General features: G+C 43.7%; 1 long non-coding RNA gene across 1 annotated transcript; it reads right to left on the bottom strand.

The window, feature by feature from the left end:
• Positions 1-60,457: 60,457 nt before the first annotated feature.
• On the bottom strand, positions 60,458-120,037 carry LOC144767706 (uncharacterized). The gene is made up of 3 exons (XR_013598316.1): positions 119,912-120,037; positions 60,611-60,681; positions 60,458-60,518 (listed from the first exon to the last, which is right to left on the bottom strand). It is a non-coding gene; the product is annotated as an uncharacterized LOC144767706 (long non-coding RNA).
• Between the last annotated feature and the right edge of the window lie 24,142 nt (positions 120,038-144,179).

The raw sequence follows: 144,179 nt of genomic DNA, 5'->3' as shown, positions 1-144,179 counted from the left end.
TGAAGGTATCAATGCACTAAATATGTCACCTACAATTTCTGCTATACTAGCTCTTTTACTACTTATTTGTCCATTAGTGTCTTCATTGCTTCCAGGGATTCTATTTATATGATATACCTTTGGGAATACTATTCCAAAATAGCAACTCCCATACCAATGATCAGGCAATTTATAATATGCTTTGTTTCCACAAATATAATAAATTCCAGGAAACACCGGTTCAGTTCCATCTTTGAAACCCCAACCCCCAATTACTTTATAATTCTGTTCACATTCACTAGAACCAATGACAATATTGTTATATTGTTATAATAACTCGTTCTCTCCCTGTGTGTGTGCCTTGAATGGCAAAGCATGAGCTTTGCTATTCAAGGTGTATTCTTTATTTTCTGCCCATTTAGGTATTTTTCGATTCTTTTCTGTAGCTTTTCTTTGGAAATCCTCTCCCCTTTTTTCAACTAAATTCAAAAATATCTTCTCTTCTTCATGTAAAATGCAAGTTAAATTATTCTTGTATGCTTCAGCTATATCTATTATACTTATTGTAAGAAAATATTCTCCCATATAACGAGCTATGTTACCTTTACTATGTTCAGAATTCAGGTTACTATGAATAGGAAGTTCAGAGAAATCACATATAAATTAGAATAATAATATTGTAAGGGTCCTTTCTTGTAAAATAAACTTGCTAAAATACTACATGAAATACCATATGTCAAGGGCAAATGGTGATAAGTGACGCCTTCTGCTACAGATAATGGTAGCTTCATATAAACATAGCAATCACTTATTTCCATTGCTTCTACATAATGTACTAACAGATTTACAAATACATTCAAGTGTGTTCTATTTCTAACTTTATCATAATGTAATCCTTCCTCATCTGATGCTTCTAACTCTACTTTTTGATCTAATTTTTCAGGTGCATCTCCCTTCTCATGAATGTTAGTGTCATTCTTCTTACTTCTATCCATTAGATAAGGAATAGCTACTGTCAGTCTTAAGCATACTATGAGTACTATTACTACACTACATGTGCATATTCTACAGCATGTTTTTAAGCAGTTTCTTTTCGGTTTACCATTAACAGTATGATCAGCCATTTTTCGATTTAAGGAGACTTAGCCCCTCTTTGAGACTTTTTCACAGAATTTCAAACTGTGAATTTTCAAGTTGGTCTTACTTCTTCGTCTGCTGGTTCATCAATTAATTCATCATTTCCTTCATCGCAAGATCTTCAAGAATGACATAAGTCCATTCAGGGCCTCTGAACTTATTATTCAGTCTTTTCAAACAGGGACACTTTTTTGTTGTTCTGTGGAAAGTCCAGTTTGACTCAATTTCTCATTTACTTGCTCTGGTTCTTTATTTATAGATTTAAGACAAAATTTCAGTTTCTTTACAAAACCAGGTCAATTATCTCCCTTTCTGAGTCTTTTAGTTGGCACTATGCTTTGTTTTTCTTCGATTGTTCTTTTGTTCTCGTTCAGTTGTGGCACAATTTGTGTATCTACGTCATCTGTATCCCCCTCTATCTTACTTGGTCCAGGTCTTGCTTCTGTTTCTTCTGCCTGGTTGCTAATCTGGCCTTGTTCAGGTATGTGCTGCAATCGACTTTGATTTGGTTTGTTTTCTTCTTCCTGAACACATTTATCTACATCTATCTGGTCCTGCTCAGGTATCTCAATCTCTTGCTCTTCTTCTCCCTGAGCCTACGCCCTTTTACCTATCTGTCCCTTCTCAGACTCTGGAACTGTGACAGGTATCTGGAATGTCTGAGTATATTGATCTTTCCTTATCTGTTCCTCCTCAGAATTACTTTTGACTTTGATTTCTGTAATCTGAGTACGTTCTTCTATTCCTGACTCATCCTCACCATCACTCTGTCTATCTAAGTAGGTTTGGCTTCTAGTTCTTACAACATCTACAGGAATGTCAATCACTGGAATCCATTCATCCTGACTGGTGCTCAGTTGTTCATCATGAACTACTTCGGAATCACTTTCTTGAGATCCCTCAGCTGTACAACCTTCAGCTTCAGTTTTATCAGGTTCAGCCACTCTTTTAGTATGGCTTGCATGGATCCAATTTGGAATTCCTTTGCATTTTACTGCAGTAGTAGTAACTAATATCACTTGTTTTGGCCTTCCCCACCTCGGAGCTAGGCAGGATTCTTGTGTGTGTTCTTTTATTACAACCTAGTCACCTGGAATCAGATCATGTGCTGGAGTTATTTGCCTGGTGACGGCGTCTTCTCCAACCTAGTGAGAGATAGAACGCTCTTGGTCAGCCAGTTCTTTGCAGTACCCTAGTACAAAGTCGTCAGATATATGTATCAACTTATGTCCTGGCACCAATGCCTGCCTCAATGCTCTTCCCATGAGTATTTCATGAGGACTCAAGCCTGTGTTTCTGTCTGGAATGCTTCTGAGTCCCATCAGAACAAGAGGTAAAGCATCTGGCCACTCTAATCTTGTTGATTCATAAATCTTTCCCAATCTTGACTTGATTGTGCCATTCAGTTGTTCTACCACTCCAGAAGCCTCTGGGCGGTATGCACAGTGCAGCTTTTGCTCAATTTTAAATGCTTCACAGGTTAGACCAATTATTTCATTATTAAAATGTCTCCCTCGGTCTGACTCAATCGTTACTGGAAAACCGAAACGTGGTATGAGCTCTCTAAGTAGTAGGTTGGCTACTGTGATGCTATCATTCCTACGTGTGGGGTAAGATTCCACCCATTTTGAAAATAGGCAGACAATGACAACAACATACTACATTCCTCTGCAAGGGGGCAACTGAATGAAATCAATCTGAAGTTGAATAAAAGGACCCTTTGCCTTTCCAATCTTTCCTGACAATACCACAGTTCTTTTCCCAGGATTCATTTGTTGTCACACCAAACACCTATGGCAAAGACTCTCTGCAATGTTCCTGAACTTTGCATTGAACCAAGTTTGTCTAAACAATCTTATCATAGCGTCTCGTCCAATATGAGAATCACCATGATACATCCTACCCATAAGAGCAAGCATACAGTTTGGCAACACAGGCCTCCCATCAAGGTAAACAATGACGCCATCTCCAGCCCTTCTCTGGCATCCTATTTTCGCCCACTCTTCCTTTTCTTCCTGTTCTGCATCATTTTGTAATTCTTTCACTTCTTCCCACGTTTTCACTTTCTCAAGCAACATAAGTTGGCAGCTGTTTCTTTTTGGTTCAACTTTTGTGTTTATTGCCATCTTATTTTTGGCACAATACTGAGCTAGTTGGTCAGCATATCGGTTACCTGCTGTCACTTTGTCATTGTCAGATTGGTGAGCAGCACACTTGACCACAGCTACTGTTTCTGGTTATTGGATTGCTTTTAGCAAATCTTTCACAAAATGTCCATTTTTATTGGAGTACCTGATGAAGTCAGAAACTCTCTTTGCATCCAGAGGAGGTCGCAATCATGCACAGCTCCATAGCAATATTGGCTATCAGTAAAAATAGTCACTTTCAGATTTTTCCCAAATTTACAGGCTTTTGTCAATGCAATTAGTTCTGCTACCTGTGCAGATTTTACTCCAGGTAAATATGATGCTTCAATTCGACCCCATAGAGTGCAAACTGCATAAGCAGCACTCAAACCTCCTTCCTCATGTCGCATACATGAACTATCTACAAATAGCTCATGTTCTGAATTTATTAGTGGCTCTTCTCTTATGTCTGGGCGTGGTTTTGTACAGTATTCTGTGAGATCAATACAATTATGTTCAATTTCATTTTTGACTTCTGCAAAGTGCGATTCAGGCAACAATGTTGCGGGGTCAGAATAGTATATCTAGCAATTGTCACATTCTTTGAACCTACAAGAATTTGTTCATACTTAGTCAGACGCCTGGGTGTTAGGTACTGAGTTTTAGTTCTTGTCAATAAAATCACAACTGCATGAGGGACACTTTGTTCAAGACTCGCACAAGTTGCTGCTACTGCTTTCAGACATCCTGGCAATGCTGCTGCCACTGGATCCAAAGTAGAGGAAAAATATGCAACAGGTTGTCTCATCAGACCATGTGTCTGAGTCAGAACTAAAAGTGCACAATTGTCTTGTGTGTCACAAAACAATGCAAAATCTTTTGAATGGTCAGGCATCCCTAATGCTGGAGCTGAACACAAACCATCTCGTAACTTTAGGAAAGATGACATGCTTTCATCATCCCATTCTACTGGGTCTTTTGCACTTTTCTATGTCATTTGTATCAATGGTTTTGCAAGGACTGCAAATCCCACAATCCATTGCCTGCAATAACCTACAACTCCAAGAAACATTCTGATTTCTTTCTGCATTTGAGGTAGGTTCATGTTTTGAATTATTCTAATTCTCTCAGAGGTAACCCTTCTGACACCTCTCTCTATCCGGTGCCTCAGATATTTCACTGATGTGGTACAATACTGCAATTTCTCAGGTGATACTTTAGGTCCACCTTCTCCTAAGTGATTCAACAATGCAATTGTATCAGTAACACAATCTTTTTAATTCTTCGATGCCACCAGTAGGTTATCTATATACTGCACCAGGACTGCTTGTCTGGGCAATATCAGATATTCAAGACATTTTTTTAAGATCTGATTAAAGATCGATGGACTTTCTGTGTCCCCCTGAGGGACTCGATTCCAAACGTAGATATGGTCATCGAATATGAACGAGAAAAGATATTTACTATCTGGGTGCAGTGGTATTGAGACAAATGCGTGGCAAAGGTCAATCACGGTGAACCAGCCTGCTGCCCATGGTATTTGATACAGAATCACAGCAGGGTTTGGCACAACTGGACAACATGGGACAACAATTTTATTGATTTTGCGGAGGTCCTGTACGACCCTATATTTTCTGCTCGGTTTCTTGATGCCAAAAATTGGTGAATTACATGGGCTGCTCATTATTTCCTGCAAAATTCCTGCTTCAACCAGACGTTTTATTTCTATCGCAACTCCTGCTTTTATTTCTGGGCTCATTTTCTACTGTTGAATATTTGGATAAACTGCACCTACTTTTACTGCCACTTTTACTGGGTCAACATTTGCCATTAATCCTACATCTTTCCCTGCAAAATCCCACACTCCAGGATCTACTGTATGTTGTAATTCTTTTGGCAAGTCTTCTATGGTAAACTTTGTTTTTTTGGTTGTTTCTTGTTTTGCTACCATGATTTTATTAATTTCGTCCTCATCCGGTGTTTGAATTTCAACACCATTTGGTGTACAAAAGATAGTGCAATTCATTTTGCGCAGCAAATCCCTACCTAATAGATTTACAGGACTAGAGTCACATACAATAAATTTGTGCATTTCTTTAAAATTGCCTATTTTGACTTTCATTGGTTCTGTAACCGGGATACTAATTTGTTTATTATGTAAATGTAAATGTTTTTGTACTTGTATAGCGTACAGCTACCCGCAGTGGGTTTCCCGGCGCTTGTACGAATACCGCAAGGGAACCCTTCCTGGCTTTCCCTGTGAAGTGTCCACTCCTGGGCACCCCCATGGTGCAGGCCAGGCATCCCTCACGTTGTGGGGGCCGTTGTGGAGACTAAGCAAGCTATTGCCCAGAGTTGCAGCGCGGGACCCATGAGCAGAATAGGCACTGAGGCGAGAATATCCGGTCAGGGGAATTAATGAGCCCGAGACCCGCTGAGGCGGGAATCGAACCCTGGTCCCTGGCTAGAGCTCTGCATCGAGGTCTGCCTGCTCTAACCATTGAGCCACACTTCTCCATTCTATTAGAAACACCCACTACTTGAATTGCCTCTACCGAGAGGGGTAGGTTTAGAATGTCTGCTGTTCTCACAGTAGAATGGGTAGCTCCAGTATCCAATAGAAAGGTAACATTATTTCCTTCAACCTTTCCGTCAATGTATGGACCTGACTGATCTACCTGCAAGGATGCGCAAAGTTCGCATTCCTCGTCCTCCCCCTCAGAAACTGTCTTCATCAAAGTATGAGTCACTCAAAAGAAATTGGGGTGTCAATGTGTCCCTTTTACCACTTCCTTCCCAACTTATGGTATCTACACTGTATGCTGGTTGACTTCCAGGGTTTGGCATATGCGCCAATGGTAACTGATTTTGTATTACCTGTTTTTGCTGCTTTTTCGATACCTCATTCTGCGTCTGTGGATTCAAATTATTATTATTATTTAGCACAGCCTTACACTCGTTCTTCCAATGCCCCAACTTGCCGCACCCATGACAAGGACATTTTTTTTTAGCCTCTTCTCGATTCAATTTTCCTCTAGGTTTATTATTATTTCCATCTCCTTGAGTCTGCATATTTTTCAATTGTTGTTCTTGTTGTTCTACTAATTTTACCTGTGCCCACATTACTTTTTCTTCCAAATTCTTTTGTTTATTATCCAATTCGTCTTCACAATATTTTGCATATTTCAGTATTTCATCTACACGTTTGGCCTGCCAACAGATTTTATTATATTTAATCCATTGCGAAATTTCTGGTCTTAGTCCAGACACAAACCGGTAGATAAAATGTGTCATATCTTTGGCGTCAATATTTTCTAAACCACTATACTGTTTAAAAACCTGTAAAAGACGCTCATAATATGCATGCAAAGATTCAGCTTTATTCTGGGTAGTTCTGTCTATTCTCGTCCAATCTGTTTCTTTTCTAGGTACTTTCCCTTTCAAATACAGTATAACCTGATTATACTTTCACATCACCTTGTCTGATGGTGCTCCTGTTTTTGGGTCCCTAGGGTACTCATCATTTGGCTAGTTTACTGCAATTTTACATTCTGTGCATAAATCGACAGGAACAACAATGTCAAATAAGCCATCTAGATCTTTTAATAGTACTTTTGAAACTTTTACAAATCTCTCGACCTGTCTGTACAGTTTTCTCTCTGAGTTTTGGAAAGTCATTTGTAAATGACAATGTATCTTGTCGGGACCATTGAACATGCACATAACCTCCACCTGGTACTTCTCTCATTGGACACAACCTTTCCACGTTTTCTGTTTCTTTCAACATATATTCTGATACAGTGCTTTTTCCTTGAACTTCTTCCTTTTTCTTTAACCATCTAGCTTTCCATCTGTCTATATTACCCCATTTCTGCAACAATGATAACAGTTCCTTAATCTGTAATGTACGACCTGACACATTCATAGTTTCTAAATCTTTATCAGAAAATTCAGCTCAATATGGTTTCTGTAACACTTTTGATTTACCAATGTCAATCCCCATTTCACTTGCCAAACTCATTCATTTTTAAGACATGTTTTTGTATTTCGGGTGATACTTCGATATATAAACAACAGTTCATCTTCATTTAATACATTCAATCGATCTAATCCCACATTTCCAGCAATAATTTCTTCTAATTCAACTCTTAATTTAAAAATATCCAATGTCTTTGTTTGGGATTTTGGTTTTTCTATTTCTCGGGACCATCTTTCAATTTCTTCTGGAGTAACTACAGTAGCACTTCTTGTACCTGAAGAACTTTCAATTTGTACCTCTCTAGTATTCACAGGTGTGGTTTTCTAAGATGAGCTACTTACTGGTTCTCTTATAGGTAAATCCATCAAAGACATTTCTGACCCACATTCACTTGCTTGGTCATCCACTATTAATGTTTCTTTACTTGGCTGCACTACAGGTGTAGTTAAGACAGGGGGTCTAGGACTGGTTTGTTTTTCTCCATATAAAGAAACAACTGGACCTATAGTTACCGGAATTGTCAAGGCTTCAGTACTGATATTTAACTGTGTAATTTTCTGAAATAATTAACTCCTTTGCATAATAATTGCTCTTGTTCTTTTTCCTGCAGCACTTTTTCTAATGATGCCTCATGTAATACTTGTGGAACTAAAGGTGGCTTTAAGAACGGGGCACTAACATTTTTCTGATTTTGTTACTCATTATAAGGTGGGGGATTTTTCATTAATAAATCTTCCAGGTAATCATCTTCCGGATCAGCACCTGTCATTACATTTTTAATTTTCTCAGCACCTTTATTCCCTGTTTGTTCTTCTAATGCTCGGACAGGATATAATCCTTCCACCAGCATAGACTGTCTACATTGTTTCATTTGCTTATCTCTTGTCTCTTTAGGAAATTTAGGATAAAATACTTTTATTACTTCTGGATCTGTCTCGCTCAAAAGCCTCTGTTTCCCATTCCTCCAATGCATCATATTGGGTTAATCTTAGATCTAATTCATTCATGCGTGTTCTTAAATTATACAAAACTCTACCATTAAAGGTACCATTTTTTGGAAATGCCAAAATTCCATCATTCTATCCAGTTTTCTAACCATATACAAGTATGGTAGTCCCTTTCAACCATCATGTATGATGCGGGCGTATTAGGTGGTGGAATAATAATCCCTTCTCTGGTTTTAATCGGTTTAACCTTTTTAAAGACATTTTTAACTTTCTTAACTAATGACATTTTTCTTTTATCTCCGTACATGATATAAGGTTTCCCTCTTATCATCTGTTCTTTAGCAAAACCTAGATATTTTCTATCTGGTCTATTTCCTATGAATCCTGGATCTAAATGGCACATATATTTTTTGCCGCTTTACTTCATAATGACACTCAGTTTGTTTACGAAAAACCTCCAATACCAAAGCGTTTCTTATTTTAAATGACCAATCAATGATTAGAATCCAAAATAAATTCAACCAATGGTTGCGCAGCTTTTCTCGTGAGGCGAGTTCTCACGCTCCTATGCTCACCCCTCCTTTACAAAATGACCTCAGCTACACACCCGCTGTATCAACCAATACCAGCGCGGCTCTGAGTGATGTCAGCGCAGCTCCGCGACTGACTCCCTCCTTTGCAAGGTAATACGAGAGTTTATTTTGATTCACTTTTAATGCTCATTTTTATTAATTAACAACGTAAAAACATTCGCCGCTGTGCCTGCGTAACTAATTCAAAAGGAAAGAATGACTTTTTATTCACTGCAAGTAACTCCCTAACGTTTACTCTTCATACACTACAAGTAGATCCCTTCCGTCTACCTTTCACGCAAGCATCGGAGAACATGTTACTCCCTCGGGCTCAACCTTTCTAGGTTATGCAAGGCCAAAGTTTCACCAACGAACCTCTTTGCTGTCAATCAAGCTCAGAAGAACCTGTTACTCCTTCAGTGTGACCCTTTCTAGGTGATATCACACTAAAGTTTTACTAGGGAACTCTTTGCTATCAATTATTCACACATTTATACAGACAAATCCCTAAAACAGTGCTTCTGGTTTTACCTAACCATGCACTTCTCGAAAAAGTGACCTCACTACAGAATGGCTTCCATTTACCACCTGTTATTCTGCCCCCGAGGTTTCCAGACAAAACATAAAAACAGGTACGAACAGTTTTGGTTAATGCATAAAATCAATAAATCAATTACTAATAATTAATCAATAATCAATATTTACTAACTACCTATCTACACTAATCCCTAACCACAACTCTGCAACCAAAATAACTGATAGAGCGTGGGCTCACCTGCTCAACATACTCACCTGGACCCATATATCTATGTATACATTAAACAGGTAAACCTACACTCAAATCAATTGGGGTTTTTACCATTTGGATTTTATACCATTTATCTTACCAATCCAAGTCACCGATACCTATAGTCCTAAAGGATCAAGGGAGTTAGAGAGAAAATAGGTAGCAATAATATTATTTAGCATTTCATGCATAACCACCAACTCGGGAAAAGTTTAAACGTCTTTATCTAAGTAAAATTATTTGAAAAAACGTATAAACACATATTCAGATTTATTACTTCTTATTCTTTGAATATTATGCAGAATTTTGAAAAACAATCATTGCAAATGCATTGAAGAGAAAATGTCGTTAAGCATTTCAACTGAGGGTGGGTAAGAGAAGGGAAGACAATACAATGACAAACCCACACTGTATAGTTACCTATTTCGTTATGATGACCAATCCTGGTCACCGGGCTGAGTCAAACAATAAGATACATCCCAAGTACAGGTGCCAGCAGGTAAGAACAGGTGTAAGCCAGAAATCAAAAACCAGGACAGGATACGGACCAAATAGAATCAGGGCAGGACCACCATAGGCTAAGACTCGCACAGCAGTTAAAGTTCAAACGCCAGCGTTATAAACCCTTTCTGCAGCTAACAGTCGAACCCCGATCTCCTTCCCAAACCCTGATTGGGTTATCAAATCTTCTGACAGAGTGCTCCGCCAGCAACTCTGCTCTGGATCACCTATTGAGTGCATTGGGTCAGTGACAGGTCAGCTATTCGGACAAGTCAGACAATCTAACTAAGCCTACCCTAGTTATACTATTTTTCAGGTCGGTGTACCACCCCCAAATGTTGCAAATGTGTGAATCCCACAATTTTATTGGACAAGAACGAGGAGTGGCCAACACACCATATTTTTCTAGAAGCAACTTGTCAATCATGTATTCATTAAGTTCCCTCCCATAACTTTATCTACCCATGTTATTTTATTCCGTCCGGTAGTGAAATGTATCAATAATCATTTAAAAACAATTTAATCAATTCAGCTTCCTCTGGCAAGGCAAGGAGTTCACTCTTCTCCGCCTTCCATGTCCGTCTTGGCCATGATTCAAGGCTACAGCTTCTGTAACTTCATGACTTGTCGCACAGACGCAGTTTCTCCAAAGATGGAGTTCAGCAAAGCATTTAGGCCCGTTTATTAATGATATGTGAAAATAGAAAAGAAACAACTTTAGAGTCACAGAATAAATGAATGCACTGTATACCACTTCTTTTTACTCTACTCCCATTATTTTATTTTATATTATTTGCGTTAGATATTAAGCAAAAACAAACAGCCTAGCAAAGCAGCAATGCAAGCTTCTTGCATGCTAGGACACATAACGGCCATCTTAGTTCTATTGCGCAAAAGCAGAAGTTTTCCCTTCAAGCATATCACATGGGCATGACAGACGCATACGCAGTAGAAAATCCCGCGTAGCAGCAGTCATTTTAGTGCAAGCGGATTATTGTTAGTAAAAGCACATTGGCAAGCTTCCCCTAGATGCCTAAAATGCTGTGTAATGCAATATTAATAAGACAAAACATGTTAGTTAGTACATTAATATTATTTCGAGAGGGCTGTGTACCAGCAAGTCATTTTACGTGTTAAACCTTGCTCCATCAGTAGGATAGGCACAGCTGTGTGCAGCCTTCAAAATATGAGACAACCAGAGATCTGTAGGAATAGACACATGACCCAGTGCTGGGAAAATACAAAAGAAAAAATAATACGTGCAGATATGAAGTAGATTTCAATTTTAAAAGACAGTATGCATGGATTAAGCAAGGCTCGTCATTACAACATTGTCAGAATAAAATGTGTAGATTTGAAAAGCCCTTTCAAAAGTACAGTTGCAGACTTTAGAGGTGGTTGCATATATTTTGTATTTTGCATTTCGACCTCTATGAGTTTTTGTCACCTTTAAATGTTTTTATCTCCTGGGAATTATTGGAGTACAATGGTTTGGGTTTTCTTTGTTTTTCGGAGTTCATTGATGTTTCAAGAATTTGCAACATTATTATTATTAGCTTCTTCCCTGCGTCCCCAAGGAGTGTACAGGATTTCCTGTTGTCTGGATGTTTGTACAGATAAGCTCAATATTATTGTCTTCGTCACCTCTTGTCTGGTTAGAAATAAAATATAAATAGGAATATAACAGAGGAGTACACTTAGATGCCTTAAATTTCATTTATAGGCAGACAGCCATGTGTCCATTATGATATTAAAGCTGCAACACCTTTCAGCAATGCCTGAACGGGTTGATTAAAATAAAGTATGCAGAATAAGCTCAACAATCGAGGGAAATAAATAAATAAATAAATAATAGAAAGCAAAAATAGTTTATTGCCCATGGATCACCCTGTTTTCACTCACAAATATTCCAATGTTCTGACCGCCACCTAACATATAACACCGCCATCTTCACAAGCATATATATATAGAATGGCACTAGGTATGTTGCAGTCTTGAAGGGTTTTGCCTACTTAAATTGCTCAAGGAGAAGTGCTATTTTTTTATGTGTATCTAAAAGAAATAATGTGTAAGTATATTAAGTATATTAATGATTTTCATTTCTAGGTTCGTCAGAGTTGGAGGGAATATTTTTGTAACAGACTACATTGGAAGGTTAAATGTGCTACAATGCATTTTTATGCACTACAGTTGCCAGGGACTACAAAGAATAGGAGCTTTTCGCTTGAGCAAATATACACCTGCATATTTTCTAGGAGTACTATTTCTTGGCCTACAATGCTTGTTATAATGGTGAGGGCCCAGCAGCTCCCACATCAATGAGGTTTCACAAAGATGTTGCCAAAACAAGTTGTACATTGACAAAGCCAAAAGGCTGACCAACAATTTCAGATCTACTGGCTGTACTAAAGAAATGGTACCTACCTTATTCCAGTAGGTTAGTGAAATATGTTTTGCATTTTGTTTTGTTAGTGTAGGGCTATAGGAATTCCACATCCCAGGGCACAGTTTGACAACTATGAGTGTTTTGATTCCTAAAGGTGTTACTGAGACAGAGATTTTCTTTTGTTTTTGGAGATAATTAAAAAAAATATTTAAATGGCATACATGGATGCCAATATAATTTTTAGGCTCTTTTCTTCATTTGGAGTTCCCTTCTTACCCCAGCTGGCAAACATACAGTATGCATCAGTAATAGCACAATTATTGCAAGGCCTTTTGCTATTAAAGAGAGTTTCAATTGTAGAATGTGCTGCACACACCTCCTCCAAGGACTATGTATCATGAATTAAAGAATTTATTGATGCAGATGTAAAAAAAAAATTTTTTAAAATTAATAGCAGTAACTGGTTGTAAGTACCCAATGGTTCAAATTGCTTCTACTCAACATGATAACATGATATAAAGTTAAAGGATGACCTTTCATTAAATTCTACGGACAGTAGAATAACGTACAACCTCCCTATTTTCCTTACAACCATTCAATTTTGTCACAAAGTGTAATGGGGATAGTTAGTGGTGTGTGGTGGTTTGCTCACGGATTTTAATACCAGATTTGACAAGCAACTCACTTGCAATTAACCGTTACCCAAATCTTTATGTATTTAGATTGTAGAACAGCACTAGGTACCAAGGTGTAAACTTATGCTTTATGCACACCTGTGCAGTCACTTCGAAGAATTCTACAGGACCCAGTTAATTTATTTATTTATTTTTAAAACTCTTTTTATTAAACAGAGCTTGCTCTGTTGCTGCTTTCACGGCCACACGCAATGTGTCTAGCGTTACCCTCCCCATGATTGAGAGCATCAGACCCAGAGTAGATAATTGTGTTATGATTCCAAGGTCACACCACAGTACGCTCGCCAAGGGGCCCACACTTTCTTCCTTTTTTTGTGACAACATCTACTGCAGTAGACTACTTCCTCAGCCCTATGGCACCAGTCTAGGTCGTTCTTCCATTCAGTCACTGTCGGGAGAGGGCCGCTCCCCAGCATCTCGCGATGTTGCTTTTTGCCACCTACGCCCCAAATCTTAGAGTATCAGGGCCCGTCCTCCTCCCTTTGCACCACCAGTGGCAATCATTTGGCATCCATGGGCACCCACACGGACATCTACAGGCCCCAGTTTAAACTAGCCCAACTCGTCCTTCAGGTATCCCAACACACTCAAGCTTTGAAGTGATGGTCTCCTTCCTCCAGGACTCTTAGGCAGTCAGGGCTACTGAATACTGTAGCAGATCAGTAGAGAGCTGAGCAGGTAGCAGTAGTTCTAGCAGTCACATGAATTGGTATTCGGGTTATTGAGGTTGCATAAGAGAAAGAATAAGTTCTAAACAGAAAATGTGGATAGTTTCTGTGAAGGTATGGGCTAAATAATGTACTTTGCCAACTTGAGGTTAAGACTCTCTTAGTTTCAGTCCAGGGGAACACGAATGATATCGAGGTCTTGAAATCCCAGAATAGAGCGCTGCAGCAGGATTTGGAGCGGTTGGAAATGCAGGCTCGAAGATCCTTAAAATCCCGGAGGGAGCGGAGAAAGGGGACATTAAGACCTTCGTGTGTAAGCTGTTAAGGGAGGGGGTCTTGAAAGACCGAGAAGACATCAATTTAAAAGCAGAGATTCAGAGAGTCCATAGGGATCCGTTTAAACCCCACCCAGACAGGAAAGCTCCTAGGAAAATCTTGGTTAATATCCAGACTTATGTAGTTAAAGAGCTGATCCTTGGTAGATCCTTGAAGGGGGTAACATCACATCACGAGTTGGGGGCATATCAAATCCGCTCCGGTACAGGCAGTAGAACAGTGCAGCGGCAGTGGGAGCTAGGTTCTAGAATGCCAGAACTTAGGAGTCTGGGGCACAAGTCCAAATTAAGTTTCCTGCATTACTTAAGGTAGTGTGGAACAATAAGATGCATAGCTTCAGCTCCCCGGAAGATGTGGATCCTCTGCTGCTTCAGATTAGGGGGTAGAAGGAGATGGACGTATATGGTTAGACCTCTTAGTTCATGTGGGTGTGGATAGAGGCTAATTGAGTGAGTTGTAAAGGGAAGGGGAAAAAAAGAGGTAATTAAATATCATATGTATATATTTATAAGGGAAAATAAAAGGTTAAAAAAAGGGGGGGTAAGGGACATATAGCACACTGTAGAGGTGAGATTTTGATAGTCACCGGTGTAAGAAAATAATAAAATACTGAGACGCCAGCATTCTACATGGAGGTTCCCATCCGGCGCCTTGTGCCAAGATGGAAGGAGGGTTCCTCAAGGGGAGAAGAGGGGATTGAGGGAGGGTGAGGGGGGGAGAAAATGGGAAAATTGTCCTCATAAAAATATTAGTAATGTTGAACGACTCAAGTTGGGTTATTTTTATTGAAATTCGAGATCCGATATGAGTAGACACCAGGAGGTAAAGTTCCTCTCCTGGCATGTTAATGGTTTAAGAAATTCTAGAAAGTTATCCCAGGTGAGTGAGTTTTTAAAGAAGAGTGAGGCTGACGTCTGCTTGCTGCAGGAAACCCACTTGGAAGCCCAAGAATGTAATCAGAGTTTCAAAAAGCTCAGTTGGGTCCAAGAAGTGATGTCATCTAACCAAAGGGGCTGTACAAGAGGGGTAGCCATGGTTTTGAGGTCCAACAGAGGGATTAAGGTGGAGAAATGGAGCACTAATCGGTCGGGGAGGTGGCTAACTGCTGCTCTCTCCATCAATGGCATCTTGATAGTATGCGCTGTGTACTATGGGCCGAATGAGGATAATTCAGGTCCTCTTTTAAAACTTCAGGCTAATCTGTTAGAATCATCTGGCCCTCTGATACTGGGCGGTGATTTCAATTTAATACTGGACCCCGACTTGGACCGCACATCCAAAGTAAAGTACAAGGTTACACCCAGAACTTTCTCCACAATTAAAACGATAGTCAAGGAATTTAGGCTATTAGATATATGGAGAGAGGATAAAGGGAAAGCTAGAGAATATTCCTTTTATAGTAAAAAAATATAGGCAATACTCAAGAATCGACTATTTCTTAGTTGATCAGAGCTTATTCTCCAATCTTAAATCTATTTCATATAATCCTGCTCCAGTATCAGATCATTCTGTAGTAGAAATGAGACTCAATCTTAAATCAGATGGGTGCCAAAGGAATGGACCCTTGACAGAACTTTGTTATCGGAAGAGAGTGTGAGGATACTCGAGGGGAAAACAGAAGAGTTCTTTCAGTTTAATTCTGGCACGTCTAGTGATCATATAGTATGAGAGACCTTCAAGGCATATGTAAGGGGACTTTTGAGTTCCATGATGATTCTGAAAAGCCGTTTGGCTAAGGAGGCTGATGCGGACATCTCGAGGAGGATTAAGGATAAGGAGAGGCAACTGCAACAGCAGCTCTTATATCCAGAAGTCTTATGCCACAACTAGAGAGGGAGCTGGTCTCTTTACAAGCAAATTCCAAAGCCAGGATAGATAAAACTATAAAGGATAGATGGGATGCAAGTAAATTACAACACTTTGCATATGGCGAAAAATGAGGTTCTCTTCTTGCCTGGAAGTCCAGGGTAGACCGAGTTCGGAATAATATAAGGAACCTGGTCCAAAGTGGGTCGGGATTACTGCTTCAAAAAGAGGATGAAATCAGGGGGGGCCAGATCTTTCATGTATGATCTTTACAGGGAAGGTACAGAGAATAGTCCTGAAGCGGTAAAAACATGGCTGAATAAGAGAGTTCTTCTACATCTGTCTGAGGATGATAGGTCATACCTAGCCACTAGTATATCTGAGGGGGAGATTAGGGAGCAGCTCAAAAAGATGAGCAAGGGCAAGGCCGCAGGGCCAGATGGGCTTCCGGTTGAGATATAGTTGAGCCTGCTGGATAAAGTTGTACCGGTTTTAAAAACTCTTTTTAATAAAATATTCTGAGAGAAAGAAGCCATCCCCCCTCTTGGTCAGAGGCAACAGTTTCCCTGATTCTTGAACCGGATAAAGACCCTCAAAGAATTGTGCATTATAGGCCAATTTCATTACTTAATTCTGACCTTAAGATTGTCTCTGGCATTTTGGCCACCAGAATGTCAAAAATTATTAAAACTATTATACATATTGACCAAAGGGGGTTTATACCAGGAAGGCAGCTCAATTAACTCACTTTTATAGCCATCGGAGCCATTGATGTTGCAATTGAGAAGGGGATATCATTGACACTGGTTGCAATTGATGCGGCTAAGGCTTTCGATCAAGTTAATTGGAATTTTCTTTGGGAGACCATGCGTAGTTTTGGCTTCCCATCAAACTTTACCGGGGCTATTAAATATTTGTATGCAAGCCCACGCGCGAAGGTTTTAGTCAATGGCACCCTATCAGAATGGTTCAATAATTCAAGAGGCACCAGGTAGGGTTGTCCCCTGTGCCCCTTTTTGTTTAATGTATATATTGAACCTTTTGTTTGTTCCCTCAGAGAAGAACCCTCAATTTTGCCTTTTAAGATTGGAGAATTAGACATGAAGGTTTCCCTGTACGCAGACGACCTTTTAATGTATACATCGGATCATGTAACAGCTATACCCACACTACAAGTTAGCGGGAGAATTTGGCAAGGTCTCTGGCTACAAGATCAACAGGGAGAAAACTGAAATAATGAGCTGGAACACTACAGATGTAATTCCGGGGGTGAAGGGTCGGATCAGATATTTAGGCATCTACCTGACACAACAGCTTAATGATACACTTAGAATCAGCTGGGAGAAGATAGCAAAGGAGGTGGGATCCCTACTGGTGCGTTGGGCGAACCTACCATTAAACATTTATGGGAGGGTGAATCTTATTAAAAATATTATTTTACCAAAGTTAACTTTTTATTCAATTCAATCCCACTTTCCTTTAATACTAGAGAGCTTGCTACCCTGCAAGGCAAAATTGGGTCATTTATCTGGGCCACCAAGACTCAGAGGATAGCTTGGAAAAAGCTAAGAAGAGGGCTGAAGTTGGGAGGATTAGCTTTACCAAATTTGCTTTCTTATTGTCATGCTTTCCACTTTAAGAATTTTAGAATGCTTGCGAATACTATCGATTCGTCGTCACTGGGCAGCCTATTCCGGGCATTATTGCATGACATTCCGCAGGGGCAGGAATTATTTCTCTATAAATTTGGGGATCCAAATTCTACAAGAAAGTCAGACTCAAGATCTTATCGGCTGCACTAAGAAACTGGGGGTTTATTAGGAAAACACTATGCATATCATATTTTGCACCTCAGGCCCCAATTTGGGATTCCCGGGTACCCCGGATTGTCTTCAGGATCAATTATCAAAACCACTTAGGTCTGCAGGTATTAGATTGTGGGGAGATCTCTATGTGGATTCACATCTTATGAGGTGGGAATTGATGTCCCAATTAACTAGAAGGACTCTGACGAAATTTAAGTTTTATCAGCTATCCACATGGTGGTCATCACAATTATGGGAAACCAAAGAGTCCAGTATAACCATTGACTCTATTGCAAGAACTGGAGCATGGAAACATGAGGTGTCCTTTTGGTACAGGGCATTCATAGAATCAAGGACTAGGCTGGACCTAGAGTTGGTAAAATGCTGGGGTAATACCATCACGGATAATGGAGATAATCTCCAGAAACTCTGGTGTGACTCTTTTTCTATGTTACAGGATACGATCAAACCAGCAAATCTTAGGAGAAATCATTTATACACCATGTACAGGGTGTATTGGACCCCAGGTAAATTATCCAGGATGTCCGCAACTATGCACCACTGTGCCAGATGTAAGTTCCCTGCTGCAGATGACCTTTATATATTTATGAACTGTCCAAAGATCGGCCCCTTCTGGATAAAGGTATGCGGTTTTCTGGAGGATGTACTGGGCCTGCAAATTGAAGTAAGTGCTAGGTTAATCTTCTATCGTCCGCTAGATAATTATGGTTTGAATGTTCCAGCCTCAAAGTTTGTGCAATATGTAGGGATTATCGCCAGGAGGGAAATCTGCAGACTTTGGAAGCTTGAAACACCACCTACATTTGCGGATTGTTTGAAAAACATCACCATGATAAGCCAGTCAGATATGGCTTGTGGTAATTTGAGTGCTAATAAGATCTAGTCAGCATTGGAGTTTTAGAGAGAGAAGTAAAACAAGTAAGATCAGTCCAATGATTATGCCAAGGCTTGTCGGTCCGATCCTCCCTAACACCAGGTGGCCTTTCGAGAATGGATAATGGGAGTGGGACAAGGATACAGCCGTGTCTCTAAGAGGGCCCTGCTACCTCCTCAGGCCTTTTCCATCTGGGCGGCACTCAATATTGGCCTGTGGGAGGGATGCAGAGGCATTCCAACGTGAGCGTTCTTGTTTAATTGGCATGTATGAGGACAAAAAACAAAACAAAAAAAAACTAAAAAAGAAAAAACTTGAATTTATTAAGCCTATGGAGGCTGCACATATTTTATTTCTCCCACCCAAGTCTAGTAGGTGGCCCCACTTCATATCCGCTAAAACTAGTATTCCAATTAATGTGTTGTTTCTCCACTTGTGACTCCACTTGTAGCAGGCCACAGTTTACTATAGTGTAATCCTAAATTGTTTACTAAGAACAATGCTTTTATTATAGCATTACTTTTGGCCAGAGGTGTTAATGTCTCACCAAAGCAAGGGGTGACTAAAGTCACCAAAAGGTTGATTCTGGGAGAAAATATATATTGTTCGGCTTGACAGAACAAGAATGCTTTTGCGACCAGCAATTCTTTATTGATAATGGTAGGGTGCATCACAGAATGTCTATCTAACAAATACACACCCTGGCATGTAAAATACCATAATGCTAAGTGTGAGCTGACCTGTAAAGAAGCTACACTTGTTGCATCATCCTGGGTTCACACTTTAAAGATTTAACTTGTCTGAAGCAGACCATACCATCTTCTGTCTTTTAGATATTTATTAACGTACTGAAATAATGCTGTCACATGGGCAGCGGAGTGCTTTACACTTACCATGGGAAACAGTGAGACAACCTCTGGTTAGTAGTTGTGATGTTCAGAAGCTAATAGGTACAGGAGGAGCAGTAGGGAAGAGTATTAGGGGAAGTGAAGACTAAGGAAAACATACGAACTAAAGCTCATGGAAGAAATAGGAGGGCCTTACAGATAAGATTTGATTAGGAGGGCCTTCAGCCTTCTTTTGAAAGCATACAGGGAAGCATTTGTTCTAATATCACCAGGAAGGCCGAATTGATGGCACACCGGCTGAATTGATGGCACCGGCTGAATTGATGATGCCGGCTGATTTGATGGAGGACCGGCTGAATAGATTCACAATCTGCCCCCCTTTTCCTTTTGCTGGTTTGTTAGACTGTACTGTGGCTACAATTGCACAGGCAGACAAGAGTACAGGCATAAGAAACCATGTATGGCAGAGTTAAACTGGTGCATCTTGTGCAGTATAGTATAACAACATACCTTACCCATGTTTTCTTCCATTGCAGGTTTCACAGACAGTACCACACACATTTAAACGGGCATATGTGAGTACAAGAAGAACAGGTAATTGTGTGGTAAAGTTAAACTGTGATGTATCTTGTACATGGTGGTATAACAATATACATACCTTACCCATGTTTTCTTCTAATGCAGGTTTCCCAGACAGTACCGCACACATTTAAAAAGGCATTCAGGAGTACAAGGAGAACAGGTAACTGTTTGGTGGGGTTAAACTGTGGTTCATCTTGTACATTGTACTATAACAACATACCTTACCCATGTTTTCTTCCGTTGTAGGCTTTGCGGACAGTACCACATACATTTGAACAGGCATACATGAGTCCATGTAGAACAGGCAAGTGTTTGGTAGAGTTAAACTGTGGTGCACCTTGTACATTGTAGTATAACAACATACCTTACCCATGTATTCTTCAGTTGCAGATTTTGCAGACAGTACCACACACATTCGAACTAGCATACATGAGTCAATCAAACAAACAGGAAATTGTTTTAGCAGCATTCCCTTATGATGCACATTGTATATTGCTGTATCACAATGTGCTGTAACAATCTTTAATTCTATTGCAGGCTTTACGGACAGTGCTACTTATAATTTTGGAAGGGCAGGGCAGAGAACAGAAAAATCTATGTAATTACACTCTAGATTTTGCTGGCGATGCCTCAGTACTATGTGACAGATTGCATTAATGAGCAGAGACATCAACCTTAGCCATGTTCCATTATTTTTCAGGCTTTCTGGCACAGCAGCATAATACCGGTTAGCACACAAATGTTCAAGTGCAAAGCTGTAAGTTCTGCAGAGTGCAGTGCTTCACCACAAAGGAAGCAATGTTGACTTGTATTCAAAGAAGAGTAAATGAAAAAAATTGTGGGGGCTTAGATACAGATATCACGAAGTAAGGTTCACGTGCAACTCTCGGAACTATTTCAATACAGTCCAGAAGTGAGCTTGATTTGCAAAGCATGTGCCAAAGCTAAGATTGTTGGGGACTTTGATGCAAGGAAGAAATGGAGTGATGGTTGACCACTGGCTTGCATGAAATGCCATCTAATTGGCAAAGTTCACGAGTCTATCTTGGTGATATTGAGAAACAGAATGCTGCTGCCAGGTTTAAACTGGCACTGACAAAGCAAACAGAATGGAAGTGGTTGAATGACAAAGATCCCTGCCCTAGTAGATAAAGATTCTAATCAACAGCGAGTTTCTGGCAGTCACGATGAAAACTTCAATGTTGTCTGTTCAAGACATCCATGACAACATAGCTTAGTATGTGAAGATACCAGACCGCTGGAGGAGCAAGAACTATGCCTTAGTATACGCTATTGAGGACATCAATAGCGTGATACACAGTGAAGCTATGGCAGAACTTTGTAACGCTTTGTATCACACATTGATAATTGATGAGAACACAGATATGTATGTTACAAAACTGGTCATTTTGTACTTCAAGTTCTGACCTGTAACATCAACAGAGCACAAAACACTGTGTGGGGACATAGTGAAGCTGATTAGTTGTAATGCTGAGGCTATCACTACTGCTGTGAAAGATCCCTATGCTGCAAATGGACTGGACCTTATGTAAATGGTCATGTTGACATCCGAAGGTGCATCTATGATGCTGGGTAAGAATAATGGTGTTGCTACTTGCCTTTAACAATCCATTCCCTATCTCATTGAGCAGCATTGTGTCCCCCAATTTGGGAGTTGATGATACCTGGGAGAGGGTTCTGATGATTAAACAGATGGAGACATTATTGAGGACTGTCTACACTGTGTTCTTCTTATCTCCTGCATGGAAGTCCAAGCTGGATAAAATCGCATCGGTCATAAAAAGTGAAGTGGTCTCCTTTTGACCATTGAATGAAGTCTGATGGCTTTCAATGAATTTTGCAGTTGGTGCACTAATTTGTAATTATGAGGCTATTATTAAGTACTTTGAGCATGAGAAAGTTGAGGAGAATGATCTGGTTGCTAAATATTGTTACAGAAAGCTATCTGACTCAAACTATCATATTTCCCTTGCAGTACTTAATGACATTCTGTGCAACTTTGCATCTTTGTGAAAACTGTTCCGAAAAAGTAATTTGACTACTGTTGAATTTTCCTTTTCCGGTAAGCACGCACTCCCTCCCACCCGTACTTCCCAGGCAATTTAGGTCCAATTTGACCCTAACTGTCTTTCCTCCTTTAGGTCTATCCGTGCATCGCCACCGAAGACCATAATCCCAGCTTCAACAAATTCCTGCAGGTAAGCCTTCTGTCTTTCTTTCCTTTCCCTCCACTCCCAGCAGTTTGCACCTCCTTAAATCCCTCTTTCTCACTTTCCAGCTTTCATCTAGGCAGCCACGTTGTACATTGGCACCTCGTCCCTCTTTACCTATCCCGGCTGCCTAATTCTGGCAAGCAACCCCACATCTGTGGGTACAGGCATTTTTCTCACCCCCACCGCCATGACCGTACTCTATGCTTACATTTCCCCCCCCCCCCCCCAGGCCCATCCCTGAGCTATCCCAGGCTCTTCTCCAGTGACCCATGGATTAACGCCCTCGCTATTGCCTAAGTAATAGGTAAGCGCCTGCACCCCCTTTTTCCATCCTAGCTCCACATATGGGCACGCTCATCAGTCTTGATCACAACACCCCGTCATCCACATTACGGGCACAAAGCATCGTATTTCACTTTTAATTAACAGCCCGCCGCCGATCACTTCTCATTTCATGGTTTCCATGTATAACACCATATGCGCAATTTTTATCACCACATCCACATACTTTTACATTGCAGTGACGGTTTTTTACCTTCATTGGTCGCATCATACCTCACGTTATTCCCTTGGTTTCTGAACGGGCAGGTGTAGTAACCCTCCCACTTAGCTCAGTGTGCACTCACCTGTTTGTTCGCCATTACACGCTGGCATGTGCATCAGAGCGGAATAGGCTAATATTATTACTCCTTTCCATCCATATCCAAAAACTCTTGGATAACCCTAGTAAATTCATTGTGTACATTTTTGATTGCTTGATTCTATTTTCTCTCTTCTACGCATATCTAAAATGTCCTTTCTTTGCCTTTTTCTCCTAAATGTTTTACAGGCACCAATTTTCAGGCTTGTAGTAAACCGTCCTAATGATGATCCTAGTATTATGTTAAAGGATCGAAACATCGTCGACTTGCTTGAACAGCTTGCACATTAATCGATTGTGATAAAAACAAGTGCAACGGCTGTCGTCTCTAAGCTTGTTCTAACTATTTGCATTCTTTACAAGTTGCTTTTGTCTTGCCTGAATGTTTTCGTCTAAATGTACATGTTTTGGGATTATGTAGGACGCAGGAATGTGTCCCACCTTATTGTTGTGTGTTGATTTATTTTGGCTTTGATCATTCATTAAATGTATTGTCCGGGTGGACAGTATCAATATAGCACTGATTCTAGCTATATCCATCAAATCTTTATTCGGTTTCTTTATTAGGACCACTGTTTACTTAAAATACTGACGCCCTAGGTCCTTATCCACCTTGCGGGTTCCCTTGTTTGATTTGAAATACAGTATAGTGTGGTGTTTCAGCTTGTTGATGTCTGCGCAACATATCGAGCATCAGTGCAGATTGAGAACAAGAGTTTAGTCTCATGAACACTATCAAGAGTAAACACACAGAAAGACTGTCAAAACGTGACTTTGGGGCCCCCAACAGGGCCCCCTTGGGTGCATGGCCTCCTGGTTGAGGCCAAGGGGGCACCCTTTTGATCCCTGCACCAGTGACAGGTGTCTTGAGGGATGAACTGTACCTCCTATTTTACAATGGGAGCATGCATTCCGAACGGAATATATGCTCCCATTGTAAAGTATAGGAATGCAACAGAACAGTGTTCTGTCTCATCCAAATTAGTCGGTCAGGATCGCCGATCGGGTGTCGGTCGCTGCCATGATCAAGACGATGTCCGACATCGTATTTGGGCCCTTATTGTGTGTATGTGAAATTGTATAGGCTCCCAGCATTTCCCCACCCTATGAACATTTCTCCAGTTGACAATTTTAATATAATCTTATAATGGTACCACCGTTTGGAGTCCTGTGCTTTTCTAAAACTGAAGTGTACTTGTCTGTGTAACTGATTTGTGTCATGACGGGTGTATCTAAATTGCAAACCTGCCTTCAGACCCTTCACATGAATGAATGATTTGTAAAGCGCAACGTTTACTCCAAGGAGCATCTTGGCGCTAGCGAGACAATATCTGATACTATGTAATAGTGGAGAAACCAAGTTAACATACTGAAATCAAGGAATTAAATGAGAGATAAAACAGTGTCATCTGGTAAGGAAAACATCCAGGTCTTTAAAAGCTTCTTAACCCCTTACACGCTCATGAGAGCTCGTCATGAGGTACGCCTGTCGTACGCTCATGACGAGCTGAGCTCGTCATGTAACGCGGGATTTCTTTCTCAGGATTTTTATCGTTTAGAAGCAGGTACCCGCCAACACAAGTGCTTGCTTGTGGAAAGATACAATGGAATCAAACTTGATCCCCAAGTTTCTCACTGTATCCACTGTATTGGGAGGTAGGGCTGAATTGGAACGCCACCACTGAATTGTGGAAGATGAATTAGATTTCCCAAACAACATAATTTCTGTTTATGCATTCAAGATGATTCAGTTTCATCCAGTCCATCGCTGCTGTTAGGCAGTGATGAAATTTCTCTTCCCCTAAGAGTTTTTATCTGGAGTAAAAATCAACTGTGTATCATCAGCATAGGCTCTGGATTCAACATCAATTGTGGATAGAAGGGTGAGGAGTATGTGCCATATAGATATCAAAAAGAGTTGGACTCAGGGATGACCCCTGAGGTACCCCTGATGTTTCCTCAGATTTATAGTTACCCAGTGTTATTATCTGGTGCCTGTTTTCCAAAAAAGGTGTGATCCATGCTAATGCGTTGTTCATAATTCAGCTATGTGCAAGCCTATCTCTCAAAATAACATGAGAGACGGTATCAAACGCAGCTGACAAGTCCAACAGAACCAGCACTGCATCATTGCCTTGATCAGGGGGCAATTTCAGAATATCGGATATATAGAGCAGTACTGACTCTGTTGAATGGCCCGGTCTGAAGCCCGATTGCTTGCGGTGTAATATATTGGTATTTGGAAGAAATCATTTATTTGTGTATTTACTAATTTCTCAATGATTTTACTCAGACATGCAGTAGTGAGAATGGTCTATGATTAGAAAGAGTGGTAGGGTCAGGAATTTTCTGTTTTTTTAAAGAGGATTCACAGCTGCAAATTTCCAATTTTCAGGAACTTTCGCTAGCCTGAAATTTGAATTATTTATCTGATTGACAGTTGGATATATGATATCTACCAGTGCATGTAGAACTTTTGGGGGACAGGGATGGAACTGAGAACCTGACTTACAGGAAAAAATAGCATATCCAGATTGTTCCAAATGAATCTCTTTAAAACAGGTACGTTTACTATTATTTTCCCGAAGTTGATTATCATTAGGAAGAGAAATACTGTCCGTAAAATGTTTCCTAAGGTCTATGATTTTTTCCTCAAAGATATCAGCAATTTGATCACATAGATCCTGTGAAGGAGGGATTTCTTGTTCAAGACAATTTTGATTAATTAAAGATTTAAAAATATTAAAAATCGTTTTTTTGAATGCCAGCCTTATTAATTAAATTGGAGTAGTATGCCCTCTTTTCTACTCTAATTTGCTGATGGTATGCTCTGAGTGCTGATTTAAAAGCCTTCATAACTTCTGGTTTGTAGTCTTTTCTCCATAGTTTTTCCCGTTTTTTACATTGACTAGGTAGATCTTTTAGAGGGGAGGTGAACCAAGGGGCTGACTCTTTCTTCATGCTATTTTTTCCTTAAAGGGGCTAAGGGTGCCAAAGTATTTGCCCTGAACAACATCCAATCATTGAAGAGATCATTATTGATTAAAGGGTTTTTGGTAAGAATAGGTTTCTTGGCTTCTGCTATGTTTTGTAGGTTGGGATTTGAGAGCATGCTATTCCATCTCAGAGTTTGAGCACGACCCTGTTGGCTGGGATAACTTTCTTGTGGAGCATTTATCTGGTCAAATTTAAAGGGGATTAACTTGTGGTCTTACCATGTTAAAGGAACTGGGGGGGTCGATGGTTAGGCTGACAGTGTTGGTACATATCCCATCAAGGGTATGACCTGCACAGTGTGTGGACCCCTTTACCTTTTGCTTTAGCCCCAGGGTGTTTATAGTTTCTATAAAAGATTTTGTATTAGAAGGGTTAGCTGTTTCAAGATGGAGATTAAAGTCACCTAAAATAGTGAAATTGGAATACCTAACCATTAGGGGGCTTAAACTTTCCCCTAGGCTAGCTAGAAAGTCAAGAGCGGATCCCGGGGGCCTATAGATTAGAGCTCCTGCAAACGTGGTGCAACTGTCTAGCTTAAAACTAAAACCGAGACTTTCCGCCTTCTTTAGTTCATTAATGTTTAAGGTAGAGCATTTCAGATAATCTTTGTAAATTATGGCTATGCCTCCTCCTCTTTACCCACTTCTATCCAGTCTACAAATGGGGTAGCCAGGGGGAAGTACTTGCACTACATCCGGATTTGAACATTCAGTTAACCAGGTTTCTGTGATAAAGAGGCAATCCAGATTCTAATTTACCAACATGTCCTGGATATGTAGTGCATTTTTTGCAGAAGATCTAGCATTTATAAATCCACAGCACATCTGTTTGAATTTAATCTTACTCGCAGGGGAAACAGTATGTCCAACCATTCTATTACACTTATGATTGAAGGTAAGATTACTTGTGCGGCAGACTAAGGGGCCTATACTATACTCCATTTGAAGGAGAGCTTGACAGGTGTTATCTGATGAATTAAGTGTCAAGAGCTCTTCCCTAGTATATGAGAGCTCCAGTCCAAAACCGGCAGCATTTCTGCCACTGGGCACTGATCAGGCACGGACAGGCGCAGACGGGCTTGCCATTGGCGCGCCTTCGGCACGCCGGAAACGCCTGCTGCAGCATCTGCAATAAATCCCCTTGGGTCTCCCGCCACTCACACAGCAACAGCAGGTAGTGGGAGTGTCCTCTGTGGGAGGGGCTGCGTCTCTCTGCTCAATCGGCGATAGTAACGCCGCGGCAGCCCGGAAACGCAGACTCTAACCAGGCTAAAAATTAAAGAATGTGCAAAACAACGCAATTTTTAGGGAGCAATGCAGCGTATGTGCAAGCCAAAAACCTCTCCCAAATTGTACTGAGGTCAAGGCGAGTGCCCTAAAACATTCAAAAGAATGAGTGCAGCAATCACATAAAAACAATTCAAAAACACTGCACTTTATGTGTAGAAATGCATGGCGCTTTATGTGTAGAAATGCACCGTCTTTTCAATTTTTTTGTCGGAGGGGCCGATTCACAGAACTAACTTAAGACACAATCCCAAACTTACTACTTTTGGTATTCACAGAAGGCATTTAGTAGTAGTAAAGTTCGAATTTTGTCTTAAGTTTGACTTAAGACAGACTTAAGACAGACTTCAGACAGATTTAAGACAAACTTAAGACAAAATCCTAACTTAAGTCTGTCTTAAGTCTGTCTTAAGTTTGTCAAGCCCATCTTAGGTCTATCTTAAGTCTGTCTTAAGTTTGTCTTAAGGCAAGAGTGCGGGACACCTGTATTGACTGTGAGGCCTCCACTGCGACTGCAGCAGCCGTTTGCGAATTAGACCCTTAATATTGATATATATCACACTTAAATAAGCAATCACAAGTGCAGTTATCTAGTAAGTGTTAGGATCATGATTTCAATTGTGTAAAAGCTTCAAGCACCCCACTAAACAACGATTATTGCTATATTTTGCAACTAAACAGGCAGTCACAAGTGTAGTTTTCTTTCAGGCACTAGGATCATGATTTGAATGGTGCAGCAGGCGCAGTGGCACCGGGTCAAAAAGTTGTCAGAACTCCTCTAAACACCTAATATTGTTATGTTTTACTACTAAACAAGCAGTCACAATTTCAGTTACCTTGCAGTTAAAAGAAACTTGATTTGAATGGTGCAGCAGGCACAGTGGCACCAGGCCAAAAGTTGTCACTACTCCACTGAACACCAAATATTGCTATATTTTTCTACCAAAGCAGGTGAAGTTATCTTTCAGGAACTGTGGTCGTGATTTGAATGGTGCAGCAGGTGCAGTGGCACCAGGGCCAAAAGTTGACAGAACTCGTCTAAACACCTGAAATTACTAGAGTTTAAGGCAGTCATAAATGCAGTTATCTAGCAAGCACTAGGGTGGGTCATAATTTCAATAGTGCAGCAGGTGCAGTGACACCGGTGCCAAAAGCTCCAAGTACCCCACTGAACACCTAATTAACCCTGGGCGTAGTTTGCGAAGTAGCGCTACGCGAAGTTACACAAAGTGCACTTCGCACTACGCGAACTTCACGTAGCACTACGCGAGCTGCGTAGTAGCATGTTCGCACTGTGCAAAATGCGTTATCAATGATTGCACAGTGCGGACAAGCATCTGGCACTGTGCAATCATTGAAAACGGCATCTTGCACAGTGCGAGCTGTAGTTTTCTGCCGCTCGAGTAGATTTTTACTCGAGCGGCAGCTTTCTCAACCCGGACTGGTAGTTTCTCATCGCGAGTGGTCGCGAGCATGCGCGACCACTTGCGATGAGAAACCTGACCTCCCCGCGTTGAGAGTCTCGCCAGGATGTCATTTTGCTTGCTCGCGGTCGCGAACATGACGTTGAGGAACGCGAACAAGCAAAAAATGACCGCTGCACTACGCTATGCTGTGCTACGCGTGTTTGCACTGTGCTACGTGCATCTCGCGTAGTGCGAAGTTGCGCAAACTTCGCAAACTACGCGAGCGTAGCGTAGTGCTTCGCCCAGGGTTACACCTAATATCCTTATGTATTATTTTTAGGTCAAGCGTAAGGCAGCGCGCAAGCGCTGCTCTGCAGTTCGCGCTATATAAAACTTTATAAATAAAGAGCTGCGTAGTTCAGTACGGAGGGAAGCCACGCCCACTCCGCCGCCCTTATGTTTCATTGGCTTGTGTGTTTGTCCTTTGTAAATGCTGTCTACTGATTGATTATGGGGCTTGTTAGTCCCTCCTTAGTACAGCCATGTCATCATTTGTATCCGCCCATGGGTACTGGCCCCTTTACTTCTTTGTTGCATGTACTATTTCGATGTCATGCATTCAACTGTCCTATACTTTAGGAGATCATTCACCTGCGCTGCCCCTTTTCTCTTACAGGTAAAGCATGAGCCGTGAGGTACAACTCTTCTCCTAGTGACAACGCCAGTGCAACTTCTCTGCTAGGTGGAGCACTGAAGCGCTTTGAAGCTACATCCGTTGGTATCCCGGCAGGGCAGGCAGGTTTGGGGGAGGTGCCTTCCTCTGACCTGGCAGTGGTGGAGGGTAGGAGAGGGTAGTAGGACTCGTGATGCGGCATGATTATGCCCCCTTACACACAACTCGTAAGAGAGCTGCCTTTACTTGGCGCTGAGTTCCACGACTGGTTACCTGCTGGGCTCTCAGTGCGCTCCTCCCGCCATAATCTGCTGCGCCTTTGGAACATGCTCCTGACATCCCTCTCCCCATGCTGGCGGATTGGGAAGCCGGGGTGCTCTATGCCTGCTACCTGTCACCCCTACCTACACCTGGACGAACCCCGCCGGGCACCATGGGCGCGTAGTGCACGAGTTACAACAATGCAGAGAAGGTACTGGTGAGCATCTTCAGCTGCCCCAGGCTGCCCGCCGATAGCGAGGTAGGAGCTGTCTACTGCTGCGGCTTCTGGGACAAGAAGACCTGCTGCAACTACCCCAACAGCTACTTCCCCTATGACCACAACTACATATGGTGGCTGACGTAAGTGGAGAAGGGGATGAGAGCTGTGGAACTGTATGCACTGAGCCAGGGCACCAGACAGTTACTCCAGTGATTTTGGCTTGTGCGCCTTTTGTAAACTTGCTTGTGCGCTCAAACCTGACACTGGCTTTACTTTTGATGACCTAAAACCACAGCTGTTCTCGAATGAGGGGGTTCCTAGAGTTTACTCCTGCAGATAATGCTGCGGTAGGGATGCCTGAGTAACTCTGACTTAACAGCTGAACATGTTTGCCGTGAGGGCCTACTGGAAAGGGGGCATGGTTTTGTGGGAGGATTTAGTCCTTGGGAAATGTGCAAAGACGAGGGTGTTTACGCGTAAAGTAAGGGAGTATTTCACCATTCCACCTCACTCTTCTTTAATCCACGACCAGACAGTCCCTGCCATTACCCTTCCTCCAGAAAGTTCTTTGTCATCCTCTCCTCCCCCGTCCGCCCTCCTGTTATCCGTGCCTTCTCCCCCGCCCTCCCTCCTTACAGATGTCCGTGCCTTCTCCCGACCCTCCGCCCTCATTCCCATTCTCCATGGTGCCAAGTTGCCAACCATTTGCAATGTAAAACGTCTTGCGTAAATTGGAGATATATTGCATTGCAAATGCTTGTTTACTGTGCTGATAAAGTACAGATTTGTGTTGTTCTGATTGTGTTTTCCTTTGTTGAACTCTTGTCATAATGTGACCGATAAAATAGATACAAAAGGAAAACAGCACAAATTATTTTCAGTAAAGCCAAAACAGACCGAAAGCGCTCCAGAAGAAGAATTTTCAGTGCAAGACTTATTTGGGTTAAATAAATGTGAAAGTTACCAGATAACTTCACCCATTAGGCAGTGACCATACTCTACTCTTCTTTTTATCTACAAGCCCTTGCAATTTTGAACGTTTTTTTGCCAACGAGATTTGCCTACTCCGCGCATCAGACATACAACGTAGTGTTTTTTTAATTACAGAAGGACGCAAGGAGCAGGACGGAGAGCAGTCAGGCAGGAGGTGGCAGACAACAAGGTAAGTGGCTACTTTGCATTTATAAAGACTTTGGGAGGGGGGAGGGACCGTAGCATATTTCCACTGAGTTTTTTTTAAACTCCGTGGAAGTACACGTAGAGGCACTGCAGGGCTGCCTTGCGCCCACGAAGGGGGCACTCCTAAGAGTGCGGCCCCCCTTAGTGCCACAGGATGGCACATGAGTAGCCTCCCAGTGTTTGAGACCCTCGAGGGTCCCCCATGCCTGTGTCACTTCCGGGCAGGAGGGCGCGGGGGGAGAGGTACATATACCTCTCCCGTCCACTGTTTGCCCTCTTTTTATGCTGCATTGATGCCGTTTCTGACGTGTCCCTGGGAGCTGCTTTTGTTGCGGTGAGGATTCCCCCCGCCCCACGAGGCTGGGGCCGGCTGCGGCAGTCTGCCAGTGGGGAGGAGAGGACAGCTGCCAGGGGGCTAGGGCTGTGGTACCCCTCCCCTGGTCGAGGCCAGCACTGTGCTGAGCGGGGAAGGGGCCTAGAGGGGAGGCAGATGGAGCACCCCTTAGCGTGATGCGGGTCGGGACCCGGCCCGATTTGGGCCCTTGGGTTTTGCAGCGTTTCTTGGTGCGTGGGCCTGATGCCTGCTTTGGTGTGGAGGCTGCTCAGCGCGCCGCGGATTGCGGGGCTCGTCCAGGGATCCGGCGCCTTAGGGAAATCACAACATCCTCAGGGCGGGGGCCGAACATGCGGGGGTCGTACATGTTCTCATGCTGTAGGGCACATTCCAATCGCGGGGATGGCTGGCTGCATGGCCCCTTCAAGTTAGCTCACCCAAGCCTGCGTGGGCATGCGGTGAGGTGCGGGTGTTATGCAGGCTACTCCTGCACTTGTCTGCCAGCGGTGTAGTATTCCTGGGTCGGAAGTACCGCAGGCGTCTTGCAGAGCAAAAAGCGTCGGGTGACACAATGTTAGTAGTTTTATAGTGCCACTTCCCTTGTGAAGTACTTTGAATTGCGCTGAATAATGCAAGAGCCAAAGAAACAAAGGTCCCAATCTCGTTTTTAGGTCGAGGACTGCGTCGCACTGCATAGCAGTGTGGGCGGAGCTCCGAGATTTAATGTTTCTTAGTTAGGGGGCTTGAACCCGCCCCTCTTCTCCATTGGCTGGCTTCCTAAACGGAGGCCACCCATTGGAGGAAAAGGCTGTCACTCGGTTCAAGCCCCGTCTTTTTCGGATTCGGGGGCGTTTTTTTAAGCTTCTTTCTTGTTTTCTTTCTCTCCTCTTCCCATTGGCTGGAATTCTACCTTCCAGCCAATGGGAAGAGGAGAGAACGAAAACCACGCCCCCGAATCTGAAAAAGACGATGCTTTCTCCGAGCCATTTCTGAATGACCTCGGAGAAACATGGTGGTGTGGAGCGCTCCTCTCTTGCTTTCCGATCTCCGGAAGGCAAGAGAGGAGCGCTCCACACCACAATGTTTCTCTGAGGTCATTCAGAAATGGCTCGGAGAAACGCCCGTTTTTTGGTAACTAGAAAAACATCACTTTGCACTGCTTTATATTTAGCTGCCCCTGCAGCACCGCTTTCCACTTTATAAAACAACTAGCAGCCCGTCCCGACGTTGTCCGGGTATGAATTGCTGCCGGCCAGTAGTATATTGTTTTCTAGGATTTCGTTTTGATAGCATTTCTTATCTGTGACAGGCCTGTGAAACGCTCCGATTCACAGTGCACTGCTGATGCACTTAAGAGTGCGGGTTCAGTTTATTTTCCTTGCAATATTATATAGCGCGAACTCGACAACATGGCATGAGCACAATTTACATTACAGAAGAACACATTCATTTGGGGTAGGCATGGGGAGACAAATCGATTTGCCTGGAATCACAGGATGTTGAGCTGATGCCGAGATTCGAACGTAGCTCCCCAGCTCTAAAGTTCGCAATTCTAGGACTTGTGGCGGGAGGTGTGTCTAACAGTGTATGTCGGTGCTGGCCATCAATGAGAGAGACCTGTGCATTTTTCAAATGGGTGGTGAAAAAATATGAGTATGTTGCTGGAGATGTGGGCCGCCGTGCCACCAAAGTACTTACCGGGGGAGGGTAAACACCCATTATTCCGCAACTTTCTTTCCGCATACTATCACTCCGCATAATTTCATTACGAAAGTACCATGTCTCCGCAATGCCTTTATAACGCATGGCATTACATTTTATATGCTTTTACCACGCATACATTTACAATGAAATTCGTTGTAAATGCATGAATGGTAAAAGCAAGTTTTTTTTAATGTTTGGATAAGGTAAGTATGGGTATAGGGGTATATGTTTTGGGGTACTAAGGTATATGTTTTGGGGTGTTTGGGTATTTTAAGGGTTCAGATATAGTTTTGGGTTATGGGGTACAGGGGTATTTTTAGGGTTCAGGGCTAGGTTTTGGTTTTGGGGTATAGGGGATTTTTAGGGTTCAGGGGTAGGTTTGGGTTTTGGGGTAGAGGGGTATTTTAAGGGTTCTGGGCTAGGTTTGGGTTTTGGGGTACAGGGGTATTTTTAGGGTTCAGGGCTAGGTTTGGGGTACAGTGGTATTTTAGGGTTCAGGGGTAGGTTTGGGTTTTGGGGTACAGGGTTATTTTTAGGGTTCAGGGCTAGGTTTCGGTTTTGGGGTACAGGGGTATTTTTAGGGTTCAGGGGTAGGTTTGGGTTTTGGGGTACAGGGGTATTTTAAGGGTTCAAGGCTAGGTTTGGGTTTTGGGGTACAGGGGTATTTTAGGGTTCAGGGGTAGGTTTGGGTTTTGGGGTACAGTAGTATTTTTAGGGTTCAGGGCTAGGTTTGGGTTTTTGGGTACAGGAGTATTTATAGGGTTCAGGGCTAGGTTTGGGTTTTGGGGTACAGGGGTATTTTTAGGGTTTAGGGATAGGTTTGGGTTTTGGGGTACAGGGTATATTTATAGGGTTAAGATGGGTTAGTGTTTAAGGGTGTTGGGGTATTTTAAGGAGTAAGGGTGGGTTATGATTATGGGGTGCAGGGGTATTTAAAGGGAGCAGGGTGGGATTAGCACACGATATGAGACATGGCATGAAGGGCGGAACGTACCACACGCCCCCAGCGTTTGTCACGCCCCCAGCACACGCCAACAGCACAACGCAGACACGCCCACAAGGGACTACTATGCTGGCACGGTTCTTTTACCTTTTAAATGTATATGGTGGGCGTCTGCATAGCCTATGTCCTTCTGCTGCAACTGCCCTTTGCAATGCTGTATTGGGTGTTGTAATTGGTGCTGTGGTTCCTGAGATTACCCGCCTCAAAGGTTGGGGCTCTCTCTTATATAGTATGGATTGTCAAAAGCAAAATTAGCATGTTTCTGAGTCTTAAATTTGTCAGTGAAAGGGGCCTCCGTATACATCTTTTACGGAAACAGGTAGCACTAGTAAGGCCTCTATTGCAGGGCATTCTAATCCGATTAAATATGGTCTCTCACACTCGTCAATGCATGTAGCCCATCCCAAAAGGGCAGTCGCGGTAACTAGCCAGGAGCATGGAGAGAGAAAGGAGACTAGATCCCACGCGAAGCCCGAGGTCCACGCACGCGCGTGTGGTTTCCTCTTTGGGCTGTGTTCGTAGCATTGGGCTCCTTTTCCGAGGGCCCTCCCACAGCCATGCCGACCGGTGACTACAAGTGAGTGGAAGACTGCGGAGTATTTCTTTTCACAGGGAGTGGGGGTTGAGTGAAGCTCCGTGTCTTACCCCATCCCTCTCTTTTACAGCTCGAAGCCCAGCTGGGCAGACCAAGTGGAAGAAGAGGGCGAGGGCGCGGATGGAGAGTCCGGGAGCCTTCCGCTGCTCACTTCCACTGAACTACCCAGCTCACCGGGTGAGTGCCAGGGGCGCGCACATTACCATATGGGCCTTCAGAGAGTGACAGGGTGTCCTGAATACATTAAAGCGGGAACTATGCAACTGAGGACGGTGACACGAGGGATAGGGCCCTTAGGAAGAGACGTGGGACAGCGATCGGGAACTTTGTGACTTACTTGAGTAGGATTAGTTTGTCATATTAACGTGTAAAAGGGTGGCCAGCCATCCTTCATTTTGAAGGTTTGTCCACAAGTCGGGGTTCCTTTTAACGCAGCCCGCATAGAGGTACTGCGGGACATCTATAGTCCCCTATTGTTGTCCATCGTACTTTTAACCCTAGTAAAGACAAGCAACTCCCTTTTACAGACCGTTTACCTGTATATTGCGCCATTGATTAGGTCATTTCGCAGCACACTTTGTTTTTTGCAGGAACTTACTTTAGTGACATTTAATAGTTATCAAATCAATCAAATCAAATCAAACTTTATTTCGATTGAATTTACAATCATGAAAGTTCAACGTAATAGAACATTTTTCAACAGTTAAAAGAGAAAAGAAAAGCACTATTAATTGATATATACAAAGATATAAAATTAGTTATAAAATTAGTATTTCCTGGTGTCAACTGTACATTAGGAACCTATGTGTTCCCTGTGAGAGTTATACACACAATAAACAAAATATTTTACGATGCAGAGACAGCAGATAGAGAGCGAATTTTCAAGCAAGCCTTTAAGAAGTAGGCTATAGATTTGGCAACATATGGTGTATCTAAAAACTGTAATGCCAAAAGGGCTGGTCTACATCTTCTCAGCCCAAACTGACGTAGTAGTGGAACCAGCCAGCGTTTACGCGGGGTCTCATACAAGCTACAAAATAATGTTATGTGCAGGGTGGACTGAACAGAACGATCGTCACAGGGACATCTGGTTAGTTCACGAGACCAGTCTAGAGGCAGGGGTTATATCTTTATAAAAAGGATTCTGGAGGGGAAAAACATGGTGTGTGCTCTCCTAGTCACAGCAGCATAAGGCTCCTCCTTTTACCGACACCAAGGTGTTTAAAAGAAACAAAATTAATGCAGGTGCTCATCTAATGGAACTGTGGACAGGGGGTTGAGTTTGGGGCGGCTATGTTTTTAAGTTTTTTCGAGCTGTATATGGAAGACATCTGCATGTATTGTAAGAATGTCTGTGAGAAGTGGACTAGAGAGAATTATCTCAACAATTCTACCAGGCAATAATTTATGTCTGACACCCTCTGTTCAGGCATAAAGTCAACGTCTGGGCTCGATGGGGCTCCCAACTCTATCTGAAACATCCAGACAGTGATTTGGCAACTCTTTAACGATGCTGGAAGTTGAGTCACCAAATTCCTGAGTTAAATAAATGGCAACATCCTAATAAATACATACACCGCATTTGTACTTGCGGCCCAAAAAAAATGCCCACAATTGCAGGCCATTCAGCCAATGCCGGGACCTCCACACTTCCAAAGTTGGCAGCTCTGGCCATTTGGCCACACCTCCTTTGCTGGCCCCCACTGTTACCTCTGCTAACTTTTATTAAAGTTTGTTGCATGAGGGATACTCACTGACAGTTTGAATTAATGCAAGTTTTACATTGCACAAGGCAACTATAACTGTCTAAAACTCATGTTGCTTTAGCTGTACAACACTTCAACACATTACAGGCTAAACACAGAAACGGAGTGTAGCTGTCATTGTAGTTAAGAAAGTGTGTTAGTTAATGCTGCAGCAATGGCTAACGCAGGGCTTGTATCCTGCAGTTTACTAGTAGCTGAAGGCATTCTTAATCTTCTTATTCCTTCTGGGCTTCGATTAAAAGTCCTGGAGCTGTGTGGTAGTCTGGCTCGGCCGAGGTCCTCCAGACTTCTGAGGTGTTTTCTCCCCAGGATCTATGTATACTTGGCGAAGTACTTTGTTCCAAAATCCCCCATCCAGTATTTCCGGGAGTCCTCGGCTTAAATATCTGTAGAGCGGCTCCACTGATCCCACCGCTACATAAATACGTTTTGCAGGTGTAGTAAGATCATTTCCGCGACACCACGTCTTTTTTGGTCTGAGGAGGTGGTGGTGGTTGCCCCCCAAGTACCAGAGATCCAGCCTGTGAGGAAGGGGCTCCGTTGAACTCGCGCCCCTCAAACCATTTTATTGGGGGAGGTGGCTTTCCGAAGTCCCCAAGTATTGTCTTCGTCCTGTCTCTGAAATTGTAGAAATGTGCACAGCCAGCTACTCCCATAGTGGTACTGAACAGCAAATTTGTGGTAGTAGGAACTATGCATCCTGTATAGCGCCTGTGTGTGTGTGGCTCTGTGTGTGTGTGGCTCTGTGTGTGTGGGGCTGTGTGTGTGTGGGGGGCTGTGTGTGTGTGTGGGGCTCTGTGTGTGTGGGGGGCTCTGTGTGTGTGTGGGGCTCTGTGTGTGTGGGGGGCTCTATGTGTGTGTGTGGGGCTCTGTGTGTGGGGCTCTGTGTGTGTGTGTGGTGGGGCTCTGTGTGTGGTGGGGCTCTGTGTGTGTGGGGCTCTGTGTGTGGGGGGTGGCTCTGTGTGTGTGGGGGGCTCTGTGTGTGTGGGGGGCTCAGTGTGTGTGGGACTCTGTGTGTGTGGGGCTCTGTGTGTGTGTGTGGGGGGCTCTGTGTGTGTGGGGGGCTCTGTGTGTGTGGGGCGCTCTGTGTGTGGGGGGGGCTCTGTGTGTGTGTGTGTGTGTAGGGCTCTCTGTGTGTGGGGCTCTGTGTGTGTGGGGGGGCTCTGTGTGTGTGTGGGGGGCTCTGTGTGTGGGGCTCTGTGTGTGTGGGGCTCTGTGTGTGTGTGGCTCTGTGTGTGTGTGGCTCTGAGTGTATGTGTGTGTGTGGCTCTGTGTGTATGTGTGTGTGTGTGTGGCTCTGTGTGTGTAGGTGGGTGTAGGTGGGTCTGTGAGGGTGGCTCTGTCTGTGTGTAGGTGGGTCTGTGTGAGGGTGGCTCTGTGTGTGTGTGGGTGGCTCTATGTGAATGACTCTGTCAATGGCTCTGTGTGGTTGGCTGTGTGTGTGTGGGTAGCTTTGTGTGGGTGGCTTTGTGTGTGTGGTTCTGTGTGTGTGGCTCTGTGTGTGTGGGGCGCTCGGTGTGTGTGTGTGTGTGGCTCGCTGTGTGTGTGTGTGTGTGTGTGTGTGTATGGCTCGCTGTGTGTGTGTGTGTGGCTCGCTGTGTGTGTGTGGCTCGCTATGTGTGTGTGTGGCTTGCTGTATGTGTGTGTGTGTGTGTGTCTTGCTGGGCTAGTGTTACTATCCTTGTGGGGACTTGGGTGTGATAACACACTCACGCTGTGGGGACTTGATTGCACTGTGGGGACCTGAACCCAGGTCCCCACAAGGCAATGTCTTCTAAATATTAAAAAATGACTTCAGGAACATCTGTGTCAATTTTTACAACTTTTTAAAAAACTGCCTTGTGGGGACCTGTGTTCATCAAGTGTGTTTATATTTCTGCTCGCTCAGAAACACACTAGTAGCTGAAAGAGCAGACTTTTCTAAGGAAAAGATGCACAACCTTGTGTTTATCCAAATATTTTTCTTACAAATTAACCCTTTCACTGTTTACTAAAATGCCATTTTAATCGCATAAAGTATTAAACTTAAACTTTTTGTAAGCGATTTTATAAATTTTGCTCAAAGCAACTTGGAACAGTTTCAAATCCCAGATAACTTTTTTATTGATGTTTGATTCTTTTTTTTTTTTCAAATTTTTATTGAAATAAAAACAGACATACAAAAAAACAAACCAAACTTCACGAGGCGGAAACATTATGGTACAGTATCAGGGGTCCGTGCGGGCAGAGCTCAAAGGCTGAATGAATACAATACAATAGAATAGAACGGGGACTGGGGCGGACAAGGAAACAGGCGGAATCATTGACAATAAAAGAAAGGTGAATGCCAATTAGGGGGACGAGGAAACATCAATGGGCACATCCTGAGGGGGAGTACATATATTGCCACGAAAAACATTCCATTGGGACCAGACTCTACCCCATTTCTTGGGCCGTCCCCGGGAGAGGTACACAGTCCTCTCCCGGAACATGCACCAGTCCATGTTTTCTTTCCATTTGGATAAGGTAGGTGGTCTATGTGAATCCCAAAGCTGGGCAATGTCCCTCTTCGCGACCATATTGCCGAGGGTCGCCCATATAATCTGTGCTGAGCTGTAGTTATTAGGCCCCCAAACGTTCAACAAACAACGCCTGGCGTCGGGCAGCAGCGACACACCCGTTACACTTTCCATGACAGCATGCACTCGGGACCAGAACCTGACCATCTCCGGGCATTCCCACAATATGTGGAGAAAGGAACCAGACATCCCACAGCCACGCTTACATAACCCATCCAAAGTAAAACCCATTCGAACCAGACAAGGCCCAGTAACATACACTCGGTGAAGTATCTTAAGCTGGGCGAACCTCAAACGAGCAGGAATGGCGACTTCCTTGGGCGAGGACAAAGCAGATTGCCAGTCCTCATCGTCCAATTCCAGTCCGTCCGCACACCACGCAGCCCGGAGGCGGACCAGCAAGTCAGCTCTGTTATTGATGAGTTTCTTATAAATCAGGGAGATCGTGCTGTCGGGCACATGACCATCCAAAATACGGTCCTCCAGAGGGGAAGACTCAGGAATATCCGCACCCACTGCAAACACAGACAACAAAGCATGACGGATCTGGGCGTACCTAAAGAATTCATTGGCACCAAGATCATACTCCACACGCAGCACATCAAAGGACTTAACAGTACCATTCGACCACAGATCTCCCACTCTGCTGATACCAATCATATCCCATTTATCAAAGCCTTTCGTCTTCCACAGATGGCCCAAGCATTCCGAATCATACAAGGGGGTGGCCCGAGTAAACCTGCCACACCAGCCCAAAGCCGCAGTCGCATCACGCCACACTCTCACTGCAATCTTAGTGGGACCGGTCAGCGTTCCACGGAGACCACCAGAGTATAACGCTCTATTAAAGGTCCCCCCAGGCAAAATAAATCTATCCATGGAAAACGCCGGGGCAGGGCCCGGTGCGTAGGTCGCATGATTAATCGCACTTAATTGGGAAGCCCAATAGTAACGTCTGATGTCCGGGAGGGCTATACCGCCGTCATACCACGGAAGCGTGAGTTTAGAAAGAGCAATACGGGCACGCCCATCCCAGACCAGCTGTCTCTGCAGGCTCTCCACTTCCCGGAAATAGCTCGAGGCAATCGGGTCAAAGGAGTTCTGTAATGCGTACAAAAATCGAGGCAGAGACATCATTTTGAATAACGCCGCTCTACCGAGGGGCGACAGCGGCAACCTACGACAGCGAGCCACATCAAGCGTGAGCCGCTGAAGGGGGGGCAGTAAATTAAGCTCATATCGCCTGGAAGAGTCCAGGGAAACATAAATCCCCAAGTACTTGAAACCGGCCTCCGTCACTTGAACCGGAAATCTACGCGGCAGCGGAGGGAGGTCTCCAGCCAAGACGTAGACGCAGGATTTGGCCCAATTGATAACAAGACCGGAGTTCTTTCCGAAAGAAGTCAGAACATCGAAAAGTACATTGAGGGACTTTTTGGGGGAAGTGAGATATAAGAGGATGTCGTCCGCGTATAGCGAGACTCGATCATCGAAATCAGGAGACCACCGGATGCCCCGCATAGACGGTTCCCAAAGGAGCCACTCCGCCAAAGGTTCGAGAGCGAGAGCAAAAAGCAAAGGGGACAGCGGACAGCCTTGTCGGGTACCCCGTCCGAGCGTAAAAACGCAAGACACTCTACGATTAACAACTACCTGGGCCAGGGGACTCTCATAAAGAAGTTTCACCCAGGCTATGAAGCTCGGCCGAAACCCGAATTTCGAGAGGGCCGCCCAAAGGTAGGGCCATTCGATAGTGTCGAAGGCCATGGTAGCATCAAGAGAAGCCAAAATGGCCGGTTCGGTAAGTGTCTCGGCTCTCGCGAGAACCCCGTGGAGTCTGCGCAGATTCAAAGCAATATTGCGGTGAGGGATGAAACCGGATTGATCTGGATGGATCAAGTCCCCGATCACAGTTACTAAGCGATTGGCCAATAGCTTAGCCAAAATTTTGGGTTCGGCATTGAGTAAAGAAATGGGTCTGTACGAAGTACAACGATCCCGTGGCTTGCCCTCCTTAGGAATGACAACGATAGTAGCGAGCCGCTGGTCCAAAGGGAGGGAGCCAGACTCCAGGGCTTCGAGGAACATATACCGTAAATAGGGCGCCATTTTGTTGGGTCGCAGCTTGTACAATTCAATGGGCAAACCATTGGTGCCCATCGCCTTACCCGAGCGGAGGGAACGAATAGCCACCGCGATTTCATCTACTGTAAGCGGGGCATCCATGAGGTCTCTGTCCGAGTCAGAGAGGCGAGGCAGACCAATGTCCGCAACAGCAATCAGGAGTCCTCCTCATCTCTATCACAAACGGAGGTGTACACAGTCTCAAAGTGGTCCGCAAAACACTGAACGATCCCAGCTGGATCAGTGACACTCTCACCATCAGGCCGCTCAATCACGGGGACCACACAATTCACTCTCTCCTTCTTGTCCAACCACGCCAGCAATTTACCCGCTTTATCACCCACATCATACAATCGTCCCTGCTGCTCCCTATACATCACTTTCGCCTCATCGGTGACAAGAGCCTTGTAGTCAGCTTGTTTCAAAGCAAGGCAGTGCAACTTGGCATCAGAGATGCCCACCAGAAGATAGTCCTCCAGAGCGGCTATCTCAGACTCCAAACACACAACCTCCACATTCGCAGCTTTCTTAGCGGCGACAATCAAGGATAAAGACTGACCATGTATAACAGTTTTAAATGCTTCCCATAAAGAAACAGCGAAAGAAACAGACCCCACATTGTCGTCAAAATAATGCTCAATTGCTTTAACAAGGTCCGAGCGAGTCTTGGGGTTGCGAAAATACCACGGGTTAATAGGGGCAACTCTACCCTCATCGCCTGCCCCTACTTCATAACGGAGCCACAAGGGGGAGTGATCGGAAATACCCCTAGGGAGTTGACGAATTTCTCTAATGGAGGAGGAATGGACCGCTGGCATTAACAAATAGTCCAGTCGAGAAAGGCTGCTGTGTGCCCCAGAGTGGAAAGTGTACTGCAACTGTGTAGGGTGTAGTAGCCTCCAGGCGTCTACCAGCCCGAAGGTCTCTAACAAGTCACTCAACCACCTTTGCGACCTGGGTAGATCCCTGGGAGGATGACGATCAGAGGTGCCAGAAACCACCGAATTCAAATCCCCACCCAAAATCAGAAGCCCCTCGGGAAGGTCCAAAAGTACTCTACACAGATCAGCATAGGTTAAAGCCTTCAGACCCGGGGGGACATAGACAGAAAAGATGGACAGTGTCTTCCCCTCCCACCTGCCAGTGAGCACCGCATAGTGCCCCCTGTCATCAAGTTTAACCTCGTCAACTGCAAAAGGGAGAGAGGACCGAATGAGAATGCCAGCTCCCCTAGACCCAGAAGTAAACCCCGCGTGAGCCACCAACCGAAAACCGCGCTGATTCATTGCCTGACAAGCATTGCCTATTAAGTGCGTCTCCTGTAGAAGGACAATATCGGGGGAATGGCGTCTAAGGAATCGCAAAACAATACTGCGCTTGATTCTGTCCCCTAATCCATTGACATTCCAGGATAACAGTCTCAACTCGCCGCCCCCCATCCCTGAAAAGGATAAAGAGCAGGACCCACATAGAACCCCACGATAAGTACAAACAAGAAAAACAATACGGTGCCTCTTTAGTATGTTTATCTAGGGACCTGTATCGATACTCCTATTTCTGACCCTTGTCCGGTTATAATTCACTAATATCCATACAACGGCACAGAATCCGGTTTTCAGATTAAGTCATAGCGCATGCTGTCACATTAAGCAAGCCCTATTCCTCCAGCCCCCTAGAAAGCACACCGAGTTCTAAAAACAAACCAAACCTCCAGCAGACCTGGGAAATCCCCCGTAGCTATTGTTTTGATTTCGCTCGAGAACTCCTGTAAAGAATGCAAGAACGACCAGTTCTTATGACATCCTTACTGACGTATTATGTCCATCCTTACGTCAAACACGGCACATTTCAGGTATAAATATACCAACGCTGCCCTAAGCAAAGACACGGTGGTGATGAGCTTGGAGCAGTGACTACTTGCCGGAGAGCCCAGCTGATGCAGGAAGCCCACGGACGCTGCCCCTCCCTATTTGACACGCTGAGAGAGACGCTGCCTTTTCTCCTGCCGAGAAATCCAGCTTCCAGCGTTTCCAGCCCACCTTCGCGGGTGACTGGGATATCGAGTCCTGAGAGAGAGATACCAGCCCTCCTGCCTTCTAAATCCCAGGTACTGAGCTGACTAATCCCTTACAGAGAATTCTTGAGTCAGATTCTTGGCCAAACAAACTTAACTTAAACTGTTACTTACTTACTCCCTCCCACGTATTAGGCTTAGGTCAGGTACACCGGGGTAGGCGTAGTTAGAAGCACCAGTTGAGTACGATTAGTCAATGTATATATGTATGTATATCTTTTATCCATTTTAAAGTATCATATGGCTAAGAAACCATATCAATGCTTTTACTGTATTATTTTATAATCCTGCTTTTACTGTATGCACTTTACTTAACCTTAAGTATTGCAACTGTAGCGATTCATTTCTCTTGTATGAGAAAAAGAGACTGATCAATAAATAACACCTTTTATTGAACACGCCCATCTCTTCTTTCTCTACAAACTGGTGGAACTAAGTATGCACGTACTAACTGAGTAAAATAGCTGTCTTTTGTTTTCACACGACTCTGGAGATATACTCTTGATCAGGGAGAGCAAAGTTGTCATGTTCTATGGTTGTCAGAAACTAAATCCCTTCTTGTCTATCCAGGGAGGTTAAACTCCTCCTCGCCTATTCGAGAAAGTTTCTAGTGAACTCTGAGCTAGCTGGCACACAAAACTTAAGTCTAATATCGTCAGTAGAAGACCTAGTTAACCTCTGTCCTACGTCTATACTATTGAAGATATTATTCCAATACGCAGAGCCTATTGGGATAATAGGAACTACACTACACCTCGCGAACAAACAAAAACACACACACACACCCCCACCACCCCCAACTTGAAGGTGTTACTCCCCCCACACTGCACCCCTGCGTAAGACTAATAAGCCACCCCAACTTGCAGTGTGCCTGTCGCCCCATTACTAAACTAAGCTACGCAAATAACCGAGGAGGAGGAAGAGTCCCCATTCACCCCCCGCCACCCCTAAGCTGATCCATGCCAACAGAAAACACAAGTCCAAATTCAGCTGAAACATCAGAAAAGTTCAGACACCGGGATCCACCGATGAAGTCCTCATTCCGCCACACCCCCTTCGGCGCCTCCGGGGTGCCCAGTATGTTCATCTCTTATAGGCAGAGAGTCGAGCCAGTCACTGACATTTTCAGGACGATCAAAAAAGAATACACGTTCCCTATATTCAATCCGAAGCCTGGTAGGGAACAACAAGGAGTACTTAAGACCCAAGTCTCGCAATCGCTTCTTAACTCCCTGAAATCCAAGACTTTGTTTTTGGACAAGCGGCGAAAAGTCAGGCTAGAAAGAAACGGAGGCATTTTCAAAGTTCACTGGGCCCTTGTCCCGCGAAACCTGTAAGACAGCGTCCCGGTCCCAAAAGTGAAACAACCTGGCGATGATGGGCCTCAGAGGGGCACCCGGCATAGCCTTCCCGCCGGGGACACGATGAGCACGCTCAACCGCAAAGAACTTGCTAAGTCCGGCGGGAGAAAGATAGTTGGCAATCAAGTTCTCCACGAAGAGGTCGACCCCCACAATCTTGGGATTTTCCGGGACACCAATAAGGCGCACGTTGTTGCGACGGGCCCTATTTTCGTAGTCCTAGAGTCGACGAGCCATTAGATCATGCGAGGAACGCAAGTTGCCGATCTCGGTCTGGGTCTCTGTGACGTCTGCAGTAAGACTAGAGGTCCTCAAGCCCAGCGACTCGACCCTTTCATTAGTCTTCGAAAGATCCACTCTAATCAGCGTAATGTCCACGGCAACCGTGTCGATCTTAGAGGCTAGGGCCTCATACTGCTGGCCCATAGAGGCCTGCATGTTGGCTATGGCTTCCATGATGTCCTGCAAGGATGGGTCAGAAGACGCTGGAAAGAGGTTCTTAGGGTTATCCGAAGCACGGCCAGCAGCACCAGGCGACCCCTTGACCTGCGAGTAGTGATCCATATTGTTGGTCTGATTCTGGCCACCACGGAGAGGTGCCTTGGTCTTGCGCTTCTCAAGAGGCTGTCCGGAGGCCATCTTGGAAGAGGGACCCCGAAGGGTTCCTCGCGACCTGGTAAAAATGGCCGGGCGCGGAGTGTCCAGACAGCCAACAAGACTAGATCCGATGATGGTAGGCACTAAAGAGCGGAGTTGTAGACAGTCAGGCGGGCCAGTACCAGACAACAAGGAGACAACAGGCAGCCGAAGGTGGAGAAAGGCTGCACTTCTGCCAATCAGGGCCGGGAGTAGAAAACGAAACCGAAAGTCAGGAGGGGCCAACCAGAGGGGACCCCTGCAGCCGTTGTTGATCAACTACTCCACGGCCTACCCAGCAATCGAGCCCCCGGTATGCCTCGGGGTGGGCCTTAAAAAGAAAAGACGATGGAAAAGTGGACCCCAGCGTCCAAATTCGATTTTTCAAAGGGTACGAAGATCAGCAAGGATGTGCGAACAAAAGCCCGTCCTCAAAATCAGGATAGTGCCAGGATATTCGTGAGTGGCGGCGCCGGTCCGGGGAGCTCTGTGCTCACGCGACCATCTTGGATGCCCGCGAAGCTCCTCCTCTTGATGTTTGATTCTTAATTGCAATAAAAGAATGATGGTGCACTACACTGCAATACAATATAAATTGGTTTAATAATTTTGGGCAAATAACTTAAAGGGACTAATACTTATTGTTACATTTTAAGGCTTGTGCCAGAAATTCTAAGTCTCTATGTTGCTTTGCCTTTGTTTAAATATTAATATGAATTATGGAATTTGCTGGCACATGCATCAAGGTACGCTTTTGCGATTCCTTAATTACGATTATTAAGGAATCGCAATTAAGGAATCGCAAAAGCCTATGCATGTAGGAATAGCTAAAAACAATAGTGATTCCTAAACATTCCTTAATTGTGACTCACAAATTGCAATCCGCAATTAAGGAATGGCTTCCCATTCATGCCTATGGGCCTACATGCCAAAAGGAATTAATGGGAATTGCATACGCGATTTGCGTGTACCAAATAGGTTCCCGCAAATTGTGCATGCAATTTCAAGGGTGCCAAAAGGACACCCTGTTGCACCCCTGACATTTGTAATGTGCACCCATGTTGCGCACACACATGCCCCGAGGGCATGTGTGTGCATTTGAGATGATGCATCCCAAATGCAAAAATACTGGTCGCAAAGGGGCAGATTCTAAGAATCTGCACGTTTGCGACCGGTTTTTAGTTTGATGCATGGGGCCCATGCTCTTTTAGATGATGGCTAGATGGGGAACACCCTTTACAACATTGTATTTACCATGAAGCCTTTGCCATGCATGCCTTTACCAAGCAAGTACTTTTGTGTGACTTTACCGTGCCAGCCTTTGTCAATCATGATATATATGTATAGAAGTGAAGGATGGGAAGGGTAATTGTAGGGTTTATGCGTAAGGATGGTTATAGTAAATTTAGGGTTATCGGTTGGGTAGTTGTAAAGGGTGGTAAGGGTAATTTAAGTGCAGTGTTTAAGGGTAGAAATTGGTGAACGGTGGTTAGGGGAATTTTAGGGGTTAGAGATATGTGTATATATATATATATATATTCTTCTGCTCTTCGAGGAAGAAAGGACTCGCACTCCCAGGTACTTTTCCAATATTTTGCTTTATTTCTTTGTTTTAGAACAGCATTCCATCACCAACGCGTTTCGGTGGCGGCTGCCACCTTGATCACGGTATATATATACTAGCAGCCCGTCCCGACGTTGTCCGGGTATGAATTGCTGCCGGCCAGTAGTATATTGTTTTGTAGGATTTCGTTTTGATAGCATTTCTTATCTGTGACAGGCCTGTGAAATGCTCCCATTCACAGTGCACTGCTGATGCACTTAAGAGTGCGCGTTCAGAAGTGTGTGAACTCGCGTTTCCCTACTTTATTTTTCCTTGCAATATTATATAGCGCGAACTCGACAACATGGCATGACCACAATTTACATTACAGAAGAACACATTCATTTATGGTAGGCACGGGGAAACAAAGCGATTTGCCTGGAATCCCAGGATGTTGAGCTGATGCCGAGATTCGAACGTAGCTCCCCAGCTCTAAAGTTCGCAATTTTAGAACTTGTGGCGGGAGGTGTGTCTAAAAGTGTATGTCGGTGCTGGTCATCAATGAGAGAGACCTGTGCATTTTTCAAATGGGTGGTGAAAAAATATGAGTATGTTGCTGGAGATGTGGGCCGCCGTGCCACCAATGTACTTACCGGGGGAGTGTAAACACCCATTATTCCGCAACTTTCTTTCCGCATACCATCACTCCTCATACTTTCATTACGAAAGTACCATGACTCCGCAATGCCATTATAACGCATGGCATTACATTTTATATGCTTTTACCACGCATACATTTACAACGAAATTCGTTGTAAATGCATGAATGTTAAAAGCATGTTTTTTTAAATGTTTGGATAAGGTAAGTATGGGTATAGGGGTATATGTTTTGGGGTACTGAGGTGTATGTTTTGGGGTGTTTGGGTATTTTAAGGGTTCAGATATAGTTTTGGGTTATGGGGTACAGGGGTAGTTTTAGGGTTTAGGGATAGGTATGGGTTTTGGGGTACAGGGGTATTTTTAGGGTTCAGGGGTAGGTTTGGGTTTTGGGGTACAGGGGTATTTTAAGGGTTCAGGGCTAGGTTTGGGTTTTGGGGTACAGGGGTATTTTAGGGTTCAGGGGTAGGTTTGGGTTTTGGGGTACTGGGTTATTTTTAGGGTTCAGGGCTAGGTTTGGGTTTTGGGGTACAGGGGTATTTTTAGGGTTCAGGGGTAGGTTTGGGTTTGGGGCACAGAGGTATTTTAAGGGTTCAGGACTATGTTTGGGTTTTGGGGTACAAGGGTATTTTAATGGTTCAGGGGTAGGTTTGAGTTTTGAGGTACAGGGGTATTTTTAGGGTTCAGGGGTAGGTTTGGGTTTTGGGGTACAGGGGTATTTTAAGGGTTCAGGGCTAGGTTTGGGTTTTGGGGTACAGGGGTATTTTAGGGTTCAGGGGTAGGTTTGGGTTTTGGGGTACAGGGTTATTTTTAGGGTTCAGGGCTAGGTTTGGGTTTTGGGGTACAGGGGTATTTTTAGGGTTCAGGGGTAGGTTTGGGTTTTGGGGCACAGGGGTATTTTAAGGGTTCAGGACTATGTTTGGGTTTTGGGGTACAGGGGTATTTTAAGGGTTCAGGGCTAGGTTTGGGTTTTGGGGTACAGGGGTATTTTTAGGGTTCAGGGGTAGGTTTGAGTTTTGCGGTACAGGGGTATTTATAGGGTTCAGGGCTAGGTTTGGGTTTTGGGGTACAGGGGTATTTTTAGGGTTTAGGGATAGGTTTGGGTTTTGGGGTACAGTGTATATTTATAGGGTTAGTTTTAAGGGTGTTGGGGTACTTTAAGGAGTAAGGGTGGGTTATGATTATGGGGTGCAGGGGTATTTAAAGGGAGCAGGGTGGGATTAGCACACGATATGAGACATGGCATGGAGGGCGGAACGTACCACACGCCCCCAGCACACGCCCACAGCACAACGCAGACACGCCCACAAGGGACTACTTTGCTGTCATGGTTCTTTTACCTTTTAAATGTATATGGTGGGCATTTGCATAGGCTATGTCCTTCTGCTGCAACTGCCCTTTCCAACGCTGTATTGGATGTTGTGATTGGTGCTGTGGTTCCTGAGATTACCCGCCTCAAAGGTTTGGGCTCTCTCTTTATTATATTAGTATAGAGATATATATATATATATATATATATATATATATATATTCACTGAAAAAAACATAGGTTATAGACCATATATAGTTAGGAATTAGCATTTACAAAACCTTGAAAATTCACTGAAAAAACCATAGGTTATAGACCATATATAGTTAGGAATTAGCATTTAAAAAACCTTATTTTACTCACACAAAACCATTGAAATTCCATATATAGTTAGTTGCACTAACTATATATCGCGCACCCGCAATCCACTGCTGATCATGTCACATATTACATCATTCATGACATGGTCAGTGACATCACTGATGACATCACTGATGACATCTCAAATGACATCACTGATGACATCACTGATGACATCATCCAGTGACTGTGTGTTTCTGTAAAGTTTAAATATGTTTTAGATATTGAAGAATGAGTAGATGTATAACTGTCTGGACGAAGGATTTAGTAGGTGCGTGACTGAATGTATGAGTGAGTGATTAAATGTGTCTCACTGAGTGCATGGGTTAGTGACTAAACTGTCTTAATTTGTGCATCATTATGTCTGTTGTTCTGTAAACTACTGCATGTGTTGATCAGTAGCTATATGATTAACTATATGGGTTATTGATTGATTGTCCAAGTATTTGTATGGGAGACTGAGTGTGTGTGTGGCTGGCTGGGAGGTGTGTGACTCTGTGCAGATCAATGTGTACTTGTATCAATGATTGTATAAGAAAGTAAGTATGTGTTACTATATGTTTGAAAATGTAAGGTGCTCTATGTTTAACTGTATAGACAAGAAAATGGAAGTGTGATTGATTCTTTACAGGACTGACTAGGTGTGTGAGTAACTCCATGGATGAGTGGCAGAGTGTGAGTGTCTGTATAGGTGTATGAGTGCATATGATAGTGTTGTAAAGATGAGTGATTGTATGTATGAATGATTGTATGGGTGAATGAGTGAATGTGTGTGTAGACGTAGGAATCAGTGAGTACGTATGTAGTAACTAGTATTGGTGTGTCAATGGTTTCAAAAATTATACTCTGTATTTAACACTGGGTGAAACAGAGGTTATATTAAAATGTGAGGAGATGCATTGTATTGTCACATGAATGATATCATCAGTGATGTGGTCATTGATGTCAAATGAGATGTCATCAGTGATGTCATTTGAGATGTCATCAGTGATGTCATCAGTGATGTCACTGACCATGTCATGAATGATGTAATATGTGACATGATCAGCAGTGGATTGCGGGTGCGCGATATATAGTTAGTGCAACTAACTATATATGGAATTTCAATGGTTTTGTGTGAGTAAAATAAGGTTTTTTAAATGCTAATTCCTAACTATATATGGTCTATAACCTATGGTTTTTTCAGTGAATTTTCAAGGTTTTGTAAATGCTAATTCCTAACTATATATGGTCTATAACCTATGGTTTTTTCAGTGAATTTCAATGGTTTTTTAATAGCAAATATCATAAGCTGTCGAATGTCAAGTACGTGGTAAGTGAAAACATTTTCGTGTTTATGCACACTGATCTGCTTTGAATGGTGCCCCCCCCCCTCATTTCTATTAGGAGTACTCTCTCTTTGCAGATAGTGAAAGGTAGTTAACGCAGGCCTTTGCCCCCGTTGTAATCCGTCGTGCCTGCTTCTCTCTCCATTTGATTGATTGTTATCCAAGTATTTACTGTTTTAGAATTAGTTCTCTTTGGTTCATTCTCTATTTACAAACAAACACAGAGTCGCAATACTCTGTTTAGTCTTTAAAGATAACGAAAAATCGTGTAAAAAAAAAGAAAAGGAATCGAGCAAAATCAGTAGGCCACTAATGGGATCTCTTTTTGACCTCGCTAAAATAGAAACATTAGGAACAACCCCTCATGACAAATACAAAACTAGTGAGATGAACTGAACTCCACACAATGATGGCTGCAAAACAGCTCGGCTCCGCCACCCACCCCGCCCAAAATAACGATAAAGAGCGGCTGCCATGATTGGTTGCGGAATGGCCACAACGGAGCTACGAAATGGTGCTGCTCTCATGCTAACCCCAGCTTCGGTCTGAAACATCCAGAAACACTGTAGACTACCAATTCGATCAGTTCCGGTAGCGCCCCAATGTAACCCGGTAGAGAAGAACTAGCCCTCCCCTCTTTGACTGATGGTTCTTGTTGCCTGTCCCTTCTGTTGTCATTTAACAGAACTATTTAGCCTGCTGAAAGGGGTTGTGTTTCGACCGCTGGTTGGTGGAGACATTTTGACTATATTCTGGACCTGCGTTGTCGCGTAATGCGTCATATGACGCGCCGCGTTAGCGCATCCGGAAGTCATCCGGGGCGCGCAGCGCGTAACGTAAGCATAACAAGTCATGTGACTTGTTAATAAAACTTTTCATTGGTTCATTTTACTTTTCTTATTCTAATGATGAAAGCCTTGGTCATATCACCTAAAAATTACGCTTTTAATTACTTCCGAACATTATTTTCTCTTAAATATATGTTATAATGTTCCAGGCTAATGTACTTTCCCGGAAATTTTACAACTGTCCTGCAAGTAAAATATATTCTTTTTTCGAGAAAAAGAGCGTTTCTTCGTCCCATGACGGAGCCGTTGAGCAAAAGAGGGTCGACCTGCTGTCTTAGTCGCCGATACGCCTGAATATGAGATTCTTATCGATCACTTTATGTTGCAGGAATAGAAAACACAACAGCCCTTGACCATTTATCTTTACTGCGTTCCTTCGTATTATACCTTTTACCCTTCATGTAATTGGTCTGCTTTATTTCACTTGCCTTTTAATGATTCTAAAACAGTGACTATTATTAAAAACTTTACCAATGTATACACTACTACCATGTTTTCTTTTAAAAACCTTTATTGTGAAAATTTCATTATACAAATACGAGCCTATAACCACGTGGGCCTGCCACGGAGCAAACTGTAATCGTATATGATGAATAGACATTTACACTGTAGAGGAACGTAACGGGCGGGCCATTAGGTTGCAAAAACTAAGGTGTCTAACAGTTACGGAATCGGTGGACGTACATTTTATAATTAAAATACGACAGGGCCAGTTACAATAAAATTATCTAGATTGCATCATTTCCAAATCTCTTACCGGTCATAGTCCTTCCTTCATCTCCTCCTTGCTTCATCGGTACGCCCCTTCCCGCACTCTCCGATCATCTCAGATGGCTTTACTGTCTGTCCCTAGATTCAAGCGGAAGAAACACGGAGGCCTTAGGTTTTCTTATCTAGCCCCGTCCTTTTGGAACTCTCTTCCTCTTCCTCTTAGGTTGGCTTCCCCCTATTCCAGATTCAGATCTTTCCTTAAAACGCACCTCTTCACTGAAGCGTATCATTAGTTGATTTCCCTTGTTATGTTATTGCTTGTCTCTCCTCCTAGCTCTCTCCTTATAGCGCCAAGGAACCTAATGGTGTTAGCGCGCTCAATAAATTGATTTAACATAACATAACATAACATAACAGATATACATTTGCGGGCAAGTACCATGGGTGACGTTAATTCGAATTTTCAACAGTACAGTAATCAATAACACATCAGAACTTAATATCAATAGGGATGTCGAAATATTCAATCAATTCTCGTCCCCGCCCGCCATGTGCTTCAAAACTGCATACGTATCTCGTGATTTCAAGGTTCTGCAACCAGTACACAACAAGGAGTTACGAGTCCCATTTATTCCGGCGCCATTTTGGGCGAGGACGGGCAGGTCCAGGATATAGTCAAAATGTCTCTACCAACCATCGACTATGATGATGTTCATATGCTGTATTTATTAGAGTAACACTCATCTGCCCACATGAAATTAATTTACCACAATCTAAACATGTCATTTTAATCTTTCCAAAGTTCTTCTAAATATTTGGGACCGTTTCCCTTGCCTCTGAAGCTCTCAGTGCCACTTCTTTGATGAATGTACTAGCAGGTCAGGGGTTCTCCTCCAAATCTCTCTTTTATGCAGCACTATAATTAATTGGTGCCACCTCTCCATATGACGATGCATGGTATAGTTACCACAACTATATTTTTTTTCGGTTCCTCTGGAGAGTTCATCGTGGCAGATGAAGCGTGTAACATACCGGGCATTTACCTTTTTTTGCATGTACAGGAAAGGAAAAAAAAATCGAGCGTCCGAGTTCTAAGGTGTCCCAGGGCCATTTTAGTGGACCAGGCCCAAATCCAAAGAACAGCCATCTCACAGGCTAATGGGGCGACCCACGCCGAGTTTCAGCATTGTAGGATGACCACACAAGTACAGCAACTTGCTAGACATCACCTCGGTGCCATCCGGATCTCGGCGCCCCACTGCAGATGAAGTGCCTCTCAACTATGAAACCACCACGGTGACATCCGGATCTTGGCGCGTTGTGCTGCCTTCGGCCTATTCGCACATCGGTCCGCTACTGACGCCATCTCACAGGCTAATGGGGTGACCCACGCCGAGTTTCAGCATTGTAGGATGACCACACCAACTTGCTAGACATCACCTCGGTGCCATCCGAATCTTGGCATCTCAACGCCTAGTGGTATCTTCCATACAGAAAATATTGTTACGCTGCCTTTGGCCCCATTCGCACATCAGTCCGCAACTTAGACATCACCTCGATGCCATCCGGATCTTGGCATCTCAGCGCCTTGTGGTGTCAGTCAGAAAATATTGTTGCGCTGCCTTTGGCCCCATTCGCACATCAGTCCGCTACTGACACCATCTCACAGGCCAATAGGGCGCCCCACGCCGACTTTTACCATTGTACGATGGCCACACCAGTGGCACAACTTGCTAGACATCACCTCGGTGCCATCCGAATCTTGGCATCTCAACGCCTAGTGGTATCTTCCATACAGAAAATCTTGTTACGCTACCTTTGGCCCCATTCGCACATCGGTCCGCAACTTAGACATCACCTCGGTGCCATCCGGATCTTGGCATCTCAGCGCCTTGTGGTGTATTCTCTTCAGAAAATATTGTTGAGCTGCCTTTGGCCCCATTCGCACATCGGTCCGCAACTTACACATCACCTCGGTGCCATCCGGATCTTGGCATCTCAGCGCCTTGTGGTGTCTTCTACTCCGAAAATATAGTAGAAAATATTGTTGCGCTGCCTTTGGCCCCATTCACACATCAGTCCGCTACTGACACCATCTCACAGGCCAACAGGGCGCCCCACGCCGACTTTTACCATTGTACGATGGCCACACCAGTGCCACAACTTGCTAGACACCACCTCGGTGCCATCCGGATCTTGGCATCTCAGCGCCTTGTGGTGTCTTCAAATCAGAAAATATTGTTGCGCTGCCTTTGGCCCCATTCGCACATCGGTCCGCTACTGACGCCATCTCACAGGCCAACGGGGCGCCCCACGCCGACTTTCAGCATTGTAGGATGGCCACACCAGTGCGGCAACTTACTAGACACCACCTCGGTGCCATCCGGATCTTGGCGCGTTGTGCTGCCTTCGGCCTATTCGCACATCGGTCCGCTACTGACGCAAACTCACAGGCCAACGGGGCGCCCCACGCCAACTTTCAGCATTGTAGGATGGCCACACCAGTGCGGCAACTTACTAGACACCACCTCGGTGCCATCCGGATCTTGGCGCGTTGTGCTGCCTTCGGCCTATTCGCACATCGGTCCGCTACTGACGCAAACTCACAGGCCAACGGGGCGCCCCACGCCGACTTTCAGCATTGTTGGATGGCCACACCAGTGCGGCAACTTACTAGACACCACCTCGGTGCCATCCGGATCTTGGCGCGTTGTGCTGCCTTCGGCCTATTCGCACATCGGTCCGCTACTGACGCAAACTCACAGGCCAACGGGGCGCCCCACGCCGACTTTCAGCATTGTTGGATAGCCACACCAGTGCGGCAACTTACTAGACACCACCTCGGTGCCATCCGGATCTTGGCGCGTTGTGCTGCCTTCGGCCTATTCGCACATCGGTCCGCTACTGACGCAAACTCACAGGCCAACGGGGCGCCCCACGCCGACTTTCAGCATTGTAGGATGGCCACACCAGTGCTGCAACTTGCTGGACACCACCTCGGTGCCATCCGGATCTTGGCGCGTTGTGTTGCCTTCGGCCTATTCGCACATCGGTCCGCTACTGACGCCGCCTCACGTGCCAACGTATTTTCTCCGCATTTTACACCCTATGCCGCATAACAGGTCATGTGACTTGTTTATAAAACTTTTCATTGGTTCATTTTACTTTTGGTTTCCTAATGATGGAAGGCATGATCATGTGACCTAAAAACAACACTTTTCATTGGATGAAAACTTTTTTTTTTTCCCAAACGATGAAAGCCCCACCTTGTTTCTGGATGTTTCAGACTGAAGCTGGCGTCAGCATGAAAGCACCACCATCTCGTAGCTCAGTCGTGGTCATTCCGCGAGCAATCATTGCAGCCGCTCCCCACCAGAAGCCTGCAGGAGTCGGAGCCCTCAAAACTTTTGATGAATTCTCAAGGCGGAGGGGACGCTTTCGAGAATGGGGTCCAAGACCTAGCAGACAAGCGTCCGATTTCCAAGGTGTCCCAGGGCCATTTCAGTGGACCAGGCCCAAAAAGGAAACAGCCTGCCGCCATTTTGAGAGTCCTGTGACAGCCGCCTATCGCTGCACCGCAAGAGTGGGCGCAACTCAGCTGAATTGCGGCTTTTGACACAGTGGACCAAAAACGGACGGAATGGCAACTGAAACGGTAAAGGGGCGCCCCACTACAACAGATGACACTCCACCTGGAGAGGCCCGTTCACGCCGCCTCCCCCGGGGCGCTCCACGCCGTTATTCGGAGCAGCATTGTAGGATACCAAAACCAGTGCGGCAACTTACTGGACATCACCTTGGTGCCATCGTTCTGCTGCCTTGGAACTATTCGCGCAACAGTTTGCTACTGATGACCCACCCCCCGCGACGCCCCATGCCGTTATTTGCTGGGTGGCAACTTACTAGACATCACTTTCGTGTCATCTAGATTTCGGCGCGTTCTGCTGCCTTGGAACTATTCGCACAACAGTTTGCTACTGATGACCCACCCCCCGCGACGCCCCACGCCGGAAATCTGGACGTTGTGCTGCGTTGGGACTATTCGCACAGCCGACCGCTACTTCGTTGTTTTTCCCTAAAAATGTTTATATGTTATTACTATTTTTGTTTTCTTGTATATATTTATAAATTATTAAAGTTTTATAATCTTACTACTTTGTCGGAGTGCTATATATTTTTAATGTGACACATAATTGTAAAAACTTTGATGTACAAACAGTCATCCCTGGAATCTTCCGCTTCAGGCTCGGTCCCCTCCCCAATCACAATACAGGATGGTTTTCAGATAATAGCAACGCTTCTGCTGTGACGGATCTCATCGAGTGTGGGCCTTGATCTACTATAACTCCTTTGAAGAGGGGTGATTCTTTACAGCTGTGGCCATAAACTACATCTGCAGGGCTAGCTGATACCCTAGGACCAGCCTGGACAATCGGACACAGAGGAAAAGGAGTGTCAGAGGGTGCGGTAGTGAATAGGGCGAAAGGGAGGTGTCGGGCGGGCACAGGGTGTGATTCTCAGGGAACAGCAGCGCAGATGGGGGAGGTTTATTACCCATGCATAAGACAGAGAGCGGGGGTGACCACTGCCTGGGGGAGATGCTTGCGAGGGTGGGGAGCCATGCTAAGGATCGACAGCGTGCACAGAGTGGGTCTGGTCAAGGCATCTAAAATGGCTGCCGTGCACGACAAAAGTGTGGCATTTGAAAAAAGACAAGATGGCGCAGACAATGTTTTTCAACACTTCCTGATTTCCTTCGAATCGAACGTTAACAGACGTTGGGGCATATTACCAAAGTTAAGCGATATTTATCCCTAACGATGCTTAGCAACGATTTTTTTACCGTCAGAAATTATCGCAGATAAACCTTGCTATTATCAAGGTTTATCGGAAATACGATAAAAAACGACCGCAATGCATTAATATCGCTGAAAACTCAGCGATATTCATGCATTACCGAGCTAATGCTCTTAGCCATGTTATCCACCTCCCATTGGATAACATGGCTAAGAACTGCTCAGGGCAGGTGGTAGCTTTTGGAGATATTCGCCCTTATCTCGAATATTTCCAAAAGTTGATAATAGGAGATAGCGATGTTAGCGACTGTTTCCAGTCGCTAACATCTTGGCCCACTTTGCATGTCATTAGTGATAAATATCACTCACATGCAAAGTGGGGCCCAAGATGGTCGCTATCTTCTACTAGCCGTCGCTAACTGGTGTTAGCAACAGCTAGGTAATACACATATAATTTTATCTCCGCGAAGCGGAGCGCTGTTACAGATATATATCTTGTTTCTGAACGTTAATTTCTCAAAATGCACTGAAGCACATATATTGAGACCTAGCAAAGGCACATCGGGCTACCAGTCCCTACAATTTTGCCAAGTTTCGTGCAAATCCATTCAGCTGTTCGATCCTACCGAGAGACAAGATGGCGGCCGCTACGGACTGTTTGGAATGTTTACAGACACCGGAGAGCCAATCAGCTTCGCTTCGCAAAGCTCCGTAACGCGAAAAGTACGCGAAGCGGAGCGCTGTTACAGATATATATCTTTTTTTGAACGTTAATTTCTCAAAATCCACTGGAGCACATATATTGAGATCTAGCAAAGGCACATCGGGCTACCAGTCCCTACAATTTTGCCAAGTTTCGTGCAAATCCATTCAGCTGTTCGATTATTATTATTATTTTTTTTTTTTGCCCCGCGGGCCCTTTTAAAACCTCCACATCAAACCTAGGGGGTGAGCGACAATGTACTATGCCCCCTTATGGTCATTTGCCCCTTCGCTTTGGCCTCCTCTTGTCTCTCGATCCTACCGAGAGACAAGATGGCGGCCGCTACGGACTGTTTGGAATGTTGACAGACGCCGGAGAACCAATCAGCTTCGCTTCACAAAGCTCCGTTGCGCGAAAAGTACGCGTAGCGGAGCGCTGCCCAGTCCTCTGTTACAGATATATATCTTTTTTTGAACATTAATTTCTCAAAATCCACTGAAGCACATATATTGAGACCTACAAAAGGCACATCGGGCTACCAGTCCCTACAATTTTGCCAAGTTTCGTGCAAATCCATTCAGCCGTTCGGGCTAAAAGTGAGGCCAACCGCCCTATGGAAAACTCAATGTTAAAAACACGTTTTGGGACCCCCCTTTTTTCTCGACCCCCCCTCTACGAACCCCCCCCAATTTTCAGGGGCTGCTCAGAAACAAAATGTGCCATTTTCCTGAAAATTTCAGCCAATTCCGTCCACAAACGCCAAAGTTATTAGACATAGAATTTTCAAAAAACCCATAGAGAAAAAATCCTAACTATATATACCTACTGGCGACCGCCAGTAGGTAATATATATATATATATATGTATATATATATATATATCACAAACAAACCACTCCGTCCACTTCCACCAAAACCTCGGCGGCGAAGAAGGAGAAGCGAACCACTTCTTTGTAGGCAAGATGTTTTATTACAACCTCCTCAACAGCATACGACAGATGACGCGTTTCGGGCTCAGGCGCCCTTGATCACATAAAGGCTGTGAATGATTGTAGCCATTTTTAAATAATATGTCCTTCCCATTCCGGTCACATGTTTAGCAAGTTAGTTGTAGACATAGCAAACAGACTGCGTGATGGCAACAAAACAGTCAATTGAAAATTGCACATGTATTTGATTCGTTATACCCACAGGACCACTTATCATGACCTACTATAATAATTCCTACTATACAATTAGATAGAACGGAAATTTAGTTTTAAAACTTGTGCCATGAAAACATTTAATTGAAACCACAATCTAATCTCAACCAAATTAGTCCAAAGGGCAATATAGAATTTCTGGATAAATCCATATATACATATGAAGTGCAATAGAACAATTTTAACATAACTGCATGAATGCATATATTCAATCGCTAATTAGTGACTCTGATCAAAAGGAATTTGCAAAACAATTGCAGAGCATAGCAGCAATATAATAATTCATTATTAGTGTAATTTTTTCTCACGAATGTGCAAAATACCATGTGCAAAAAATGTGTTGTTACGTGCATGATTAAAATGATTGTAAGACAAAAATGTATCTAAACAACCCGACCAAGGCTGAGACATAATACACAACGAAAACACAAAGGAACCCCGATGTGTATTAAGGTGGCAACAACTAGATTGTAGAGAAACAATTCATATAATCCTCAGCTATATTTAAGGAGATTAATTCTCTTATATAAATGATGCCTTATACCTGTTCAAACTGTTTCAGCCAAAGTGTGAATAAGTGAAAACTTAGGAATTGGCAGTCCTCATACATCGTATATCGGAAACTGCCCAATGTTCCCATCTATAATTCAAAATAGCAATATGTACATGATAAAAAGAAAAAATGAAAAGATATAGGGTTCTATACATCAAGTTAGTCAAAGGGGAAATCCCTGGAGTCAACTAGTCTACTAATCACAATAGGCCTTTCTTGTTGTAAAAAGAAAGGTCACAGTATGCCATGGGTATTCGGACAAACATAAAAATAGGTTTCCACAAAGAAATAGTCTTGTTTACAATCTAGATTTATTAAAATTACATATAAATAAACAATGAAATCATACAATTCTTCCGAAACAATTAAAATCCACGATTAAGTATCTTGGAGGGATAAAAATAATTATTCAACAGTGTTACACAAACACAATATTACGGTACACAATAAATGGAAAAACAGTCAAAATATGTTCACAATAAACAACAGACTAAACATAATCACAACAAACCCCTTATGTATAAGTGGCCCACTTGATATCTCTGCCACTGTATTTCACTAGATCCAATGGCCATGAACAATTTGGTTATTCTAAAGCTTTAGTGGAAAGATTTGATACCCATCTAAAGTTTTATCTGGCCCTAACTGGATTCTTTTAGACCAAACAGTGCGTCGACGCGTTTCGGTGCTTAACACTTGATATCGTGGCACCTTCCTCAGGACTTCTTATTTCTGGGGTTTCGGGGGACGGATGGATACACCGTATCTGTAAATATATTAGGAAAAATGTGCACAGTCAGATATCGTGCATTGAAACCTTTTGTCTCATTTACTCTAGGGGCTAGATTGTTAAGATTAACACATACCCACTCTGACTTTACACTATTAATTATAGCTGCCATTGTTCTCTTGACAATATATAATTCCTGACACAAATCCGCTTAGTTATAAAATACAATTAATTACACAATGATGTTTGCATTGGTTCCATTGCATGTGATTTGTCCTCTACTTTTTCTTACGCCAAGTAGCAAACATGTGATTCACATATGATATATGGGCCCTCCAAGTCTTTTTCATTGTGGAAGACCAACTGGTATGAGAGGGACTAATGAACCCAGGGGCCCGGGAAAATAAATAAGTATAGATTCTCACCCTCGGGACCGTGTAGGAAACGTTCCTAGATGGGGTCTATTTGAAGTATCACTTATTGGTACTACAGATGTAGTTCTTGGAGCCTTCTGTTAATTAAAAAAACTTTTATTAGGTGTAAGATAGAATCTCCCATCGTCTACTCACTGGGGGGTGATTTTTCATTCTTATATTTACCTCTCTCCTGTAAAGGGAGCTCCTTTTGATGGGGTTCCTTGGTCTTTTGTTTATCAGGCGATTGCCCACTTGTCGTATATCTGTGGTGGTAAAGTATATAGCACTTTTTCACTCTACTATTTCATAGGTACTATTTCTCCAATCACATAGTTTTATAATGGTAGTGTCTTACCTCAAATGTTTTTAAAACGTACTTAGAACGGGCATATACAGTCGTTGGTCTACTCCTGAACTGGATGTGTTCTGTTGAGTAAAGACAAGTATAACACCATCATATATCTATTCTGTACTATACGATATTATACTCTTAACTCTGTTGAAGAGTTTGTAATGTGACTAGCACCTTTCTATTTTTAATTTCAATGCCTGCTCCTGGTATTACCAGTATCTCCTGCTCAGTCCCCGTAGTGCCTACGATACATGTTTGATACCCGTATTATCCAGTTTCCTATTTATTAACTCTAGGTTCTACTATTTAGATGGGACAAATTTATATACAAGTGATTAGTTTAACCACCTCCCGCCCAGGTTAGATTCTCTAACTACAAGTATGGAGTATAGACTTTGTAGGGCTAAGTGTATCCCCTGTTTGAGTTACCTCCAGGGCCTACTGTACTGTCCTTAAAGGTATACAGATAAATGGTTCCCCTGCTACATAAAGAAAGGGGTGGGGGGGCCTAGGGATTTGGTCTCCACTTACCGGTTTAGCGCTGTTTGTTGGCTTCTGCCTCGTTCCTTCACTCGATCTAGAGTGTGTTTGTTTGGTGTGTGTTTTTATAGCTCCATGTAATTGGCTGATTATCCACACCTGTCAAGAGAGGAGCGCTGTTAACGCGCTGCCAAGATCGCCGTGAACGTGGGCGCCATCTTTAAATGGTGTAATATGCTTGCTAGTGTATCCGAGGACCTACCCGTCTGATGTCTTACTGAGTTCGCGCTTGGCTTGAAGTGTCTCTACTTGTATTTCCCATTTGTACAAGCAGTGCACAACAATAGTATTTGAAAAGTTGCCCTCGCTCACTAAATCGGCATAGAGAAACCTTTTCTGCCGCTTTACTTAAAATACTCTATTATTCTGACCCGCGCTGCGATTATTTGCTAGTTGTCCCAATTTATGCTCTTGGGTGGAGATTCAAAGATCCTGGGTTCGATACTAGTAGTTCTTGATCCGACCAATCGGTCGCCCTGATCAACCCCTGACTATGGGCGCCATCTTGGACTGGTGGTCAGAGTGCTTAATTACAATGTTGTCCCATCGGATATGGGTGCATGAAAAAGTTACAAGTTCTCATAGAGGTAATAACATTGTTCTTGATCCTCAGTATTTGTGTCTGAAGGAGGGTCCTTCACTTAATTCAGAAATGGATTCCAGTGTAGGTGGTGTTTAAGGTGCTACTTATCTATGATACAGGGTGGTGAAGAGGTAGTCACTGAATGGGAACGGCATACTAAATAAGAGCCTCCCATTCTTCCCTGGAGTTTAGACCTTTTCTGATGGTATTAAATTTAACCATATACCATTGTTCCTGTAACTTTCGTCTCTTTATGCTATCTCCTGATCTGGTGAGTTCCCTGATTCTTTCCAGAATGACCCATCTGAGGTCCTTTATTTTGTGTCCCTTTTCTTTCCAGTGGGACACAAGGGGGGCATTTTCTTTATTGTTGTTTATCGCAGACTTATGTTCCCCTATCCTGAGCCTCACTTCTCTGCCAGTTTCACCTATATATGCCTGGTTGCATGGACACAGGATCATATATATTACATTCTTTGTTTTACAGTTGTTCAGGGTGGTGATTGTGTGTTTCGCACCGTTATGTTCAACTGTTTTAGTGACTATACATAGCTCACAGATGCAACAGGTACCACATTTGTTGTTGCCCGTTGCTTTCTGTCCACTCAAGGTGGTTTGGGTTTCTGTCTTGTCCTCTCTGTATGTGTACACAAGGTTCGACCTGAGGTTCTTGTTCTTCCTGTACGCGTACATGGGACGCTCCAGAGGAGTCACGTATACATCAAGACCAGCGACACAATCTGGAATATAAGATACAATATACATTCCTTTCAATCATCAGAATACATATATATTACAGACATGTGTACATATCTTCGGTGTTATTCAGCCCATTTGGGCATTTGCTGTCGAAGTTAAGAATAAATTTAGTTTCTAACCTTCTTAGCAAAGCCTCTCTATTCCCCCCTCTGCGTGGTTTCGGGACGGAAGATACCACATAATACTTTAAACAAGATAAGTTGTTTTCATGTACTTGTTTAAAGTGGTGTGCCACTGGATAATTGGGATCACTATGCAGGATGGCACGTAGATGTTGAAGAATTCTTTCGTGAACCTGCAGCTTCGTACTACCAATGTAGTTAAGCCCACAGGTGCAAGAAAGAACGTAAACTGCAAATTCAGTTTTACAATTGAAATTCCCAACTATCTTATGTGGTATAGGACTGAATGGAGTATAGTATTCTGTTGTATTGATTCCAAACTTGCACGCACAACATGTGGAGCATTTATAGAATCCATCTTTAGGTTTCAACCAGTTTGGTTTACTTTGTATTTCAGGACTCGTAGGGTCTAACACTGCTCCCATGTTTCTAGCTCTACTAAAAGTGATAGTAGGATTGGATGGCAAATTCATTCTAAGAACGGGGTCAGTAAGAACTATTGCCCAATTCTTATTAATGATAGATCTTAACTTACGTTCATTCTCACTATACCCTGTGATTAGTCTTGGACATTGATCAATTACAGATGACCCAGAGATTGCTGGTGAATTATGTACATCATGTGGGGCAGGTTCTTCCTCAATCTGGGCTGGTAATAAACTTGCCCTAGATCTTAATGAGGTTTTAGACACGGCTAATGTCAAGATCTTGTCAGAATAACCTCTTGCCTTCATGCGTTGCATGGACGCTGCAGCACAGGCATTAAATTCAGTCTCTGTGCTACAAATCCTTTTTAAGCGTAATAGCTCCCCATAAGGAATGCTTGCAATCAAGTGCTTAGGATGTGCACTTGAGGCATGAAGTGTGACATTGCCCGCAGTTGATTTTCTAAACAGGGTACTTTCTATTCTTCCTTTATCTACATACAGTTTTACATCCAGAAATTCCAGACTGGAACTATCTATGTGGTGGGTAAAGTGGAGATTCAAACTATTGTGATTGATGTTTTGTATGAATTCCAATGCTTTTGCTTTACTACCCTGCCACACGATGAAAATATCATCGATGTACCTATAGTAGTGTTTGATGTTATCTTTCAAAATGGAAGAATAGTCCCTTTTGAGGACCTGCTCCTCCCACCAGCCGACATGCAAGCATGCGTAGCTGGGGGAGAAGCAGGCCCCCATAGCCACACCCCTTAGTTGTTTAAACAACTCCTTTCCGAAAAGAAAGAAATTGTTATTGAGACACCAACTTATCAAATTGATTATGGCTTTGTTGTGCTGATAGTATTCACACGGTCTTAAATCCAAAAAGAATTTTACAGCCCTCAAACCTGCTTGGTGGTCTATACTAGTATATAAAGACTCTATGTCTAATGAGATTAAAAACATATCATCAGACCATTGGATGTCCCTGATTTTACCCAAAAAATCACCAGTATCTTTGATATAACTAGGCAGGGTTTTTACATGGCTCTGTAAAAAGAAGTCTACATATTGGCCCACCTGTTCCGCTGCACTCCCTATAGCGGAGATGATAGGCCTGCCAGGAATGGGAGACACACCTTTATGCACTTTAGGTATTAGGTACAATACTGGTACAATAGGATGTTCATTGTGCATAAATTTGAATTCATCATTAGAAATCAGGCCATCACTGCGTGATTGTGTCAACAGTTTCTTAAGTGAGTTCGTGGCCATATTGTATTTCTTGATGTTAGACGGCTCATAACAGTTCATGTCATTCAATTGGCGTTTGGCTTCCTTGATGTAATCCACTCGGGGCCATATTACCAAGTTGCCGCCCTTGTCTGATTTTTTGATGATGATTTCATTGTTCTCACTTAGTTTTTTCATCAACTTAGCATAGTCTTTCTTCCTTTGTTCAATTTGCTTTTTTTGTTTAGACTTTTTGGATTTTTTAGATTGTACTTGTTTGTTTAGCTTTTTAATGTCCTCAACCACACAGTTGTGAAACGTATCTAACGCATCTCTTGGCATCATGGGGATATACTTGGATTTCTTCTTGAAGGGACTGATCCCAGCACCCTTTTGCAGCAGATTGATGTTTCTCATCCTAGTTTGAGTGTATATATCCAATAAATTACCTCTCCATCACAGAAGCAAATATGTATATATTCTATAAGAAAATAGTTTTTTGACTTGCCTGTATCTTTGGCACCTGTGGTAATAGTAATTTTATGGTTATGGGGTGGGCAGTTGTAAACGGTGGGAAAGGTAATTTCTGCGTTTAACGGTAGGTATTGATAAAGGGTGGTAATTTTAGGGTTTAGAGGGGGTGAGGGTAATTTTATATAATATGTATATTTCCTACTGGCGGTCACCAGTAGGTAGTTATAGTTATTACCAAGTTTCCATAGGAAAATAGGTTTTGGACTTGTCTATATCTTTGGCACTGGTTGACGGATCTTCACGAAGGTTTCCAAATTGAATAGAGGATTATACCAGATACTGCATTTTGTAGGTGAAAAAGGGAGATGGGAGAGATTCTCTCTCCCAGGTGATTCCAGATTCTTCACGCTTTAAGAAATACAATTCATATTGTGCCAGCAAGAATAATGATGAGGTTTGCAATGACAGTCAATTTTAACAATTTGCATGTGGCCACTTAAATTACTCAGATGCACTGAACAACAATAAGGATGGATTTTGAACTGTTGTGGTGACAGAACGCTATTAAGCAATATTTAACATATACTACAATACAGTTTTTTAGGATGAGAACACAGAAGTCTCTTGGAACTCACTTTGGTCATGCGTTGAAATGAAGTTAAAGCACCTGTGTAGTGTTTGCACACCTCTATTCCTGTGATCAAGGCATTTCACCAAAACGTGTAAGGAAGGATCATTTACATGCATCCACTTTATCAAGTGAAATAAAAACTGGTGAAACCGTGAATCGGCCTCTGCCAATCTCTTTTTGTGCAATTAACTGAAGGGTGTATATATATATATTCATTCACCAGTAGGTAGTTATAGTTAAGATCTAGTTTCCATAGGAAAATAGTGTTTTGACTTGCCTATACCTTTGGCATCGGTTGACGTATCTTCACGAAGGTTTCCCCAAAAAGTGTTATAGTAAGTTTTGTTGTGAATGTGGGAGTGAACAACAAAAAATGTTTAAAACAATGTCGGGAGTAAACACAGTGCATCACACACTGACGAAGGAAGACCGCCGAAACGCGTCTGTGTGCACCCCTCCGCTGAATAGAATCTGAGCGTGTTGGAACCTTCATCTTCGAGTGCTGTTTTGTTCTTTCTGGGAAGCTTGAAAGGATTTGGAGCGTTATATATATATATATATATATATATATATATATATATTACCTACTGGCGGTCGCCAGTAGGTATATATAGTTAGGATTTTTTCTCTATGGGATTTTTGAAAATTCTATGTCTAATAACTTTGGCGTTTGTGGACGGAATTGGCTGAAATTTTCAGGAAAATGGCACATTTTGTTTCTGAGCAGCCCTTAAAAATTTGGGGGGGTTCGTCAAGGGGGGGCCGAGAAAAAAGGGGGGTCCCAAAACGTGTTTTTAACATTGAGTTTTCCATAGGGCGGTTGGCCTCACTTTTAGCCCGAACGGCTGAATGGATTTGCACGAAACTTGGCAAAATTGTAGGGACTGGTAGCCCGATGTGCCTTTGCTAGGTCTCAATATATGTGCTCCAGTGGATTTTGAGAAATTAACGTTCAAAAAAAGATATATATCTGTAACAGCGGACCGGGCAGCGCTCCGGTTCGCGGACTTTTCGCGGTACGGAGCTTTGTGAAGCTGATTTCTGGCGTGGGGCGTCGCGGGGGGTGGGTCATCAGTAGCAAACTGTTGTGCGAATAGTTCCAAGGCAGCAGAACGATGGCACCAAGGTGATGTCCAGTAAGTTGCCGCACTGGTTTTGGTATCCTACAATGCTGCTCCGAATAACGGCGTGGGGCGCCCCGGGGGAGGCGGCGTGAACGGGCCTCTCCAGGTGGAGTCTTGTCTGTTGTAGTGGGGCGCCCCTTTACCGTTTCAGTTGCCATTCCGTCCGCTTTTGGTCCACTGTGTCAAAAGCCGCAATTCAGCTGAGTTGCGCCCACTCTTGCGGTGCAGCGATAGGCGGCTGTCACAGGACTCTCAAAATGGCGGCAGGCTGTTTCCTTTTTGGGCTTGGTCCACTGAAATGGCCCTGGGACACCTTGGAAATCGGACGCTTGTCTGCTATGTCTTGGACCCCATTCTCGAAAGCGTCCCCTACGCCTTGAGGATTCATCAAAAGTTTTGGGGGCCCCCGACTCCTGTAGGCTTCTGGTGGGGAGCGGCTGCCATGATTGCTCGCGGAATGACCACGACGGAGCTACGAGATGGTGGTGCTCTCATGCTGACGCCAGCTTCAGTCTGAAACATCCAGAAACAAGGTGGGGCTTTCATCGTTTGGGAAAAAAAAAAGTTTTCATCCAATGAAAAGTGTTGTTTTTAGGTCATATGATCAAGCGTTCCATCATTAGGAAACCAAAAGTAAAATGAACCAATGAAAAGTTTTATAAACAAGTCACGTGACCTGTTATGCGGCATAGGGTATAAAATGCGGAGAAAATACGTTGGCACGTGAGGCGGCGTCAGTAGCGGACCGATGTGCGAATAGGCCGAAGGCAACACAACGCGCCAAGATCCGGATGGCACCGAGGTGTTGTCCAGCAAGTTGCAGCACTGGTGTGGCCATCCTACAATGCTGAAAGTCGGCGTGGGGCGCCCCGTTGGCCTGTGAGTTTGCGTCAGTAGCGGACCGATGTGCGAATAGGCCGAAGGCATCACAACGCGCCAAGATCCGGATGGCACCAAGGTGGTGTCTAGTAAGTTGCCGCACTGGTGTGGCCATCCTACAATGTTGAAAGTCGGCGTGGGGCGCCCCGTTGGCCTGTGAGATGGCGTCAGTAGCGGACCGATGTGCGAATGGGGCCAAAGGCAGCGCAACAATATTTTCTGACTAGAAGACACCACAAGGCGCTGAGATGCCAAGATTCGGATGGCACCGAGGTGGTGTCTAGCAAGTTGTGGTACTGGTGTGGCCATCCTACAATGGTAAAAGTCGGCGTGGGGCGCCCCATTGGCCTGTGAGATGGCGTCAATAGCGGACCGATGTGCGAATGGGGCCAAAGGCAGCGCAACAATATTTTCTGTATGGAAGATACCACTAGGCGTTGAGATGCCATGATCCGGATGGCACCGAGGTGATGTCTAGCAAGTTGCTGTACTGGTGTGGTCATCCTACAATGCTGAAACTCGGCGTGGGGCGCCCCATTAGCCTGTGAGATGGCGTCAGTAGCGGACCGATGTGTGAATAGGCCGGAACCAGCACAAGGCGCCAAGATCCGGATGTCACCGTGGTGGTTTCATAGTTGAGAGGCACTTCATCTGCAGTGGGGCGCCGAGATCCAGATGGCACCGAGGTGATGTCTAGCAAGTTGCTGTACTGGTGTGGTCCTCCTAAAATGCTGAAACTCGGCGTGGGGCGCCCCATTAGCCTGTGAGATGGCGTCAGTAGCGGACCGATGTGTGAATGGGGCAAAGGTAGCGCAAGAATATTTTCTGAATAGAAGACACCACAAGGAGCTGAGATGCCAAGATCCGGATGGCACCGAGGTGGTGTCTAGCAAGTTGTGGCACTGGTGTGGCCATCCTACAATGGTAAAAGTCGGCGTGGGGCGCCCTGTTGGCAGTAGCGGACCGATGTGCGAATGGGGCCAAAGGCAGCGCAACAATATTTTCTGACTAGAAGACACCACAAGGCGCTGAGATGCCAAGATCCGGATGGCACCGAGGTGATGTCTAGCAAGTTGCTGTACTGGTGTGGCCATCCTACAATGCTGAAACTCGGCGTGGGGCGCTCCATTAGCCTGTGAGATGGCGTCAGTAGCGGACCGATGTGCGAATGGGGCCAAAGGCAGCGAAACAATATTTTCTGAATAGAAGACACCACAAGGCGCTGAGATGCCAAGATCCGGATGGCACCGAGGTGGTGTCTAGTAAGGTGCACTGGTGTGGCCATCCTACAATGCTGAAAGTCGGCGTGGGGCGCCCCGTTGGCCTGTGAGATGGCGGCAGTAGCGGACCGAAGTGCGAATGGGGCCAAAGGCAGCGCAACAATATTTTTGGAATAGAAGAGACCACAAGGCGCTGAGATTCGGTTAGCACCGAGGTGGTGTCTAGCAAGCTATGCAGCTGAGTTGCGTGCGCACTTGCGGCGAATAGGTCGAAGGCAGCACAACAATGTTTTCTGAATAGAAGACACCACAAGGCGCTGAGATTCGGTTACCACCGAGGTGATGTCTAGAAAGTTGCCGCACTGGTGTGGCCATCCTACAATACTGCTCCGAATAACGGCGTGGGGTGCCCGAAGGGGGGGGGGAGGCGGCGTGAACGGGCCTTCCTAGGTGGAGGCTCGTCTGCTGTAGTGGGGCGCCCCTTTACCGTTTCAGTTGCCATTCAGCTGAGTTTCGGCTGCTCTTGATGGTACAGCGACAGGCGGCTGCAACAGGACTCTCAAAATGGCGGCCTGTTCTTTGGATTTGGGCCTGGTCCACTAAAATGGCCCTGGGACACCTTAGAACTCGGACGCTCGATTTCTTTTTCCTTTCCTGTACATGCAAAAAAAGGTAAATGCCCGGTACGTTACACGCTTCATCTGCCACGATGAACTCTCCAGAGGAACCGAAAAAAAATATAGTTATGGTAACTATACCATGCATCGTCATATGGAGAGGTGGCACCAATTAATTATAGTGCTGCATAAAAGAGAGATTTGGAGGAGAACCCCTGACCTGCTAGTACATTCATCAAAGAAGTGGCACTGACAGCATCAGAGGCAAGGGAAACGGTCCCAAATATTTAGAAAAACTTTGGAAAGATTAAAATGACATGTTTAGATTGTGGCAAATTAATTTCATGTGGACAGATGAGTGTTACTCTAATAAATACAGCATATGAACATCATCATAGTCGATGGTTGGTAGAGACATTTTGACTATATCCTGAACCTGCCCGTCCTCGCCCAAAATGGCGCCGGAATAAATGGGACTCGTAACTCCTTGTTGTGTACTGGTTGCAGAACCTTGAAATCACGAGATACGTATGCAGTTTTGAAGCACATGGCGGGCGGGGACGAGAATTGATTGAATATTTCGACATCCCTATTGATATTAAGTTCTGATGTGTTATTGATTACTGTACTATTGAAAGTTCGAATTAACGTCACCCATGGTACTTGCCCGCAAATGTATATCTAGATAATTTTATTGTAACTGGCCCTGTCGTATTTTAATTATAAAATGTACGTCCACCGATTCCGTAACTGTTAGACACCTTAGTTCTTGCAACCTAATGGCCCGCCCGTTACGTTCCTCTACAGTGTAAATGTCTACTCATCATATACGATTACAGTTTGCTCCGTGGCCGGCCCACGTGGTTATAGGCTCGTATTTGTATAATGAAATTTTCACAATAAAGGTTTTTAAAAGAAAACATGGTAGTAGTATATACATTGGTAAAGTTTTTAATAATAGTCACTGTTTTAGAATCATTAAAAGGCAAGTGAAATAAAGCAGACCAATTACATGAAGGGTAAAAGGTATAATACGAAGGAACGCAGTAAAGATATATGGTCAAGGGCTGTTGTGTTTTCTACTCCTGCAACATAAAGTGATCGATAAGAATCTCATATTCAGGCGTATCGGCGACTAAGACAGCAGGTCGACCCTCTTTTGCTCAACGGCTCCGTCATGGGACGAAGAAACGCTCTTTTTCTCGAAAAAAGAATATATTTTACTTGCAGGACAGTTGTAAATTTTCCGGGAAAGTACATTAGCCTGGAACATTATAACATATATTTAAGAAAAAATAATGTTCGGAAGTAATAAAAAGCGTAATTTTTAGGTCATATGACCAAGCCTTTCATCATTAGAATAAGAAAAGTAAAATGAACCAATGAAAAGTTTTATTAACAAGTCACATGACTTGTTATGCTTACGTTACGCACTGCGCGCCCTGGATGACTTCCGGATGCGCTAACGCGGCGCGTCATATGACGCATTACGCGACAACGCAGGTCCAGAATATAGTCAAAATGTCTCCACCAACCAGCGGTCGGAACACAACCCCTTTCAGCAGGCTAAATAGTTCTGTTAAATGACAACAGAAGGGACAGGCAACAAGAACCATCAGTCAAAGAGGGGAGGGCTAGTTCTTCTCTACCGGGTTACATTGGGGCGCTACCGGAACTGATCGAATTGGTAGTCTACAGTGTTTCTGGATGTTTCAGACTGAAGCTGGGGTTAGCATGAGAGCAGCACCATTTCGTAGCTCCGTCGTGGCCATTCCGCAACCAATCATGGCAGCCGCTCTTTATCGTTATTTTGGGCGGGGTGGGTGGCGGAGCCGAGCTGTTTTGCAGCCATCATTGTGTGGAGTTCAGTTCATCTCACTAGTTTTGTATTTGTCATGAGGGGTTGTTCCTAATGTTTCTATTTTAGCGAGGTCAAAAAGAGATCCCATTAGTGGCCTACTGATTTTGCTCGATTCCTTTTCTTTTTTTTTACACGATTTTTCGTTATCTGCAAAGACTAAACAGAGTATTGCAACTCTGTGTTTGTTTGTAAATAGAGAATGAACCAAAGAGAACCAATTCTAAAACAGTAAATACTTGGATAACAATCAATCAAATGGAGAGAGAAGCAGGCACGACGTATTACAACGGGGGCAAAGGCCTGCGTTAACTACCCTTCACTATGTGCAAAGAGAGAGTACTCCTAATAGAAATGAGGGGGGGGGGTACCATTCAAAGCAGATCAGTGTGCATAAACACGAAAATGTTTTCACTTACCACGTACTTAACATTCGACAGCTTATGATATTTGCTATTAAAAAAACATTGAAATTCACTGAAAAAACCATAGGTTATAGACCATATATAGTTAGGAATTAGCATTTAAAAAACCTTATTTTACTCACACAAAACCATTGAAATTCCATATATAGTTAGTTGCACTAACTATATATCGCGCACCCGCAATCCACTGCTGATGATGTCACATATTACATCATTCATGACATGGTCAGTGACATCACTGATGACATCACTGATGACATCTCAAATGACATCACTGATGACATCATCCAGTGACTGTGTGTTTCTGAAAAGTTTAAATATGTTTTACATATTGAAGAATGAGTAGATGTAGAAGTGTCTGGATGAAGGATTTAGTAGGTGCGTGACTGACTGTATGAGTGAGTGATTAAATGTGTCTCACTGAGTGCATGGGTTAGTGACTAAACTGTCTTAATTTGTGCATCATTATGTCTGTTGTTCTGTAAACTGCTGCATGTGTTGGTCAGTAGCAATATGAGTAACTATATGGGTTATTGATTGATTGCCCAAGTATTTGTATGGGAGACTGAGTGTGTGTGTGGCTGGCTGGGAGGTGTGTGACTCTGTGCAGATCAATGTGTACTTGTATCAATGATTGTATAAGAGAGTAAGTATGTGTTAGTATATGTTTCAAAATGTAAGGTGCTCTATGTTTAACTGTATAGATTAGAAAATGGAAGTGTGATTGATTATTTACAGGACTGACTAGGTGTGTGAGTAACTCCATGGATGAGTGACAGAGTGTGAGAGTCTGTATAGGTGTATGAGTGCATATGATAGTGTTGTAAAGATGAGTGATTGTATGTATGAATGATTGTATGGGTAAATGAGTGAATGTGTGTGTAAACATAGGAATCACTGAGTGCGTATGTAGTAACTAGTATTGGTGTGTCAATGGTTTCAAAAATTATACTCTGTATTTAACACTGGGTGTAACAGAGGTTATATTAAAGTGTGAGGAGATGCATTGTATTGTCACATGAATGATATCATCAGTGATGTGGTCATTGATGTCAAATGAGATGTCATCAGTGATGTCATCAGTGATGTCATTTGAGATGTCATCAGTGATGTCATTTGAGATGTTATCAGTGATGTCATTTGAGATGTCATCAGTGATGTCATCAGTGATGTCATTTGAGATGTCATCAGTGATGTCATCAGTGATGTCACTGACCATGTCATGAATGATGTAATATGTGACATCATCAGCAGTGGATTGCGGGTGCACGATATATAGTTAGTGCAACTAACTATATATGGAATTTCAATGGTTTTGTGTGAGTAAAATAAGGTTTTTTAAATGCTAATTCCTAACTATATATGGTCTATAACCTATGGTTTTTTCAGTGAATTTTCATATATATATATATATCCAATAAATTACCTCTCCATCACAGAAGCAAATATGTATATATTCTATAAGAAAATAGTTTTTTGACTTGCCTGTATCTTTGGCACCTGTGGTAATAGTAATTTTATGGTTATGGGGTGGGCAGTTGTAAACGGTGGGAAAGGTAATTTCTGCGTTTAACGGTAGGTATTGATAAAGGGTGGTAATTTTAGGGTTTAGAGGGGGTTAGGGTAATTTTATATAATATGTATATTTCCTACTGGCGGTCACCAGTAGGTAGTTATAGTTATTACCAAGTTTCCATAGGAAAATAGGTTTTGGACTTGCCTATATCTTTGGCACTGGTTGACGGATCTTCACGAAGGTTTCCAAATTGAATAGAGGATTATATCAGATACTGCATTTTATAGGTGAAAAAGGGAGATGGGAGAGATTCTCTCTCCCAGGTGATTCCAGATTCTTCACGCTTTAAGAAATACAATTCATATTGTGCCAGCAAGAATAATGATGAGGTTTGCAATGACAGTCAATTTTAACAATTTGCATGTGGCCACTTAAATTACTCAGATGCACTGAACAACAATAAGGATGGATTTTGAACTGTTGTGGTGACAGAACGCTATTAAGCAATATTTAACATATACTACAATACAGTTTTTTAGGATGAGAACACAGAAGTCTCTTGGGACTTGTAGGAACTCACTTTGGTCATGCGTTGAAATGAAGTTAAAGCACCTGTGTAGTGTTTGCACACCTCTATTCCTGTGATCAAGGCATTTCACCAAAACGTGTAAGGAAGGATCATTTACATGCATCCACTTTATCAAGTGAAATAAAAACTGGTGAAACCGTGAATCGGCCTCTGCCAATCTCTTTTTGTGCAATTAACTGAAGGGTGTATATATATATATTCATTCACCAGTAGGTAGTTATAGTTAAGATCTACTTTCCATAGGAAAATAGTTTTTTGACTTGCCTATACCTTTGGCATCGGTTGACGTATCTTCACGAAGGTTTCCCCAAAAAGTGTTATAGTAAGTTTTGTTGTGCATGGGAAGATTTGGGAGGATCCTTTAAGCAGAGGCTAAGAAAAAGGGGGTAAAAAAAGTGTGTTTCCCCATTTTAATTCACATTAGATGGGTAGTCAAACCTACAGCCCGAACCGCTGGACGGAATTACACCAAATTTGGAAGAAAGGTAGTTGTGGGGCTTTTTGTTAATGACTGTAACTCCATTCAATCTTCTTTGGGAAATTTAAGAAGAAAAACTTTTATATATCTCTGGTCGTGGATATTTCACGATGCTTTGGCTATCAATCGCAAATGTTCGTGCCAACAGGAATGCTGTGATTGGCTGGACACAACCTCAGCAGAAAGTTGCGGCTGCCATTTTACCAATCGGGAATGGTTCCAGGGCTGAAAATGTCTGTTAAAACTATCATAAGGGATCAGGGTGGAGGTACTCTGACCCGATGTTTAAGAAATGGGGGTGTTAGTGACAGAATTTATGTGTCCACAATTTTTTATATTCTCATGCGATATTTGCGATGATGATCCAACCACCAGCGCAGCCCCTCCCCCTGTGTACAGTCACTGGGACATCGCGACTATTGACGTCTTCGCGAATATTAGTGAAGATATTATAAAATATATATTTGTACACACTGCTGGTCACTGTTGTAGACTCATGCATGCACTCACAAACTCACTCAGACACTTATACATCCACTCAGACACTTATAAATCCAGTCATATACGCACACAGATATTCATGCACCCACTTCTATGCCCCCTCAGATACTTCTGCACCCACTTACAGACTCACTCAGTCATGCACCCAAGTACAGACCCACTCCGAAACACACACCCACTTAAATACCCACTTATAGACTCATGCACCCACTCACATTCCCACTTAGAGACTCTTACACCCACTCACAGACCCCCCGGGTACTCAAGCACCCACTAACTGACCCATTGAGGGACTTAAACACCCAGTGACAGACCGATTCAGAGACTAATGCACCCAGTTACAGAGCCAGTCAAAGACTCACACACCCACTCAGATATTTACTCAGACTCACGCACCCTCTGACAAACCCACTCAGAGACTCATGCACCCACTCACAAATCCACTTAGAGATAATGCACCCACCCGCAAACCCACACAGAGACTTATGCACCCCATCAGATACTCACTCCCAGATTCATGCACCCAGTCTCATTCCCACAGAGAGACTAATGCTCTGTCAGAGCTGCTTTTTGGGTCTTACTGCCAGAGCAGCAGCTGGATTCTGAATCTCATTTGAATATCAGATGATAAACTAATGTTCATATCAGTAGAAAGGAGACTATCCAATACATGGTGCTTACATGGGAGGCGGTGTCATGAAAGGAGGAAGAATACACAAAGGACTGAGACATCCTTTAGACTACACTTACAGAGCAGACAGTATTGTCTTTAGTTTATTTCCAGGCAACTTGTTTATTTATTTATTTATAAAGCGCTGCATTCATCCTGAGGGATATCAAGGCGCTGGTAACGAATATCCTGGTACAGCTGCGGGGGTGGGACTTAATACTTGGGCAACATATGAGTTTTTAGTTTTTTCCAAAACAGTATGTAGTTGGAAGTAAGCCGTAGCTCCAGAGGTAGCTCGTTCCACTTCTTAGCTGCCAGATAAGAAAATGATCGCCCTCAGGTTCTCACTTTCCTGATGCGTTTGGTTCTGGTCAGAGCTAAATGAAGTGAGCGAAGGCTCCTAGTGGGGACATAAAACTCGATTTTCTCCTGGAGTAATAAAGGGCCAGTTCGATACAGAGCCTTATGTGCGTGACTGAGCAGCTTGAATATTGCTCTTTGTCGCATGGGTAGCCAGTGTAAGATCTTCATGCACGTAGAGGCCGAGCTTAGCCTGCCTTTGTTTCAGACAAGTTTGGCGGCAGCGTTCTGAAGCACCTGGAGTCGCGTGAACAGGCGCTCGTTCATGCCTACAAAAACTGCATTCCCATAATCCATTTGACTGACCAGCAAGGCTTGTGTGACAGATCTTCTGCAGTCCTGAGGTATCCATGGAAAAAGCCTGGCCAGGAGTTTCAGGGTTGCAAAACCTTTGCCACAGAAGGCCCGTACCTGGTCCTTCATGGACAAAGTGTCATCAATGGTGATGCCAAGGTTTTTTGCGCAGTTTTGGAGTTGGAGCAGTGCCAAGTGTGTGTGGCCACCAAGTGGCATTCCAGACTAGCTTGGCACCTCCAAAGAGAAGGATCTCAGATTTCCCTGCGTTCAACTTTAAGCAATGCTCGTACATCCATTGAGCCATTTCCGTGAGGCAATTGTGTAACTTTGATTTAGTGACCTCAGGCTTTTCATCCAGAGCCACCATCAGCTGTGTGTCATCAGCATAGGAGCAGATACCAATGCCCCACTTCCTGTTGATTTTGGCCAGTGAAGAGACATAGGCATTAAATAAGGTGGGGCTTAGTGAAGGTCCCTGTGGGACGCCACAGCCGATGAGGCTCGATTTGGATTGATATTGGCCGAGGTGAACTGATTGAGTTTGGTTGCTTAGGAAGGAGCTGATCCAGCTCAATGCTTTGGAATAAATTCCTTTTTTGTAGAGGGTTTCTAACAAACTGTTGTGTGGGACCGTGTCAAATGCATACTGTGAAATGTGTCACCTCTGGGTGGCTGGGTAAATTTGAGTTATGTACGCGCTGCAAGCACTCGCGGCTGTGACAACGGAGCTGCCAACTTCCTGGGGCCCGGGAGTGCACCGGACTCTCCCCAGACAACGCTCCTGCCCAAAAGTGAACCTTGCATCGCCTGAAAGAGCTAAGATGGCACCATGCTCGTTTTTTTCATAGAAGGAGGAGTGCTGGTGAAGGTGAGAGGCTGTTTGTGTATACTGAAGATGAGCGAGGGAGAGCCCGCAAAGAAAGTTAATCTGTGTCTGGTCTTGTGGACACGGTCCTGGAGATTGGTCTGGTGCAGTGGTGGCAGAGGATATTGATACACCTGGGTGTTATCTTTCACTACAGCTAAGTGTATATCTCTGAGCTTTATATTTTCTTGTGCTGTGCTGTCAAGCCCTACCTGCCTGCAAAGTGCTCCGGCAAGGGTGCGAACAATTTTGGCAGAGAATGCCCCGCTAAATGATCATTGGAGCAGCTCTTGCACACCGCTGGATGAGCTCGCGTGGAGGCCTAGACACGGAGCGTCATGGTAGCCGTTCCTACGAGCTAGGAAGAACGACCAACTTGAGGTCCCACGCCATGATATCCAGTCCCCTGCTGCTCTGAGAGCTCAGGTGAGCGGGTTGGAGCTAGAAGACAGGGGGAGGAGACGAGCTATACCCCCGATCCCCTTGTGAGTGCGGCAGCAGAACGACGCGGGCAGTTGGCGGTCTCCCTGAGAGAAGCAGACCGAAGCGAGGGCGCTCATCCACGGTCCGCTGTCCTGGGATAGGGGGGCGATCGGCTAGCTGCCATTATACAACCTTGAACCATGACGTGCCAGACCTTAAAATGGTGGCCGACCGCTAGCACGGCCCCATTTCCTCACGCTGACCACTCGGAGATTGAGCAGCTGTCACCCTACACGCACCTGCTCTGATACTCTTCAGAGGAGTCCACTGACCACGGCTGGCCATCAGGGGCTCCGTAAATGTATCCTCGAGGCAGGCTTGCCCCCCCCATGAAAGGACATTTTTAATTGAGGCCCAAAGATATCGCCAGTGCAGTAAACATATTGGAGGCTGTCTTATCCCTGCGCCTCCCTGATGTACGTGGCAAGTGCTGGACCTCCACTACACCTAACTCCTCTTCGTCGGCTCTCTATTTACCACCATTAAAAGCTCAATTAAGTCTGTCCAGTAGCGCCTACCACACATTCTCGCTCCAAAGTCCCATCTTGGTCTGCTGACTCACCTCTTCTCTGCCACACCAGTAACCAGGGGTTGCGGTTTGAGCCTTATGTCTCGGAAGAAGCCGACAACTCGAGCGACGACTAAGGTCACAAGCTTCTTCGCACCAGCGGATAAGCAGCGGACCTCAGACCACAGCGTCGAACCATCCACTATGGGTCTTACCAAAGGAGACCTTATGTCCTCACTTAGAGATTTTAAACCGAACTACGTAAAGATTTGTGTCAAGGCATTCAAACTTCCATAGACCAACTAAAGACTGATCTTTCCACACAGATGGCGGATATTAAACGCAACGTGGACTCAGTGGGCAGCAGAGTAATCGACCTTGAAACACGTGCTCAAGAAGCAGATAGGCAACCCTCTGAGTTGCATGACACAGTCCTCACCCTGCCGTCACCTACCCAGCCGGACCTTGGGCAGATTTTCCCCTCATCTCTACGTCTTATCTTCCTCCTACCCCTTTACACTATCCCCTTACCTTTTCCCTTCCTTGCTCCTTTCACCTTGTCCCCTATGTTCTTTAAATGCTTTCCCAGATACTTATGTAACTTTTAACTGATGTTAATTGCAACATCATTGTTCCTCATGTAAAGCACTCTGATTCCTTCGGGTCTAGCCAGCTCTATATATTAACACATTAATTAAATATGTTCCCATCTAGTACTCTTTCTCTCTTTGTCTACTTCCCTAGCTCCTCTCCCCTGAATCTCTCCCTTTGCCTGCTACTCTGCCTAGCCCCCTGTCCTTTGTGCCCTTTGACTAAGCACTCCTTCTCCCCTTGTTGGGGAAAGATCTAATATTTATACTCTGGAGTCTCAGCGAACCTGCTGAGAGAGTCCTCTGCGCCAAGGGAGCCACCCACAGCTGAGGTACTGTATGGCACCCCTTGCCAAAGCACTCCCTCTCCCCTTTTTGGGGAAGGATCCAAAATGTATGCCTTGGAGTCTCAGAGACCCCTCTGAGAAAGTCCACTGCGTAAAGGGAGCCTCTCACAACAGAGATAGGGAAGTGATACCACTTACCCTGTGATCACAGCTTTACTGGACTTTGGACGTTGCTTTGACTCGTCTACCAGTTTGTGTCCCTGTCACTCTTCCCCTCCTTTTTCCATGCGGTGTCTATCACCCTCCCCTCCGCTTTCCCGTCTTCATTATCTGTCTATTTCCCCTGCTCCTACCCCCTCACCTGAATCTCTCCCCTTGCCTGCTTTTCCCCTTACGTATTTGTGCTTATTGTTTATCTCGACCTATGTTGCCATGCTCTAATAACTGTGTAACCTTTGTAACAATGTAACCTGTAAGTACGATCTGATACTCATGTAAAGCGCTCTGATACCTCCGGGTCTAGCCAGCGCTATATAAAACCTTGAAATTAAATAAATAAAATGTACTCCTAACTATACGTAGGTGCAGCTACCACTACCTATACATTTGTACCTCTACTCTGCCCTATACTCCAGCATCCATACTGTAGGAACTGGAGTCACCAGTTCCCCGGGGGTAGCCTGGCACGAACAGGTAGGCGCCCGAAAGCTCAGGTGTTAAGTGACTACACAGCACACGCACCCACTGAGACAATAAATGCACACACTAACTGGGTCCCCACCACTGAGTTGTGATTTAAAACAAGATGCTTTTATCTGGAATAAAATGCAGGGTAGTCAATCACTCAATACCTTCCCCTATTAAAACATTTCATCAGGGGTGCAATTCAATAATCACTGCAGCTTATCACCATGAACATTCCATGAAGCCCGCCCCTGCAAGGAAGTCATTCAAGTATTTTTCAGGTAGAGCCATCAAAAATCACAATAGCAGAAACTAATTTCCTTCAAGATCAGGCAACATCACACTAACCAGGAATTACACTACTTATGCAAGAATAAAACGTTTCCTCAAATTATAAGCATTTCATTAATCTCATTCGCCGGTAATGAACATTTCCTAAATCAGGGCTAACCAGGTCATTAGGCTGAACTATGCATTTTATCAGGTAAGGGTAACCATTTCACTGGGTAAACATAAACCTCTTCATCTGATAAATGGAGGCATTTGAACCAATGTTCCAAGCATTCAGTCCCCCAACAGGGGGTTAACGTTAATACTCTTATACCCCCAAGGTCTCTGGCCCAGTTCCGGTTCCTTAAGGGGCCAATCAGGGCCAACGGGGCCCAGCAACAGTCTCTCCCGGGGAGGGGTGAACCAGGGACCTTTTTTGGCCTTCCGCCCTCTCCCCCGGGGTTTACCTTGTGGTCTTCGGCTCCTGAGGGAGCCCTTGCGGAGCTTCTACAGCGTAGGGAGGGCCCTTACTCCTCTCGGGGCCCTCTGGTGTGTCACGCACTGCTGGAGGTCGGGTTTGGGGCAGGAAGGCTCTCCGCGGACTCCCCCGATGATGGCAGGGCCGGCCTGAGGGTGTACAGGTCGGAGGGGGCTTCCGTTCCTTCCGGCCCCCTCCTTGTCAATTTGCGGGCTGGTCCGGGCTCTCGCTCTTCACGAGCGTTGGAGTCTCCCTCGGTCCCGGGCCTTCCACTTGCTCCGGGGCCCTGGGGACCAATCAGGATGTCGCAAGGGGAGGGCACTCCCGCGGCTGCCAATGGCAGCGCGGCCGGCAGGGCGTGCCGGCCTCCCGTCCAATCCCAGGCTGCACTGACGGGGGTGTGGCCGATGACGCGGCGGAGTTCCCCGTCACGTGATGGGGGAGATGAGGACTTCAGGCCTAGCGCGGCCTAGTGTACTCGGTGCGGCGGCCCTTTCCTGGCTCCGAGGGCCGCCGAGGGGGGCACGATGTCGGCGCTGGCTCCGATGGGGGGCGCCGGGCACAGCGCGGTGGCGGACAGCAGCGCTGGCAGGCACAGCGCATCCCGGGTTTTCTATGTGCGGCGCTGGAGCCGCGGTCACAGGGAGAGGATTCCATAGGCGCCTCAGCAGGGCGTTAACAGCTCCGGGCCGCGGCGGTGAGTGCACGGCTGGCGCTTCAGGGCAGGACGGCGCTCCAAGAGTGTGGCGCCTCGGGGGCAGTTCACTCGGCTGTGGTAATTGAGGAAGATACAGCGCTTCACAGGGGCAGTTTCAGTCAGCGCGAGGCAATCTAGCGCTCGGGGGTCAAGTCCAGCACTCGGGGAATAGGCAGCAGGTCAGCCAGATGCAGCGCTGCTCAATGGCACCTGGGTAGAGCTGAGGGGGGTTTTATGCAGGCAATCTCAGTCTCAGAAATCGGACAGTTCAGGGGCTAGCGCCAGGCGATGAGAGCGCTCAGCAGGACAGGCCAGGCAAGACAGCGCTAGGGGGCACAGGTTGATGCTTAGGGCACAGAGGCGGCAAGGCACAATACCTGGTTGGTCCTCCAGCAGTCCTGTGGGTGGTAAAGTTTCTTCTTGGTGCAGGGTGGCTCTGGCGCCCTTCTATTGCAGCAGATTCTTGGTTGCTTGATGGGGGGGTGTTGAGTTGGAGGCTTGTCAGCAGGTCACCTCAGGTGGTCCCTGGGTTCCCCTCCCGCCGGGCCAGATCAGTGGGCTAGTTCAGGGTTCCTCACTCTACTTGGAAGGCAGCACCTAAGCCCTGTCACTCCCAGTGGCATAGGTCCCTGACTAGGCCCTACCGCCTAAATCTCCTGCGTGGGTCTGTGGAAAAGTAAATTTTGCCATGTTGTATGTGCCTACGTGTTTCCCCATCTTATGTCATATGTGCATGATCGATATGCATGTATTCCCTATGATCGATTAAAGACGCAATTATAGTTGTGTCCAACTTTAGTATGCCAGTTCCCAGTTCTCGTGAAAGCTACGAGTATTAGGCCTATGTAAAGCTATGTTGCCACGTTTCACAGTGTGCACGTTAATTCACTGAAAAGTCCCCGTTTCTAGGCCTCAAAAGGGCCCGGACACCAGATTCAGCTCCTGTCTCCTGAACCCTCTCCGAGGAGCGATACAGCCCCCACCTGTATCCCTGGCCCTTCACTTACTTCATGCCTCGCAGTGCCCGGCTCGGCCTGGCTCTGCCTGCCAGTCTGCCAAGAGTATGTTATGATTCTAGTTATCAGTCCAGCTCTCCTTCTCTGCATTCCTAAGCTACTGAATCGCATCAATAGTTTCAGTCATGGTCTAGCCTTTACGTCTCCATGTAAGAGAAATACTGTATTAATGGTCATTTAATATTCCTCAGCACGCACTACGTGTAGAATAATGCATGCATCAGTCTTAGTGTCTGTTAGCCTTTGCCCTGATAACTTTTGGATTCTATCAACATGTACTCTAAACAACAGATACTAGATATGCCTGGGTACATGTCGCTCTGACACTCCAGACTTTCGTCTCCTCTTCTAGCACAGAAGTCATAGCCCCCCAGTTCTCCCTAGTAACACGTCATTGTCAGTTTGCGCGCACCACTAGGTTAGAGGTCCCAGCTGCTCAGGTAGCCCCCTCCATGTTTCCGCCCCTTTTATGACATATTCTGTTACGTTTACATCACATGTCTATGTATACGCCCTGTACACACCTCTTGTTACACCCACTTCAGCCTTATCTTTCGCGACTGCTACGAACTCCGCCCACTGCTACGCCTACTGTATTAACTGTAATGCTATTGTTTAACTATAAATATTGTGCACTGTTATTAAAAGTTGCTAGCCATTCCCAGATCCTGCCCCGGCAGCTGCCGGGCCCTGCCATCCTATTCCCGTACAGGCTGTCTTGTTCCAGTCCTTTATGCTTAATTAAAGCCTGTCAACTCTAGCTACCTCGTATCTTGACTCTTATTTATTGAGCTATCTGTTTATATTGTATCCAGTCAAAAATAGAACCGGTAATTAATTATTTATTTACCACATAATGGCGCCCGAACAGGGACTTGCCCTTTCCCCACGCGCCGGAGAAGCCACGCAGGCCCCCTGATCCTCTGCAGCCGTGACGGAACCATCCTGCGCAGCGGCAGATATTTCTGCTTCAAGTATCCCTCAGGTCCACGGAGGAGACGGAGGTTGCGGTCCAGCATCCAGACGAGGCGGTGGAGGAACGCGGCGAGTCCCGACCAGAGCCCAAGCCGAGAGTTCAAGGTCCGAGGTATCCGGAGGCCCACCTGTAACTGAAGTCCGAAGTTCGTCCGTCCGTCGTCGTAGCAGTCCAGTCCAGTCCGAGGCCTTCCGTTCTTGCTGCCCGGTGAGTACCGTTGCTGGGGTAGTATCTAGACAGGGTCAATTAAATTGTCTCTGGTCCGTGGGTTTGGGTACGCAGATCCAACACGAAGTGTCCACTTAGGTGGATGCGGGTCCTGACGTGTCTCTTTATGGGACCGGTAAGTTTCGTACTGTTTCAGCAGTGCATCTAGTCTGTTCTAGTAAGTTCTGTTCTCGAGAAATTCATGTGTTCTGTTCTCAGTATTTCAGGTAGTATCTTGTCCGAACTGTTATTCTAAATGTTATTCCATGTGTTTTCAATGTCGTGGTATGAATGAGTTGTTTTTCAAGTAATTATTGTGTTCATTGTGTATAGTATTGTGTCTAGACTCCAGTCCAGTTATGCCTCTGCTCTCAAAATTACGTCAGCTAGGAACTAGAAAAGGTCTGCTCGAAGAAGCAGTTCCTGTCCCGCCTAGGGACAGTCCAGGTCATTTTATGTATCATAAGCATGGCATAAGTGCCATATTATATCTAGATTTAAGGGTCGAGTATACTAAAGATCTAGAAGAGAAATATAGATGGCCCGTATCGGGTACATGGGATGCCGAGTGCATCATGCGAGTAGAAGAAGTATTATGGAAAAAGAAAGCCAGACAGTCCCAGAAAGATGCCATCGAGTTATGGCGCAAAGAATCTCATAAAAGAACAGAAAAAGAAATCAGAAAGTCAGAATTAAGTAGAGAATCCTCAGAAAGAGCCCAAGAAAGGGAATTAATCGAAATAGGTGAACGAGTTAAAGCCGAACAGTCAGACAGACAGAGAAATGCCCTCATTAAGGGTATGTATCCTCTTCTTGCCGAGGGCTTGCCGACAGCAACCCCGGAAGCACCATGTAATTTTCCGCCGCCATTAGTTCCGATTAAGCTACGTCACAAACCGACCGCAGCTGATATTTTTCTCTCGTCCTATTTGGACGACACAGTCCCAGAATATGCAAATCCTGTTCCGCCAGCTCCTGTAAATAATGTAATTCCTGTTCCTCCAGCCACCGGGGCACCTGTTACAGTACCCCCGGTCCAGCCCATAATACAAGTTCCCGCTACATCGGTCACTCTGCCAGCACGAAGAGTATCAGTCGACGATTCCAGTTTAGGGGCCGCGGGAGGAGGTCCTCCTGGTACCCCGCCGCCAAACAAACGTGTAACTTTAGTCGAGTTACATGAACTTGCGTTACAGCGTACGCCCAAATACCAGTCCGTTGCAGATATCAGACGAGCTCTTACCGAATGCCGTTATGATCCAGTCCCAGGCGATGATAATATGGTTATATATTCATTGCGCGTAAGACGGGTGACCGAGTATTTGGACACTCTACCGAATATGAAAGAAGATCTAGACAGAATATATCGTTTCATCCGTACAGGAGAAGATCCAGAAAGTATTGGCGAAATCATGTCTCTAAGGAAAGCTGAGACCCAGCTCATGTTATTAAAATTTCTAATTAATTGTTTAGTAAGGGAACAAGATTGTCCGACTAAAGATCCGACCGAAATGAAAGTTCTGACAAGGTGGAGTGATAATATAGCCGAGGGTAGACACAAGACACTCAGTAATATAGAGAGTATGTACAAGAAAATTTGTAAGGAAATAATAAGGTTACACGACAAACGCAAAGCAGCACAAGTAAGCGAGAAAGAAAACGACTCTTCTACTGAAGAGGTAGACGACGAGAATCCCACCAGAATAGCGTATGTAGGTAGATCTAGACTTCCCGACCGACATTCACGCCTAGAACACAAGAAAGTTTTTCCTCCTCCAGCACCAGAACAAGGTTCTCTAGAACAAGTATTTCAAGCTACCGATCACATTCTGAAATCACGAATCGGTTATAGTGAACTTAGTACCATGCATGAACAAGAACTAGCCCGATCAGCAGTCCGATGGGCTACTGATTCTACCACTTTTCCAGATGAAATAGTGGCACAAATGTTTCTGAAACTGCCCCCAGCCGAGCAGCGACTGGTGGGTATGTATATGATTCAGCACCTCATTACATTGTATGAGGGTCAACATTCTGATCCAGGTCCGTTACATGATGTTCTGAACGAGTTACTCCAGTATAAATGGAAAGGTTTAGGTACCGATTTAATTAGCGTCATTCTAGAACAGCGCCACAAATATAGAACGTTTTTGAACCCGCATTTTGTTCACGTCTCACCTCCGGAAAGTAAACCGTTTTACATAGATAGACAGCATCCGTTACGAGAAGTACACCCAGTTAGGACACCGGATGGTGAAATGCAACGAGTATTTGTTTACACCCCAGTTACCAAGATGGAACTCTTAGAGATGAAGAAATTAATTCCCTGTCACGACAAAGATCCAGCAGGGTTCCATCGAGAATTAAAAGACATGCTCCGTATGGGAGAATATACGTATCCAGATATTATTAAAATGCTAAAAGTCCTGTTGCCCGCAGGGGTATATGAGAAACTCAAGGAAAAGGAATGGGAGGTGGGAGAGAAAAAGATAGATTGGACAGCTCTAGAAGCTGAAGAAAATACACGTGTACCAGGTACCGGTCTAGGAGAAAAATGTAAAGAATTGCCCGAACTGTTAATACAAGTTTTGCCAAGATTACTAGCCACGAAAAAGGAAGACTGGGATGCAATCTCAGCCTGTAAACAGAAACCAGACGAAGATACTAGTGATTTTTATTCTAGATTCGAGAAATGTTTTAGTATTAACAGTGGTTTGAAGACGAGTAGCGAGTCATACCCTCATCTTTTTGTTACTAAACTAGTCGAGAATTCAAGTCCACAAGTTAAAAATCGAGTTTTGAAAGTCGAAAGTACCTGGCAAGCTAATACTCCGTCCCAAATGCTTCAGATGCTCCAGTATCACCAGAATAGAATCAGAGAAGAGCAAGATCATGAAAGGAAGCGTATGAAAGACACGAAAATGAAAGTATTAGTTGCACAATCTGTTCCTCAAGACAGTCAGAAGAGGGGTACGAATCAAGCCAGTCATCCTGCAGCTCCCGTTAAAGGGACATGCAATTATTGTAAACAGCCAGGTCATTTTATAAACGAGTGTGCAGTTCTGAAACACAACATAGCTACTGGTAAGACTAAAGAAAGACCACGCCCGCCTAGACAAGAGCAAGTTTCACAGACTTCTCAGTCACCACAGAATGCACCACAGCCAGTTCCAGCATCACAGCCTATAGCTGCAACACAGCATGTTACACAGCAGATGTACCAGTATGCCCAGACAGAGTATCCAGAGTATCAACAGTATTCATGAAACAGCCTAGAGAGGGAGGTAGGCTTGCCTCTCATCGAGATACCTGTAGATCAAGAGGGTCCCTATGTTCACAGTCAAGTATTAGGGAAAGACAGAAAGTTTCTGATTGATACAGGGGCAAGTAGGACTACTATCAGTCATGACGAGGTTCCAGGGGCTCCGCTCTCAGGCTCTAGAAATGTTTCCCTTGGATTTTCAGGAAAGCCTATTGTAAACGAGATATCCAAGCCAGTTACTCTAGAAGTTGGTCCATTGTCCCGAACTACTGATTTGTTACTTACGAAATCATGTCCAGAAAATTTGTTAGGTATTAAAACATTGAAAGAATTAGGTGCAGTTATTTGCTGTTCCCCAGAGGGAATACGATTGTTTTTAAGGGACTATAAAGGTCACTATGTATTACGAGATTTTGATCCAAGATTGTCCAATGTACCGCAGCATTTATGGGCGCAAGGTCCAACTGATGTTGGTTTTATGCAAATCACACCCCATCGTGTGACCCTCAAGCAAGGTATTGTCCTGCCACGAATCAGACAGTACAGATTGCCACCTGAGGCTGTAGCAGCCTTATCCAAAATTATTGACGAGCTCATTGCTCAAGGAGTGGTTGTAGAAACTGACTCCAATGTATGTAATTCTCCTATCATTCCAGTCATGAAACGTACTGATCCAAATGCACCTCCAGTATATCGATTAGTGATTGACCTTCGAGAACTTAATAAATGTATCATACCCCAGTATCCAGTAGTCCCAGATATTTCTTCCTTATTGACAGCTATTGATTCTGAAGCCATATTTTTTACGGTAATAGACCTCAAGAATGCATTTTTCAGTGTCCCCATTCATCCAGACAGCCAGTTCCTTTTCGGATTCTGTTTAAATGGAAGGAGCTATAAATTCACACAAGCTCCTCAAGGTTTCACAGAAAGTCCTGGTATTTACAGTCAAGCGCTTAAAAGACAACTAGACAATATTCACATGCCAACAGACACTGCCCTGCTCCAGTATGTCGATAATCTACTGATCACAGCCCGTTCTGAACGTGACTGCGAGTGAGTGTCACTTACAGTTCTGTATTTCCTAGCCGAGATGGGGCACAAGGTGTCCCCTTCGAAGCTCCAGTTCTGTGTCCAGCAAGTGATCTACTTAGGCCACTTACTGTCCAAGTGGGGTAGGCAGTTGACACCAGACCGTATCCAGCTAATAGCGAGTCTTCCACAGCCCAAGACACAGAAGGAGGTACGTGCTTTTATTGGCCTTACTTCTTATTGCAGACAATGGATTCCTCAGTATGCATTTCTAGCCAAGCCACTGATACAGTTAACGACACAGGAGGCAGCCGTATCGACTGTCCTCCCTTGGACATCTGAACATACACTTGCTTTTAATGAATTAAAGAAAGCCTTATGCCAAGCTCCTGTTCTAGCAACACCGAACTACAGTAAGCCTTTTACGCTTTTTGTCACAGAACGTGAAGGTACAGCATTATCTGTTCTCACACAAGATCAAGCAGGACAGTACAAGCCTTGTGCTTATTTTTCGAGCACATTAGATCCGGTAGCCCAGGCTTTGCCTGCGTGCCTCAAGTCAGTTGCAGCCACAGCTCTAGCAATCAGACAAAGTGATTCCATAGTATTAGGACACTCCCTGACAGTACAAGTTCCACACTCCGTGGAAGTTCTTTTAAACCGAACACAGACTCAGCACTTGACAATTGCACGATTAACAGGTTATGAATTGACACTATTCCAGTCACACATAGAAATCAGACGCTGCAACGTTCTAAATCCTGCTACACTGTTACCGTCAGTTACTTCAAATCCTGCCACACATGACTGTGTGGAAGTAGTTAACACTATGACAAAGCCAAGACAAGACCTGACAGATATTCCGTTACCTGATCCCGACCTGACACTTTATGTGGATGGTTCATGTATGAGAACAAGTACAGGAGAAATAGTAGCCGCGTATGCAGTGACTACTGACACCGAAGTTATAGAAACACGTCGTATTGACACCCTGTCTGCTCAAGCAGCAGAGCTAGTTGCTCTGACCCAAGCCTGCATACGTGCCAAGAACCTGAAAGTAAACATATATACAGATTCACGTTATGCATTCGGAGTCGTACACGACTTTGGAGTGCTCTGGCAAGAAAGAGGTTTTATGACTTCTCATGGAACCAAGATTCAGCATGGTCTCCTCATTCAAGCTCTGTTAGATGCAATACATTTACCGACAGCTATCGCTATTATGAAGTGCAAGGCACATACGAAAGTTACTGACATCATTTCCCATGGTAATGATCTAGCAGATCGAACAGCCAAGCTTACAGCTCAGACACCAGACATTCCAGTTAACAAGAAACAGACATTCATTCCAGAACAGACTACATGTATGACAGTTAAGGACCCTAAACAAGATGTCATAGACATACAGTTACATGCTACTCCTGAAGAAATCAAGAAATGGTCCGAACAAGGAGGGGTCCAGACAGATCAGGGATGGTTGACGAAGGGAAAAGCCACATGGTTTCTCCCCGACTCAATGGTTCAAGTCATTATTAATACCGCACATAGTCCAGCACATTTAGGAGAAAAAGCTATGTTAGACAGTATACAGAACCTTTGGTTCAACAAGCACTTACGAGCTGCAGCCAAGCAGAAAGTCCGCACTTGTATGATATGTTGCCAGTTCAATCCAGGTAAAAGTGTCCCGGTGGAACAAGGTGGATTCCAACCCCCTGACCACCCTTTTGAAGTCCTCCAGATGGATTATATTCAGATGGAGCGATGTCGAGGTTTCAAGTATGTTCTTGTAGTTGTATGCGCTTTGTCCAGGTGGACAGAAGCATATCCAGTTCCAGATTATACAGCAGCGACCACTGCCAAGCAGTTGGTTCGTGAATTCTTCCCCCGTTATGGACTCCCTAGGGTCGTATATTCTGATAACAGCCAGCCATTCTCATCTGAACTTATGAAACAAGTTTCCCTTCTGTTAGGGTACCAGTGGAAGTTCCATTGTGTACGCCATCCTGAAGCAGCCGGTCTCGTAGAGAGACATAATCAGACCCTGAAAATTCGAATTGCCAAGACATGTAAAGAGAAAGGTGTAGACTGGCTAGTTGCCCTGCCAGTTGCTTTATTTTTTATGCGCATGGTTGCACATTCCAGATCAGGTCTGTCCCCTTATGAGGTCGTATTCGGCCGCCCCCCAAACATGTGGGGAACACCTAGACCCCGCAGTATTACAGATGTTTCAAGTAATATGCTGACAGATTACCTAGCTTCCTTGATGTCTGCCCTACACTCTTGTCGTTCACAGGTTGCCGCCGCATTTCCAGACAATACCGAGGTGAAACCGCATGAAATCGTTCCAGGATGTTTTGTACTTGTGAGGAACTTTGATCGTTCAAGTCCGCTGGAGCCCCGTTGGAAGCAACCTCAACTAGTCCTTCTGACCACCCGCACGGCCGTGAAGTTGGAAGGCCGCAAAGGCTGGGTGCACCTGTCCCACGTCAAGAAATTCCATGGATGTCGCATAAAAACATTGGACTGTTCCATTTTAAAGGACTGCCAGAATTCTAAAGACTGCCCTATTCTCAAGGACTGTCCCGCTACTGATTTCGAAATCAAGCCTCCCCTGTTAGAGGAAACTCCGCAGCAGGAGTATAAAAAGAAGCTCCGGTCTAGTAAAATAAGTCAGCCAGTTTAATTGTCTAAGTCCCCCTCGGGTGAAGCGGTTAGACAGGTTTCTGACATGTATGAGATAGACCCCCATAGTGAGAGAGTTAGTCAAAACTCTATCCGATGTATCGTTTTTCTAAGTTTTATATTGTTTCTAAGTTTGATGGTTACCTGCACAAGTTATGCATTTCATTTATGTTTTCCAATTTCTCATGTAAATAAGTTTTCTAATACTACAGTAGAGCACACATTTAGTGATCTGCCTCCTCACGAGTTATCCTATCGTCTTGCTATGCGCAATAACACATTCATCAGAATGTTACATTATTCACACCAGACCAGCAATGCTACTAATTGTTGGGTGTGTGGTCGACTTCCCCCTTTCCAGACACCGAAGGGAGTTCTGCCACTCTTTCCTTATCCGTTTTCACATAATGGTTCGTGTGGAGCATGGTCCATGTTAACGTCATCCTCAAATGATATGTCCCTTCTGAACAGTACATGTTTTCCAGACAAGCAAGGTCTCACCCACAGAACAGGGTTAGATTTAGAAAATGAAGTTTATAATTTAGGTAATTATTCTTCGAATTTTATGGTCCTGAATGTTCAGTCTGATACTACTCCAGACTTACCTGCCATTTCAGTACTACCAGTCAAAGGCGAATTATGTGTCAGAAAGAATGGTTCCGCACATGTGGGACATAGTGATTGTACTACTACTGTCGAGTATAGTGACAGTGGGAAATCTATTTTCAAAGCCTCACGTCATTCTTATTTTGTTTGTGGTCAGACTGCATATGTTCGTCTGCCCCTCGATTGGGATGGAACATGTTACATTGCCTTCCTACTGCCACCAGTTTTCCTAGCCCCATCTGATTATCATAGAAACACACATCTAGTACACGTCAGACATAGAAGGGAGATTGAGTCCCCAATTGTCGATCAAACTGAAACTACTCTAGAACAATATCAAGATTTTAATAAAGGTTTTTTCTTCTTTATAGGCCCTATCCAGAATAGTAAGTTAATACGTAGATTAACCAGAACCCTTGAAGCAGTAGTGAATGAGACTACTTCTGCTCTAGGTAACTTAACCGAAGAACAATCTGCTATGAGATTTGTCGTGCTCCAAAATCGTCTCGTTCTTGACGTCATACTGGCCGATAGAGGAGGAGCATGTAGAGTCATCGGATCTAGTTGCTGCATTTTCATTCCTAATAACGCGCCGTCTGTTTATTCAGCTATAACCAGACTTCATAAAATTGCCCATCAGTTACACCAGAATCCAGGCACCTGGACATGGTCCGGTTGGCTCTGGAGTATTATATCTGCCTGGGGATGGAAAGTATTGTCATTTCTAGGTATTGCAGTAATGATCATATTCAGTTGCTGCCTCTGTTTACAATGTGGCCCTGCGATTTGCGGCATTTGTGCTACCTCTTGTATTCCTAGTCCTAAATCCCGTTCCAAGACAATTCGAGACGAGCAAATGATGCTATATGAAATGATAGATGGTATCATGAATATTGATGTTTCCTGATGGAAACGTAGGGCACAAGGAGGGAATGTGGAAAAGTAAATTTTGCCATGTTGTATGTGCCTACGTGTTTCCCCATCTTATGTCATATGTGCATGATCGATATGCATGTATTCCCTATGATCGATTAAAGACGCAATTATAGTTGTGTCCAACTTTAGTATGCCAGTTCCCAGTTCTCGTGAAAGCTACGAGTATTAGGCCTATGTAAAGCTATGTTGCCACGTTTCACAGTGTGCACGTTAATTCACTGAAAAGTCCCCGTTTCTAGGCCTCAAAAGGGCCCGGACACCAGATTCAGCTCCTGTCTCCTGAACCCTCTCCGAGGAGCGATACAGCCCCCACCTGTATCCCTGACCCTTCACTTACTTCATGCCTCGCAGTGCCCGGCTCGGCCTGGCTCTGCCTGCCAGTCTGCCAAGAGTATGTTATGATTCTAGTTATCAGTCCAGCTCTCCTTCTCTGCATTCCTAAGCTACTGAATCGCATCAATAGTTTCAGTCATGGTCTAGCCTTTACGTCTCCATGTAAGAGAAATACTGTATTAATGGTCATTTAATATTCCTCAGCACGCACTACGTGTAGAATAATGCATGCATCAGTCTTAGTGTCTGTTAGCCTTTGCCCTGATAACTTTTGGATTCTATCAACATGTACTCTAAACAACAGATACTAGATATGCCTGGGTACATGTCGCTCTGACACTCCAGACTTTCGTCTCCTCTTCTAGCACAGAAGTCATAGCCCCCCAGTTCTCCCTAGTAACACGTCATTGTCAGTTTGCGCGCACCACTAGGTTAGAGGTCCCAGCTGCTCAGGTAGCCCCCTCCATGTTTCCGCCCCTTTTATGACATATTCTGTTACGTTTACATCACATGTCTATGTATACGCCCTGTACACACCTCTTGTTACACCCACTTCAGCCTTATCTTTCGCGACTGCTACGAACTCCGCCCACTGCTACGCCTACTGTATTAACTGTAATGCTATTGTTTAACTATAAATATTGTGCACTGTTATTAAAAGTTGCTAGCCATTCCCAGATCCTGCCCCGGCAGCTGCCGGGCCCTGCCATCCTATTCCCGTACAGGCTGTCTTGTTCCAGTCCTTTATGCTTAATTAAAGCCTGTCAACTCTAGCTACCTCGTATCTTGACTCTTATTTATTGAGCTATCTGTTTATATTGTATCCAGTCAAAAATAGAACCGGTAATTAATTATTTATTTACCACAGGTCCCCCAGGTCAGTGATGCCCCAACTGACTAGAAAGTTTCCCTCCCTTTCCTTATATAGCGACAGTTGGCAGTTGGCAGTTGGTGTCACCTCCCCTGTTCTAGAAGGTTCCAGGATCTTCCCTCATTCTAGCTATGGGCAGGCTGGCAGGCTGGTATCGCAACATTGTTTAAGGGTTCCAGCCAGCTCCAGGCTACTAGTGTGCGTCTACAAAGACCGCGCTGCAGTAGCAGGGATCAGTGGCAGCCATGTTAGGGGAAGAGAGCACCTGCTCCTTAACACTGGGAAACAATGGGAAGGTGCCCAGAGACCTGAGGCCAACAAAAAGTAGGTGGGAAAAATGAGGCCAAGGCGAAAAAAAATAGGGAAAGACCACCCTAGGGCTGACAGGTCTAACACATACCCACATCAAAAGCCTATTAACTTTATCAAAGTACCTGAATCACCCTAGTAGCTCTAGCCATGTCTATGCTTCCTTACAGTACCCCTTACACGACTTTGGTACTGCTACTCTTGCTAATTAGGGGCTTCTCCTTTTCACCCAGTATCAATACCCTTGGTTTAACCTACGTCCTCTATCCTATTTTATCCAAATATCGCAATCTTTCTCTGTAACTTAGTATGTCTACTCAAACCATAGTAGTTCTATCCCTACCTAAACCCTACTACTTCAACTCCTGCCTTAACATCTGAATCTGCCAATACCCCAGTGCCTTTAACCGTGCCACTTCCCTAGTATGCCACTCCTACCTATACCCTAGTATCTCTACTCATACGCCATAGTACCACTACCCCTGACTACATCCAAGTAACAATGGGGGTCATTAGCATAATGGGCGGATCGCCACCGCCGCCCCAGTGGTGGCGATCCACCCGCCAATTGGCCCTGGTCCACCCCCGCCATATTAGTATGGCGAGGGGCTCCACAGCGGACGGAAAGACCGTCTGCCGCTCTTACGCTGGTCGGATTCGGGATTGCCGGCCGGGCAGAAAATGGACATAATATGGTGGCAGTGCCTTGCAGGCACCACCATCCATATTATGATTTATTTTTATTTATTTAAGTTTTGTATAGCGCCAGCTAGACCCGAAGGTATCAGAGCGCTTCACAACGGATACAGATAAGTATCAACATAACAGGTAGGTCGAGCAGGGTAGGGAAAGTATGGGAAAGCATAGTAGGAAGTAAATATCTATACATTGATAGCATGAAGGCGACATGGCGGAGAACAAGGGAGAGTCATCAGGTTCTCGCTGGGACAAAAAAGACAGTGAACTATAAAAGTCAGACGGAGATTCTCGTTACAATCCAGCTCGCTCAAGAAAGAAGGTTTTTTGTAGTGTCTTGAATTTTAGGAAGGAGGTTGTCATCCTGATGTGTTGGGGGATGGAGTTTCATATTTTAGGAGCATTTCCCGCAAAGGACCTGTTAGATCTTTTGCGTTTCTGTGCTTTCATAGGTATGAGTAGGAGCGTGTTGGAGCTTCTGAGGGTCCTGGACTGACCGGCTCTCTTGAGTTTATTGGCCAGATATTCCGGTTTACCTGTATGCAGGGCTTTGTGTGTGAGGCAGGCTGTGCGGAAGTTGGCTCGATGATTAATAGGAAGCCATTTCAGGTCCTTGAGAGCCGGGGAGATGTGCTCAAATTTCTTAGTTCCTGTGACCATTCTAGCTGCTGCATTCAGGGTAGCCGTCAGAGGACCTAGGTGAGATTTGGCTGTTCCAGTCAGAGTAGCAATGCCATAGTCGATCCTGGAGAGTACCAGTGCCTGAGTGGCCTGTTTCAGGTCTTTCATGGGGAGGAAGGGTTTAAGTTTGTAAAGAAGTTTCAGGTTAAGGAAAGCACTTTTGGCAGTTTTAGACATGTTTTCTTTCATGTCCAGTTTTGGGTCCAGAGTGATCCCCAGTGATTTGACGGAGGTTGTAGGAACAAGAGGAACATTGAGGGCGTTTAAAGCTTTGAGCCATTCGAGTATTTGGGGATTTTCATTTTTGTTTGAGATGAGGAGCACTTCTGTCTTTTCTTCATTAAGTTTGAGGTGGTTGGATGAGAGTCAGTGTTGTACCTTTGTGAGAGTGTCATTTAGTCTGTGGATGTCTGCAATCGAATTGGTTTCCAGGTAGAGTTGTGTGTCGTCCGCATAGAGGTGAAAGGGGATGTTGGTGTTCCTTAGAATTTTAGTGAGGGGCTCCATGTAGATGTTGAAAAGTTGTGGAGAGAGTACTGACCCCTGTGGGACTCCTCTAGTAATGGGGAGGGGGTCCGAGTTGTAGCTTTCAATTTTGATAGTTTGAGTGCTGTTGTTGAGAAAGGAGGCGAACCATTTGAGAACAGTTTTATCGAAACCCGCTCTCTTCTGAAGGACATTGAGTAGTAGGTTGTGATCCACTGTGTCGAACGCTGCCGAGAGGTCTAAGAGGATGGGGAGGCTACATTGGTTGGAGTCGAGAGACCTGTGCAGGTCATCCATCACATTGAGGATTGCGATTTCTGTGCTGCAGCCCTTTCTGAACCCAGATTGGTGTGGGTCAAGAAGATTCAAGATCTCCAGGTGTTGTGTTAGCTGAGATAGCACACATTTTTCCAAGATTTTCTATAAGAGCGGCAGGTTTGACACTGGTCTGAAGTTGTTCAAGACCGTAGGGTCGAGGCCAGGTTTTTTTAGGAGTGGCGTGACTTGACCTAGTTTAAGGCAGTCAGGAATTGAACCATAGTTCAAGGAGCTGTTGATAATCTTGGCCCAGATAGGGGCTAGAGTAAGTTTCAGGTCTTTCGTCAGTCTCGGGGGCAGCTGATCGAATGAGTGCGTCGAGGGATTAGCGATGGCAATGAGATCGCTTATCGCTTCGGTTTGGATGGTTTGGAAGGAAGACCAGCGAGTTGTTGCCGTTGAAGAACTTGGGTGGATCGAAGCAGTAGGGTGCAACTCTGATAGGGCGGAAAGATTGCTGCAAGATCGGTCAATTGAGGCAATTTTTTCATTGAAGAAGTTAGCAAAGTCGTCGCACTGGGATTTGGACGCAGTTAAGCTGTCTGACATGGGTATGGAGGTTTGGTTTCTGATGATATTGAAGAGTTCTTTGGGGCGTTTTTTAGCCTCATCTAGAGCAGAGCAGAAGAAGGATGATTTTTTGTTCTTGATATGATTAAGGTAGGTTTTGCGGGCTGTTTTGAGTTGGTCCCAGTTGAGGGCAGTGGGGTTGTTTCTCCAGGATCTTTCCGTGGCTCTTAGGAGTCTGCGTTCATCATTGATGTCAGTGGAGAACCAAGACCTGGAGGGAATGCTTCTGTTTTTTTTTAGTTTTCTAGGTGCCAGCTGGTCCAGGACACACTCTAGGTTGGAGTGATAGAGCGAGGTAAGATCCGTGGTTGAGAGGAGCTCTGTTGAGCTCGGGAGGAGAGAACTGATGGCATCTTGTAACTTGTCTGGGGGGACTGTCGATAAGTTTCTGACCCACTTGGGGGAGGTTTGGGTGGGTGGGAGGAAAAGAGCCGGGAGGTTGATATGAAAGAGGATGGCATGGTGGTCGGACCAGTCCACGGGGATGATGTGGTCAATGGAGATTGTCTTTTTGTCCGCAATGATTGCATCCAGGATCGCTCCTCTATGGTGTGTTTCTTCTGAGCAGTGTTGGATCATATCGTGGTCTTGTAGAAGGGAGGTGAGAGATTGGATGAGCGGATTTTTGGTTGCGTTCCATCTTAGGTTAAGGTCGCCCAGAATTATTTTGACATCACTGTTGAGAGCGGTTTGAGTGATCAGATCCGACAGCTGTTCGCCAAATACAGTAGCGTTGCCTGGGGGTTGGTAAAGGAGAAGGCAAAGGAGTGGGCTGTGATGGGGCGAATTGATGTTGACCGAGAGGGATTCAAAGGAGTTGTAGACGAGGGAAGAGGATTCAGTAATGGAGAGGTCACTTCTGTGGATAATTGCTATTCCGCCTCCTTTGCGTAAGGGTCTGTCTTTGTGGATAAGTGAGAAGCCGGGAGGCACCAGCGTGTCCAAGATGGGAGGGGATAGGGTGTTCAGCCATGTTGCGGTGATGAAGGCTACATCTAGGACATGAGAGAGGATAGTTTCGGCTAGTTCAGTCGCATGTTTGACGGCTGATCTGCATATGATATGATGGGCATGCGGAAGGGCCTTTCCATGGCGGAGACATCGCCATGGAAAGGCATGCGAACATTCACTGTGGGGGCCCGTTACGGGCCCCCGGGGGGAGGGGGAGTGTGGAGAGCTGAACTTGGGGGGTACCTATGGTACCCCCCTACATTGGCATGCACAAGGTGGCAGGCACTGCGTGGTGCCTGCCACATTGTGCATGCCAATGTACAACTTGCACATTTGACATTGTGGCGGGTGCTGCTTGCAGCACCGCCCGCCACAATGTTAATTGTGCAGCATGCGACCACCGGGGTGGCGGTCGCATCCTAATCGGCTTAGCAGGAGAGCCACACCTCTGGTGGTCGGTCCCTTTGTCCGTGATGGTGTCCCCCCGCCATCGTAATGGATCCCTATATTCTTGCCTATGCTTCTAGGTTGGTCTTCACCTTGTAGCTCTACTTAAGTTGTGTCATAAGTATATTTATACATCCCCTCCATTCTGCCAGACATCTTTTCCAGTGTTTCTTTATTGGATTTTCCTAAATGCTTTGAGGACTTGGGTTTCCTCATTTCATCAAAAAGGAGGTTAATTGCCCTTGAGTCATCAGGCTTTGTTCTCCAGTTCGTTTTTTCTCCACAACATTAATAATGTTAATGTACAGTTGATGTGGCAGGCCTCCATTTCCATACATTGGGGAAATACAGCAGAATGTTGTGCTCAATCATTAACACAGATCATGCTCCCGTACAGCCAGGAACAATCGTGTTGTTTTCCTGTGCCTTGCTTCTCTTTTCTGTTGAGTGGCTACACATAGAAATAGCCAATACATCTATTCTACGTTGTATATTTCCTGTTGTGCCATATCCCCTTCTTCTGAATCCCCCCCTCTCTCTCTCACTCTCTGTATTCTTCAAACATCCCTCTTTCCCAAGTGCATGTGTGGACACGAAAATAAATACTTACCACTGAACACATGCCACAAATATTGGTTTTGTCAATGTTTGTTTACTTAGAAATGGAGAACGCATAGGTCATTTTATGTTATGGGTGTGAATTGTGCTAAATGTCCACTGGGGCAAACGAACACCTTGTTAGGTTGCTAGCTTGTTTAGCTATTCAGTGATGTGCATCAAGTTGAAAGAAATGTAGTTGACATGTATGCTAATCAATACGTGGTTAACATTATAAATGTGAGAAGGCTGCCCACTACTTATAATATTAATGTTTAGCTTTATACAAACTTAAATAGCATGAAGAATATTGTAACGGACAAAAAAGATACAAGTTGCATACACGCACATGCTTTTCTAAATAGGGAAAGCCAGAAATTTAAACCACCATGGCAAAGCAGACATATTACATTCTGACATTGCATTTCATATTTTCTTCATCCTAATTAAAAGCCAACAAATAAGTATGTATAAAAAACAATACTGTACAAGAAGCCCCAAACTATTCATTAGCGCTGTTAACAGAAAGGAAGCCAAGCGCAGGGCCCTTTCCTCAGGATGGCATCTCACAGAATGTAAATGCGCGATCACGCATCAGAAAAGGTCAATCAGCATAACAAGAGACCTCTGGCTGACACACCTAAAGCGCGTGAAAACTCCCAGAGTGGGGGGTGGGCTGTCCTGCAAGGAATGCACCTTGAAAGGAAGCTACAGGAAAGCAGCATTGACTGTGAATGGCTTTCATCCCTGACAGGAGCAAGTACAGGCCGAGGCGCACAGAAGAGACTCTCAGTGAGCTCGGCCTTGAGCTCAGAGCAATGTCACAAAGACAGAACATTGAAATATAGCATTTGCAAGTGCTCTACAAAATTCCGTGTGCATAAGCACACACTTTTTCAGTTAATTATTGCATTGTTAAAGCCTGTCTAGGATGCAGGTGGGTTAGAATCTGCTAACTGTCTAAGAGATACTTATGATACACTTTTACAGACTTAGCAATTGGAGGTATTTTCATTTATTTTTCATGTTTTAAAGCGAACCTTCAGTGATTGTTTCAAAATAGAGTACAGGATTAGCCCACATTACAAAGGCTTCCTTTCATTTAGGAAAACATGTTTTGTAACTAAACAAAAGTTTTGGGGGGACAATCGGTAACAGGCAAGTAGGGAACAGGAGACAAAACGAAAGCAACAAAAAAAACGTAAACAAAGAAGTACATGGAGAGGAAGAGACAGAAGAAAGAGAGAATGAGAAGACTCCTCAATCTTTCCTCTATTCTGAGTCAAACAAATGCTTTTGGTGACAAAAATAGTGCCAGGCGGCCTGCCAATTTCATCATAAGCAATCAGTTCATTTCTGGCATCTTTCTGTTTTTGTCATTCGATGGCTTTGGATTTGGCCTGCTTTGTGATCATTATGTCACATCTGAATGTGTTGCCCAAGGACTCTCAGCTAATTATGGCATGGAAGCTCTCCAAATTCTGTTTACAAACCGTACGAACAAGGTGAATAGTCCAAATAAAAGGTTTAGGTTTAGGGCTAGGTTTTATTGACAGAATGAGTTCCTACATTCCTAGCAGGTTGTACTCTAGCTGTGTTTAATAGTCACCTTTGACAGTACAGTACTTGACAGTACAGTACAGTGCAGCACATATGAAAAGTGGGAAGTCAGGAGAAATAAAATACTTTTCAACACCTGCTTCAAAATGCGCTCTTTTTTGGTGCAAAACCATGTCGATTATTGTTTGCAGGTAGGATTGTGCATCAAAAACTCTGGGTGGTTGCATGGAAATGCCCATGAACCACCCATGAAACACACCTTGATGCTGAGTAATACAAAGCAGCCCCTTGAGCTTCTTGTATTGTGCTGGAAGTAATACCCCCCAAAATCCTTTGGCGCAGGTGTGTGTCACTTTTCCAAAGCAAATACAGAGCAAACTTTTATATATCTGGGACAAAATGTGTAAACTCTGCATCTAAAGTGAAATTTTGCACAACAATCTATGGCATTGTTTCCATCATTTTTGCCATTTACGCATACACTGATATAAATCGGATTCCACCTTAGAAAATGAAAGTAGAGTACATGTTTGGCAAATGATAATCACAATTTTATTTACCAAGGAAATAGTAAGTTTGTTGTGCATGTGTGTACCAGAACACCAATGTATTGCTCTGAACATCACATATATGTTTTAAATCTTGCCTTCAATATTAGATGTACCTGTATTCACACTATTGGGCGCTGAGGAGCATCTCTTTCAATTAGGAAACCGGCCTGATAAATTTACAGTACATCATTCATTTATTAGACTTGTGTCTCTTAAGGGAGCACATTTGAATTGAAGACATTTAATTTTAAAAGAGAAATGTGCCATGTTCAGGAATCCTTATAAAACCTACGAGCCCTCGTGAAAAAAAGTCTGTATTTACAGTAGAATAGCTCTTGTAATGTAAGCATGAATTTCCCACCATATAAAACACAACGAATTCATGACAAAGAAAAATGCGCTTTCTTCCAGACATCTGTGGAGTTAATAGCTGAAGTCCAGCCTTCATTAGTAATTCAAGTTTCAAGTCCGCACTTCAGCGGGACAGGCAAGTGATGCAAATGCACTTTTGCGCATAACAAAAAGGCCATTAGCATCGCAAGAGACCCGTGTTAAGCTTAGAAGTCTACTGTTATAATCTACTGCTACATTTCCCCTTGCCTAAGTGACTCTTCTCTACTGCTCAGCCAGTTTGAGTGTTGGTGTATCTGATGATATCTAGAATGTTGGAAGTATGATGAGGTCGTGGAATGTTGGGTGCTTGGGGAGCTGTGGAGTGTCAGTTGGTGTGCAGGCTGAGCAGGACAGAGGCTGCTCCTGGTGGGGCGTCGTATGGATTTACCATCTTCCTGTAATTTACTGATGTGATTATCTTGACAATAAATCCACTATATTTATCTACATTACATCCGGCTACAAAGGACTATCATTATTTACAATACTGGCGACGAGGTACAAGAAATTGCGTGTTAATGTAAGATTACCCTGGATTACCTTGCAACTAAGAATTGATTATCAACAGGAACTGATGAACTACACCTTCAAGAAAGAAAATTACGAATAACTACGCTCTGGTAAGCCCCACCAGTGTTCTTTATCAACAGGACAGCCTTCAGACCAGAGCGTTTAACGTTTGTTTGGTTCACCAGTGACCTGTGAACTAAAGGTCTGCCCGTGTGTAATTCACTGGAATTTGGATATTGGTGCTGTTACAGACTTTTCCATTGTCTGTGGTTATTTGGACATCTTACTGCTCAAAACGTTTCACACTTTCGTGATGACTGCGCAGTTAAATTGGATTTGCAGCTCACTGATGTAGTGCTCGGTAGTTGTGACTTTAGCCTGAGGGAGTTTACATGAGCGTGCATCGGACATCAGCTGTGGACTAGCGGAGGCACACCCTCTGCCTGTAGAGAGATCAGTCTCTGCGCACTGTTTAGCATCACAGTAGGACACAGAGTGGGACATTTTAAACAGTCCAATGTAATTTTTGTCAACTTAGAAGGACTTTTCAGTACTCTCGCAGCGTGTTTTGACTGTGACTATCAATTTTTACATTTCTTAAAGCTTGCGATGTTCGTCAACTCACCGTAAACTGCCCTTGTGACGGTTGTGACGGTTGGTCTGTGGAGCTCCTTCCAGTTCCCCTGCTAGTGTCCGATTGATGACGGCATTGGAACCCATCGTGGTGTTTGTGAAGGTCTCCTGTGACCCTTGTGACGTCTATGGTTATACGGAGTAAGATTCTCACGCTGTTTACGTGGCTACGTTTGACGTGGCAGCCATGTTGTTTTCGGCTCAGTTACCAGATGTTGATGGGAATTCGGGTGTGAGTTCGCTCACCATCACCAGGGCTGACTTTATTTTTGGAAAGGGATGTGTTGAAGACTTTATGCTGGGAGATGTTGGATGAGGACACCCTTACTTACCAAGGTCATCAGAAGTCACTCAAACGCTGGATGTTAATTGGAAGGTTGCCGTCATGACTGGGACTGTGGTACTAGTGGTGCATTTGCATGCATCTGGAAACACTAGATCTGGCCTGTACCACATGGATTTCCGGTGTGAGGATACAAGGATTTCGGGTGAGAAATCGCTCACCGATCATAGACAACGGTGACTACGTTTATTGTTTTAATTTTTTGTGTTCTGTTGCTTTTACAATGGAGTGTTTGCAGTATTGTCACAGGATTTTTCTGTTTGTTTTTGAATTTATATGGAAAGAGAGGAGTAGAGTGTGTGTTATGTTTTTTGTGTTGGTGTGTACTTGGTTTGGTGTGGTTTTCCGTTATGGGTTGCCCTGAGTTTGGGGTGTAGTGTTTATCACTGGTTTTTCCTGGATTCACATTTTGTGTGTTCCTTTGGTTTTCAACCACTTATTGTGGGTATGGTTTCACATTTTTCTGTGTTACTTGAATGACTTTTGGTTTGCCAATCTACTTTACTTTTAGTTTGGGTGGATGAATGTCTTTCTGTTTTGGTCTGCGTGGAGTAAACATCTTCACATGAAGTTCTCTGCGTTTACACTCACTGTTTGGTTGGTGGGTGAATGGTTTTCCTGATTGGTTATTGTGGTTTGGTCTGCATGGAGCAAACGCCTTCACTTGAGGTTACTTTGCGTGTACTCTCGCTGTTTGGTTGGTGGGTGAATGGTTTCCCTGATTAGTTATTGTAGTTTGGTCTGCGTAGAGTAAACACTTCCACATGAAGTTTCTCTGCATGTACACTCACTGTTTGGTTGGTGGGTGAATGATTTTTCCTGTAACTTTCTTTAAGTGCTATCCTGGATAAGATTGTGTTGCAGATGGCACTTTCTTGCGAGTTTTCTCTGCTTCTTACTTATTAATGTTTGACTATAGCAATTTTGGGTTTTACCTGGTAGTGACTCTCTTTGAGGTTTTTCTTGGTTTTATTTATGTAATGTTGGTTTGGTTATTAATACTATCTGAGTTTAATACTTTCCGGGAACTCTTTTATTGTGATTCAAGGTGTGTGGTTACATTGGCATTTGAGTTGTCGTGCATTTTCTTCTATGTTATATGTACTTGATTCAATTGTTCAGTGTATCTTCATGCATCTTTTATTATCCTTTATTGTGTTTGGTTTCCTTAGGGAGGGGGATGTGTTATAATCTACTGCCCTGTAAGGACCTGGACCAAACCAGGTCGATCTGGGAGCTCAACCTATGTCCTGTAAGGTTTCAAAATTGTAATACTGGTTTTATCGTAACTTTTGTCCAAATTTACAAACTAAATTAACAGTAATTCATTTCAGATTGGTAATACTTGTTTTTTTACTGATACAATCAACAAGACTGTTCAACATTAAACAATTCAAATTGTACATATGAAATCAAAAACTAATCAATACATTGTATTCTCTCACATGTATCAATAATTGCAATTTACACAAAGATCTCAAGAAAGAAAATTATTCATGTAAAACATATCCCAATGCATTTCGGGTCCCGTGGGACCCTTCTTCAGGGGAGTGTAGTTTTCATTCAATACTGATCCTTGAAATTCGATATTTGTTCTGTTTCTAAGCACTTCAATCCTGTTTTCAGGCACTATAAAAATGATAATCATAATGGGGGTGTGAGTGTCTGCATGAACAGTATATGTGATAAACAAAATACTTGAACGAATTCCCGTCACTAATCCACACTGAATTCCATGGTGATATAAGAAAAAGCCAACTACCACTCGTGAATTCTGTCACCCAACGGAAGATAAAGCAACCTTCACCAAACTTAAGTGATCAAAACCTCTCCCTAATATGTAAATACCAGTCACCTAAACGAAGGGTAAAACCATAAACTGTCTCAAAACGGGGTGAAAAACGTGCAAAGCTGTTTTAGGAAATCGGGCTTACCCAACGTGCTGTACACTGTTGGTGTGCAGGTGATTATCTCAAGGACTTAGGGGAATCGTCCGGTTCTGGAAATAATATTCAATGTTTATTCATACAACAGTCTACAAATGATCTGTTAAATGCCGATGTGAGAAGCAAAGCAATGCTCCCAAACAGTAAATGTGCACGAATCTCTCCGCTTACCAAAGACACGCGTTTCCGAATCTGGTCAAGTCTTCCTACTTGCGGCGGTACTTCAGGGCGTAAACAGCCTGTGTCGCTAAAGAAGTTAAAGGTGACGAAATATCAGAACTGTATCCCTTATATTACCCGTGTCCTAACTACTCCGGTAAAACGGAGGACGCTTAGCAGGCGCCTACCTCAGTCGTGGTTGCGTGCTCCGACCCTTGACCTCAAATTGCTTCCGGCATCAACATCCGGTCCGTCCTCTATTCTATTATATAGCCTTAAGTAGCAAACCATGTTACGTACCCGATCCTAACATCTCCGTGCGTCTCACGATTGTATAGACCCTACACCAGAAATAAATACCCGTGCTCCATTAAGTGCACGTATTGTCTTTAAATAATGTAACAGAGTCGTGTGAACAAAGTGCAGTGATGTACACCAAATGTAATGTGTGACGGGGTAACATGACTAGTAATGCGTCTAACAGTGCAACGTATACATAGTGTGCTGTAAAGTAATATTTCCTGTAGATATGACATGGTATTCATTCAAACAAGAGGTTCAGAATTGTGAATTATAAAAAATAAACGATAAAAAATTAACGCAGTACAACAGATGATATTCTAGCATCAGATGTCCAACAATCATAAGGTCATACAATCTGCTTAAATGAAACTATTAATTAAGAATTCCTACATATGCACTACAACCTAAGGTGTTTGAGGTTGACAGGACAATAAGGAACATATCTGCAATGTTAAAATGCGTACAACTTCAAGTAACAATCATCTGTCCGTAGTGCTACATTGCATTGTATGTATGTTAATACTGGATTTCTATTAAGTTTACATGTTGTCTCATCAGATCATAAAAAGCATAACATTTCGTATTGGTCATTAAGCCCCCCCGGTGTAAGGGTACCTAATTTCTTAATCCAAAAGGTCTCTCTGCGGGATAATGCAACATTATGATCTGTGCCTGGATGTTTTTCTACCACTTCTAATACTGTGTATCTCAGTTGTGGTATGGTGTGAGATGTGTTTGTCCAGTGTGTGGCTAAACTGGAGGTGGTGGATTTGTTTCGAATAGTGCTTTTATGCTCAATAATCCGAGTCTTGATTTTTCTGGAAGTGCGGCCCACGTATGTTAGTCCACATGGACACTGTATGGCATAAATGACTCCTGTAGTGTTGCAATCAGCATTAAATTTCAGAATGAAATCTTTGCCAGTTTGTGGATGTGAGAAGGTCTTACTCACTATTGTATTATTGCATTGGCCGCAATTATGACATTTTCTCATCCCTTTGAAAGTGGTCTCGAGATTTCTACGAGGTTTTTTTGAGTATCTCCCTGATGTTTTTAGCACGGGTGTGTGCTATTATAGGAACATTTTTAAATACATTGACAAAGTCTGGTTCATTCGCAATCATTTCCCACAGTTTTTTGAGGATTTGTTTGATCCTGTGAGATTGAGTGGAATGTTTCATAACAAAAACTATGCGTTCATTCGGTGACTTCTCCGTTTTCTTTAACAGACTTTCACGATCTATTTGACGTATCGTTGTTCCGCATCTTCCAGCACCTTTTTTGTGTAACCTCTTTCGGTATACCTCTCCAATTGCTCTTTAATTGAAGTTTCACATTCTATTTCATCCGATGATATTCTCTTGATGCGCATGAGTTGTGAGGTGGGTAAATGGTTCTTCAGGTTTCTTGGGTGTGCACTTGTATAGTGCAACGCGTTGTTAACATCCGTTGGTTTACGGAAGACTGTGGTTGAGATTCCTTGGGATGTTTTTCGTATTTCTATGTCCAAGAAATGTATCTTTTGGTCTTGGATGTTATGAGTAAATTTGATTCTTGGATTATGTTCATTCAGTTCTTGAATTCTTTCATCTAATTCTTGTTTGGTGCCGCGCCAAATCACCAAGATGTCATCAATGTACCTTAGAAATAGTACCAGGTTTTCTGTCCATCTGGTGCTAGTGAGGATATGTTGTTGTTCAAAAAACGCCATGAATGTGTTAGCATAGGCTGGGGCTCCTGAAAAGCCCATTGATGTCCCTGTTTTCTGCAAGAAAAATTGAGATTGCCAGCTAAAGTAGCTATGGAATAATGAAAAATGTAACAATTCCAGTAAAAGAATACACAGTTGTTGGTCTAAATTATATTGTAACAATCTCCATTCAATGGCTTCTAAGCCTTCCATGTGGGCAATCGACGTGTAAAGTGCCACCACGTCTATGGTGCACAGTATTGTCTTGTCGTCAATAAGGTCATTAACTTCTGCTAATTTTGTCAAGCAGTCCGTGGTATCTTTCAAATATGTTCCCCAAGATTGTACCAATGGCTGTAGGTAATGGTCAACAAAACGTCCAACTGGTTCATGTATAGACCCGCATCCAGCCACAATGGGTCGGAACGGTGGGTCTACCAAACTCTTGTGTATTTTTGGCAACATATATATATGTGGCACTTGAGGTGTGGTAGTTTTCAAATATCTGGCAGTGTTGGTATTAATGGTGCCAGCTTTTTCTGCTTTGGTTATGATTTCATCAAGAAATTTATTGAATTCCTGGGTAGGGTCCTGTTCCAGTTGAATGTATGTGGCTGCGTCATGTACATGCTCCTCCACCTTGTGGTCATAAAATGTAGTGTCCATAATGACGAGTGCTCCTCCCTTGTCCGCTGGTTGGAAGGTAATGGAAGTATCCTGTCTCAGATTGTTCAAGATGCGTTTTTCTCGTTTGGAAAGGTTAGGGTTCTTGGGTGTTTCATACTTGATGGCTTCTAGGTCCTTTTTCACTAAAATTTCAAAGTTGTCCAGTATTTTATGTGAAATAGGGGACATAAACTTGCTTTTAGGTTTGAATGTGTCCCGGGGTCGATGAGACCCATTTGTTGTTGTAGTAGAAAAGAACCATTTGAGTCGTAATTTTCGTAGGAATTTAAACAAGGCTATTTCAGTTTCTAGGCCATTCGATACATAGGTGGGAACAAATGAGGTCCCCTTGTTTAGAACTTTGGTTTCCCCCGGTGATAGTTGACGACTTGATATGTTTACCACTAAGTTACCTTTTTCGCGACCACTCGCTGCGGTCGTCCACCTTCTGGCACTTTTTTTATGGTTTGTTCTTGTCTCTGTTGTTAAGTCGGGAGGATGAGTTGCTGATTGACCTTCCGCTAAAAAAGAAGGTTTCACACTTCTTGAAGACCCAGACGCAATTGATTCTTGAGGCTCAGTGCTTACAACAGGTGCGGGTGCCCTTTGTAATGAGAGATCTTCATCCTGTACTATACTTTCCTCTGATGATGTTTGTTTTGGAGTCGGCCTACTTGTAAATCTTCTTTGTGCATAGGCTTCCGCCCATGTGTAGACTTCATCCAGCTTATAATCAATCGTATCCCTACGAAATTTGCGAATTTTGCGATCATGCACCTCTTTGGCGTGAGTATCCAGTCTTCGATTAATGTCCTCCAAGGTTTTAGTCCAGTCCTCTGCTGGTATGTTTCTGATCAGTTCCTGTTGTAGATTATAGATGTCCTCTTTCAAATCATTTAGTATCTGTGACAATTCCTCGATGATCAAAAGAATAAGGTCGAGTGAACACTTATTAAGAATGGCCTGCCATTTGATCATAAACGCCTTGTTAAATTTGAACAACATTGGTTTAAGTGCAATTCGGAGTCCTCTCGGTATCCTCTTAACCTTATGATATTCAATAAGTGTTGTTGCATGCAGCCGTTGGTTAACCTCTTTGCGCATGGTGTACTCTAGTTGCTTCAACATCTGTGTAGTGGTGCCTTTGGACGTACTGAAAGTGCGAACCTGTTCTATCAATGAATATATGGATGCTGCCTCTTCTGTTCCATACACTTTGATTTCTGCCTGATTTAATGTGAGGTTTGAGATTTCTTTGAAAGAAGCCATTTCTCAATGATTTTGTGGGTGCTGGTCTAGAAAATGGGCCGTGCTAAAACTGCTATGTAAGTGTCTAGCCTGCACACCCTTTTGGTTTGGACCTATCTTATTCAAAATATAAACGAGAGTTGAATGAATTTGGGAGCATCCCAGTTGCGAATTGTGCCCACAATAACAAGTATATCAGCCCTGTAAGGACCTGGACCAAACCAGGTCGATCTGGGAGCTCAACCTATGTCCTGTAAGGTTTCAAAATTGTAATACTGGTTTTATCGTAACTTTTGTCCAAATTTACAAACTAAATTAACAGTAATTCATTTCAGATTGGTAATACTTGTTTTTTTACTGATACAATCAACAAGACTGTTCAACATTAAACAATTCAAATTGTACATATGAAATCAAAAACTAATCAATACATTGTATTCTCTCACATGTATCAATAATTGCAATTTACACAAAGATCTCAAGAAAGAAAATTATTCATGTAAAACATATCCCAATGCATTTCGGGTCCCGTGGGACCCTTCTTCAGGGGAGTGTAGTTTTCATTCAATACTGATCCTTGAAATTCGATATTTGTTCTGTTTCTAAGCACTTCAATCCTGTTTTCAGGCACTATAAAAATGATAATCATAATGGGGGTGTGAGTGTCTGCATGAACAGTATATGTGATAAACAAAATACTTGAACAAATTCCCGTCACTAATCCACACTGAATTCCATGGTGATATAAGAAAAAGCCAACTACCACTCGTGAATTCTGTCACCCAACGGAAGATAAAGCAACCTTCACCAAACTTAAGTGATCAAAACCTCTCCCTAATATGTAAATACCAGTCACCTAAATGAAGGGTAAAACCATAAACTGTCTCAAAACGGGGTGAAAAACGTGCAAAGCTGTTTTAGGAAATCGGGCTTACCCAACGTGCTGTACACTGTTGGTGTGCAGGTGATTATCTCAAGGACTTAGGGGAATCGTCCGGTTCTGGAAATAATATTCAATGTTTATTCATACAACAGTCTACAAATGATCTGTTAAATGCCGATGTGAGAAGCAAAGCAATGCTCCCAAACAGTAAATGTGCACGAATCTCTCCGCTTACCAAAGACACGCGTTTCCGAATCTGGTCAAGTCTTCCTACTTGCGGCGGTACTTCAGGGCGTAAACAGCCTGTGTCGCTAAAGAAGTTAAAGGTGACGAAATATCAGAACTGTATCCCTTATATTACCCGTGTCCTAACTACTCCGGTAAAACGGAGAACGCTTAGCAGGCGCCTACCTCAGTCGTGGTTGCGTGCTCCGACTTACAGGGCTGATATACTTGTTATTGTGGGCACAATTTGCAACTGGGATGCTCCCAAATTCATTCAACTCTAGTTTATATTTTGAATAAGATAGGTCCAAACCAAAAGGGTGTGCAGGCTAGACACTTACATAGCAGTTTTAGCACGGCCCATTTTCTAGACCAGCACCCACAAAATCATTGAGAAATGGCTTCTTTCAAAGAAATCTCAAACCTCACATTAAATCAGGCAGAAATCAAAGTGTATGGAACAGAAGAGGCAGCATCCATATATTCATTGATAGAACAGGTTCGCACTTTCAGTACGTCCAAAGGCACCACTACACAGATGTTGAAGCAACTAGAGTACACCATGCGCAAAGAGGTTAACCAACGGCTGCATGCAACAACACTTATTGAATATCATAAGGTTAAGAGGATACCGAGAGGACTCCGAATTGCACTTAAACCAATGTTGTTCAAATTTAACAAGGCGTTTATGATCAAATGGCAGGCCATTCTTAATAAGTGTTCACTCGACCTTATTCTTTTGATCATCGAGGAATTGTCCCAGATACTAAATGATTTGAAAGAGGACATCTATAATCTACAACAGGAACTGATCAGAAACATACCAGCAGAGGACTGGACTAAAACCTTGGAGGACATTAATCGAAGACTGGATACTCACGCCAAAGAGGTGCATGATCGCAAAATTCGCAAATTTCGTAGGGATACGATTGATTATAAGCTGGATGAAGTCTACACATGGGCGGAAGCCTATGCACAAAGAAGATTTACAAGTAGGCCGACTCCAAAACAAACATCATCAGAGGAAAGTATAGTACAGGATGAAGATCTCTCATTACAAAGGGCACCCGCACCTGTTGTAAGCACTGAGCCTCAAGAATCAAATGCGTCTGGGTCTTCAAGAAGTGTGAAACCTTCTTTTTTAGCGGAAGGTCAATCAGCAACTCATCCTCCCGACTTAACAACAGAGACAAGAACAAACGGATCAGGAGGGGACAAAGCCATAAAAAAAGTGCCAGAAGGTGGACGACCGCAGCGAGTGGTCGCGAAAAAGGTAACTTAGTGGTAAACATATCAAGTCGTCAACTATCACCGGAAGAAACCAAAGTTCTAAACAAGGGGACCTCATTTGTTCCCACCTATGTATCGAATGGCCTAGAAAATGAAATAGCCTTGTTTAAATTCCTACGAAAATTACGACTCAAATGGTTCTTTTCTACTACAACAACAAATGGGTCTCATCGACCCCGGGACACATTCAAACCTAAAAGCAAGTTTATGTCCCCTATTTCACATAAAATACTGGACAACTTTGAAATTTTAGTGAAAAAGGACCTAGAAGCCATCAAGTATGAAACACCCAAGAACCCTAACCTTTCCAAACGAGAAAAACGCATCTTGAACAATCTGAGACAGGATACTTCCATTACCTTCCAACCAGCGGACAAGGGAGGAGCACTCGTCATTATGGACACTACATTTTATGACCACAAGGTGGAGGAGCATGTACATGACGCAGCCACATACATTCAACTGGAACAGGACCCTACCCAGGAATTCAATAAATTTCTTGATGAAATCATAACCAAAGCAGAAAAAGCTGGCACCATTAATACCAACACTGCCAGATATTTGAAAACTACCACACCTCAAGTGCCACATATATATATGTTGCCAAAAATACACAAGAGTTTGGTATACCCACCGTTTCGACCCATTGTGGCTGGATGCGGGTCTATACATGAACCAGTTGGACGTTTTGTTGACCATTACCTACAGCCATTGGTACAATCTTGGGGAAGATATTTGAAAGATACCACGGACTGCTTGACAAAATTAGCAGAAGTTAATGACCTTATTGACGACAAGACAATACTGTGCACCATAGACGTGGTGGCACTTTACACGTCGATTGCCCACATGGAAGGCTTAGAAGCCATTGAATGGAGATTGTTACAATCTAATTTAGACCAACAACTGTGTGTTCTTTTACTGGAATTGTTACATTTTTCATTATTCCATAGCTACTTTAGCTGGCAATCTCAATTTTTCTTGCAGAAAACAGGGACATCAATGGGCTTTTCAGGAGCCCCAGCCTATGTTAACACATTCATGGCGTTTTTTGAACAACAACATATCCTCACTAACACCAGATGGACAGAAAACCTGGTACTATTTCTAAGGTACATTGATGACATCTTGGTGATTTGGCGCGGCACCAAACAAGAATTAGATGAAAGAATTCAAGAACTGAATGAACATAATCCAAGAATCAAATTTACTCATAACATCCAAGACCAAAAGATACATTTCTTGGACATAGAAATACGAAAAACATCCCAAGGAATCTCAACCACAGTCTTCCGTAAACCAACGGATGTTAACAACGCGTTGCACTATACAAGTGCACACCCAAGAAACCTGAAGAACCATTTACCCACCTCACAACTCATGCGCATCAAGAGAATATCATCGGATGAAATAGAATGTGAAACTTCAATTAAAGAGCAATTGGAGAGGTATACCGAAAGAGGTTACCCAAAAAAGGTGCTGGAAGATGCGGAACAACGAGTACGTCAAATAGATCGTGAAAGTCTGTTAAAGAAAACGGAGAAGTCACCGAATGAACGCATAGTTTTTGTTATGAAACATTCCACTCAATCTCACAGGATCAAACAAATCCTCAAAAAACGGTGGGAAATGATTGCGAATGAACCAGACTTTGTCAATGTATTTAAAAAATTTCCTATAATAGCACACACCCGTGCTAAAAACATCAGGGAGATACTCAAAAAACCTCGTAGAAATCTCGAGACCACTTTCAAAGGGATGAGAAAATGTCATAATTGCGGCCAATGCAATAATACAATAGTGAGTAAGACCTTCTCACATCCACAAACTGGCAAAGATATCATTCTGAAATTTAATGCTGATTGCAACACTACAGGAGTCATTTATGCCATACAGTGTCCATGTGGACTAACATACGTGGGCCGCACTTCCAGAAAAATCAAGACTCGGATTATTGAGCATAAAAGCACGATTCGAAACAAATCCACCACCTCCAGTTTAGCCACACACTGGACAAACACATCTCACACCATACCACAACTGAGATACACAGTATTAGAAGTGGTAGAAAAACATCCAGGCACAGATCATAATGTTGCATTATCCCGCAGAGAGACCTTTTGGATTAAGAAATTAGGTACCCTTACACCGGGGGGGCTTAATGACCAATACGAAATGTTATGCTTTTTATGATCTGATGAGACAACATGTAAACTTAATAGAAATCCAGTATTAACATACATACAATGCAATGTAGCACTACGGACAGATGATTGTTACTTGAAGTTGTACGCATTTTAACATTGCAGATATGTTCCTTATTGTCCTGTCAACCTCAAACACCTTAGGTTGTAGTGCATATGTAGGAATTCTTAGTCAATAGTTTCATTTAAGCAGATTGTATGACCTTATGATTGTTGGACATCTGATGCTAGAATATCATCTGTTGTACTGCGTTTATTTTTTATCGTTTATTTTTTATAATTCACAATTCTGAACCTCTTGTTTGAATGAATACCATGTCATATCTACAGGAAATATTACTTTACAGCACACTATGTATATGTTGCACTGTTAGACGCATTACTAGTCATGTTACCCCGTCACACATTACATTTGGTGTACATCACTGCACTTTGTTCACACGACTCTGGTACATTATTTAAAGACAATACGTGCACTTAATGGACCACGGGTATTTATTTCTGGTGTAGGGTCTATACAATCGTGAGACGCACGGAGATGTTAGGATCGGGTACGTAACATGGTTTGCTACTTAAGGCTATATAATAGAATAGAGGACGGACCGGATGTTGATGCCGGAAGCAATTTGAGGTCAAGGGTCGGAGCACGCAACCACGACTGAGGTAGGCGCCTGCTAAGCGTTCTCCGTTTTACCGGAGTAGTTAGGACACGGGTAATATAAGGGATACAGTTCTGATATTTCGTCACCTTTAACTTCTTTAGCGACACAGGCTGTTTACGCCCTGAAGTACCGCCGCAAGTAGGAAGACTTGACCAGATTCGGAAACGCGTGTCTTTGGTAAGCGGAGAGATTCGTGCACATTTACTGTTTGGGAGCATTGCTTTGCTTCTCACATCGGCATTTAACAGATCATTTGTAGACTGTTGTATGAATAAACATTGAATATTATTTCCAGAACCGGACGATTCCCCTAAGTCCTTGAGATAATCACCTGCACACCAACAGTGTACAGCACGTTGGGTAAGCCCGATTTCCTAAAACAGCTTTGCACGTTTTTCACCCCGTTTTGAGACAGTTTATGGTTTTACCCTTCGTTTAGGTGACTGGTATTTACATATTAGGGAGAGGTTTTGATCACTTAAGTTTGGTGAAGGTTGCTTTATCTTCCGTTGGGTGACAGAATTCACGAGTGGTAGTTGGCTTTTTCTTATATCACCATGGAATTCAGTGTGGATTAGTGACGGGAATTCGTTCAAGTATTTTGTTTATCACATATACTGTTCATGCAGACACTCACACCCCCATTATGATTATCATTTTTATAGTGCCTGAAAACAGGATTGAAGTGCTTAGAAACAGAACAAATATCGAATTTCAAGGATCAGTATTGAATGAAAACTACACTCCCCTGAAGAAGGGTCCCACGGGACCCGAAATGCATTGGGATATGTTTTACATGAATAATTTTCTTTCTTGAGATCTTTGTGTAAATTGCAATTATTGATACATGTGAGAGAATACAATGTATTGATTAGTTTTTGATTTCATATGTACAATTTGAATTGTTTAATGTTGAACAGTCTTGTTGATTGTATCAGTAAAAAAACAAGTATTACCAATCTGAAATGAATTACTGTTAATTTAGTTTGTAAATTTGGACAAAAGTTACGATAAAACCAGTATTACAATTTTGAAACCTTACAGGACATAGGTTGAGCTCCCAGATCGACCTGGTTTGGTCCAGGTCCTTACAGGGCTGATATACTTGTTATTGTGGGCACAATTCGCAACTGGGATGCTCCCAAATTCATTCAACTCTCGTTTATATTTTGAATAAGATAGGTCCAAACCAAAAGGGTGTGCAGGCTAGACACTTACATAGCAGTTATAATCTACTGCTACATTTCCCCTTGCCTAAGTGACTCTTCTCTACTGCTCAGCCAGTTTGAGTGTTTGTGTATCTGATGATATCTAGAATGTTGGAAGTATGATGAGGTCGTGGAATGTTGGGTGCTTGGGGAGCCGTGGAGTGTCAGTTGGTGTGCAGGCTGAGCAGGACAGAGGCTGCTCCTGGTGGGGCGTCGTATGGATTTACCATTTTCCTGTAATTTACTGATGTGATTATCTTGACAATAAATCCACTATATTTATCTACATTACATCCGGCTACAAAGGACTATCATTATTTAATCAATCAATCAATCAATCAATCAATGCATTTATATAGCGCACTACTCACCCGGAGGGTCTCAAGGCGCTGGGGGGAGGGGGTCCACTACTGCTCGAACAGCCAGGTCTTGAGCTGCTTCCTGAAGGCGAGGTGGTCCTGGGTCAGGCGGAGGTGGGTAGGAAGGGAGTTCCAAGTCTTGGCGGCCAGGTAGGAGAAGGACCTTCCTCCTGTGGTGGCTCTTCGGATGCGGGGGACGGCGGCGAGGGCATGGCTGGTCGATCGAAGCTGGCGTTTGGGAGCGTAGAAGTTGAGGCGGCTGTTGAGGTATCCTGGTCCTTGGTTGTGTAGGGCTTTGTGTGCGTGGGTGAGGAGCCGGAAGGTGATTCTCTTGTTGACCGGGAGCCAGTGCAGGTCTCTCAGGTGTCCGGAGATGTGGCTGCGGTGGGGGATGTCCAGGATGAGTCGTGCTGAGGTGTTCAGATCCGCTGGAGTCTCTTCTGGAGTTTGGCGGTGGTTCCGGCGTAGAGGGAGTTGCCATAGTCAAGACGGCTGGTGACGAGGGCCTGGGTGACCGTCTTCCTGGATATTTACAATATCTACCACCTTCTCAGGTTGGGGGATGGGGCTTGCACCTGACAACAAACCTTCCTGGGAGGCGTCATAGGATGACATTGACTTGAGACCCTGAACGCAACAAGAATCGGGCTCAGGAGCTCAAATAAAGGCTGTCTCCAACACAGCAACTTTAGAATAGCCACAGTTAAGCAAAGTGTTCGATTCCAAAGGTAATTGGTAATTTTAACATGCACTTTCTTATATTTTTTTTTACCAAACTGCAACTTTTCATGACTTTGGCAGAGGGAAAAGGTTCAGTGTCTCGTAGAGCCAGAACAAGGCAAATGCTTATAGTTACTGCATTGCCTGCTTTTTAAGCTAAGCGCAGCTTCCACAATTCGCAATATAAAAATAGACCAATTTGGGGAAGGAAAGAAATGAGCGGACGAGGAAACTGAACATATAAGACGGAGACCTCATAGAGACAAGAGAGGAGAGAACATGGGATGTTGGAGAGTGCCATATGACGAGGGTGGAAACGTCTGAAGTACATGGGGCCTCATTTATGAGGCCTTGCGTGAGTTTTGCGCTTCCGATGCGTCACTTTTTGTGATGCATCGGCGGCGTAAAACATGCCTCCTGATGCGCACTATTTACAAAGTGACGCATCTAAGCAGATGCGTCACTTTGTAAACCCCTGCGCTACATTATACCTGCGTCGGGTATAATGTATGCAGAGGGGGTGTTCACCCGCAAAAAGCATCGTAATAGTGACGCAGTGAAATCTATGAGATTTCACTGCGTCACTTTTAGGACGCTGTTGCGTCAAAATCTTGCGCCTGCCTCACAGCAGGCGTAAGACTGACGCAAGCCCTTTCACATGGGGCTTTCCCCATGTGAAAGGAAGCATTGCTGGAGTTGCGTCACTTTTGTGACACACTCCAGCAATGCGTCACTTTTGCTCCTAAAGATACGTCAGAAATACTGACGTATCTGTAACTCCTTGCGACATGATGCGTCATATTATAAATATGACGCATCAATCATGTCGCAGGGAGAGCGCAGTGAAAAGTGACGCATCGCTGTTTTCACGCAGCGATGCGTCACTTTTCATAAATGAGGCCATGGAACTGGATAAGAGCGCAAATGTATTAGAAAGATTGGAGCAAGTAGGGAGAGGAAGGGCTCAAGCAGGGAGAGAATTCCTGAAATTGCATGAGAAATATGTAAGGAGATTCAAATGGGGAGATTTGGGGGTTGATATTTTAAGGGGAAAGAGGCCTGCCATTTAACATTTGTAAACACCCAAGAGGCAGATTGGACTTTTAAGAATGATATGTATTGGGTAACAAAACTGCATATTGAGGGCCTTATTATGAGTAGTATGGTCCAGGGAGTTCAAAAATACTCGACCAAAACTACCATTTCTGGCTCGTTATTTCTCCACTGTATCCCACTCTATTCAGAATTAAAATTTGGAATCAGACAGGGTGGTATCTACACCCGGGGATAAAATTTGACGTGTAATTGACCCAATAGTGGCTTTTTAGGCATACATGCCAATAGACCCGATTCAGACGGGAGACTGACGATTTTTCAATCCAAAAATGGCTTTATTTGAGCTGTCTCCCGCCTGAAATTGCATTTTCTTCAATAGTCAATGGGGAATTTTCATTCTCCTGATTTTTTATTTGAAATCTCCCACATCCCTGTCCTATAATGTTGGCAAGTATGTTTATCTGAGTTAAAATATCATCAGTTTACAAATATGGAGTCATTCTCTATGAAATGGTGAGAGCTGTGAATTAGGTAAAAGAAAATCTCAAAAATGTTAAAACCTAGAGTGGATTTGGGAAGGGGTAGGATGACCTAGGAAAGGGGTAAATTAGATGTCATTGCCTTCCCTCTAAGATTGGCATCATAATTATTTGTTGGCTATGTAAATATTTATTTCTATGCACATACATGATAATGTACAGGGTCAATGACAAGCATAAAGTCAACAACTCCAGGTAGAGAGAGGTGGGTTGTAAGCAGTTAAAGCAGTGTGATGTAGCATTTTGTAAAGAGGTGAGTCTTCAACGCTTTCCTAATTTTAAGCAGCGTTTGTGCCGTACTCATGGATATGGGGACATTGTTCCAAATCCTGGGTGTATTTATGGAAAAAGAATAATGCTTTGTGTTTTGTTCTTATATACAGTCCTTATTCTGCAGTCTGATGGTGTCCTGGCTCTGCATTTGCTAAGAACCACCAGAGATGGGGAGCTTGTCTGCAAGATAAGTGGAGTGCTGGTTGCGATGGCTTTGTAAAACATGCAGCTGGTTTTGGAGAAGGTGTGGGCCAGCAAGGGGAGCCAATGTAGTTCGATTAGGATGAAGGTGATGTGATTATATTTCATCAGGCCCAGGATGAGATGTGCTCCGGTGTGTAAGAGGCTCTTAAGGGTTGACAGTGGGGTGTCTGGGAGGCCATGTAGTAGGGTGTTCTCGCCATTCATGAGTGAGTACAAAAGGCTTGAACAGCAGTTTTGAAGTATCTTTCTGGAACTAACTGTTTCACTTTCTAATACCAGGCCACTTTTTGGGGGAAATGTGTTCCTTGAAGATGTGGTTGGCGTCCATGATAATTCAAAGTAACTTGGCATTCCGTGAAAGGTTGAGTTCAAAGGCATCAAGGTACAAGCCATTGAGCAAAGGTTTGTATGGTGTCAGGTGCGTTGCTGCATTCCTGTCTCAAGCATTAATTCAATAAGCTAGTGCATACTGGGAGTTGCAGTGAATGTACTTCAGTCCTAACATTTACACGATTAGAGTTGTTTGTATAATGAAACATTTATTTTAACATGTTGTCCCCATGTAACCATAAGGGACTTAATGTTACAGTTCATTTTTTGATCCCAATTCTTATTTAAAAAAGTTATTAGGACGTATGTGCTAATGGTCTTATTTCTTCCTTTTTCGACCTAGGTAGAGGGGTTTGCCAAGGGTGTCCTTTGTCCCCTTCGTCAACACCCTAACATTCATGGCTTCCAAACATCACACTCTCACATTAAATTTGCTGCATATGCTGATGACATTCTGCTTTTCATATCTAACCCCACTGATTCTATACCTGCTTTTCTAGATGTGGTACGCGAATATTCTCTTATCTCGGGCTATAAACTCAATAACGACAAATGTGAGATCTTGCCATTAACAAAGTATACCTTCAAGAATGACTTTAACCCTTCGAACTTTACCTGGAGTCCCTCTCATATTAAATATCTAGGCCTGCATGCTACCACTTCCATTTCAGACACAGTTTCTCTCTGTTTAAATAAATGCATTCAGAAACTATCAGATTTAACATCCTGATGGCATCCCCTTTATTTGTCATGGTGGGGCCGGCTTGACACGATTAAGATGATGCTTTCTCCCATAATTCTTTACACAATATCTAATATCCCAGTGGCTATTCCCTCGAAGTTCTTTAAGAAAATTAATTCAATTGTATCTTCCTTACTTTGAATGGTAAAAAACCGCGGATGTCTCTTGCTAGATTAATACGACCTAAGTTGGAGGGTGGAGTCAACTTTCCAGATTTTCCGGCCTATCAGAAAGCCTTTCTCTTAAGACAGGCTTCTTTTTGGCTACAAGATCCTGCAGAGCCTTGTCCTTTTTGGGTCACGATTGTTGCCAGCTCTTCAGCATTCCTTTGGCGCTGGTACCACTTTCTAAAGCATAATTCGAAAGCTCCTTCTCCTCCAGCGAGATGCTGCCCTCTTCATTTCACTCCCTGAGCCGATCTTCAGCCATTCGGCTCCAGCCTGATTCCTGACAGGGATGGGATTTGGTAGTACTACCTCACCGATTGAGAGAAAAGCTTGGATTTCATTGGAATGATATGTGATGAAGTATTGCTGTTACACTACAAAGGCACACATGTTATCGTTGTCTCTATTCTCTCTGTCTCTCTATCAGCCCTCTGTTTACAAATATCGTATATGCTCTCTCTCTCTCTCTCTCTCTCTCTCTCTCTCTCTCTCTCACACACAGACAACGATCAGTCTTTCTGCCATGATTCTAGGCTGCTGTGGCCCATTGTGAACCAGTGCCTTTGGTGCTTTCTCTATGGACTACGTGGTTAAAAGAAGTGGGTGATTGGGATGTTTCCTATATTTATTGTGCGAATGGCATTATTACTATTAAACCCTGACAAATGGAAATTGCCATAGAACTACCCCTCCTCCATCCCTGATCACAGCCATTGAAGAACCTATAAATGTCTCAAGCTATAAAACCCTAACATGATAACATTTTGGCCCTCCTATGCATAATGAATAAAATAATTCAGGCAAGCACCCACCCACCCTCAGCACATACAGATAGATGGTTTACACACACAGTACCGCAGATACACCAAGGGGCCTTCTGTGCTGCTCGGTAAGGATGCTGAGGCCTTAGTGGCCTAGTGGAGTGGTGTGGCTCACTGGTTAGAGGCGGCAGACCCGGAAGCAGAGAACGGCCCGGGACCAGGGTTCAGTTCCCGACGCGGCAGGGTCGTGGACCAGGGTCAGCGGACTCGATAATTCTTGCCTCGGTGCCTACTCTAACCAGGGACCACACTCGGCAACTCTGGGCATTAGTTTGCCTCATCTCTACAACGGCCCCCCACATTCGCCGGGGATGCCTGGTTTCACCTTGGAGATGCCCAGTTAGGGACCATCTCACAGGGATAGCCAGGACGGGTTCCCCAGCGGTCTACAGCGCCAGGACGCCTCAGGGCAGCAGTGCGCTTTACAAGACCACATACATTACATTACATACATTACATTACATTACATTACATTACCTAGAACAATGGGGCCAGGCCCTTGATAGCAGACACTGGAGTCATCCCGGCACCTTATAGGGTTCTGAATGCCGCACTTGTCCACCGAGATACTGACGCAGCTGTAACAGTGCAGAGTGCCGGGGCCCGAAAAGTCTGAAAGGGAAGAAAAGGAAAGATGTTGCTTATCGTCCCAAGGGTAAGAAACCTGTATGTGAGGAGGTTCGCAGGATAGGAAGAGCCGCTCTGTCTAATGTGACTGTGTTCACTAGGCACTGACAGAATCATTTTACACATAGGTGGTGCTACTGTGCATAACGAATGAGGTGAGTCCATCGGATAGGAGATAAAGTATCCCTATGTGAAGTGAGGAGTCGAATGTTGGGAGTCACGTGGGTCCGCCATTCTACCGGACTCATGAGAGGATCCAAGGTGAAACTAGCATGACATGAAGTACACCATCACCTTGTGCATGAGATTGAAGAATGAAAAACACTTGGTTACCTTGTCATTTCTCCCTAGGAATAGAACCATAGCTCTATGGAAAAACATATACTCAAATATATACACAAACTGTAGAGATCTGAGTGTGACAGAATCCACAAAGCAATAACTGATACATCTACGACTGGGGTAAGTGACTACGATAAGGTTAGTGAATGCTGAACAGGAAGTGGGGTGTATGAATGAGGGAACCCAATACCTGAACTCATCTGAGTGTTGCACCTGGGGTCTCTGCTCATTAGCCCAGGGGAATTTATTAAATTAATATCACTCCCGGAGTAAAGGGCTACTTATTAAATGAAAATAGTATAAATAGGTGGGGGTACTGTGGAAATTAGCACTAATGAAGCCAGGTGTACATTGTTATATTTTGTATTGTATTAGAGAAAAAATGTTATGGTGTTTATTGGTGGTATTTGTTATATGTATGTTTTTATAGATATTGAATGAAATACTGTTGTAGTGGGAGAGACTGATACTAAATTACGTTGTCCTGAAGAAGGTGGTTCATAATGCTTTTAATCCATCGATACACGTCAACACATTTATTATGCAGAATCATGGCCGGACTGGCCGTAGCGGGCACCGGGCGTTTCAGTGGTGGGCCACCAGGATGGAGGGGGGCATTTTTGTTACCAGGGGCTAGTTTTGCAGCATAGTTGCAATATTGGCCCCCTGCAACAAAAGCAGCCAAGAGCTTTCCAGTAGCACACCCCCCTTCAAGACCTGTGTTTGAGAAAAATAAACAGCTCAGCATAGATAACAGATACATTAGTACTGTTCTGTATGGTGCTCCCATTTGTGGTGAAAAAGTTTATTTTAATTGTTTTTGTAATTGTTGGGCTATGTTGCGCTGCACTGTCGCAGGGTCATAGAAATAAGTTGCATTTTAGATTTATGTGATGTACCAATGGTTTCTAAGTATTTGATGATATGACATTTTTATGTTTAATGTGAGTTTTGTGGTATGTAATGTTTACAACGAAATTTTTACAACGCACTACCATTACAACGCAGGCATTACCACGCATACCATTACAACGCATTGCGCTGGGGGGCGCTCTAGGATAGGGAATACGTTTAATTTTCTATCCAACACCTTCCCTAGTGTCCACGGGGACTGGAGTTGGAATCGAAAATTATACTTACCACTATCTAGCACCTCTAAGCGCTATGCGTTGTAATGGTATGCGTGGTAAAAACCGCGTTGTAAAGGTATGCGTGGTAAAAGTATGCGTTGTAACGTCATACATCCGAGTTTTGTGATTATACATACATATATATGTATATATTATATATGTATATATACATACGTATATATATATGATATATATATATATATATATATATATATATATATATATATATATATATATATATATATATATATATATATATCATATATATAATTGTCTAAATCCTGGTGGTACCTGTTTAGGGGAAAAGGGTTCAAAACGGATGATGTAAGGGCTTGTTTGAATGCTGTCGTTTTAGATAATCTTCCCAAGGGGAGTTCTTTTCTACCAGTTTGGTAGTGACCTGGCCTCTTGGTGTGAAGGGCCCTTTTCAATGTCTATAGCTTTTCATCCCAAGCCAACACAGCATGTTTACTTCAGCAATGCACAAATCCTCAAGACACTACGAAAGACACAGTTTAGCAAACTAGTGGCTCCAATGTTAAAGGTCCATAGAGAAAAATCTGAGATTTACACTTTCATTCCTACAGTGCTTTTGTTAGAAGGTGGTTCTAACCATCTGAGTCGCCCAGATTTTTTTGAACACCTAATTGTTAAGCTTTTACTGTGGGAGAGCCTCATAAGTTGGGACTCACCCACATTCAACTCATTCTGAACAAGACTGCATGTAGATTTTACCGGTGTCCCCCTGGTGAGAGAAGGCTGCTGTGCTGCAGCCGGTGTAAGGGGCACCAGGCTGGTTACATGCAGACATGTGTGTAAAGAAGTAATACTCCTTATAAGTTGGGAAAGTATAATTTATTCTTATGAAAGGATCCCATCCAGCAGGTTACTCAAACCAGTGCAGCCAGTCAGCTTCAACTGCAATCTTTCTAATCACAACATTCTATGCAGGCTGCTGGCATTGATGTATCTAACATTCCAATCTAAAAGGTGTAGCATCAAGATGCCACACATCTCCCTGTTGAATATATTATTGTATCTGAGTTTGGCACGTATGTTTTCTATGTCCATGAGTATGCGTCACGATATGTCATCTCCGAATGTTCGGAGATTACATATGTGACGTCACAGCTGTCTAGATGCCGTTCCGCTCTGCCATAGACTGCGTCCTTTCTTCTGGCTCCCTGTGGGCCCATTTACTTCGTGAATAAATTTAGATATTTCATTACTGAATTGTCCTTTCCATTATTTAATCCCCCCCCAACAATTGGCGACGAGGGTGGGATCGGACATGGGCCCACGGGTAAAGGTTATCTCGTGTGAAGAGTTGCGGTGCTGATTGGCGAGTCATCGTGACAGTTCGGTAAACGAAAAATGAAGGGATGCGGAATTTAAAGAGAAGGACTTGAAGTAAGTGCATCTGGAGTTATTACGGGAGAGGTGAAAGCTGCCGGCGTAAACGCGCTGAAGAATCTGTCAACTGTGCGTGTGAAGGCTGCCGGCGTAAACGCGCTGAAGAATCTGTCAGCTGTGCGTGTGCAGGCTGTCGGTATATACGCGCTGAAGAATCCTGTCAGCTGTGCGTGTGAAGGCTGTCGGTATATACGCGCTGAAGAATCCTGTCAGCTGTGCGTGTGAAGGCTGTCGGCGTAAACGCGCTGAAGAATCCTGTCAGCTGTGCGCGTGAAGCATGCTGGGAGCAGAGGTCTTAGCGTCTATGTAACCATTGGATGCAAGCCAAAAACGTCAGCGAACGTCAAAAACGTGCGGCCATCTTTGAAATAAAAATCACCTCAGAATAACACGGTGCCTGCTTGATTACATTGAGCAAGAGTGACGGCAAGAGCGGCGATTTGAAAATTGGAAAATTTATCGTGCTAAATACACTAAAAGTGAATATAATACACAATATAAGCATGAGTAAGTAAGCAAAGAAAACTATAATTGATTTAAAATAGGGAGTTTTGGTAACAGACAAGTGACGTATGAGGCAGCAAAGGAAGTCTTTTATTAAAAATTATAAGGAGTATAAAAAAGACATACAAGGAAGAGATTTGAAGGTTAATATGGCACAGAGCAATAACATATGTGTGCCACCACTTTTCCTTGATGAGCCAGGAAGACCAACCATGAAGTGGAAGAAATGGATTAGGGCATTTGAAAATTATATTGTGTCCATAGATGGAAAAGGATATGACGCTGAGAGAAAGTGTTCATTATTGTTTGGCCTTTTAGGAAGAGCCGGGCAAGAAGTATTTGATAGCTTACCTGACTATGAGAGTCCCCCAGGAGTCTTTCTACCATTAAATGAGTACCAGGAAGCAGTAAAAAGACTTGAGATTCAATTTGATGAAGAAAGTAACATAATGGTAGGAAGGCACAAATTTGCGCTAAGAAAGTAGCATGAAGGGGAGACAATCGACGAATATATTGCATGTTTGCGAGTCCTAGCAAAAGAATGTGAATTTGAAGATATGACTGATATTTATATCAGAGACCAGATTGTGTTTTACTGTTATTCAAAAAAGGTACAGGAGAGATTACTGGCGTGCAAAAATCCGACGCTACAAGAGGTTGTAGACATTGCAAAAGGGATAGAAAGGTCAATGGTATCAACTAAAGAGTTGTCTAATGCAGGTGGTAATGCTAATGTATTTTATCTACAGGACAAGAGAAAAAGTGAGAACAAAAGCTATGAAAGAAATTGGAGTGAGAAAAAGGTAGGAGGAAAACAATTAAATTGTTTTAGGTGTGGATCAAAAGAGCATTTAGCTGACTGCAAAACGTGTCCTGCAATTGGGAAAAAGTGTTTAAAATGCAAAAAATTTGGTCACAATACAAATTTATGTAAAACAAGAACAACGTACAGTAATGTAAATGTAAACACTGTTCTAGACTATGACGAAGAAATGTGTGCAAATATAATTTTGTATGTAGAAATAGTGGATGGGAGAATAAAGGGACCAATAGGTGATGCCAAGATTGGTGATGTTGAGCTGCAATTCACAGCCGACTCAGGATCGCCAATCACAACCATATCTGATAAACTATTTGAAGAGAAATGGCATGATGTTGACTTAATGGAATCTGATGTAAATCCAAAAGCTTTTGGTGAGCAAGACATAAATATGTTAGGATATTTTTGTGATACTGTTACATTTAGAGGCAGAACGCTAAATACTAAGATCTATGTGGCAGAAGAAGGGAGGATCTTAATTGGGTGGAGAGACTTGGCGAAATTAGGTGTATTGTTAAAACCTGGTGCAAAGGATCCTATAATTTTGAGCGAAGATTGGGTGAACAGCGTATGCTTAGATGACAATCAAAGTAAGCTTAAGAGTACCATGGAAAAATACAAGTATGTTTTCAAAAACGAAATAGGGTGCGTCAAAGGTTTCACTCATGAAATAAATGGTGCTGTTCCTAGTAAACATAAGGTACGAAGCATTCCATTGTCAATAAAAAAAGAATTGAAAGAGGTTCTGGATAAATTGAGCAATGAAGGTGCAATTGAAGAAGCTGATGAATCAGAGTGGGTATCAGCTATAGTAGTTTCTAAAAAGAAAAAAACAGGTGAAATAAGGTTGTGTGTAGACCTCAGAAGCCTAAACAAGAACATCATAATAAACTGTCACCCACTCCCAAAGATCCAAGACATATTGCAATCAGTTACAGGTTCAAAATATTTCACCTTAATTGACTTGAAAGCGGCATATCACCAGGTGTGTTTGACGGAAAATTCAAAGAAGTTGACAACATTTATCACACCTTTTGGTGCGTACAGATACATCCGCCTGCCATTTGGTTTAGCTTCCTCATCAGGCGTTTTCCAAAAATTGATGGACATTTTATTTAGAGGAATGAAGGGTGTAGAAGCATTCCAAGATGATATACTAATGCATTCAGAGACTGTACATGATCATTTGGAAATTCTTATAAAGGTCTTGGGCACCTTGAAAAAAAAAGGAATGACTGTCTCTAAGGACAAATGCAAGTTCATGACAAACAAAATAGAGTACTTAGGTCACGTTTTGTCTTCTGAAGGAATCACTCCAAAAGATGATCTTGTGAACGCCATAAAAGACGCACCAAACCCAAATGATAAGGAGAGTTTAAAATCGTTTTTGGGCCTCAGTGAATACTATGCTAAATTCATACAAAGCTATGCTGAAAAGGTGGAACCACTGAGGAAGTTACTGAGAAAAAATGTGGCATACAATTGGTCTACTGAACAAGAGCAAGCGTTCAAAGTAGTAAAAGAAGAAATAGCGGGTGCCCCTGCTCTAAAACCTTATAATCCTGAACTAGAAAACCTGGTTACCGTTGATGCAAGCGCCAAAGGGATTGGTGCTGTTTTCTGTCAGCTTCAAGGTAACAGAGAAAATACAATAGCGTTCATATCGAGAAACCTAAATGATACTGAAAAGAATTATAGTACTATTGAACGTGAAACGTTAGCATGTGTCTGGGCCGTGCAGAAATTAAAAGACTATTTGTGGGGCAAAAGGTTCATTTTGGTTACTGACCATAAACCGTTAGTTTACATGATGGATGGTGAGGGACGTGGAAACGGCAGGGCGAGTTCAAGATTAATAAGACTTCTTTCGAAACTTCAAGAGTATAACTTTGGAATAAGGCACATCAAAGGTGGAAAGAACTGTAGAGCTGACTGTCTGTCCCGCCTACCAGTTGGTGGTCAAATAGAAGAATCTCTTGATGACACAGAGTGTGTGGTGGCATTGGTGGATGCCACTGCCATGTGTGAAGGGTCCATTACAGAAAAAGAATGGTTGGAAAACATGGAAAAGGATTCTATTTTGCTAAATGTAATGGGTCATGTGAAATCCAAATGGCCCCCTATCAGAAATGTGCAAAACAAATTGAAAAGTTATATGCAGGTAAATGATGAACTGACCATTGAATGTGGTTTCCTCAAAAGAGGTGAATTGTTTATACCACCAGCGGGTTTACGACAGAAAATAATTACATTGGCACATAAAGGTCACCCTGGCAGTACTGCCACAAGGAATGTTCTGAGGATGCATTATTGGTGGCCAGGTGTAGACAATGAAATTAAGAACTACATTGACAGGTGTGAACAATGCCTAAGGTCTGACAAGCACTGGAAGGTGTCTAAAAATGAATTGCAGATGGTGGAAATACCTAATGGTCCATGGACAAAGATTACTATTGATTTCGCTGGACCTTTTAACATATTGCAGGATGACTGTAAGAACCTAATTGTTCTAACGGATTATTATTCAAAATGGGTATGTTATAAATTTGTGAGCTCAGTTACAACTGATGTGGTGATAACATTTTTGGAAAAAGTCTTTGCGAATGAAGGGCAGCCAAAAATCTTAGTATCAGACAATGGGGCTCAATTGATTTCGCATAAAATGACAGAATTCTTATCAAATGCTGGAATCAAACAAGAGAAGACGCCTTTATATAGCCCTAAAAGTAACAGTCAGGTGGAGAGAGTAAACAAGTTCATTAAAGAAGGCATCCAGTCAGCTATTGCATCAAAAAGGAGTGTGAAGGAGTTCATTAGGGAGAAAGTAAATGCGTACAATAACACACCTAATGAAACAACAAAACATACACCTTTTTACCTTATGAGGGGGAGAAAGTGTAACTCTATACTTACGCCCAAGTTCAGCAAATGGTACAATGAAGAGGTTATTTCTGATGAAATAAATGACAATGATATCAAGGTTAAGGAGCGCATTGTTAACAAACAAGAAAGAACCAAGAGATACTCAGATGTAGTGAATAAAGTCAGGGAGAAGAATGTGAAACCAGGTGATTGGATTTTAATAAGAAAACTTACCATGGTATCAAAGGGGGAGACAAAATTCAGCAAGCCTGTGAAAGTGAGCGAAACAACTGGTGGGGCTGTTCTTGTCGAAGGAAAAGGATGGTGGAGCAAAGATGACATAGTAGCATTGAAAAAAGGTCAGGAAAAAATCATATTGAAAAACATGGATGAAGAAGAGAAAAGCCTGGATGAGAGTATACTTGAGTGGGATAATGTTCCTGGAAATCAATGCTATACAACCTTAGGTGATGACTTCAACATTTCCACGTGCAATGGAGAGAGAGCAAGGGGTTCTGTGACAAAGACAAGTACCAAAATAGCTGATAGTGACAGTTCTGTGGTGATGCAATCCAATGAGCGTGAAAAACCCTTTTGTGTTTCAATGACTGACAAAGAGTGTCCCAGTACCTCTGATGTTCAGTCTAAATCAGGAAGAGTTGTCAAGATGCCTAAACGTTTTGAAGACTATGTTATGGAATGAAAATGTTTTTTTATTCTTACATATATTCTGTTTTGATTCAGTTTGGGAAAAAAGGGAGATGTTGAATATATTATTGTATCTGAGTTTGGCACGTATGTTTTCTATGTCCATGAGTATGCGTCACGATATGTCATCTCCGAATGTTCGGAGATTACATATGTGACGTCACAGCTGTCATCTGTCAGAGGCCGTTCCGCTCTGCCAGAGACTGCGTCCTTTCTTCTGGCTCCCTGTGGGCCCATTTACTTCGTGAATAAATTTAGATATTTCATTACTGAATTGTCCTTTCCATTATTTAATCCCCCCACAACACTCCCCTCTTATAACAATACAATATATACACAGCACAACTATTTAACAAAGTCTTTCAGATGGGCTGGTTCACGAGTGCTCCTAGACGACTTGCGAAGACACAGAGATGGTCCTCCATGACGAGATGAATCCAAAGATGAATCAGGATTTAGCCCAGACATGTTACCACTGGAGATAAGATCTTTTCTGATGACCACAACTCTGTTAAGATTCCAAATACGATGATCAGCCATCTTAATTGCATTATGGAAAACCTTGATGACTTGAATAGGTTTCATGAACATAGCAGACATCATCTTATTTTTATTACATGGATTCTTTATGAGAACCCAATCTCCCACTTTTACACAAGTTTTCTTAACATTCTTCCTCGCATCAAAAAGTCTTTTCCTATTTTGTATTCTTTGAGCTTCACGTAATTTCCGGTCAACATGATCTTTAGCAGAATCTAACCTGGGTTGTAAATCATTAACCCAGGCTGGTGTTACCAATATGTTGGCTCTTCTAGATCTAAAAAGCTCAAAAGGAGACTTATTGGTTGTGTCATGCGGAGATAACCTATACACCTTAACCTTTTTAAAGATATCACACCTCCAGTCAGTACCTGAAGATTTAGCCATCCTAATAGTCTCCTTAAGCACCCGGTTGAATCACTCAACTATGCCATTGGTTTCTGGGTGGTATAAAGATGAATTCTTGTGCCTAATGCCATGTTTAGAAAGAAATATCTCCATCTCCTTTGAGACAAATTGACAACCATTGTCTGTAAGTATAGTATCAGGAATACCTTCCCTGTCAAATAGTTTTTCAAGGAAACTAATAACATGTTTTGTTTCAATTCCACGCGTAATAGCTATATCAGGCCATCTTGAGTAAAAATCAACCAAGACTAAAACATACCACTCAGATCCTGAAGACGATATAGGTCCTAGAATGTCCAGGCCCACTTCCTTCCAAGGAGAATCTGGACGAACTCTAATGATCATGGGTTGTGTCTTGGGTTTGGCTACTCTGTCACTTAAAGCACATTGCACACAATCCCTAACTGTTCTTTCCACTTCCAAATCCATTCCTGGCCACCAATAGGAAGATCTTAAAGTCTCCTTAGAAATGCCCATGTGACCAATGTGACCTAAAGAAATGAGTTCACTTCTTATGGACTGTGGTGGAACTAACCTAGTACCCCTCATTAACAAACCATCATGCTCTGCTAACTGATCTTTGACATGCCAAAACTTCTCTAACATTTCATCTCCTTTAACTCTACACCTCCAACCTGCATTGATTCGTTTTAAAACCTCAACAAGAACTGCATCATCCTCTAAAGCTTTGTTCCATTTCTCTCTGTCAATAATACTATCTTGTATGGAACACACCAACTCATCGTCTTCATCTAAATCATCATTCACATTGGACTCTCCAGACGGAACAAGGCGAGACAATGCATCAGCAACCTTATTTTCTACGCCAGGAAGATACTTAACTTCAAAATCATAATCCTGCAATCCAACAACCCACTTAGTGATTCTACTAGATATAGCATCTATACCCTTCTTCATAAGAATTTCACATAAAGGTTTATGGTCCGTTCTTATTTCAAAAGAAGTTCCCCACAACAAATTCTTTAATTTTTTAACAGACCAATACACTGCTAATGCCTCCCTCTCAACAACCGAGTATCTACATTCTGCACCTCTTAGACTCCTTGACAAAAATAAAATCACCACTTCTACTCCTCACATTTGTGGATCAAAACAGCACCCAGACCTCTCAAACTGGCATCAGTAATTAAAATCGACTTCTGAGCAGGATCAAAACTATTGAGTTTGGGAGCACAGCTCAATTTCTCTTTCAATAATAAAAATTCTTGTTCACACTTGTCACTCCAAACAAAGTCACACCCTTTCTTGAGTAAACACCTCATGTTGACACAAAGAGAAGCAAAACCCCTTATAAACTTGCTATAGTACTCAGCCATTCCCAAAAAACTCATCAATTCTTCCTTGCTGGTTGGCGAAGACATTTTAGAAATGGTGGATACTAAACTCTCTTTCGGCAGAATACCTCCCTTCGAGATAGTATGACCTAAGTATTCAATGGAGTCTTTCCTAAATTTACATTTCTCAATTTTTACTGTGAGACCAGCAACACATAGCGCTTCCAAAACCTTCATGAGTCTCAAATCGTGTTCTTCATTATCAGAACCAAAAATCAGGATATCATCCTGATATATCTTGACACCTTTTATGTCTTTAAGTACATTCTCCAATGCTCGCTGAAAAACTGAGGCAGCAGAAACTAACCCAAAGGGTAGCCTCATAAAACGGAAAGTACCAAAGGGGGTAATGAACGCTGTCAAATCTTTTGACTTTTCATCAAGACTAATCTGGTGGTAGGCAGATCTTAGATCCACAGTGCTAAAAACTTTAGCCCCTTTCAAGAGAATCAACATATCAGAGATCTTCGGCAAAGGATAATGATCACTGACCACATTTTTATTTAATTCTCTCAAATCTACACAGAGGCGTAAAGAACCGTCCGATTTCTTTGCTGCGACAATGGGGGCGACCCATTCGGTCCCCTCAACAACCTCTATGATGCCTTCTCTAACAAGTTTCTCCAACTCCGCCTTCACCTGATCTCTGACAGCAACGGGTACATTGCACACTTTACAACACACAGGAACAGCGTTATCTCTCAACTTAATATGATGTATATAGTTTCTTAGACACCCTAATTTTTGTGAAAAGACACTAGGGAATTTTTCCTCTAGACCACGACTAAATTCTAGATCATCAACTGTAACAGCTTTGAGATCTTGACCAAAAGGCTCTCTCAAAATGATTGGAGGTGACGAATTCGGGTCTAACATAACTCCAAGATCTCTTTGTGCAAACCAACTTATAATGCTGTCACCTTCTTGAGACACATAGACTTTAGTCGTGGTCATTCAATCTTTCTTTATAATTGATGAGTCCCATGAAATAGCCAAGCAGCTTGATGGGCTTATTACAATATGCCAAAGGTTTGATATCAGGGTGAAATAAACTTGTCTTGTCTCTTAAATTCTTTAAATAAAAATCCTTTGCAACTATAGTTATTTTGACCCCAGAATCAAACAAGACTTTGGTTTGATGTCCATCAACACTGATGTCATCAGAAGGACAATTTTTGCTTTCTTGACTGCTTATAACTTGTACCAAAATCTGACCACAGTCAACCTCCTCAATATTTTCCGTTTGCTCATCAAAATCATAAAAGATTTCATTCACTTTACTTTTAAAAATTTTCCCTTTGCACATATGAGATACATGACCTTTCCTTTTACATTTACTACAGGTCATTCTCCAACCTGGGCACTGCCTATCATTGGCGAAATGTCCCATCTTCCCACATCTAAAGCATTTAACTTGAGAGAAGTCAAATTTACTCTGAGATTTTCTAGCAGGCATACTATTGGACACATTTTCTCCTTTATTTACTTTCTGGGAAGTATCAACTTTGCGATTTAACTTCACAGTCTGGACCACATCTTTACCTTTTGTTTTTCCATTCTTTTTAATTACTTCTACACATTTGATGGAATGTTCAATTCTCTTCGCTATTGTGATGACATCATCCAAACACGGCTCATCCTTCTGCCACAGCTCATCCCTAACTTTCTCACTAATACAACCTAACATAAATTGATCTCTTATACGCTTATCAACTAATGCTCCAAATTTACAACTCAAAGCAAGTTTTCTGAGAGCTGTAATATAATTTTCAATACTCTCTTCCTCCTGTTGAGCTCTGCGACCAAAATGATACCTTTCTAGAATAGTACTGACTTTTGGCAAATAATGTTTGTCCAGCTTGGCCATGCAAATTTCATACTCATTGAGAGAACTGTCATCAAGTTCCGGAAGATGGTCAAACACGTCCTGTCCTTCGGAACCCAGACAGTGTAATAATGAGTTTGAGTTTAAAATATTTATAAAGCGCGCGTACACCTGGCGGTTTCATGGCGCTATGAAGTACTCAGTCAAGGAGGGCTAGAAGTCAGGAGAAAGAAGGAAGAGACAAATTAAGTAGAGAAAGCGTGTGAAAAAAGAAAAGTTTTTAGTGCCTTACGGAAGAGAGTGTATTGGCGCAAGATCTGAGGTAAGCAGGGAGAGAGTTCCAAAAAACAGGGGCTAGTGTAGAGAATTTCATGCCTCCCCACCTTTTGCGTTTAAAGCGAGGAACTATGAGCAGTTGTTGGGCGGATAAGCGTAGCTCCCTGACCGGGACGTAGGGTTTGAGTTCTGAGGAGATAAATGCAGGGGCTGCGCCGATCCGGGCCTGATAGGTGATGCAGGCCAGCTTGAACTGGGCTCGTTCTCGGATGGGGAGCCAGTGTAGGGACTTAAGGAGGGGAGTGACGTGGTGTAATTTGCCAAATTAAAGACCAGGCGAGCCGCCTGGTTTTGGACCAGCTGTAGTCGTCGCATGCTATAGGCGGGCATGCCACAGTAAAGTGCATTGCCATAGTCCAGGCGAGAGGTTACCATCGCCAAGACTATGAGCTTAAGGGCGGAAAAAGAGAAAAAACGAGAGACTTTACGAATAGTGCTGAGTGAGAGAAAAGAAGAAGACACCACAGAGCTGACTTGGGAGTGAAGGGTGAGTTGGTCATTAAGTTTGAACCCAAGGGTTTTTACAGATGAGGAAGGGGGAGGGGGAGGGCCTAAGGAGGGGGGCCAGAAGAGGGAAGTCCAGGGACTGGAGCAACCACCTGTTAAAACCAGCTCCGTTTTGTCAGGGTTTAACTTCAGGTGGTTGTAGTTCATCCAGTCCCAGATGAAAACCATGACAGACTGGAAGTTGGACATGGACTCAGGGGATGTGGATAAAGAAAAAATAAGCTGGAGGTCATCCACATAATTGTAGTAATAAAGTGTAAAAATAGGGCTGTTTTCCTCTCTGCACTAAGACTGGAACCACAAACCCTCGCATATCGTTCAAATACTTTGCCCCATTTTTGCCATCTAATCGGAGGGTCTCCAGGAGAAGATAGGAAAAATGGCGGTGACGTGACATTTTGCATGTTGAAAAGACAAGAAATAAACAATAAATATATCCTCAAAATTATTCAGCACAACCCTGCCTTTGAATTACACATCAACAAAAAAAAACTAATTATACATTTCAGATTAAATATTCAACATGGGTGAAATGATAATAAAACAAGTCAACAGTGTAAATATTTGGTATTACAGGAAAAGAGAAAAAAATTGTAATAATGAAAATATGAAAGTAGTCAATTCTCACGTAATTCGCCGAATAAATAAATAAGTATGAAAAGTTACTGTGTGAAGAATACCTGATGATAGTGTGCGTGTCACTGAAATGGCAGTAACACGCAAAAGAGTCCAGCACACGGCGAAATCGTGAGGAAAGTGTGTGTGTCACAGTAGTACAGGAATGCTTTTAATCCAGGAATTTCATACTTCAATTTCCCTGAAATGAGACAAAATCGGGGAACCTGACAACAGTGTGCGTGTCACTGAAACGGCACGCTTAAAGTAGTACAGGCATGCTTTTGATCCAGAAACTTCATACTTCAATTTCATTGAAATGAGACACAATCGAGGAACCTGACAACAGTGTGCGTGTCACTGAAACGGCACGCTTAAAGCTTCAATCCTTCACAAATATGGCCACCACCACATTGAGCGTGATGACGTAGACGCTCACATCGCCAGCCTCCGTGAAGTAATGGAGATATGGACGTTCCGTGTTTGGAGCACCAGAAATGGTGAGTGAGATAACGCGTGCAGGATGACAGACGCGTGCTCTGACGTTACAGCCTGTGAAGTTTGAAAGATGCAATGCCCATTTGGTTCAGCGAAATAACACGGCAAAGCGTTAAAACTGTAAGGGCGAAAATAAGGTTGTAATTAAACCTTAATCACAGGTCTTGGTCAAAGTGACGGTTCCCATATAAGCGCACAAGTGATTTTAAGAGAAGTAAAATGAAATTAAAAGCGCTAACTCCTGGTCAAAAGTCTTGGTCTCAGTGACAGTTGTAGCTTAAGCACAGAAGTTATTTTAAAAGTTATTTTAAAAGGGATAAATGAAACCAAAAGCGCTTACAGAATTCCAAAGTTAATTAAAGCAGGAAGCTGTAGTTGTAAGAGAAAGTTGAAAGTCAAACTTCTAACTTTTGAAGTATAACACAGTACCTTAAGATGTTTTGAAATCTTCTGATCCAGCAAAGAGAATGCCAAGTTTTGAAGTCTTGTAATGCAGTAAACAGAAAAATTTTATTCTCCTTCTTTTAAAAAAATATATATATTCTGTAGATGTTGAGATCCTTTCTTCTACTTTATCCCGTCCTCGTTGCCAAGTGTAAAGAAGTAATATTCCTTATAAATTGGGAAAGTATAATTTATTCTTATGAAAGGATCCCATCCAGCAGGTTACTCAAACCAGTGCAGCCAGTCAGCTTCAACTGCAATCTTTCTAATCACAACATTCTATGCAGGCTGCTGGCACTGATGTATCTAACATTCCAATCTAAAAGGTGTAGCATCAAGATGCCACAATGTGTACATGCGTGTGCACACGTTTAGGGACTGCGCGGGGGAGATTCCTGCCATGCACAGCCCAAGAGCAGGTACAGATAGAATGGTGTGGCAGGAATTATGCAGAGTGGGGTGGTGACATGGAATAGGCTTTATACTATGGGAAGGCACATGTACAGGAAAGTCAGTTTGCTTTACTATTTTCACGAAGGAACACTCCATTATTCTCCTATGAAGATGGGGATCTAAAGGGGTAGTTTCACTCCCCTAGGGAATACAAATTCCAGACACTCACCAAAGTCCACTGCAAGTTGTGTGAAAAGAAGTTTTCTTCTGAGTCCAAAGCCATATCTGTACTGCTTGTGGGTCATCCAAAAATGTCATATTCCTCTGACTCAGCTCAGAACAAGAAGGTGAAATGGCAATTTATTCCAAGCTGCAGGAAGGATGGTCGAAAAGGCCCGCCCGCCCAAAGTGGACAGGCGGAAACGTGGGCTGACCAAAAGAGTATCCTCTGATGAACGTAATGTCCTACCAGGAGTGTAACAAGACAGTCAGGCTTTAATATAGCTGGGCGCATTGCCATATACTGCCTTGTGTGAGATGCACAGACCTTTAAACATTGCTCTCTGTCTGATAGGGAGCCAATGTAATTGGCGCAGGAGGGGCGAAGCATGCGTACTCCTGGGCTTCTTATAAATCAGTCTGGCTGCATCATTCATAACTATTTGCAGTCTTGAAAGTTGTTGCTGGGGGAGCCCGACATAAAGGGCGTTACCATAATCCAGCCGTCCTAAGATCGTAGCGGACACCACGCTCCTTAAAGTAGAGAAAGACAACAGTTGGGAGATTTTACGAAGTTGCCTAAGAAGGCCGACACATGTGCCCACCACTAAAGACACTTGCTTCTTCATAGACAAATTACCATCGATGTGGTTGCCCAGACTTTTCACCACGACTGCCGGTAATGGAGTCCTGCTCAACTCCTTGGGCCAGAAAAGATCGTTCCAAGGGTTGCCAGAGATGGTAATAGCCAGCACCTCGGTTTTATCTGGATTAATCTTCAAGGAGTTGGCGGACATCCAGTTAATCGTGTACTTTAAGATGTTATGCAGCCTGGCTTGGGCTCCTGGCGAATCCTCAATTTGGATGATAATCTGTCTGTCGTCGGCATAATTGTATATCTGACATTCCAACTGATTAAGAGCTGAAATCAGTGGCTGCAAATAAATATAAAATAGGAGCGGTGAGAGAGGAGAACCTTGCGGAACTCCACAGGTTATAGCCGCTGCTGTTGATACTAGGTCTGACAGCTGAACCCTCTGTGATCTTTCCTGCAGGAATGAAGTTAGCCAGCCTAGTGCGGTCCCCCCGATGCCCAGATCTCTCAGACGCATCAGCAGTTGACCATGACACACCGTGTCAAATGCGGTGGAGAGATCAAGCAGCACCAGGGCACCGGGGATCTTCTTGTCTGCTCTGCATCTTAATTCATCCAAAATGGACACCATCACCAACTCCGTGCTGTGATGTATCCGAAAGCCAGCCTGATTCAGCCGTAACAGATCATTTGTCTCCAGATGTTTCGAGAGGTGCGTCAGAACATGCTGCTCCAAAACCTTAGCTAAAAAAGGTAGTTGGGAAATGGGCCTAAAGTTCTTAAAATTTTTGACATCCGCCCCAGGCTTCTTAAGCAGCGGAATCAGTCGGGCCTCTTTGAGAGTGGTCGGGACCTGTCCTGTCTCCAATGACCTGTTGAGGAGAGTAAGAACATCATCCTCTATCCCTGACATAGCAAGCTTGAAAACCCTGGGAGGGCAGAGATCCACCTGGGAGCCTGACGTCACTCTCCCCACTAAGCTGGCTAACATCTCCTTCGTAATCACGGGCAATGTGTTCAGGGAATGAAGGACCTCAGGGATAACTGGCATAATTTGTAGTGGACAATCGAGGATTGGGGTGCGAGAGATTTCCATCAAGAGATCTTACATTTTGCTCATAAAGAAATCCTGGAAATTCTGGCAGTCCTCCTGTGAGAACTCAGGCCTCTTCTCTTTATTATTCCTCAGTTCCGTGAGTACCTTAAAAATGTCTTTCTGCGGATCTCGAGCTGTCGCAATTCTGGTCTCAAAGAACTCCGATTTTCGAGCCAGGATGGCCTTTTTATAAAGAGCAAGCTCCTGCACATATAAGCTCTGTGCATTTGTGTTCAGGCTCTCTCCGCTTTCCGTAGAGCCCGCTTCCTGATCCTCAACGTGTCGTTGAACCAGGGTGCCCCCGCCCCTCTGTCCACCAATTTCACCTTTTTAGCTGGCGCAACAACGTCAATGGCTTTCTTTAGTTTGTCAACTAGCTTCTGACTAATAACCTCTATGTTATCATCGATTGTGTTTAGTGAGGTGGAACTTAGTAGATTACCAACCAGCTCTTCCTCATTTATGTTATTCCACCTCCTCACCATTTTCCAGGCCGCCCTGGGTTTTCCTCCACATTTATGGGCCACCCTCTGGCCCCTAATTAAATAATGATCAGACCAGGCACACAGCATAGTGACTACCGGACTTGGTACTGGGTCCGTCGTCCACACCAAATCTAAGGTGTGGCCTTTATCGTGCGTAGGGCCTATTACTTGTTGCACCATGCCTAGGGCTGTTAGAGCCTCTTCTAGATGGCTAGCCTGCCCTTCTTTGGGGGATGTCTCCCAATGGAAGTTGAAATCTCCCATAATCATCAAATTCTTATAACGAGATCTGATATCATGGGCCAACTCAACAAAAAGATCCATAAACGCCAGTTTAGCCCAGGGGGGGTGATACACCAATAGGATAACCAAGCAGTCAGTGCCCACCTGGAATTTCACTCCCAGGACCTCTGCGCCACCTATACTTTCAGCACAGACTCTTTCCGCCCTCCATCGACTATTGTGGAGGAGAGCAACCCCACCTCCTCTCTTTGTACCTACACAATTTTGACAGATAGCCATAAAATTCCGAGGGAGGGAGGCCACCACATCTGGTGTAGAGGATTCCTCAAGCCACGTTTCCGTGACCCCAAGAATATCAACCTCCCCATCCTGTAGTAGCGAAAAAATTTCCAGATTGTGCTTCTGTAATGAGCGAGTGTTTAAAAGACCATAATCAGAATCATATCTACATACATTTTTCCCCTCCCCTCCCGTCCTCACGAAGGTATAAGCAACCCTTCCTGGCGTAATAGTGTTAGGCATTCCTGGCTTAGCTGCATGTTTCCTTGATAAAGCTTCATCAGTGCAGATCTACTATACCTAATAGCTGGGCCAGGGGTTGTGGCCCCTGGTCCCGTTTAGTCGCGGATGGGTGCAGATGGGCTCGCCTCTGGCGCGCCCACGGCGTGCCTGCTGCGCGCTAGCATGAGGCAGGTTTAAATAGGCGTCTTAGGTGGCCGTCTGACAGCTAGAATGCTGCCCCAAGATGGCGCCCACCAGGCGTCCCAACTATCCCCAAGATGGCGTCCAAGAAATGATCGTGAATGTAAGCAGGGGATCCGCTAAGCAGCGGTGTAGGTACGATTAAAGTGCAGGTATGCGGAGCATTCTATATAAAAAATGATGTTCAGTGAAATAAAACCCACCAAACTCCTAATAAAATACAAAATCCCTAAAAACCAAAATGCCTCGCAAATGAAACGGCACAAAGCGCTTAATGTCAGAGCCTTAGCAGGTTCAGTGTTACCTTGTACAGGACCAGCCCGCCAATAAAGCCGTCTTAAATAGGCGCCTTAGGTGGCCGTCTGACAGCTAGAATGCTGCCCCAAGATGGCGCCCACCAGGCGTCCCAACTATCCCCAAGATGGCGTCCAAGAAATGATCGTGAATGTAAGCAGGGGACCCGCTAAGCAGCGGTGTAAGTACGATTAAAGTGCAGGTATGCGGAGCATTCTATATAAAAATGATATTCAGTGAAATAAAACCCACCAAACTCCTAATAAAATACAAAATCCCTAAAAAACAAAATGCCTCGCAAATGAAACGGCGCGAAGCGCTTAATGTCAGAGCCTTAGCAGGTTCAGTGTTACCTTGTAAAGGACCAGCCCGCCAATGAAGCCGTCTTAAATAGGCGCCTTAGGTGGCCGTCTGACAGCTAGAATGCTGCCCCAAGATGGCGCCCACCAGGCGTCCCAACTATCCCCAAGATGGCGTCCAAGAAATGATCGTGAATGTAAGCAGGAGACCCGCTAAGCAGCGGTGTAGGTACGATTAAAGTGCAGGTATGCGGAGCATTCTATATAAAAATGATGTTCAGTGAAATAAAACCCACCAAACTCCTAATAAAATACAAAATCCCTAAAAACCAAAATGCCTCGCAAATGAAACGACGCGAAGCGCTTAATGCCAGAGCCTAGCAGGTTCAGAGTTACCTTGTACAGAAATCAATATCCAGGCTAGAGGAAGTCCCTTCTGCTTAAGAGTTTGGTTTTCCAAGAAATTGGTGTGACGTTGATGAACGGATGGAAGTAGCCATGCCTGTATTTGGGCTGCATGGGCTATGTCTAAATAAGGAATGGATTTCTATGCCTATATAAGGGCAATGTAAATTGTACCTATATAAGGACATGAATCGGGAAAATGCATATGGAATCTAAATCGCCACACAACAGTGTCACTGCTCTCCCCCGTGCATCTCCACCATTGTGAGACTGCCCTAGAGCCCAAGCTCCTTGCCAGGTAGATGTTTGCCTGCCCCTCATTGCTGATGGTCTAGTGGAAGAGCACCCTGCTTTTGCTATTTATCTCTGTGCTGTGTCCTCTGTTCTCTTTTGCCACTTTTTTTTCTCTTTTGCCTCTTTTCTCTCTTCTCTTTTGCCCCCGTTTTCACTTTTGCCTCTTTTCCCTTTTGCCTTGTTTCGCGCCCTATTATGGCGCTCCTCGCCACTGCAGTCCCTCCCCCAGCTCATTAATAGGCGTACTTTTCTAATGTGGTTCAAACAATGGAAACAAATCTTTTAATCTGTGATATCACTCTGTCACATGATCTGAGCCACCCACTGTAGATTATTTGCACCTTATTCACAGTGCGCCGTCAATGCTGTTCACCATTTCACTTGCGTCGCCACTTTCACCACAGTCACTTTTTGTAGAGCACCAAGTTCTATATGGTTGTCATTAAATCGAGTTTATGCAGTGCTGCCTATAACTGTATATTACTGACCATGAATGTGCATCATAAAATAAGATGATTGAATATCTTGTTTTAAACCAATGAGTATTCTCCTTTTTCCTTGCGAGCAATGCGGTGCGCATGCATAATTAATTGACTGTATATTTTTACCTATTGGGACATTGTTTTTTGAGTACATCCTAAATAATGGTGGCAGCTGTGCAGCTATGCTTCTGGCGTGCCACAGACGTGCCAAAGGCAAGCAGTCTGCGCCTGTCCTCGACCAGCGCCAGGAACTCTAGTCCTCTGACACCCAGCTGTTACGACCTTGGCACCCTTCACATTCTCAACCCCGGACAAAACAACAACTGCCAGCTCTCAACGGTGAACAATACCCAAGGGCCGATCTTCTGCCGACACTGCCACCACACCTTCACCCACATCCGGACCCCAGAAGTAGCCCCATGCCCACTGGACACCAGCGCACACATACCACTGAACTGCGTCCTCCTCAATGTACTCTCCCTGCACAGACATGCCATAGAAATCTGGGACCTCGTCAACACTCACAAGCCCGGCGTAGCCTTTCTCACATAGACCTGAACTAATGCCAGCTCCACAACCGTCATCGCAACCACCATCCCTGACGGATACAAGATCCTGAGAAAAGATCTCCCCACCTACTCAGGAAGAGGCCTCACCATCATCCACAAAACCTCCCTACGCACGACAACCACAGACTCTGGTAACGCCTCGCACAACACATTCACTTTCAGATCCAGACCAACTGCAGAACAACGCTCAGGGAACCCCTGTCAACAAACTGCCTGCCACTCGCACCCCATGCACTAACGTCATTCCCTCCAGAGACTACATACTACCAGGAGACATTAACTTCCACCAGGACAACCATGATGACTCCCAACACCATTGCCCTCCTAGAGAACCTCACCAACATAGGACTGAAGCAACATGTCTCCGGCCCCACTCATACAGCAGGACACAAACTTGACCCTGGCACAGGAGGAAACAGCATCTTCTTCAGCCATGCCACCGAACTGCTCTGGACCAACCACCACTGCATCCACTTACCTTTTAAAAAACCCACCTCTCACAAGCAAGTGCACCGCCTATCAAGCAGAAAATGGAACAAAGTCTCAGAAGAACACTTCACCACCACCCTCACCGGCACTACGCCCCCAACTACAACAGATGCCAACACCATGGAAAGCAACCTCCACAACTGGATCGACAACTGCGCCAACACACTCAACACCCTCCAAAAGACTACGAAAACGACACAACAAGAAAGCCAACTGGTTTACCACAGCACTCCAAGTATCCAAGAGCTCTTGCCGATGGCTAGAAAAGACGTGGAGAAACAGCAAAACACCAGAAACATGCACCACCTACAAAACAGCCACCACGGCACACCGCCAACTTATCAAATCAACAAAGGAGAACTTTCTCCAAAGCAGAATCCTATCCAACGCACACAACTCCAAGGAGCACTTCTCCATCATTCAGAAATTTGCCAAACCCAACTGCGAAACAACAGACGTCCCTTCCTCCCAAGAATTCTGCGACACTCAGCTCCTTCTTTCACCTCAAGATCAAGACACTTTACAACAAATTCGACGGCAAAGATTTCTGCCCCCCCTCAACACCTGCCTCCAGCGACACCACCCAACAGACACTACTTAGCTGGACCTAACGACAGAAGACACCCTAAATACCATGAAGAGCATCCACTCCGGATTACCTTCAGACACCAGCCCACCACTCATCTTCCACAAGGCCGCCACAGCCATTGCACCCAAGCTACTACACATTCCCCGACAACTTGAAGCATGCCGAAATCAACCTCCTCCTAAAGAAACCCTCCGAAGACTCGAAAGACCTCAAGAACTGTAGGCCCATCTCGCTGCTTCCTTTTGCAGCCAAGGTCATCAAAAAGGCCATCAACACACAGCTAGCCTACTTCATTGAAGCTAACAACATCCAGGACACCTCCCAATATGGATCCACAGCAACCACAGCACAAAGACCGCCCTCCTTGCCACCACAGTTGACATGTGTGCCCTCCTCGACCAAGCCCACACATTCCAGCCCTCATCCTGATGGAACTAGGAGCAGCCTTCAACACCATCTCCCATCGCACACTAGCCACCAGACTCTACCATGCCGGAATCCAAGAAATGTTTCTTGACTGGATACGCTCATTCCTCACAGACCGAACACAGAGAATAAGAATCCTGCCCTTCCTCTCAGAACCAAGAGAGAACAGATGCAGAGTACCCCAAAGATCCTCCCTCAGCTCCACCCTCTTCAACATCTACATGGCCCCCCTTGCAACCATCGTCCAAAACCATGGGTTCAACATTGTATCCTACGCTGATGGCACCCAACTCATCCTCTCTCTCACCAGAGCAATCCGACATCACCAGGCACAACTTGCAAGAAGGGACGGAAACCATTGCAACCCGGATAAAGAACAGCTGTATGAAACTCACCTTCGAGAAAACTGAAGTCCTCATCCTTGGCTCCACCCCCTCTCCATGGGACGACACAAGGTGGCCCACCCCGCCCTGGGAAACCCACCTACCCCGACAGACCATGCACGTACCCTCTGCATCATACTCGTCTCATTGCTCACTATGAATCGCCAGATCAATGTCGTCTCCTCCACATGCTTCAACACCCTCTGCATACTACGTAAAAAAATTAAAATGGATACCCTCAGACTCCAGAAAAATGGTAATTCACGCCATCATCACCAGCAGACTGGACTGTGGCAACGCCCTTTACTTTGGAATCAACAAAAAACTCCTCCACAATCTCCAGACCGTCCAGAACGCAGCAGCCAGACTAATACTCGATATCCCACGGCACAACCACATCACCGACACCTCTGCGACCTGCACTGGCTCCCCGACAAAAGAAAAATAACTTTCAAGCTGTTCATGCACGCCTACAAGGACCTCCACCACAGCGGACCACAATACCTCAACAACAGACTCAACAGAGAAACCTCTGCACAGCCGACCTCTCCCTAGCCACCGTCCCACGCTTCTACAGAAACAGAGCAGGTCGAAGGTCCTTCTCCTACCTTGCAGCCAAAACCTTGAACGATCTCCCTCTTCACCGCCAGCGAAGCCCAACACTGAACCAATTCAGGAAAGACCTCAAGACCTGGCTCTTTGAATGACCCCATCGGAGCTGCGTACAATCCCCCCCCCCCCCCAGTGTCTTGAGACCCTAACTGGTGAGTAGTGCACTCTATAAACCCCTGATTTATGCTAAGAAGTAGGAGCCTAGAAATACAACAGTTTGTGTTTTTTTAAAAACTTTTTTAACGCAGACCTGATGCAAAATCCATTTTTGTATTTGCCAAGAAATGAAAACGGGTATTTATGTTGCCTGCTAAAAAAAATGTAACACATTGCACTACACTGCCTTGCATTACTAAGCATCAGGGAGACATTCCACAGCTGGTGCATGGGCCTTCCCACAAATCCACCCATCGATTGTGATACAAACCCATATCTGCAAAGACTTGAGGAAGGAGTAACAGAGCAAACATGTTTTAGTTCTCCTCATTGTTTCCTCTTTGCATGTGTGCTGCATTCTGTACAAAAAACTATCCTGACCACAATACAGGCATCCTTGCGCTATGTTCCAAGGGTGCCTGCATTGGCCTTAGGCAACACAAAGTGCGCCAGTGCATGGAGAGAACAAAACTAAACCTTTTTTTAAGATATGAAGCAGTTCTGCTCCCTCACATTCAAACACAGCACAACTTTACTTTCTGCATTGCATTAACTTTTTGTAACTCTGGCCCTAGATTCTAAAAACCTATACTACCAGAAACGGTGTTATGTTATTAACTGTTGAACACATTATTGTTAGTTACGACTCTTTATTCATCTGACAGCTAAGTGGACCAGCTCTTTACGCTATAGCCCTTTCCCTAACCTGCTTGTTCTTTGTGGAGGAGTACTCTGGTTGGGTGCAAATTCAGAAGACATATCTTGAAGATGACTACCTGAGTAACACAGGCCGACGTGGAGTACACACCAGCCCACCTTGCCACTATTTTTTGCTGAGGTCAGAGGAACAAGACATTTTAGGTAAGTGTTCTTCTTGTTTTTTAACATTATGTAGGCTAGAAGGGGACTATAAAAACATGACTGCTAGGCAGCTTCGCTCAACGCGCGCATCGCTGGCATACTGAAGGAATACCGTCCTGCGCCAATCCAAGCTACAATCCAGGCTCAGCACCAGTCCTGTTGTCCATCTTTCTCCAGACTTGGATGCCCAAACCTGGGTGAGAGAGGAGTTGCTCACCC

This window comes from Lissotriton helveticus, chromosome 7 (assembly GCF_964261635.1).
Source record: "Lissotriton helveticus chromosome 7, aLisHel1.1, whole genome shotgun sequence".
Classification (NCBI taxonomy): domain Eukaryota; kingdom Metazoa; phylum Chordata; class Amphibia; order Caudata; family Salamandridae; genus Lissotriton; species Lissotriton helveticus.
The sequence above is the reverse complement of the archived record's forward strand: the minus strand, read 5'-3'. Positions and strand labels throughout refer to the sequence as shown.